At 43.4% G+C, this 144,179-nt stretch overlaps 2 protein-coding genes and 1 non-coding gene across 3 annotated transcripts in view; 2 read left to right on the top strand and 1 right to left on the bottom strand.

Annotated features, from left to right (window-relative positions):
• The first annotated feature begins 14,079 nt into the window (after window positions 1-14,079).
• LOC137625125 (5S ribosomal RNA) lies at window positions 14,080-14,198 on the top strand. The gene has a single exon (XR_011040823.1). It is a non-coding gene; the product is annotated as a 5S ribosomal RNA (ribosomal RNA).
• Window positions 14,199-42,906: 28,708 nt separating this feature from the next.
• Window positions 42,907-112,477, top strand: LOC137624507 (tetraspanin-4-like). The gene is made up of 6 exons (XM_068355320.1): window positions 42,907-43,042; window positions 94,033-94,224; window positions 99,550-99,732; window positions 103,247-103,402; window positions 105,192-105,287; window positions 110,553-112,477. The coding sequence occupies exons 1-6, from the start codon at window positions 42,995-42,997 to the stop codon at window positions 110,682-110,684; spliced, it is 807 nt and encodes a 268-aa protein (XP_068211421.1). The 5' UTR covers window positions 42,907-42,994; the 3' UTR covers window positions 110,685-112,477.
• Window positions 112,478-134,168: 21,691 nt separating this feature from the next.
• LOC137624508 (E3 SUMO-protein ligase PIAS2-like) overlaps window positions 134,169-144,179 on the bottom strand; it is an 80,133-nt gene continuing 70,122 nt past the window's right edge. Inside the window, exon 10 of the mRNA XM_068355321.1 lies at window positions 134,169-139,805. Within this exon, the coding sequence (XP_068211422.1) occupies window positions 139,729-139,805 (77 nt within the window). The 3' untranslated portion in view covers window positions 134,169-139,728. The remainder of the gene's footprint in view (window positions 139,806-144,179) is intronic.

Here is a 144,179-nt window from a genome sequence, read left to right on the forward strand (position 1 = left end):
TTCTCTTCTGTGTGAAATCAAGAGAGAGAGAGAGAGAGAGAGAGGAAGAGAGAACGTTCCGATCTTTATTCTCGTCCCAAGCGAGTAACGTTGTTCTCGAGTCAGTTTTTTACTCTCGTCCCAAGTCTCTGTACGGGGAGAAAGGATAAAACGTTTTTAGTTTTTATTCTCGTCCCAAGGCACTGTACGGTGAGAGATTGAAAACGTAGTTTTTAATGAACTAGTGGTTAGTCTCCTCCCCAGTCACTGATCATTTTAACTTTATATTTTTCAATATTAAACTTACCCGATAATCATGTAGCTGTCAACTCCGTTGCCCGACAGAATTCTATGGAGGGATACGCCAGCTATCACAATACTAGAAGGGGGTGTATTTACCAGCGCCACCTGTGGCCAGGTACTCAAGTACTTCTTGTTGACACCTCCTCAATTATTCCTCTGTCGTGCTTCCGGCAAGACGTTCTGGGATACGCTTATGTTCTTGGAGTATTTTCACGACTTTGGTGAAGTATTTCTCTTTGATTTCGGCTGTCGCTTTACTGGAAACTTCTATATTAGCTTAGTTAGCTTTTGGAATTAATTTGATTAATTATGGTGACGAAGAGAGTATGAACTCTCGTTCACCTTTCAATGGCCGACCCTTCCCTTAGACGGAAGTGTTGGTGTCTAAGAGAGTATAGACTCTCTTTCTTAATTTTGCTTAACAAAAGTTATAGATTTATTTTATATCTCTCCGCCTCTTATAGGCCTCTTCGATTAACTTCCTTTTATTATAAACTTATTAAAATTAATTTTTATATTTGTTTATATTCGACTTTCCTAATAGTAGGCGGTCTTTTCTTGGTACCGAAGTTAATTAACATTGAGCCCGTCATTTCGGTTTTACCTGTTAACATATTATGCTATTTCCGCCACAGAGTTTGAAAGAATTTCTTTGATAGTCTCGTACTGTTTTCAAAGTTGAACTAACGTTTTGTTTTGTCTCTGCAGTTGTTGACGTTCAGAACGTTCAACTTGCACTCTATCGTTACGATAGAGAAAGAATGTTCACGGTTTCACGTTGCAGTAAGAGTAACCGTGTCTAGCGTTTTGTTCAGTCTTTCTTAACTTAATGGTTTTGATCCTAATAAAGGAACTTTTCAGTTTTTTCCTTTAACAATAATATGTTTTAACGATATATATGATTGGGCTCTTCTCTCAGGTTCTAAGTCAAGAGAGAGAGAGAGAGAGAGAGAGAGATAGAGACGGAGGGAGAAAGAGGATAAACGTTTCATTCAAGCCTGCCAGGCGTACGAGTAACGTCGTTATCGTTTTTGCTCTTCTCCCTAGTCTCTTTAGGGGAAGAAACTAAACGTTTCTAGAGTGATCTAGTGTTTAGTCTCTTTCCAGCCACTGAATTATCTTTCATTAGATTTTTCTGTTACATTGTAATTCTGTTTTCGCAATTACTAACTTTTGAGAAAGGATAGAATTGCGTGTTTCAGGTACAAACCACTTAAAGTTTCGAGTTCAGTGAAATAAGTGCAAACAGAAATCAAAGTGATAAGTGATTAGCGCAAAGTATGTCAGTGTTGTGCGTGAGGGTACTTTTGTGCGCGCCAGTCGTCCTCCCAGTCCGGGACCTCTTGCAAGCTCCCAAGCCCAGGGGAGAAGCAATGTCGAAGGGCAGAAGGGTTCAGCAGGCCTTGATCGGCGCACAGAAGTATCCTCGGTGGTTGTGGGCGTGTCTTACCGAGACCGTCACTCCCACCCGCAGACGATTGAGCCCTTATTTTGCTCGTCTGCAGAAGAAATTTAGGGGAGAAAACGCTGGTCTCAGGTCTCAAGACCTCTTAAACGTAAAGTCCAGACCTATGCCAGACGTACGAAGTTAGAGTTCAACAACCCGAATGCAGTCATTGGGTTAGCTCTGACTCTCCTCAGTCATCAGTTGAATGCACTCCGCCTAAGAGGAGTAAGGTTCTGCCACAACAGAGCTCGACTGTTAAGGCTTTACCTCAGCCTACTGTAGTTTCTGCCGACCCCAAGTGGACTCTACTACAGTCCATGCAAGCACTGCTTTCGGACTTGATGCGTGAGTGTCGGGCTGAGAGTGTTGCGCCTCCGCCTCCGCCTACACTCCCTCCGCCTATGCTCGCTCCGCCTGATCGCAGTACCACCTGCCAGGCGTACGATGTTGTGGACTCTACTACAGTCCATGCAAGCACAGCTTTCGGACTTGATGCGTGAGTGTCGGGCTGAGAGTGTTGCTCCTCCGCCTCCGCCTACACTCCCTCCGCCTACACTCGCTCCGCCTGATCGCAGTACCACCTGCCAGGCGTACGATGTTGTGGACTCTACTACAGTCCATGCAAGCACAGCTTTCGGACTTGATGCGTGAGTGTCGGGCTGAGAGTGTTGCTCCTCCGCCTCCGCCTACACTCCCTCCGCCTACGCTCGCTCCGCCTGATCGCAGTACCACCTGCCAGGCGTACGATGTTGAGCCACGTTCTGAGTTGGCTGTTCCCAGTGGTGTTCAGCCTCCGCCTTCCTTAAGGCAACCTTTACAATGGGATCAGGAGGATTATACCTCTCTTCCTCCGCCTCCACTTGCTGCTCCACCAGTGATGCAACACTCGGTTGAGGTACAACAACCTCTCCCGTCCATGAGTGAGTCTCCTCAGCTCTCGCTGCAGCGAGCTCAACCCTCCACAAGGCAAGCACCACAACACCTTAGCCTTGCGCCTCAGGAGCCTCAGCTTGCGAGACATTTACCTTGTTCTGCGCAGCCTCTTCCTCATCGCGCTCCGCTCACACCACAGGAAATGGAACTTGCTACTCCGCTTCCACCAACCGCTCAGCAAGCGCAACCCTTGGGTTCAACCACTCATGCTAGGAGTCAGCCTCCTCCACCCATGCGCCTGCCTTCTGCTTGTCTTTTATTCAGCCTTTGCAGACTGAGCCTCAGGTGTTCCCTCAACAGAGTCTTGAAAGAGGAAACCACAACTTTTGTTGTTCCTGCTCGTTCTGACTCTGCTGTTCAGCATACCTTACCTCCATTTTCAAACCATGGCAAAAATATGAATCATGAGTTATGAATGTAAGGTAAACATTATGTTGATTTTTAAACCCCATGCAAGCATGCATAAAGCACTCTAGCACTGGTCATGGAATTTCTGAGAAAGGTTAAACGCCATGCACACGCTTTGCTTTCCTTACAGCAGGCTCTGCTTACAGCAGGCTCTGCTTACTTCATGCTCTGCATACAGCATGCTCTGCATACAGCATGCTCTGCATACAACATGCTCTGCATACAGCATGCTCTGCATTCAGCATGCTCTGCATACAACATGCTCTGCATAACAACATGCTCTGCATACAGCATACTCTGCATACATCATGCTCTGCATACCTTACCGCATGCTTCTCAGTCACACATCTTGGGTTGTTGCCAACTCACTAGACTGTCAAGCAGTTTCATAACGTTGCCTTCTAGTCTGCTGCTTTTGCACCAGTGAACCCTCACTCAGAGAACTTAGCTTTTCTAGGATAAGGTCCCTGTAGATGAGAAAGTTCTTTTCTCCCTCCTGATATTCCCTTGAGGACTCTGTCATTTGGAGGGAGCCTTTAGCTGCATAACCTCTTATGGACTTTTATTTAAGCATAACATGCTTCCAGGGAAGGTTATGGTTCCACTTCAGTCGCTAATCCCGTCTGTTACCACACCTGCTCCCATAGACCTTGAGCTGTGTTGCATGACATGCAGTCCAAGCTTAGTCCTTGTTAGAGGATTTTTTGTTTACGGAGTCAATGTGTCACGGGGAAGACGTTCAACAACCAACAGAAGTGACTTGTTGTGACGCAGTGCGGCAACCTCAGCAACCCATTAAGGAGTTGTCTGTACGACCCAGACAGTCTAGACAGATTCGGGTTGTCACTGTACTTCCTCGCTTGCCCATGATTGACAGTTCACAGACTGTGCAGCAGTATCATGATCTTGTGTCCGGCTCCGTCAGACGACTGGCTTTTAAGAGCTCCCACAAGTCGTCGCTGTCTGGAGATTTTCAAATGGACTATGGATCTGACCAAGGAACTGGGCCTCCTGGTCAATTTTGAGGAGTCTCAGCTCGTTCCATCCCAGACCATTGTCTCCCTGGGTATGGATCTTCAGAGTCGAGCTTTTCGGACTTTTCCGTCGGCCCCAAGGATCTTCCAAGCCCTAGAATGCATCCAGAGCATGCTGAGAAGGAACCGATGCTCAGTCAGGTTGTGGATGAGTCTAACAGGGACACTTTCATCGCTGGCCCTGTTCATCGTGTTAGGGAGACTCCACCTCCCCCCCCTTCAGTATCATCTAGCTGCTCACTGGATAAAGGACATGACGCTAGAGACGGTCTCAGTTCCTGTTTCCGAAGAGAGGAGGTCTTCTCTCGCGTGGTGTAAGAACAGCTTTCTTCTCAAGGAAGGCTACCTTTGGCTGTTCAGAAACATGACCGCCGTCTCCTCTCGGACGCATCAGACACGGGCTGGGGTGCGACTTTGGACGGACAAGAATGCTCGGGAACATGGAATCAGGAGCAAAGGACACTTCACATCATTTGCAAGAAGTTGTTGGCGGTTATTCTGGCCTTGATAAACTTCAAGTCCCTCCAGCTTAACAAAGTGGTGGAGGTGGACTCTTACAACACCACAGCCCTGGCTTACATCTTCAAGCAGGGAGGGACTCTTTCGTGGAAGTTGTTCTAGATCGCAAGGGACCTACTCATCTGGTCTTTAGATCGAAAGCTAACTGGTAACGAGGTTCATTCAGGGCGGTATGAATGTCATGGCAGATCACCTCAGACGGAAGGGTCAGGTCATCCCCACAGAGTGGACCTTTCTCAAGAATGTTTGCAACAGACTTTGGGCCCTGTGGGGTCAGCCAACCATAGATCTGTTCACTACCTCGATAACCTAGAGACTCCTGTTGTATTGTTCTCCGATTCCAGACCCAGCAGCAGTTCACGTGGATGCTTTTCTGCTGGATTGGTTCCATCTCGACCTGTATGCATTCCCGCCGTTCAAGATTGTCAACAGAGTACTTCAGAAGTTCTCCTCTCACTAAGGGACACGGCTGACGTTGGTTGGCTCCGCTCTGGTCCGCGAGAGAATGGTTCTTAGAGGTACTGCAATGGCTGGTCGACATTCCCAGGACTCTTCCTCTAGGAGTGAACCTTCTAAGTCTACCTCACGTAAAGAAGGCACACCCAATCCTCCTCGCTCTTCGTCTGACTGCCTTCAGACTTTCGAAAGACTCTCAAGAGCTAGGGGCTTTTCGAAGGAGGCAGCCAGAGCGATTGCCAAAGCAAGAAGAACATCCACTCTCAGACTCTATCAGTCTCAAGGGGAAGTCTTCCGTAGCTGGTACAAGACCATGCAGTTTCCTCAACCAGTACCACTGTAACCCAGATTGCTGACTTCCTGTTATATCTAAGGAAAGTAAGATCCCTTTCAGCTCCTACGATCAAGGGTTACAGAAGTATGTTGGCAGCGGTTTTCCGCCACAGAGGCTTGGATCTTTCCACCAACAAAGATCTACAGGACCTCCCTAGGTCTTTTGAGACCTCAAAGGAACGTCGGTTGTCCACTCCAGGCTGGAATCTAGACGTGGTCCTAAGGTTCCTTATGTCATCAAGATTTGAACCTCTCCAATCAGCCTCTTTTTAGGACCTCACATTAAAAACTCTTTTCCTCGTGTGCTTGACAACAGCTAAAAGAGTAAGTGAGATCCACGCCTTCAGCAGGATCATTGTTTTCACATCTGAAACGGCTACATGTTCCTTGCAGCTCGGTTTTTGCTAAACGAGCTTCCTTCACGTCCTTGGCCTAAGTCGTTCGAGATCCCAAGCCTGTCCAACTTGGTGGGGAATGATCTGAAAAGAGTACTTTGCCCAGTTAGAGCTCTTAGGTACTATCTAAAAAGGTCTTAACCTTTACAAGGACAATCAGAAGCCTTATAGTGTGCTATCAAGAAACCTTCTTTTCCAAGTTCTAAGAACTCAGTTTCTTACTATTCAGGCTTCTGATTAGAGAAACACATTCTCATCTGAAGGAAGAAGACCTTGCTTTGCTGAAGGTAAGGACACATGAAGTGGGAGCTGTGGCTACTTCAGTGGCCTTCAAACAGAACCATTCTCTGCAGAGTGTTATGGATGCAACCTATTGGAGAAGCAAGTCAGTGTTCGCATCATTCTATCTCAAAGATGTCCAGTCTCTTTACGAGTACTGCTACACCCTGGGACCATTCGTAGAAACGAATGCAGTAGTAGGCGAGGGCTCAGCCACTACATTCCCATAATCCCATAACCTTTTAACCTTTCTCTTGAATACTTTTTATGGGTTGTACGGTCGGCTAAGAAGCCTTCCACATCCTTGTTGATTTGGCGGGTGGTCAATTCTTTCTTGAGAAGCGCCGAGGTTAAAGGTTGTGATGAGGTCCTTTAGTATGGGTTGCAGCCCTGTATACTTTAGCACCTTTGAGTTGATTCAGCCTCCCAAGAGGAACGCTGCGCTCAGTAAGGAAGACGATCTTATTAAAGGCAGAGTAACGGTTCAAGTCGACTTCCTTACCAGGTACTTATTATTTCATTGTTATTGTGGATAACTGATTATATGAAATATGGGATACTTAGCTATCCTTTAGTCTTGTACACTGGTTTTTCACCCACCCCCCTGGGTGTGAATCAGCTACATGATTATCGGGTAAGTTTAATATTGAAAAATGTTATTTTTATTAGTAAAATAAATTTTTGAATATACTTACCCGATAATCATGATTTAATCGACCCTCCCTTCCTCCCCATAGAGAACCAGTGGACCGAGGAATAATTGAGGAGGTGTCAACAAGAAGTACTTGAGTACCTGGCCACAGGTGGCGCTGGTAAATACACCCCCTTCTAGTATTGTGATAGCTGGCGTATCCCTCCATAGAATTCTGTCGGGCAACGGAGTTGACAGCTACATGATTATCGGGTAAGTATATTCAAAAATTTATTTTACTAATAAAAATAACATTTTTCCGTTTTATTCGATATATATGTTTACTGTTTTTTTGCTTGTATTAATGTGCTTACATTATACGACTTATTTCGCAATTATAACCTTTTGATGTAGGGGAGAATTGCGTGCTTCAGGTAGAAATCAGTTTTTATTCATGCCTAATGTGAAATTATTGAAAAATTCAATTTCAGTGAAGTGCAAAAACAGAAAATCGTAGTGATAAAGTGATAATTGCGCAAAGTGTTTTTTAGTGTTGCGACCGAGGGTTCGTCTGTTCGTGCTTGTCGTTCACCTAGTCCGATACCTCTTTCAGGCTCCCATGCTACCAGGGAGAAGTAATGTCGTAGGACTTATGGGGACGAGAGGCTTTAACCAACGAACAAACGTTCCCTCTATGGTATCGGGCGTGTCTAGCAAGATTGCCCCTACCATAAGACGAGCGAGGCTGTTTTTCTCCTCGTCATCCGAAGGCTTCTCGCAAAAGAAATCTTGGAGCAAAGTTTCTAGACCCTTAAAGCGGAAGTCAGTCCATTCAGGACAGGTCCAGCGTCCTGGTTGTAGCCATGGGGACAGCTCTGACCCTTTGCAGTCGTCGGAAGACGATTCGCTTATTAAACGCAAGCGTAACACGGGGTCCGAGGGTCGCGGTAAAGGCAATGTTTTGCCAACACAGACGTTACCGTCGTCTCGGCCCGTCCCGACTCCTGTTGATCCTAAATGGGTTGTCCTGCAGGACATGCAGACTAAGCTTGCCTCCCTTATGGGGAAGTATGACGTTGAGCAGGTTCACGATGAACCTTCGCTTTCGAGTCGCCGTTACACTAAACGAGACTCTGGCCGTTAGCCGCCCAAATGAGCATTTACTCGTCTGTTTGACGTTATGAAACGTGATGTCGGGAGTTTTTCACGTCAGTCACGTGACTTGGATCCTTACTCGCTGCAGTCCCGTGTTGACTTTCAGCCGCTACCGCAGCCTCGTGTTGACGTTCAGCCGCTGCCGCAGTCTCGTGTTCACGTTCAGGACGCTCGTCAACCAGCTCAGTTGCCTTGTTTTGACGTTGAACGTCAAGCACCGCAGTCAAGAGTTGTTTTAACTGCTCTATCTAGGCAGTCAAGGCAGTCTCAACTTGACGTCGAGCGTCCTCCCGCACCTGTTGTTGTTGCTGGTCAGTCCTTTAAGCAGTTACATGACGTAGCATCCTTGACTGCTACTGATGCTCCTTTGCGTGTGGACTCTGCTTGTCAAGCATTGCCACCACGGCAGGTCTCTCCCTTGCTTGAGACTCTGCTATTGTCGGACGAGGTTCCTTCAGATGAGGAAGTTGCTGATCCCCCTCCTACTGATATTCCCTTGGGGACTCTGTCAGACGGAGAGGAGCCTAAAGCTGCTCAGCCCTCTATGGACTTTAAATAAATCATGCTGATTTTTAAGGATCTTTGTCCGGACCATTTTGTAACTGCTGCTCCTCGTTCGCCTAAACGTCAGAGTTTACACTAGGCCTAGCTACTTCGAAGCCGTTGTTTTCTAAGCTAGTGCTCTCTCGCTCTTCTAAGAGAGCTTTACGTTTGCTAGGCGACTGGTTGATCACCAGGAGGAGTTTGGGGGAGACAGCCTTTGCTTTCCCTCCTTTTAAACTGGCTTATAGAGCGAGCGTCTGGTATGACACGGGAGAAGTTCTCGGCTTGGGAGTTCCTGCCTCTGCCCAGATAGACTTCTCAAGCCTCATAGACTCTCCCTGGCGCCTGGCCATGAGACGCTCCAAGATTTTATGGTCGGCTTCAGAGCTAGACCATCTCCTGTTAGGAGTTTTTTCGAGCGTTTGAAGTTTTGCTGTACAATTATGTCATGCATAAACAAGGCTATCAGGGATGGCTCCAATGATCTGACAGCCACGTTCTCTGCAGGAACAAGACTATCAGGGATGGCTCCAATGATCTGGCAGCCACGTTCACTGCAGGAGTACGTAAGATGCAAGTGCGCTCAATGTGTTCATTGTCAAGACAAACTTCACGATGAAGTCTACCAAGCTGTCTTGACAGCATTAATGGAAGGCGACTGGATGGTCTCTTTCGACCTTCAGGATGCATACTTCCACATCCCGATTCATCCAAACTTTCAACTACATCTGAGGTTTGTGGACGGGAAAGTAATGTACCACTGTCGAGCACTGTACTCCGACCTCATTCCTGCTCCTCTTGTTTTTACAATGCCCTTGCAAAATGTAGCAAGCTTTGTACATTTTTTGAGGATTCAGAGCCTCCCTTTATTTTGACGACTGGCTAATCAGGGCGTTCGTCATTATATCGCTGTCTGGAGAGCCTCTAATGGACATTACACCTAACCAAGGAGCTAGGTCTCATAGTGAACGTAGAGAAGTCGTAACTTACAGTATCCCATCCCAGACTATTCTTTTTTTGGGAATGGAAATACAGTGTCTGATTTTTCGACCCTTTTCGTCTCCCGCAAGAATGGAACAAGCTCTGTTAAAAGTCCTTCACTTGCAAGAGAAAAACAGATGCTCTGTAAGAGTTTGAACTAGCCTCGTGGGAACTCTTTCATCGCTGGAGTAGTTTATCTCTCTGGGGAGACTCAACCTATGCCCTTTCCTATTTCACCTAAACATTGGAACAAGGAGAAGGGCTTAGTGAGTATCTCTTTCCCAATCTCCAACTCAGTCTAGACATGTCTGACTTGGTGGGACAGCAACATCAGACTTCGAGAAGGTCTTTCTCTTGCGATCAAGAACCCAACCCATGTGTTAGTTTTCAGATGCAGCGGATTTGGGTTAGGGAGCTCCACTGGACAGTCTGGAAGGCTCGGTTCTTTGATCCACGGATCAGAAGGAACTCCTTTTAAGGCAGTAACATCTCTCCTTTGGCGAGATTTGTGCAGAAATGAATGTCTTGGCGGACGGCCTCAGCAGAAGAGGACAAGTCTTCTCCATGGAGTGGACGTTGCATAAGACTGTGTGCGAGAAGCTATGGATGACATGGGGTCTACCCACCATAGATCTTTTTGCTACTCTCTCTGACAAAGAGGCTCTCAACTTACTGCTTTCCAGTTCCAGATCCAGAGGCAGCTCACATAGACGCTTTCCTGCTGGGCTGGTCTCACCTGGACGTTTAATGCCTTTCCACCTTTCAAGATCCTAGACAAGGTGCTGCAGGAGTTCACCTCTCACGAAGGGACCAGGTTGACATTGGTTGCTCCACTCTGGCCCGCGAGAGAGTGAGTAACAGAGGTACTTCAATGGCTGGTAGACGTTCCAAGGAGTCTACCTTTAAGGATGGATCTCTTACGGCAGCCACGTAAGGAGTCTTCATCAAAGTCTCCCCGCGCTTCGTCTGACTGCCTTCAGACTATCGAAAGACTCTCAAGAGCTAGAGGATTTTCGAAGGGGGCAGCCAGAACGATTGCGAGAGCTAGGAGAGCATCTACCATCAAGGTCTATCAGTCGAAGTGGGAAGTCTTTAGAGACTGGTGCAAGTCAGCATCCATTTCCTCTTCCAGTACCTCTGTAGCCCAAATTGCAGACTTTCTCCTACATCTGAGAAATGTTCGCTCCCTCTCAGCGCCCGCTATTAAGGGCTACAGGAGCATGTTGGCGTCTGTGTTCAGACATAGAAGCTTAGATCTGTCCAATAATCAAGATCTCCAAGATCTCCTTAAGTCCTTCGAGACCTCTAAGGAGCGTCGTATGGCAACTCCTGGATGGAACTTAGACGTGGTCCTAAGGTTCTAAATGTCCGACAGGTTTGAGCCATTACATTCAGCCTCCCTGAAGGATCTCACCCTCAAGACGCTTTTCTTAGTGTGCTTGGCTTCGGCTAAAAGGGTCAGTGAGATCCATGCCTTCAGTAGGAACATCGGCTTTTCTACAGATAAAGCCACATGTTCACTTCATCTTGGTTTTCTTGGCCAAAAATGAACTGCCTTCTCGTCCTTGGCCTAAGTCATTTGATATACCTTGCCTGTCAGAGATCATAGGCAACGAGCTTGAAAGAGTGCTGTGTCCAGTTAGAGCTCTGAAGTTTTATTTAGCTCGGACTAAATCCTTACGAGGTGGATCTGAGGCTTTGTGGTGCTCAGTTAAGAAGCCTTCATTGCCTATGTCAAAGATTGCTTTGTCATATTTTATTAGATTTTTAATCCGAGAGGCTCATTCTCACTTGAGTGAAAAAGATCGTTGCTTGCTTAAGGTTAAGACGCACAAAGTAAGAGCTATAGCAACTTCTGTGGCCTTTAAGCAAAACAGATCTCTGCAAAGTATTATGGACGCGACCGTTTGGAGAAGCAAGTCGGTATTCGCGTCATTTTACTTAAAAGATGTCCAGACTCTTTATGAGGACTGCTACACACTGGGTCCATTCATTGCAGCGAGTGCAGTAGTGGGTAAGGGTTCTACCACTACATTCCCTTAATTCCAATATCTTTTTAATCTTCTCTTGAAATGTTTTTAATTGGGTTGTACGGAAGGCTAAGAAGCCTTTCGCATCCTTTTTGATTTGGCGGGTGGTCAAATGTCATTTCTTGAGAGCGCCCAGATTAAGGGTTTTGATGAGGTCCTGTTGTATGGGTTGTCGCCCTAGATACTTCAGCTCCTGGGAGTCTTTCAGCATCCTAAGAGGATGGCTGGGCTTCGTGAGGAAAGCGGACTAACAAGGCAGAGTAATCGTTAGAGTCAGCTTCCTTACCAGGTACCTATATTTATTTGGGTTTTGTTATGATATAACTGTCAAAAACTCTAAGCATATACGCCGTAAATGTATTAATACTGGTCTCTACCCACCACCATGGGTGTGAATCAGCTATTATATATTCACCGGCTAAGTTTAATATTTAAAAATGATATTTTGATTATAAAAAAAATTTTTGAATATACTTACCCGGTGAATATATAAATTAAAGGCCCCCCCTTCCTCCCCGATAGAGACACAGCGGGATGAGAAGAACTGGAGCTGTTTACATGTATATGCGGTATCTGGCCGATAGTTGGCGCTGGTGGGCACACCCGCTACCTTCATGGCGATCGCTCGCTAGTTTTTGAATTCTGTCGAGCTGTTGGAGACGTCAGCTATTATATATTCACCGGGTAAGTATATTCAAAAATTTATTTTATAATCAAAATATCATATTTACCCTTGCACGAGCGCCAGGGCGATTGCGACCGCGATTCCCGTCGGAGTTTCGCAACATGGCCAGCCTGACGAGTCTTCTGGGACGTACTGTATTTCCAGAACACGGTCTTCACCCCGTAAACGCAGATCATGGCACATGCAAGAGCAGGAAGAATCTTCAGGGAGGTCTGAGCAACATTCTTCTTTCCAGAACCTGGGTTAGCCCTTCCTCGTCATTCCCTGGAAGGGTCTTGCCAGGGAGCTTTCCGTTCGAGATTTCTCCGTCGGGCAAGGGGTGACTGGTTTAGCCCTTCCTTTTCTCCATCTCGTGGAAGGGGCTTACCAGGTCCTTTCCCTCCTCGGTTGCCCATCCATCCATATACCAAGGCACTTCCCCCAATTTTGGGGGGTAGCCGACACCAACAATGAAACAAAACAAAAAGGGGACCTCTACTCTCTATGTTCCTTCAGCCTAATCAGGGACTCAACCGAGTTCAGCTGTTACTGCTAGGGTGCCACAGCCCAACCTCCCACATTTCCACCACAGATGAAGCTTCATAATGCTGACTCCCCTACTGCTGCTACCTCCGCGGTCATCTAAGGCACCGGAGGAAGCAGCAGGGCTTACTGGAACTGCGTCACAATCGCTCACCATTCATTCCTATTTCTAGCACGCTCTCTTGCCTCTCTCACATCTATCCTCCTATCACCCAGAGCTTTCTTCACACCATCCATCCACCCAAACCTTGCGTCCTGAGGTCGCTCCAGGAAGATCATGGGTACTTTCCTCCTCTCGGGCTCAAGCACCTTGGCGTTTCGTCGCCAAGTTTCGAACTTGCGGGCAAGCTCGATGTTGGACCATCTAGACGCAGTGACCGAGGGCTTCCTCTCGGTTGTCTCATCTGTGGATGTCGACAAGCTCAGACACTCTTCCATCCTTGGGAAGAGCTTGTTTTTGCCCAAGGACAGAGACATGGACAGCGGTTGTGCGGAGGAAGTCGACTTCTGTTTTCACTCCTCCAAGGCGCTTTCTTCCAGACCCTGCAGGCCTCCAGCGCCTCTTCTTTCAGCCTCGTCGGCCTAAGTTATCGGACCGGCTACGGCAGCTAAGACAAGGTGTCCAATAGCAGTCCCTTCCTGTCAGGGACAGGTAGCACGGGAGGCTCTCCCAAGGGGGCATAATCCTAGAGGGAGCGGCAGAGTTCACAAACTCTAGGATTAGCAACCCCCCCCTTGCAGGTCTCACGCTGGGAGGATGCCTAAGGTTACTCATCCGGATAACAGCTTCCCGATGCCGATTCCTGCACGATCTCCGTGATCAGCCAAGGATATCGCGCCTCGCTCTTACCATCTCTCCGTCTCTGTCAGCGAATTCAGTGTCACTGAACCTCTATGCCATGGGGTCGGCAAGAGTTTTGCACGTTTGGGCAGAATGATCCACCCCCCGGCTTCTTCAGTCGATCCTTTCTCGTAGGAAAGCATCTGAGACGGGAATTCCGTCGTCGACCTCTCAGCTCTGATCAAGTTTGTCGAACAAACTTCGTCCAGCGTGGAACAGCAGAATCGATCAGACTGGTAACGAGGCGGCAGGACTCCTAAGGCCCTGGATCGGAAGGACGGGTACTTCCAGTTTCCATTCCATCCATCTTCCAGGAAGCTCTTGGAATTCAGCCTAGACTTATGATGTGGTGTGGCGATCCCGCCGCAGCATCGCAGGTTTTTCCCCCAAAGAACTCTCCCTGCTTTCCTCATGGCCGCTCAGGAGCAGGCTTCCGCCTCCTTCGCCTTTTGGAGGTCTGGTCAACTCCGGTAGGCTCGGGTTCGACCTTCTTCAACGCTGGGACAAGCTTCCGGGTCCTTACCATGAGTGAGGGATCATGGTAATTTGCTAGGAGCCTTCTCTACTTCTGCCTCAATATCTGGAATATCTAGCCATGATATTGAGTCAACGGCCTTACCACGTTGGAAACACCGCTTCTCGTCCGATCAGCGAAGTTAAGCAACGTTGGGTCTGGTCAGTACTTGGATGGGTGACCGCCTGGGGACGCCAGATGCTGTTGTCTCCTTCTCCGAGCCTTCCCTTAAGTTGACTGTGGCAAGGCTGAGGAGAGCCGCAGTACCTGTTCTCAGTCAAGCAGAGCTTTCAGCCCTACCTTGGAACATTTCCTGGGTCTCTTTTCCTCATTGGCCTGTCTAAAATCCCGAACGGTCACCTCAGGTTAAGTTCCCTGTTGGGCGGCCCAAGTTCTGGTGGTATCAAAGCAACGATTAACCGGACTTTCTGGCCCCTATGGGACCAGCGGAATGTTTAGACCTGCAATGGGTGTTGATCTATGGAACCTCTTGATAGGAGTGGATATTCTCGTCCTTTCCCCACATTTTGATGCTGTTCTTGGACTCGTCAAAGAAAGGGGGGGGGGGGATGTTCCGGTTCAGGCCTATGGTCAGGTCCTGAAGGATACCTTTCCATCATTCAGGCAGGCTTAGGGGCCGTAGTCTGGCCCCTCTACAGATCCTACAGTTCCTGCCGAGTCGCTCCGTGCGCAACGACTTCATGGTACTGGTGTATTCCAACCAGCAAGAGACGCATTTTCATACCTTCGCATCTTGCAGTAGAGATACTGAGATGATCTGAGGTCCTCTCAATACCAATATCGGCTCACTCATTCCGGGCAGAGGAATGTTCTCTCCGACTATCTGAGCAGAGCCTCGCAGATAGAGGGTACCTGGGGGTCTTTGGCCTTTAGTAACCAGCAAGTCCTGCCCTGGGGGACCTGATCGCGACAGCCTGGAACTTCAAGCTTCCGCTGTTCTTCCCCCCAGTCTCAGACCCCAAGACTCTTTGGCAAGATGCTTTCCGGTGAGGGTGGGGCAACATCGACGCCTGCGTCTTCCCACCATTGTTGTCTGTTGAGAATGGGTCTCAACAAGACCAGGTTGTCTGTTAACCTTTCGATGGCCCTGAGAGCTCCACTGTGACTATACACGGAACTGTTTCCGGACCCTCTGCTTCCCCTGACGGAACTCCCGGGAGAGCTTCTCCTACGGCACAGGCTACACTACAACATCTTTCATGAGCCGTGGCATCACTTCGGCTTCACGCCTGGAGACACTACGCCGCCTCCTCAAGAAGAGATAACCCGCTACAGTCGCGGAGCGGAGGTCGCGTCACCTGCGATAGTCATCCGCAGGGGTCTACCAGGCAAAGTGGAGAGTCTTCTGAGGTTGGTGTCGTGGGAGAGATACCTCTTCCCTTGAGGCCTCTTCTCCAGCAATAACAGACTTATTGCTTTTCGGCGGGAGGAAACTCCTTTCCGCTCTCGGCAGTGAAGCCTGTTGCTCAGCCTTTCCTGGCCTTCAGGCTGAAAGGAATAGACTTTTTCCTTCCCGCTGGACCTTTCTTCGCTCGTGCGAAGCTGCAAACGTCCCTGCCGGCAGTCGGAGTGAGACCTCCTCCATGGAGCATGGTTCGGACTTTTTAGTCCCTTAAGAGATCTTCTCAAGAACCATTACGTCAGGCCTCGGATTGTATTCCGTCTTGGGGGACGGTGCTCCTGCTCACTCTGGCCTCGGCCAGTGTGTAAGCAATCTTCTTGGTCTCGTACGACTCCGCCCTTTCTAAGGAATAGGGGAAGGCAACATTCAGGTTCGCTCCTGAGTTGTTTGCTAGACTCAGAATCTTGGGGTCCCGGCCCTTTGGTCCAACTCCTTCAAGATTTTGAGTCACCATTCTGTATCAGATGACCCAAACCTTCTCCTTCTTGCTAGTAAAGGAATCGAGGGGTTATCTTTGGGAACAACTGCAGTTTGTCCTCACGTGCAGCCGGGTTGGGAGCACAGGAAGGACACAGGGGAGAGTCACCAGTATACCTCTTCAGCTCGGACTCAAGGACATTCATCTCGACCTGAATCCAGACCCTCCCCCGTCACGTCGCCCTACAGCACGATTTCGGATACATCGCAACGTCCCTCGCCTTCGAGTAGTACTACTCTGTGACGCAGGTGCTACAAGCTGGAGTCTGGAAGTGTCTAATGACCTTCGCAGCCCGCTTCCTGCAGGACGTGACCCACAGGAGTATCGATACGTTTCTATCGCTCTGTGGTGGCTACACAACGGCTGGTCTAACCTCAGGCTCCTTTTTGGACAGGTAGCAGAAGGTTGAGGGCATTGTTATCAGGTTTTAGTCTGCATGAACGAAAGAAGTATGACTGGCCCTTACTTCTTTATTCATCGTCCCCTCTACTGGGGAAGCAGCATCCTGGTCTCTGCATAGCTGACCTCAAACCTCTGCAGGTAAACCATGCTTCCTTGTGTTCCGAGTATTTAGTCAATACTGTCGCATCCCCCATACCCTGACGAGGTGGTATTTGGAACGTCCTAACCCAGAGTTCCTTCTGGAACTCCAGGTCAACTGCCTAGGACGGGTCACACTTCTTCCTTCACACACAAGCTTATGTAGGCCACACGTTTCCTTGCGGAGCAAGGAACTTATGAGGTACAGGGACTCCTTTTCTCGAGTGCGACTCACTCGGATTCTGAGTCCCCGGGTAAAGCCAAAGCCAGTATGGCTGGGGACTTTCCATCCTTCCTAAGGGGTAAGTCACCCAATGTAAATAGCGTGGTTTGTATTTCGGTTACGGAACAAATGACAAATTCGGAGATAATTCGTATTTTTCCTAACCATACAAACCTTAGCTATTTACACATATTTGCCCTCCAGCCCTGTCCCCTAAGACAAGTCCTACCTCTAAGTGAAGTGAAGCAGTTCACCGGTGTGTGAGGGGGGGAGGGGTAGCTAGCTACTACTCCCCTACCCCCCTGCTAACTAGCGCGGGGGTAATACACCCTCGTTAAATTATAATGGCTCGCCATTTTCAGCTACGCCGAAAGGTAAATCCAATGTAAATAGCTAAGGTTTGTATGTTTAGGAAAAATACAAATTATCTCCGAATTTGTTATATTTGTTCCGTAACTGAAATACAAACCACGCTATTTAATATGGGTAATTACTTTTGGCGTAGCAGAAATGACGAGCCATTAGAATTTTAACGAGGGTTTACTACCCCACCGCTAGTTAGCGCGGGGTAGGGACGGTAGCTTGCTTACCTCCCCCCCTCCCTCACACACACCTGTCATTGAGCTCACTTTGCTCTCGGCTCGGGTGGCAGACGGACGTGTCCGCTTTCACCCTCGCCTCTTTTGGACAGCCATTACTAATCTTTCTTTTGCTTTTCCTTTGACAGAGTGTATGTGAAGTTGGCCTCTACTATGCTTAAGTGTCCTGGCTTACCTGACCGCCCTTGTGGCACGTTTATGTCGGCGGTCGACACGGATCCCCACACCTTGTGTCCTTATTGTAGGGGCCAATGGTGTGATAGAGATAAGGTTTGTGGTGAGTGTAGGGAGTGGTCAACCTCCCAGTGGGAGAGGTTTTCTCGGCGCCAGAAGAAGTTCAAACGGGATATTTCTCCTTCAGAGGTTTCTTTGAAAAGAGAAAATCCCAAGGACTTTTCTTCCGTGGCCCAAACCTCCTCCGAAGCTCCCACTCGGTCGGTTTCTCCCGAGAAGCCGTCGAGTGGTAGCGTAGACCGTAGTTTTGTTGACCGATCCCGGGGTGTGGGAGAGGGAGTTGCCTCCCCATAGCGAGGCAGCTCCTCCTCCTCCCCCGGAGGAGGATATTACCATGCCTGTAACTAATAATGATTTATTACAGCTTTGGGCTTCCTTGGGGCTTCAGGGTTCGCCCTCCAAGGAAGCCCTGTTTGACATGATCAAGTTGGGAGCAGCTGTCAAACAGTCACCGACGGTAGCAGAGATCGATCCTCTGTCTATCGTCGACGTTGTTGTGGCAGAGGCTTCCTGCTCCTGATGTTGCTGTTGTAGCTGAAGGCTTAGTTCCCCCCTCCGAACATCCTTCGATGGAGGAGCTAAGTCCTACAGTCTCTCCTGCCGGTGATTCTCCTCCTCGGGGGAGTTTACTTACAGAGATTCCTCTTTGGAGGACTGCTGATGGTCAGCCCGCTGACCCCATGGCCCCCAGAGGGCGTATAAGGCATAAAGCTCGCCTTCCCCTTCGGCTCGTCATCTCCGCAGTCCTCCGCAGAAGAACCTCGCCTTCCCCTTCGGCTCGTCATCTCCGCAGTCCTCCGCAGAAGAACCTTGCCTTCCCCTTTGGCTCGTCATCTCCGCAGTCCTCCGCAGAAGAACCTCGCCGTCGTTCACCGACCCTGCCAGCTACATCGTTGGACCTCTCCGCAGATCGTTCGCGATCTCCTTCGGTGGAAGGTCGTCCTTACAAAGGGCACGCCGACCTTCCACCCACCAGACCTGCTGACCTGCCGTCACCGTTCCTGGCTGCTGATGAGCTGTGGGCGCCTTCTCATCCCGTTGTAAAACGGGCAACGGTCCCTTCGGGGCATAAAGGGCATGAGCACAAATTGGTGTCTAAGTCCCTTAAGCGCCAGATCGCCAGCGCACTTCTGCACGCCCTCATCCTGATGCGCGCCCACATTCTCCTGTGCGCCAGGCACGCCTACGATCTTCGGATCTGGGCGCAGTGGGGAGAGTAACCTCTTCCCCTGCTCGCCATCACTCACCTGTGCGCTATCATGCGCCCACGAGGTTGCGCAACCGCGCCTTGCACGCCCATCACTTCAGCCAGATATACGCACTGCGCGCCCGCGCGCTAGGGATATATCTCCTGCGCTCGCCCAACGTTATCGCCCTCACGGGCTCTTCCGCAGGATACTGCGCGCCCACGCGCGCGCGAACAATCGCCCTCGCGTGCGCAAGTGCTCATCCAGCCTTCTGCGCACCCCCTGTCATCGCCAGTTCATGCCTCTGCGCGCCATCGCTCGCCCGCGAACATTCTCCCGCGCGAGACCCAGGGCAGACCCCATCGCGCGAGCACCAGCGCAATCACAGGTGCGATCCCACATGCGAGGTTGCAGGATATCACGCAGCCAGGTCATCGTCGTCACGTTCCCCCCCCCCACAAGCGCAGAACAACGTGCTCGTCGGAGGAAGGGAGGTTTCCGGATAGGTCCAAGGACTCTTCTCCTTCAGTTTCTTTACAGGCGAACCCTCGTTTGGTACCTCCTCCTAGGGATCGAACGATCCCTTTCCCTCCAGAGGGAGTTTCTGACAGCGCAACTGTCAGTCAGCAGCCTTGGTTTGGGACCATCGTCAGAGCTCTTATGCAGGCTTTTAAGCCTGTTTTCTCTGATCTTGGTCACAAATCATTGGCAGCTTCTTCTCCCCTGAAGAGGAACAGAGTAGTATCTACCCTGGTAACTTCTCCAAGGACGAAGCTGACAACCTCAGAAGTCCTTGAGGAAGGCCCCCTCTCACCCCCAGACTTTCTCTCCCTCCCCTGTGGACGAGGATTTCCCGTCCTCTGGGGAGTCAGGTGAGGCGGGTCGTTCCCCCATTGCACCAATGGGGGTAACCCCACCTCTCAACGAAAAATCTTCTCGGGTAGGGGTTGAGAAGAGCCTTCCACTATCACTGTTGGAGTCCTGTATCCCTCCCAGGAGGGAGCCGAAGGACTCAAAGACTCTGCCGAAGTCTTCATTAAGGATTAGACCAAAGCCAGCCAAGCCCTCAGAGAATATCCACAAGTCCCCCCCAGGAAGAGCCTCTGGGGACAGGAGACTTTGCTGCCAGCCCTTCAGGAGAAGAGCTGCAGGAATCAGAACATGCGTTCTGGCAGGTTCTGACCCTCATGAGGAATCTCAATGGGTTTGTGGATCCAGAGATTCCCCCTTGTGAGGGGAAGGACAAGGTTTTAGACCGAGTCTTTGGTACTCAAATACCCTCGAGGGCTAGTGCGGCTTTGCTCTAGTCGCAGGGGGTTAAGAGTGCCAGAAACAAGGTCGAAGGCCAGCTCTCCGAGTTTGCCTCCTCCAGTCGATCCAGCACCGGTAACAAACTCCTCCCGCCTCCTCATGTCCATCAGAGGAGGTACTTTGAGATCTTGGAGGAGACTTGTTTAGCTCTTCCTCTACACCACCCTCTGGAAGAGCTTACCGGGGGAGTCCCTCTAGAGAGACTCTCCAACCGGCATGTTTCGTATTCGGCAACGGAGATCCTGAGCTAGGAGAAGGTGGCGAAGTGTGCCATGCAGGCAACTTTGTGGCTGGACATCTGGCTAGGGTCTCTGGGCATCCTGTTACGATCTGAGGACTTGTCCAAAGAGAGTACCAGGAAGGCTTTGGGGACCTTCTTGCTCTCAGGCACTCGTACTATCGAATTTCTAGCCCACCAAGTCTCGAGCTTGTGGGTTAATACCATCTTGAAACGTCGAGATGTGGCATGCAGGCAACTTTGTGGCTGGACATCTGGCTAGGGTCTCTGGGCATCCTGTTACGATCTGAGGACTTGTCCAAAGAGAGTACCAGGAAGGCTTTGGGGACCTTCTTGCTCTCAGGCACTCGTACTATCGAGTTTCTAGCCCACCAAGTCTCGAGCTTGTGGGTTAATACCATCTTGAAACGTCGAGATGTGGTGTCTGAGAGATTCCACGAAAAGGTTCCCAGTACCGACATTAACAGGCTCAAACATTCTTCCGTCTTGGGTAAGAACTTGTTTGAGCCTAAGGACATGGAGCAGGTCGCTGAGAGGTGGAGGAAGTCCAACCAGGACTCTCTTTTACATAGGGCCCTAACATCAAGGCCCTACAAACCTCCAGCGACCCAGCAATCATGTCCTACCAAGAGTACGAAAAAGGCAGTTGCAGCAAAGACAACAAAGGTGTCTAAGCCCTTTCCTGTCAAGGACAAGAAAGGCAAAAAGTCCTCCAGGGGAGGAAAGAATCCTAGAGGGAGCGGCCGAGGCTGCAAACACTAGGATTGGCAGTCCCCCTGCATGTCCACCAGTGGGGGGATGCCTACAAAGTTGCGCAAGAAGGTGGCAGCAACTCAGGGCCGATTCCTGGACGATTTCTGTTATCATATTGGATATCGCGTCCCGTTCACGACATTTCTACCTCCCCTGACAGCGGATCCAGTGTCGTTGAGCTCCCTTGCCATGGGATCAGCAAGGGGGCAAGCCCTTTGGGTAGAAGTCGAGACCATGTTGAAGAAGGACGCTCTCCAAGCGTCTGGAGGCTGGAGACCAATCATCGACCTCTGAGTTCTGAACAGGTTTGTCAAGCAGACCCCGTTCAGCATGGAGACGGCAGACACGGTCAGACTTGCAGTGAGACCGCAAGACTTCATGTGCACACTGGACTTGAAGGACGCGGACTTCCAGATCCCAGTCCATCCGTCTTCGAGGAAGTACTTGAGATTCTGCCTAGACAGCAAGGATTACCAGTTCAAGGTGGTGTGTTTCGGTGTCTCCACAGCACCGCAGATGTTCACCAGTGTTTTCACCCTAATATCGTCGTGGGCTCACAGGGTCAGCATCCGTCTTCTCCGTTACCTGGACGACTGGCTGATCCTAGCAGACTCAGAGGCAGCCCTTCTTCGACACCGAGACAAACTTCTGGGAATTTGCCAAGATCTAGGGATCATGGTAAATCTCGAGAAGTCTTCTCAGCTGCCCACTCAAAGACTGGTATATGTAGGCATGATCATAGACACCAATCTCCACAAAGCCTTCCCATCAGATTACAGGATAGCAAGGCTGAGGAGGGTCGCGAGTCCTTTCCTCAGACGAGAAGAGCTTCCAGCCCAATCGTGGTTACGTCTCCTCGGTCACCTCTCATCCCTGGCTTGTCTAGTTTCCAATGGTCGCCTCAGAATGAGATCTCTCCAGTGACGACTCAAGTTCCGGTGCAATCAAGGTCATGATTCCCCGGACGTCATGATCCTTATGGGTTCTGCGGAACAGACGGACCTTCAGTGGTGGGTGGCAGACGAGAACCTACGAAAGGGACTGGATCTTCTCGTCCTCCCCCTGGATTTGATGCTGTTTTCGGACACCTCAAAGAAAGGGTGGGGGGCCCACGTTCTGAACCACAGGACCTCAGGCCTGTGGTCAGAATCAGAAAATTACCTCCATATAAACCTGCTAGAAATGAAGGCCCTTCAACAGTTCCAACAATACCTGGCGGGCTACTCTGTGGTGGTGATGAGCGGCAACACCACAGTAGTGGCTTATATCAACAAGCAGGGAGGTACCTTTTCAGAACAGCTATCCCATCTCGCAGTAGAGATACTGAGATGGTCCACAGTCCACTGGATTCCATTTTTGGCTCACTTTATTCCAGGCAAGAGGAATGTGCTCGCCGACAGTCTGAGCAGAGCGACGCAGATAGTGAGTACCGAGTGGTCTTTGGATTGTCAAGTAGCCAACAAAGTCCTGACTTTGTGGGGTTCCCCGACTGTGGATCTGTTTGCTACAGCGCTGAACTTCAAGCTCCCGCTGTTCTGCTCCCCAGTCCCGGATCCCAAGGCACTCTGGCAAGATGCCTTTCAATAACGGTGGGACAACATCGACGTGTACACCTTTCCCCCGTTCTGCCTGATGAGGAGGGTGCTCAACAAGACCAGAATATCGGTCAACCTTTCAATGACCCTCATAGCTCCGCTATGGCAAAACGCGGAATGGTTTTCAGACCTTCTGCTACTCCTAACGGAGCTTCCGAGAGAACTCCCTCCACGACACGAGCTACTCAAACAACCACACGCCAACATCTTTCACAAAGCCGTGGCTTCGCTTCGACTTCAGGCCTGGAGACTATCCAGCATCTCCTCACTGAGATAGGATTTTCGCAACAAGTTCCGAACAGGATGTGTGGACACCTGCGAAGGTCATTCGCAGGGGTCTACCAGGCAAAGTGGCGAGTCTTCTGTGGTTGGTGTCGTGGAAGGGGTATCTCTCCACTCGATGCTACTATTCCAGCAATAGCGGAGTTCTTCATGTATTTGCATAAAGAAATGCGCCTTTCAGTCTCAGCAGTGAAAGGCTATCGCTCAGCCTTAAGTATGGCCTTCAGGCTCAAAGGAGTGGACATTTCTTCCTCACTGGAACTTTCCCTACTAATACGGAGTTATGAACTTACCTGCCCTCAGTCGGAAGTGAGACCTCCTCCATGGAACGTGGTTCGAGTTCTCAGGTCTCTTAAGAGACCTCCCTACGAACCATTACGCCAGGCTTCAGATCGCCACCTTACTTGGAAAACGGTGTTCCTGCTAGCTTTGTCCTCGGCCAAGCGAGTCAGCGAACTTCATGGTCTCTCGTGTGACATCGTCCATTCAAAGGGATGGGGGGAGGTAATGTTCAGATTTGTCCCTGAGTTTATTGCTAAAACTCAGAATCCGGGAGTGCCGGACCCTCGGTTCGACTCTTTCCGGATTTTGATTCTTCGTTCTGTAACAGATGACCCAGTCAGCAGTCCATCTAGAAGGAGTCCGGAATGTGGTAGCGGACTCCCTTTCCCGGACGACTCCACTAGAGTCGGAATGGTCACTGGACAATCGATCTTTCCAGTGGATACTATCTCAAGTCCCGGGTCTCCAGGTGGATCTGTTTGCGACGGAATCCAATCGCAAACTGGATTGTTACGTAGCCCCCAACCTGGACCCTCAGGCTTATGCCACGGACTCTATCTCCTACTGTGCCCAGTAAGGAGTCTGAGGCTATATCTCCAGAGAACGGATACAGTTCGTCCCCAAGTGCAAGCTTTGTTTGTGAGCACTGGGAGAACAAAGAGGGAGGTCACCAAGAATGCCATCTCGGCATGGATTCGTAGGGTAATCCATCTGTCCCTGAATCCTGACCCTCCTCCGTCACGTCGCCCTAGAGCACATGATGTCAGGGGCGTGGCTACGTCCCTGGCCTTCAAGAACTATTCAGTGACGCAGGTTCTACAAGCAGGGGTGTAGAAGCGTCAGATGACCTTCACAGCCCACTACCTGCAAGACGTGACACACAGGAGACTCGATACGTTCTCTATTGGCCCTGTGGTGGCTGCACAACAGCTGGTTTAAAACCTCAGTCTCCTTAATGGACAAGTAGCAGAAGATTGACGGCATTGTTACCCGGTCTTAGTCTGCATGAATGAAAAGGTTTATCTGGCCCTTATTCTTTTCTTCATCCTATCTCTCTTGGGGAAAGCAGCATCCTGGGTTCTCTGCACAGCTGACCTCAAACCACTGCAGGTAAACCATGCTTCCTTGTGTTCCTAGTATTAAGTTAATACTGTCACGTACCCATACCCTGACGAGGTGGTATTGAGAGAGTCCTAGCCTAAAGTTTCCATCTAAAGAACTTCAGGTCAACTTCCTAGGACGTGTCACACTTCATACCTTCACACACAGCTTATGTAGGCCGCAGCAATTGCACAGTAAGATGCTAGCGAGGTGCAGGGACTCCTTATTATTGAGTACTGACACACTCAGGTACTGAGTCCCCGGTCAAAGCCAAAAGCCAGTACTGGCCGGGACTTGCCATCCTTCCTAAGGGGTGAGTCACCTATATTAAATAGCGTTGTTTTGTATTTCAGTTATGGAACATATGACAAATTTGTAGATAATTTTTATTTTTCCTAACTATACAAACCTATTTAATCAAACTTGCCCGCCAGCCCTATCCCCCGTGAAGTCCTACCTCTAAGCAAAGTGAGCTCAATCACAGGTGTGTGTGAGGGGGGGGTAAGCAGGCTACCCTCCCTACCCCCCGCTAACTAGTGGTGGGGTAGTAAACCCTCGTTGAAATTCTAATGGCTCGTCATTTCAGCTACGCCGAAAGTAATTACCCATATTAAATAGCTATGGTTTGTATAGTTAGGAAAAATACAAATTACCTACGAATTTGTCATTTTATAAGTGTAATTTGCAAATACCGGTATGTTTGTTTAAATCTACCAAAGTAATAGTTAGTGTCATTAACGGGTAATTGCTTGAAAAACCAGTAAGCTGGATCAAAACAAGTTATGAACATATCTTTCTTGTAATCAGAATTTTACTGTATGTGGATTCCTTTCAGATGAACCACATAGTTTGATTTGTAGTTTTATATTGGAGGTACAGTATTGTGTCTGTTTTCTTTACTCTATATAAAAGATAAGGTTAAGTTTATGGCCAATTGTATCTTAACTTTTTTTTCAGAACAAAATGTGGTTGAAAGAATCTTCAGAACAGAATTTCATGTATGGAAACCACGTTCATAAGGCAGGATTAGCTCGTATGTCCGAAAATATCCCAAAGCATTCTGGTGTTATTGTATATTCTTCAAAAGATATTCCCTTGGTAAGATAGAATAACCTTTTTCTTATTACGTATTGCTATATATTTGTCATTTGTTCCGATACATATACAATCTCTTATCCTTTATGTAGGATAGATTTACAGCAAAGCCAGAGTACACTGCCGTTAAAATTTATATTGAGGTGTAAACAATCAATCGGTAGTTGCCTGTCGGTAGCATTCTCGGTGGCATTCTCATTATTGTGAATGTAGCAATTCCCTTTCCCAGTGCAGCCCTACAACTGAGTGTAGGTGCCAGTGCTTCTGATTGCATGTCTCTCCCTCCCCCTCCTTGTCACTGACAGAGTAAAATAAAAAAAGTTTTTGGCTTCAAATCCTACTACCCTCAATGTCATTTTACATTTTCTTTCTTCAAAATCCTTCGACTTTTCACCTTTTATGAAATATCTAACCTCTTTTGTCTGTCCACTCCTGAACTACGATGAAAGACTAAAAGACTTAATCCCCAAAACCTACACTCTACTTTTTTTTTAACCCCCGTACTATGAGGCAGCGGATCTGCTATATACGAGTTTTGTCACTATCGAATGTAAATGCTCACTTTTCTTCTTCCTTTCTTTACTTGTTAAGCTACAACATTAGTTGGAAAAGCAGGATGCTATAACCCCAGGGGCTCCAACAGGGAAAATAGCTCAGTTAGGAAAGGAAATACAGTAAGTAAATAACCTGCATTTCCATGTTTATTTGTTTTACTACTGATTACAGAATAAATTTTTGAAAAGTTTGCCTCATTTTCTATTGTTTTTCATTGTAAATAACCAAAGTATTTATTCCATTCATTATGAAATGATTATAGAATAGTTTTTCAGAAATTTGTGTTATATAATTTTCTCTTAATAATGGTACTGCAAAGAACTGTCATTCTGTGTAAAAGAAAAAACCTTATATTCATTGAAGTGACTATGTTATTACCTCCACCAACAAATTTGGAAGGAGGTTACGTTTTATCACCCCCTCTTTGTGTGTGTGTCTTTGTTTGTTAGTGAATACCCTCCTAGCCACAATTGTAATCGTAGAGTAATGAAACTTGCAGGGATTAATTGTCATGTAAAATGCTGGAAATGATTACTTTTGGAAGGTCAAGCAGAATGTCCAATTCACGTAATCAGCCATAAGTTTGGACATCTTTGTGTGAAAATCCATGCCAATTAACCCTTTTACCTCCAAAGGACGTACTGGTACGTTTCACAAAACTCATCCCTTTACCCCCATGGACGTACCGGTACGTCCTTGCAAAAAAATGCTATAAAAATTCTTTTTTTCAATATTAAACTTACCCGATAATCATGTAGCTGTCAACTCCGTTGCCCGACAGAATTCTATGGAGGGATACGCCAGCTATCACAATACTAGAAGGGGGTGTACTTACCAGCGCCACCTGTGGCCAGGTACTCAAGTACTTCTTGTTGACACCTCCTCAATTATTCCTCTGTCGTGCTTCCGGCAAGACGTTCTTGGATACGCTTATGGTCTTCGAGTTTATTCACGGCTAATTGGTGAAGTATTCTCTCAGATTAACGGCTGTCGCTTTACTGGAAACCTTCTTATATTAGCTAGATAGCTTTTATATAGTCCTGATTAACGGTTAACGATTTTTTGCTTGATTTTGGAACCCCCTTTGACTAACTCTTTGGATTCAAGATGTCTGACATTTCGCAAGCCCCCTCCCATAGACGATGTAGGTCTTGCAATAGGCGTATTCCGAAGGCCTCGGTAGATCCTCACACCGCTTGTTCTGACTGTAGGGACAGGCCCTGTCAGTTAGAAAATCGATGTGAGGAATGCGCCGGACTTTCGGAATTGGAATTTGTCCGTCTTTTGAAATATTCAACTAAGTTAGAGAGAGGTAGAGTTAGGAGGAGTTCTTCTCACTCTTCACTGTTTTCCTCACCTCATGATCCCCTACCTTTTCCTACCCCTGTAGTGGCTACCCCCGAACCTACTGTTTGCCCTCCGCCTGATATGTCTGTTGTTTTGCGTGCTATTCAGGCTTTAGGCGATAAAGTAGAGTCAGTGGTTAGTGACCATAAGTCTCTGATGGCCGAAGTTAAAGAACTTAAGGTCAAGAGTGCAGTGGGTGGAGTTAGTGCCAGTGCTGTGACGAGTGCTAGTGTCAGTGCAGTGCCAAGTGCTAGTGTTAGTGCCAGTGTGGTGCATGAGGATTTTTCTGTGCGAGCCAGTCGTCCTCCCAGTCCGGGACCTCTTGCAAGCTCCCAAGCCCAGGGGAGAAGCAATGTCGAAGGGCATAAGGGTTCGGCAGGCCTTGTTAGGCGCACAGAATTATCCTCGGTGGTTGCGGGCGTGTCTTCCAAAGACCGTCACTCCCACCTGCAGACGATTGAGCCCGTCTTTATCTCGTCCGCTGATCAACTGTCAGGGAAGAAACGTTGGTCTCAGGTCTCGAGACCACTTAAACGTAGAGTCCAGTCCGCGAGTGCTCAGCCAGGTTGCAGTCATTGGCTCAGCTCTGACTCGCCTCAGTCATCTGTCGACTGTACTCCGCCCAAGAGGAGTAAGGTTCTGCCACAACAGAGCTCGACTGTTAAGGCTTTACCTCAGTCTACTGTCGTTTCTGCCGATCCCAAGTGGACTCTTCTTCAGTCCATGCAAGCACAGCTTTCGGACTTGATGCGTGAGTGTCGGGCTGAGAGTGTTGCACCTCCGCCTCCGCCTACACTCCCTCCGCCTGCTCTCGCTCCGCCTGCGCTCGCCCCGCCTGCGCTCGCTCCACCTGATCGCAGCACCATCTGCCAGGCGTACGATGTTGAGCCACATTCTGAGTTCGCTGTTCCCAGTGGTGTTCAGCCTCAGCCTTCTTTAAGGCAACCTTTACTTTGGGATCAGGAGGATTATACCACTCTTCCTCCGCCTCCCCTTGCTGCTCCACCAGTGGTGCAACTCTCGGTTGAGGTACAACAACCTCTCCCGTCCATGAGTCAGTCTCCTCAGCTCTCGCTGCAGCGAGCTCAACCCTCCTCAAGGCAAGCTCCTCTACACCCTGGACTTGCGCCTCAGGAGCCTCAGCTTGCGAGAACTTTACCTTGTTCTGCGCAGCCTCAACCTCATCATGCTCCGCTCATACCACAGGAACAGGAGCTTACTACTCCGCCTCCGTCCACCGCTCAGCAAGCGCAATCCTTGGGTTCAACCGCTCATGCTAGGAGTCAGCCTCCTCCACCCATGCGCCTTCCTTCTGCTTCGTCTGTTATTCAGCCTTTGCAGTCTGAGCCTCAGGTTTTCCCTCAACAGTTACTTGAAGAGGAAACCACTATTATTGTTCCTACTCGTTCTGACTCTGCGGTTCAGCATTCTTGTCCGATCTCTTCGCTTCACTCTGGTGATGAGGTGTCGGATGATGAGGAGGCACACCTGGATCCCTCATCAGACGTGGATGAATCCAAGCTTTCTCCACAGTCTATTGATTTTCGTAAGGTCTTGGCTCTACTCAGGGAGATTTACCCAGACCACTTTGTCTCTGCTATTCCCCGCTCTCCGCCATCTGAGTTTTCGCTGGGCGTACAACAAGCTAAGTCCACCTATACTAAGCTAGTCCAAGCTAGATCCTCTAAGAGGGCTTTAAGGATCTTAGGGGAGTGGCTGCAGTCTAAACAACACCTTGGCAAGACTTCCTTCATGTTCCCTCCAACGAAGCTCACTTCGAAAGCGAGTGTTTGGTATGCCACAGGAGAAGCACCAGGCTTGGGAGTACCTGCCTCTGCCCAGGCTGACTTCTCAAGTCTGGTGGACTCGCCTCGGAGGACTGCAATGAGGCGCTCTAAGGTTTGTTGGACCTTCTCAGACCTGGATCACTTACTGAAGGGAATGTTTAGAGCATTTGAAATGTTCAACTTTTTAGACTGGTGCCTGGGGGCCCTCAGCAAGAAGACCTCTCCTGCGGACAAAGATTCTGCCATGCTTTTAATGTCCTGCATGGATAAGGCCATTAGGGATGGTTCGGGTGAGCTTGCGTCGATGTTTGTATCAGGGGTTTTGAAGAAAAGGGAACAACTGTGTACCTTCCTTTCCGCCAGCATTACACCTTGCCAACGGTCACAACTTCTTTTTGCTCCGCTCTCGAAGTTTCTCTTCCCCGAAGAGCTGGTTAAGGACTTGTCTGCTGCCCTGATACAAAAGGATACACACGATCTTGTAGCCTCATCCGCTCGTAAGTCTAAGGTTCCTACCTCAATCCCCAAGACTTATCGCTCCCCAGTGGCTGATACCCCTGCTACGAGGTTCATACCGCCCTTTCGTGGTAGAGCCCCCAGCCGAGGAAGCTCCCGTTCAGACTCACAGGAGCAAGTCTAGAAAAGGATCCAGGACATCAAAAGGAAAAAACTGACTCTCCGCTTCTCCAGACAGCAGTAGGAGCCAGACTCAAGATCTTCTGGCGAGCCTGGGAGAAGAGAGGTGCAGACGCCCAGTCTGTCAGTTGGCTGAGGAACGGTTACAGGATTCCATTCTGCCTCAAACCACCTCTGACCACATCGCCCATCAACCTCTCTCCCAACTACAAAGAAGAGGACAAGAGGCTAGCATTGCACCAGGAGGTGTCGCTTCTTGTGCAGAAGAAGGCAGTGGTTATAGTCCGGGACCATCAATCCCCGGGCTTCTACAACCGTCTCTTTCTTGTGGCCAAGAAGACAGGAGGCTGGAGACCGGTGCTGGACGTCAGCGCTCTCAACGAGTATGTCACCAAGCAGACGTTCACGATGGAGACGACGAAGTCGGTCTTAGCAGCGGTCAGACAGGAGGACTGGATGGTCTCGTTGGACTTGAAAGATGCATACTTTCACGTTCCTATTCATCCAGACTCCCAACCTTTCCTGAGATTCGTTTTTGGAAAGGTTGTCTACCAGTTCCAAGCCCTGTGTTTTGGCCTAAGCACAGCTCCTATGGTCTTTACTCATCTGATGAGGAATATAGCAAAATTCCTACACTTGTCGAACATCAGAGCCTCCCTCTACTTAGACGACTGGCTGTTGAGAGCCTCCACGAGTCGTCGTTGTCTGGAGAATCTCAATTGGACTTTAGACTTAATCAGAGACCTAGGTCTATTAGTCAACACAGAGAAGTCTCAACTCATTCCCTCCCAATCCATTGTGTACCTGGGAATGGAGATTCGGAGTCAGGATTTTCGGGCTTTTCCATCGGCCCCCAGGATAAGCCAAGCCCTAGAGTGCATCATGAGCATGCTGAAGAGGAGCAGTTGCTCAGTGAGACAGTGGATGAGTCTCACAGGGACCCTCTCATCACTGGCCCTGTTTGTCGAGCTAGGGAGACTCCACCTCCGCCCTCTTCAATTCCATCTTGCAGCTCACTGGGACAAGGGTTCGACTCTCGAAGCAGTCTCTATCCCTATCAACCAAGAGATGAAGACCACTCTCCTGTGGTGGAAGCACAACCTCCTTCTCAGGGAGGGTCTATCGTTGGCCTTTCAGACCCCCAATCTTCATCTCTTCTCAGATGCATCGGACTCGGGCTGGGGTGCAACCTTGGACGGACGGGAATGCTCGGGAACGTGGAACGAGGAACAAGCATTACTCCACATCAACTGCAAGGAACTGCTAGCAGTTCATCTAGCCCTGTTGAACTTCAAGTCCCTCCTGCTAGGCAAAGTGGTGGAGGTGAACTCAGACAATACCACAGCCTTGGCTTACATCTCCAAGCAAGGAGGGACCCATTCGAGGAGCCTATACGAGATCGCAAGGGACCTCCTCATTTGGTCAAGAGGTCTAAACCTCACTCTGGTCACGAGGTTCATTCAGGGCGATATGAACGTCTCTGCAGATCGCCTAAGCAGAAGGAATCAGGTCATTCCCACGGAATGGACCCTCCACAAGAGTGTGTGCAACAGACTTTGGACCTTGTGGGGTCAACCTACCATAGATCTGTTTGCCACCTCCATAACCAAGAGACTTCCGTTGTACTGTTCCCCTGTTCCAGACCCTGCAGCAGTTCATGTGGATGCTTTCCTACTGAACTGGTCCCATCTCGACCTGTACGCATTCCCACCGTTCAAGATAATAAACAAAGTTCTGCAGAAATTCGTCTCGCACGAAGGGACACGGCTGACGCTGGTTGCTCCCCTTTGGCCTGCAAGAGAATGGTTCACAGAGGTACTTCAATGGCTAGTCGACTTCCCCAGGACTCTACCTCTAAGAGTGGACCTTCTACGTCAACCTCACGTAGACAGGTTGCACCCAAACCTCCACGCTCTTCGGCTGACTGCCTTCAGACTGTCGAAAGATTCGCTAGAGCTCGAGGCTTTTCGAAGGAGGCAGCCAGTGCGATTGCCAGAGCAAGAAGGGTTTCCACTCGTAGAGTCTACCAGTCTAAGTGGGAGGTCTTCCGAAGCTGGTGTAGAGCCAATTCAATATCCTCTACCAATACCTCTGTGACCCAAATAGCTGACTTCCTTCTACATCTTAGGAATGAGAGATCCCTTTCAGCACCTACGATTAAAGGATATAGGAGTATGTTGGCTTCAGTTCTCCGCCACAGAGGTTTGGACCTGTCTTCCAACAAGGACCTTCAAGACATTCTTAAGTCTTTTGAGACGTCTAAAGAACGTCGTCTTTCCACTCCAGGCTGGAATCTAGACGTAGTCTTAAGGTTCCTTATGTCATCTAGGTTCGAACCTCTCCAGTCAGCTTCCTTCAAGGACCTTACCCTCAAGACTCTTTTTCTCGTCTGCCTTGCAACAGCTAAGAGAGTCAGTGAGGTTCATGCCTTCAGCAAGAACATTGGTTTCACGACCGAATCTGCAACATGTTCTTTTCAGCTTGGATTCCTAGCAAAGAACGAGCTTCCTTCACGTCCTTGGCCTAGATCGTTTGAAATACCTAGCCTCTCCAACATGGTAGGTAACGAACTAGAGAGAGTTCTTTGCCCTGTCAGAGCTCTCAAATATTATCTTAAGAGGTCTAAACCTATTCGAGGACAGTCAGAAGCCTTATGGTGTGCCATCAAGAAACCTTCGAGACCCATGTCCAAGAATGGGCTTTCGTATTATATAAGGCTTTTGATCAGAGAAGCACATTCTCACTTAAAGGAGGAAGAACTTGCATTGCTGAAGGTAAGGACCCACGAAGTAAGAGCCGTAGCTACTTCGATGGCCTTTAATAAAAACCGTTCTCTGCAGAGCATAATGGATGCAACCTATTGGAGGAGCAAGTCAGTGTTTGCATCATTTTATCTGAAAGATGTCCAGTCTCTTTACGAGAACTGCTACACCCTGGGACCATTCGTAGCAGCGAGTGCAGTAGTAGGTGAGGGCTCAGCCACTACATTCCCTTAATCCCATAACCTTTTTTAACCTTTCTCTTGAATACTTTTATTGTTGTTTTTATGGTTGTTACGGTAGGCTAAGAAGCCTTCCGCATCCTTTTGATTTGGCGGGTGGTCTATTCATTCTTGAGAAGCGCCTGGGTTAAAGGTTTGGTAGAGGTCCTTTAGTAGGGGTTGCAACCCCATGTACTTTGGCACCTTTGGGTTGGTTCAGCCTCCAAGAGGAACGCTGCGCTCAGTAAGGAAGACGAACTTTAAAAAAGAGGCAGAGTAACGGTTCTATTCGACTTCCTTACCAGGTACTTATTATTTCATTGTTATTTGAGATAACTGTTATATGAAATATGGGATACTTAGCTATCCTTTAATCTTGTACACTGGTTTTCACCCACCTCCCTGGGTGTGAATCAGCTACATGATTATCGGGTAAGTTTAATATTGAAAAATGTTATTTTTATTAGTAAAATAAATTTTTGAATATACTTACCCGATAATCATGATTTAATCGACCCTCCCTTCCTCCCCAGAGAGAACCAGTGGACCGAGGAATAATTGAGGAGGTGTCAACAAGAAGTACTTGAGTACCTGGCCACAGGTGGCGCTGGTAAGTACACCCCCTTCTAGTATTGTGATAGCTGGCGTATCCCTCCATAGAATTCTGTCGGGCAACGGAGTTGACAGCTACATGATTATCGGGTAAGTATATTCAAAAATTTATTTTACTAATAAAAATAACATTTTTCATATTTTTGATAATTTTTTGAGAAAATTTAGGCATTTTCCAAGAGAATGAGACCAACCTGACCTCTCTATGACAAAAATTAGGGCTGTTAGAGCAATTCGAAAAAAATATACTGCAAAATGTGCTAGGGAAAAAATAACCCCTTGGGGGTTAAGGGTTGGAAATTTCCAAATAGCCTGGGGGTAAAAGGGTTAATACATATCAAGGTCAAGAAATAAGCTGCTGTGGCGGAGGTTTGCGCTTTACTAAGTGCCCCTCTAGTTCCGCAATAATTCCATGATACATAGCTGTCTAAAGGTAAAAACTTCTTGCCAGAAATGATGAACTTTTCATTATACAGGAATATAATGCAAATATACATTTGTTTCCTTTGACAGAAGTGTTCTATAATGTATAATTTATAAGCTATATGATAAACAAAAAAACTGATGACAAAAGAAACATATTTCTGCCCCCGAGAGAGACCGAGAGACGTAATATGAATTTCGTTTATTAGACCTAAGATTTGCTTGTTCTGTCATTCCATATTGCATGTGACTGTCAATATGAAATGGATAATTCCTGTTTTCAGTATTTCATGGGCTTGGAAATAGAGACTACGTTTGGAAGAACATGATATACTGCCTAGAATGTCAGTAAATGGAAATAATGACAGTAGGCTTACTTTTACTTGTGAAAACAATGAACAATACTAATCTAATATTGAATATATAAGACATGAAGATATGATAGTTGAGTAAAAAGTTATAAAATAAGTAAAAGCAAATCATGAATAAGGACTAGAATTGCAAGTATTTTGGTTTGTTTTGGAGTGGGATGTGAGGATCCCTATGTCCCTAAGGTGAGGGTATCAGGGGGGGTTTGAGTAATGCCTCAGGTAGAGAATGTTGCTGTTAGCTAGAGAGTGGTGTGCTATTATATGGTAACAAAAAAGAAAAAAAAGAGCTCTTATGCAATCAGAAATAAAGGCTAGAATCCTAAAGACTTCATTGGTTGGCTGAAGAAAAGAGGAGTGGCTAATATAGGGGAGAGGAGGAGATTTTTTCGGGAAATTTCCCGAGCGTGAACTGTGTGATATACGACCATGTGCTATGCTCTTTTGTAGGATACAGTAAATGAGTAATATTATCCTCCATAAGGTTTATATTTGTAAATTACCTATCCGGACGTCATCGTCTGTATCACCAGGTATGTTTTTGACGTATAATGACATCGTAGCGTAGGGTTTAAAGAAGTAACCTATAATCCTGATTAGTTGCTTTTGTGTGAGCAAAATGCTCTGCTCACCCCCACATTAAACATCTCTTTGTAAAGTTGGGAAGAGTAAAGGTAGTAACGAAAAACATGATTTCCGTTTAGATCATTTTTTTTTTTTTTCTTCGTCCCTCGTCACCTTTCTCTGTAAGAGGGTTGCCAATCAAAGCATATGATGCAAAGGGTATCAGTACAATCAAAGCGTTGAAGAAGAATCTTTTTGTAGCGCAAGTTCTCCAAGCGTGAGTCCAGAAATGTCACATGACTTTCACAGCCCACAACTTGCAAGACTCGACTCAATGTCCCCTTGATAGCTTTTTTTTTTCTAGGACCTGTTATAGCCACACAGCAGGTGGTCTAGCTACTGTAGTTCTTGAAGGATCATTAGCTCCACATCTAGCATAGAGGTTACTTGTTAGTCTGGAGTGAAAGTAAGAATGACTGGCCTTTTCTTTTCCTTCACCTACCCCTCTCTTGGTGTACAGCATCTGATACCCTGTCATCTGGACCCAAGCTGTCTGCAGGTAAGACCCACTTACCTTTTAGTTATTCTATTGATAATTATGGAGGTGTTGACCTCACACTCAGTGTGGGGGGGGGGGTTGATGTAACTAAGCAAATCCATGTGTTACTTATGCTAGAGGTATGCCAATCCATTACTTAATGCTGCCTAAAGTTACAACAGAGTAATTCTGCTCATTACCCTTTTTTTACATGGGCCTTGGGCCCGCTGGTATTACTAAACCACAAGAACACAAGGTATAAGGATCCCTCACTCTGTCTGCTACATAGCATCCAAGGATGGATATCCTTCCAGACAGTTGGCATAGAGACTTCCTCCCACTTAAGGATTAGTCTCTTATGTAAAGGACAAAGTTTTCATATGTATTGGAGCAAATGACAGATTTTAAAGTAATTTCTATTTTTCCTAACTATGCTAACCTGAGTTCTTTACTCAAATTTGCCTGCCATCACCAACCCCTCTAATTCCCAGCTGCAATCATAGTGGTTTGTCAGTGAGCCAGCGGGGATGTGGTGCTTCCCTCACTACCAACAGGTAACTACTAGTAGGTTGTTTACACCTTGTTATGAATTTTAATGGCCATCTGTCTTATGTAAAGAACTCAGTTTTGTATGGTTAGGAAAAATACAAATTACTTTCAGATTTGATATATTTTTAAACTTAAAACTAATTTTCATACTGTTTGGATATATTAATTTGTAATTTTATATCGTGGTTAACTTTAGGATGCAGTTTTAAGGCTTAAGATTCTTTTATGACTTAGATGGAATTAGTTTCAGCAAATTGCTTTTCAGGGTTTTGGAGTCACAGCAAAAGCATCTGTTGACTGTCGGCGAGCAGATCCCATGGATATTGTATGTTTTCATCAAGCAGATATTGGAGAGTATATTAGAAATGAAGAGGACCTCCTAAGCTAGTTTACTGTTATGAGTTAGTATAGAATTCAATAGAATATATAGATAAACCTTCTTTTTTTATCCTACAGTTGATATGGAAAATAAAAATTTTTTAGTGATTGTATGCTTTATTTTTCAGTTTTCCATAAAAGCTATGTTTAGTGCAATGGAAGCTGTTAACTTATAATTTGCCAGTGTCATAGGGTGGATACAGTTAATTGAAAAATTAATGTTTAATATTGCATAAAGGTACTGTGACTGTCATGTTCCCAGTACTGGATTTCATGTACTGCACCCTGTACTTCCACATGTACAAGATTTTTTTAATCCCTTAGTTGCCTGTTTTACTCTTTTTTTCCTTTGATGTAATTAAATTCAAGAAATTTCACCTGCTCTTGCTATATCCCTTTACTTTGTTCTCTTCTTAGTCTTTAAATCTGGCATTATCTTGGTTACTGTCATTTAGTTAAGTTTTTGCCACTGGGTGCAGTTCATCCCCATTATTGTTATCTTGTATTGCAGCCTTTTCCAAATAAACTTTTGGTGAGGTATATAATCTGTAAGCATCTCTTGTTGTTTCAAAGAATGAAGGACCTCCTTTAAAAAAATAGGAGAGAATAAAAACATTATGCTGGCAGACAGGAAAGGATTCCTAATCTGCTTCACCAATGTCCTTACTCTCAAGCTGTTATAATTAAGTCCTGCCATTTACCTCCCAATATCCTTCTGAGGGCTTTGTCCTCAAATCCACTAAATCTATTGTAAGTTGTTTCATTATCATACCACATACCATGACTCATGTTCATAGAGTAACACCAATCTCACTTAACTGATATATAGTCTGATTATTATATGTAATTTCAGGCAATTTGATTTCCAAATTTTACTTAACCTATCCATTGTCTGATTTGCTTTTTTCAATCTTTCACTAAACTCCAATTCTAAAGACCCTTTATTGGAGATCATAGTTCCTAAATACTTAAATGTTTGATTCTACCTCATTAATCCTTTCTCCTTCCAATGATATTTCATCTTACATTGCATACTCCATTCTCATCATCTCTGTCTTTCTTCTATTTATCTTCAGCCCAACCTCATGTGATATTTCATGCCTTCTGGTAAGCAAGCATTGCAAATCCTGTGGTTTTCGGCTAATAAGGACAGCATCATTAGCATACTCTAGGTCTGCTAAATTCCTGTCACCAATCCAGTCCAATCCTCCACCATTTCTGACTGCATAACAAAATCCATGAGGAAGATAAACAACATAGGCAACAACACATTCCCTTGGAGTACTCCGCTGTTCACTGGAAATTCATTTGATAAGACTCCATTAATATTAACTTTGCACTTGCTATGCTCATGAACAGCCCTAATCAAATTTACATATTTAAGAAGAATTCCATAATAATGCAGGACTCTCCACAAAATTGGCCGGTGCACACTATCAAAAGCTTTTTCATAGTCCACAAATGCCATTGTTGTATAACATTTCTCAAAATGAAAATTTTGTTAGTGCAACTTCTACCTTTTCTAAATCCTGCTTTTTCATCTCTCAGCTTTTCATCAATCTTTCTCGTCAGTCTCTTTAGAATAAGCATACTATATATTTTCATAACAACTGACATAAGTGTTATGCCTCTGTGATTATTGCAATCAGTCAGGTCTCCTTAATTATATATATAATTATCTATATATCAACTGTAACGACTGACCATGTCCTTGTAATTAACCAGCTAATGGAAAAATCATTAGAGTATAACAAACCTCTATGTATGTCATTTATAGACTAAGAAAGCTTTTGATTCTGTCAAAACTTCAACAGTAATGAAAGCCTTTTCAAGGCAAGAAATAGATGAATCTTATGTTAGAACCCTTGAAGAACAGCAATCCTAAATATACATAAAGATAGTGAGAAAATTTCGATTAAGAAAGAAGTTAGACTGGGAGACCCCATTTACCTATATATACAGGATGCCTAGTTTTTAAGAAATTTACATTGGGGAGATTTAGGAATTCATGTTAATGGGGATACCCTAATGACTTAAGATTTGCAGATGAAATACTTGTGTTTAATGAATCATGTGATGAATTGCAAAATAATATAGATTTGAATAGAGAAAGCCGAAATGTGGGACTGAAAATTAATGAGTAAAACTACAAAAATCTTCAATGAAAATGCAGACAACAAATAAGTGATATTGATAAACCTTTTAAGATTGTGTAATGGAGTAGTACTTATGTATATATGTATATTTTATTGTTAAGAAGTTTTTGAGTTGCAATTATATCATTGAGAAACAATACTACTATTTTTAGTTTAAAAGCTATTTTCTATTGGGTGGAGAGTCCTTTGTTGGTGGCCATTCTACTGTGTTTGTTGTCAGGGTTGCAACCAGCAACATGCACAGGGATAACGAACTATGATGGCCGTTTTATCTATGCCTAACTTACAACTTCATCCTATTCACAATTAACATTATCCTTCCCTACCTAGTGCCATATCTCGGTGTTACTAGAGTGTTACTATAAGATACAGCTGTGAGATCTTGTTCTATGTCTGGTTCCTAAGTGGTTACCGTATGTCATATGTGTATCAAATGTTCAGTTGTTATTATTGTATTAGAAGCAGTCTAGTTTACCTAACGTATGCAGGATCTTTTGTAGTCTCGCGTAGTTTACTACTTGTCTTAAGGGTTAAGGCCACCACAGATTGTCAATGAATATATGTAGCCTACTTTCAACAGTGTTTCCCCAGGACACGAGACCAAAATTATAAGAAGGATAAGCATGGGATGGAAAGCATTTGGTAAACAAATTATTATGAAACGTAAAATCCCACTTTCTCTAAAAAAGAAAGGTATTTTATTTGATGGTCCTACCATTATTAAATTATGCATTGGAAACTTGGAGCCTTACTAAAGACTTAGAGCATATCATAGTTACAACTTAGAGAGCTATGGAAAGAATAATTATGGGAATAACACTGAGAGACAGAAAAAGATGAACAATGATACAAAAGCAAACTAAAGTAGAAAATATTATAACATGTAAGAAGGAAATGGACATGGGCAGGGCATAAAATGAAAAGGACAGATGGACATTAAGAATAAGTGAGTAGGTCCCTAGTGATTGTAAAAGAAGCAGGAGAATGAAGAGAAGACAATGGATTGATGAAATAAGAAATTTTATGGTTGTGGACTAGCATAGAAAGACCATAAATAGACGCAATTGGAAGGACATGGTTTGTTCTGCAGTGGACTAGTAGCCTTACAGCTTATGATATATATATCTAAATATATATATCATTAAAAGAATCAAGAGATGGAAAGCCCTGGATACAATGGAATAACTGTTGAGATGTTATTGGCCAAAAATGGAGTGACTCAGAATAATTACAAGATTATTTTGTAGAATGTGGCGTGAAGAGGCAAAACCTGATGAAAGGGAGGTAGGAGTGTTGATGAAAATGACAAAAGTAGATCTGACTGATTTCAACGATTAGAGGTATCACGTTTACGTCAGTCGTCATGAAAGTACTGTATATAGTATGCTCATTCTAAAGAGACTAGAGAGAATGATTAATGAAAAGCTGTGAGATGAACAAGCAGGATTTAGAAAAGGTAGAAGTTGTACCGTCCAAATCTTAATTTTAAGACATGTAGTACAGCAATGTGTAGAATATAGAAATCCACTTTTGATGGCATTTATGTACTATGAAAAAGCCTTTGATGAAGCGCATCGGCCAATTTTATGGAGAGTCCTGCGTTATTATGGAGTTCCTTTTGAGTATGTAAATTTGATCAAGTCTGTTAATGAGCATAGCAAGTGCAAAGTTAATGTTAATGGAGTCTTATCAAATGAATTTCCAGTGAACAGCGGAGTACTCCAATGGAATGTATTATCACCCATGTTGTTTATCCTCCTCATGGATTTTGTAATGCATAGAACAGCTGGGGATGGTGGAGAAGGATTGGACTGTATTGGTAACAAGAAATTAGCTGACCTAGAGTATGCTAATGACGCTGTCCTTATTAGCAGAACGCCACAGGACTTGCAAAAACTGCTTAGCAGAAGGCATGAAACATCACATGAGGTTGGGCCCAAGATAAATTGAAGAAAGACAGAGATGATAACAGAATATACAATAAAAAATGAAATACTATTGGAAGGAGAAAGGATTAATGAGGTGGAATAATTTGAATAGCTAGGAACTATGATCTCTAATACAGGATCTTTAGAATTTGAATTTAATGAAAGAATGAAAAAAATAAATCAGACAATGGCTAGGTTAAGTAGAATTTAGAAATCAAATCGCCTGGAATTACATATAAAAAAATCAGTCTATATATCAGTTTAGTGAAATCAGTGTTACTTTATGGACATGAGTCATGGTATGACAATGAAACAATATCCAACATATTTTGTAGATTTGAGAACAAAGCCCTCAGAAGAATATTGGGGGTTAAATGGCAGGACAGTATTAGAAATAACACTATAAAAGATTACTTGGGTGCCATATTTGGATAAGATTATGGTAGGAGGTAGATGGAGATGGTTTAGTCATGCTCTTTGCTGTCCCCAAGAGAGATTAATTCACCAAACTTTCAATTGGGCTCCACACGACACTAGAAGAGTTGGAAGACCCAGGCCTACATGGCTGAGGACTATGCAATATAAAGTAGGAGATGGTGAATGGAGAAGTAGGCTATAGATTTAAAAGCTCAAGATAGAAACGACTGGCGAAATCAAACTGAGGCTCTCTGCATCAATAGGCATGGGAGATGATGAGTGTATATATATATATATATATATATATATATATATATATATATATATATATATATATATATATATATATATATATATATATATAATACATTTGCACATTTAGACTTGTTTTTCATATTCTAATAAACCATATATTTTGATACCTTAATTTCTAGATTCTCTTTTCGACCCCGGGATCAGAGTCCGAAGGCGGAACCTCTCAAAGACAATAACTTCTGACAAAGTCACTTTATGGCAGCTTCCTGGGCTAGAGTTCGATTGCCGGCCGGTCAGAAGCTATTGTCTTTGAATGATTCTGCCTTGGGACTCAGATTTTGAGATTTATAAGAGAATCCAGACATTAAGGTGTGTGTGTAATTCATCCTGGTTACACTCTGCAGCATTACCAGGCGTATAACTATTCAGCTTCTCCTCATCCCTTGGGAAGGGGAAGAGGGAGTAGTCATACTCTTGTGGGATGGGGTTACCCTGAGAGGTACACTTGGAAACCATAATTGCTGTTTTGTAGTTTGGATGTGTGCATGCACGTGTATTTAAATATTTAGCAGTCATTGATGACAGATTGTATACATAGTATATGAGTGTATATATATATATATATATATATATATATATATATATATATATATATATATATATATATATATATATATATATATATATATATGTATAAGAAAATCATCACTATCCTGCTGAAATAGAATTAAATTTCTATCGAATACTGGGACCTGGCCTTATATATATATATATATATATATATATATATATATATATATATATATATATATATATATATATATATATATATATATATATATATATATATATATATATATAGTCTATGCAGAGGAACCACGGAGAAAATGAAAATACGAAATATAAGATTAAGTCCTGACTAGTTTCGTAATACTTCTTCAGTCCTCTGAAGAAGCATCACGAAACTAGTCAGGACTTAATCTTATATTTCGTATTTTCATTTTCTCTGTGGTTCCTCTGCATCTGAGCATCACGTTTTCCTGTGATTTTTACGTGTGTGTGTGTGTGTGTGTGTGTGTGTGTGTGTGTGTGTATATATATATATATATATATATATATATATATATATATATATATATATATATATATATATATATATATATATATATATATGGCAGCTTTCAAGAAAAACCTGAAGACTTATCTTTTTAGAAAGTGTTATAATAGTGACCTGAAACTATTAAGCCTGAATACAAATGCTAGCGAAATAACTGTATTATTTATCATCAGGTTACTCCTAATTAATTTCTTAATTTAAAAAAAAAATCGTCTCACGCTTATGTAACTGCGTCGCATTAAATGCAAATGATATTTAATTACTGCATAAAAATAACCGCACTTTAATGTGTGCTACTGTGAAGGGACGTGCAGTCCGAAGACACAACAATATGTCGTGAAAGATAGTACTTTGTCTCATAAAGAAATAGTTTTATCAAAATATTGGGTAAGAAAAAAAAATCATATCTTCCGGTAACTAGGCAAGACAATAATTGGAAATAAAAAATTCTTGGATATAGTAATGCCTCAAATATTTGACCCTTGATAAAACAAAGCGAAGAGGAGATAATTGTTTGGCAAATATAGAGGTTGACGTAATTAGGGAATATGACGTCAAATAAAACCCTCAACACAGATAAAGGGTACACACAACCTTACTTTTCTTGATTTTTATAACGCCTTTGTTTATTGTTTATTTTGCAATGAATATGTTACTCGTAATTTTTTAAGCGCAGATTAAAGAATATTTTACGATTTAAATATGAATTATTATAAAGTGCAACGCAATTAAATGAAAAGAAATAACAGAGGCGAAGTCATCTGAAGAGAACCATGCTAAATCCCATAAATATTTGCTAGTTCTTTGGAACTGAATTGGCCAACTGTAATTTTGATAGATATAAATTAGATAATACAGAATATTTTAAAATATGAATAAAAATTCCCTTATGAGAACTATACAAAAATAAAGTAATTGATGGAAAAATTAATAACAAAGGCCAAGTCATCTGAAGAGAACGGTGCCGATTCTCCCATGTATACATAAGTCTCGTGACGTCACCATTAGTATGCAAGGCTCGGAGCGTCTGATCAGCTGATCAACAAACAGATGCGATGGCTGTTGCTAAGTACTTGGCCTTTTCTGCATTCATCATATTTGCCGTAAGTTATTGTCACAATTAGCATATTATGGTGTAAATGTGTGTCGTTAGGCCGAGTTTAGTTCATGTTTCATGCGTTGACTTGCGTGGCAGGAGACATGAAACTTATGGTGGGCAAGCCAAGCCCATCTGCGTACTTTTATTGTTTTTATGGCAAATAGGTAACCCAGATATGACAATGGCCTACTACGTGCAAGCATTATTTGAAAATAAGATAATTAAGGCGTAATGGGACAGTTGCCATGATTTAGGTAATACCGTACCTTATTCAAGTTAGGCTGCCCTAGGCCAGATTCCGGTGTAACTTTACCTTGTTACCAGTCAGAACAAGGTGTCCGATTTTGGTTAGGGCTGGTACCTGGGCTTCAAGTGAAAGCCCCTGATTTTGTGCATTCACTAAAGGTTGAGATGGGCTGTGTTGCTTTGGATTTAGTATAGAATACTGATAAATCACAAAGTGTTGGTACCCCTTAATGGGTAAGTACTCGTTTAGGGGAGATTTTGGGGTTCATGCTTCTCCATCACTCACAACTGATTAAAGAATAGGGTACCATAAGTTATGTTGATCTAATTTACACTATATTGTAATTTTTTTATTTGTTTTGTACAGTATTTGGTAATATTTTGTCTAGATTGTTTGGTTGGGATACTTTAGATTAGTTAAGTTTGGCCAGTCTTTGTTTGGTTGGCTCAGGTCAGTTTGGGTTAGCCTTACTGTAAATCATATGACTTTAGATGTTTCTTTCAATTTTGCTTTGCTGTGACCAGAGGCGGATTTAGGTTGTGCGGGGCCCTAGGCCCGGTGACCTTACCGTGCCCTCAAATCAGTGTACAAGCGAAGCGTTAAAATAAATTAGCTTTTTAAACAATATTAAATTTATTAAAATTTAACCAAATTACCATTTCAGTTGAACATTACCCATATGAATTTTTGAAGCTCAACAATAAAAAATAACTATAATAATATACCATTAACTAAAGAGATAAGCGTTGAAATAAATTTTCTTTTTAAACAATATTCAATTTATTGATAATTATCCAAGTGACCATTTCACAGTTGAACATTACACATTTGCTTTTTTGAAGCATAACAAAAAAATTACTATAATACACCATTAACTAAGGAGATTCCCAACTATAATGATGCACCATTGAAAAATAATAACTTCAATAATACACCATAAACAAAAGAGAATACCGTTTGACTGGAGTGAGTGGCAAAATGAGTGGGTTTTGTTTATTGCATGCAATTTGCACGGTACACTCATGCAATTTGCACGGTACACTCAACTATTTCTCATTAAAAAAAAATTATTTTTTTCGAGCCTTCTTACTTGCAAACTGTTTGATGACATCAGTAAAATCAAGCACCCTTAATTTTTCATGCTCAATGCTCAACAGAGTGAGTGAAGGTAAGTGGTTCTGCCCCATGGTGCCACATTCATTGCACAGCTTAAATGCTGCGAATTGCCAAATTGCAAATTTTGTAATTGCCTGTGTAGATGTTATTTCACAGAAATTCATTGACATAAGCGTGGAGAAATTTTTTTCCATTGATTATAAAGTGCCCACGCCGAATTATGAATCAAATTTCGCGGGGCCTCACAGGCGCGGGGCCCAAGGCCATGGCCTACTCGGCCCCCCCCCTAAATCCGCAGCTGGCTGTGACATTAGATGCCTGTTCTGCATTCTTACTACAAATCTTGGTAACAGTAACAGTTTTCATGATTTTAGGCTATTGCTTAGATATCACTTTTGCTGTCCTAGGCTCTCTGCTATTTGGTAGATCTGCCCAAGGTTATACCCTAACATTATTGTACTCTGAAATTCTTGGGAAATTGTATTATAAACACATTTGCTCGAGTAGGTTTGTTACAGTATTTCGTTCAATTCTTATACAGTGAACTTGAAGGTAGGTAACATATTGTTTCTGTATTCTTTCTTTTTACTTATGTCATTACATTAGGCTAGGCAAATATGAGTAATTCTTCAAATTGTATTCCATCTGTGATGCCCTCATTTTATATTTTTGATTAAGGCAAGCTTTCTCGAATATTTTTATTACCTGACTAATGATGAAACTTGTAAGTTTTGTTCATTAGTTGGTGTTGATTACGTGGAATTTTTTTTTTTTTTTATAATTTTCTAATGTTTTTGCCATTTATTTTTTTATTCTGTCCTGGTGTATCACAAGGCCATCACATAAGATTTCTTAACCAATCTTTCTTTAATATGCAGCATTTTTTTAACTATCATATTATATATGCAGTTATTAAAATATTTTTATTGAAGAAAAGACTATACTTTACTGTATTTAAGATTCAACATGAATGGAGAGACATGTAGGATCTCAAGATTTCAAGTTATTTTGAATGTCAAATAGGGGGTCTCTGAAAGTTATTTTTATTTTCAAAAAATTTACTATATTTCTATTAGAAGTTTTAGCTAATCTGATACAAAGCCCTCATCAGCCGACAATAATGAAGGACCACAAGTGTAAACTGTAGTCAGAAAGGTCTGATAATTCATGTAGGAGCAATAATAATTAGCCCTTTCTATATATGGATGTTAACAAAGTTGGGTGGGACTTCTTGCCTTGCGGAAGGTTAGATAGGTCGGGTTGTATCATTGGCCTGTATCTTTTGATATACTGTACTTACCTGTTTACTTATTTTGGGTTTAAATCCAACCCTCCACTAAAGTCGAGTGAACTACTTCTCGGGTGGGTCCATATTAATCACCTAACGAAACATTTTCATTATAACTTATACAATTTTTTGATTGTAGCATCTTCCAAATCATATGATCTTGTGAAAAGTAATGTCTTTAGTTTCTTCTTAAATTCAGTTGCTCCCTTTAGGTCCTTCATTTCAGTTGGCAGTTTATTATAATGTCTAAGCGCACAGTAGCTAAAAGCCCTTTCACCGAATTTACTATTTGTTCTTGGTTCAGATAGCCTATGTTTGACACTCATGTGTCTTATGTTAACATTTGTTTCTAGTTCTAGTTTATTCAGGCATTCTTTTAGATATTTTGGTTCAGTATCTTAAATGTTAGTAAGAGTAGCTTGTATTCAATTCTCGCTTTTACCGGCAGCCAGTGTAATTTAATTAGTGCAGGGGTAACTCTTTCCCTATTGTGTAGTCCTTTTATTAATCTAGCTGCTCTGTTTTTCAATATTAAACTTACCCGATAATCATGTAGCTGTCAACTCCGTTGCCCGACAGAATTCTACGGGAGGGATACGCCAGCTATCACTATACTAAAAGGGGGTGTACTCACAAGCGTCACCTGTGGCCAGGTACTACAGTACTTGTTGTTGACGCCACCTCACTTTTTCCTCTGTCGTGCTTCCGGCAAGACGTTCTTGGATACGCTTATGATTTTGGAGTATTGTTCACGGTTTGGTGAAGTATTTCTCTAAAATTTGCAGCTATTCGCTATACTGGAAACTTCTATATTAGCTTAGTTAGCTTTTGGAATTAATTTGATTAATTATGGTGACGAAGAGAGTATGAACTCTCTTTCACCTTTAAATGGCCGACCCTTCCCTTAGACGGAAGTGTTGGTGTCTAAGAGAGTATAGACTCTCTTTCTTAATTTTGCTTAACAAAAGTTATAGATTTATTTTATATCTCTCCGCCTTTTATAGGCCTCTTCGATTAACTTCCTTTTATTATAAACTTATTAAGATTAATTTTTATATTTGTTTATATTCGACCTTTCCTAATAGTAGGCGGTCTTTTCTTGGTACCGAAGTTAATTAACATTGAGCCCGTCATTTCGGTTTTACCTGTTAACATATTTTGCTATTTTAATGTTTTTGAAAGAATTTCTTTGATAGTCTCGTACTGTTTTCAAAGTTGAACTAACGTTTTGTTTTGTCTCTGCAGTTGTTGACGTTCAGAACGTTCAACTTGCGCTCTATCGTCACGATAGAGAGAGAATTTTCACGGTGTCACGTTGCAGTAAGAGTAACCGTGTCTAGCGTTTTGTTCATTCTTTCTTAACTTAATGGTTTTAATTCTAATAAATTGGGAAATATTTCAGTTTTTTCCTTTAACAATAATATGTTTTAACGATATATATGATTGGGCTCTTCTCTCAGGTTCTAAGTCAAGAGAGAGAGAGAGAGAGAGATAGAGACGGAGGGAGAAAGAGGAGGATAAACGTTTCGTTCAAGCGAGTAACGTTGTTATCGTTTTTGCTCTTCTCCCTAGTCTCTTTAGGGGAAGAAGGTAAACGTTTCAAGAGTTTTTTCTTGTTCTCAAGCTTTATGCGGTGAGAGATTTTAAACGTAGTTTATTTGATCTAGTGTTTAGTCTCTTTCCAGCCACTGAATTATTTATCTTTCATTAGATTTTTCTGTTACATTGTAATTCTGTTTTCGCAATTACTAACTTTTGAGAAAGGATAGAATTGCGTGTTTCAGGTACAAACCACTTAAAGTTTCGAGTTCAGTGAAATAAGTGCAAACAGAAAATCAAAAGTGATAAGTGATTAGCGCAAAGTGTGTCAGTGTTGTGCGTGAGGGTACTTCTGTGCGTGCCAGTCGTCCTCCCAGTCCGGGACCTCTTGCAAGCTCCCAAGCCCAGGGGAGAAGCAATGTCGAAGGGCAAAAGGGTTCGGCAGGCCTTGATCGGCGCACAGAAGTATCCTCGGTGGTTGCGGGCGTGTCTTACAGAGACCGTCACTCCCACCCGCAGCCGATTGAGCCCTTATTTTGCTCGTCTGCGGAAGAAATTTCGGGGAGAAAACGCTGGTCTCAGGTCTCAAGACCTCTTAAACGTAAAGTCCAGACCTATGCCAGACGTACGAAGTTAGAGTTCAACAACCCGGATGCAGTCATTGGGTTAGCTCTGACTCTCCTCAGTCATCAGGTGACTGCACACCTCCTAAGAGAGGTAAGGCGATGCCTCAACAGACCTCATCTTCTATTAAGGCTTTGCCTTAACAGACCTTATCGTCTGTTGATCCCAAGACGACTTTGCTGCAGTCCATGCAGTCGCAGCTTGCGGTCTTAATGAGTGAGTTTCAGGCTGAGGTTACCAGCGGTGTGCAGCAACCTCCGCCTCCTCCTGCGAGAGCTCCGCCTCCGCAGTCCAGTCTGCCAGGCGTACGAAGTTGAGGTTCCTCAGGCTACCTTACCGCGTTCTGAGTTGCCAGTTACCAGCGTTGTGCAGCAACCTTAACCTTCCTTAAGGCAACCTCAGCAATGGGAGCAGGAGTCTTATGCCTTACTTCCTCCGCTTCCGCTTGCGGTTCCACCAGCGAGGCAACAATCTCTTGAGGTACGACAACCTCTTCCATCAATGAGGCAGCCACCTCAGCACTCGCTGCAGCGACCACCTTAGGCTAGCACCTCAGGAACCTCAACTCGCGAGACAAGAACTGCGTTCTGCGCAGCCACTACCTCAACTCTCGCAGCTCACACCTCAGGAACCTTAACTCGTTCCTCAGGAACCTGCTACTGCGCATCCGCAACCCTTACAGCAAGCGCAACTCTTAAGGCAGCAACCTCATGCTATGAGTCAGCCACCTCAACGCATGCATCTGCCATTTTTTCCTCAACTTGAGCTTCTTCCCATTCAACTTGGGAATAACAAATGACAATAATAACACCTCATTACTTTCATAACTTGCATTTGTAATCATATACATGTATGCCTACACAAACATTATGATAATGGAGGTTATTTGTATTACTTATATAAAAATATATATGTATTCCTTGCAATATATTTTTAACAAATCGCAAAATATGGCAAAAATATCTTCTAAACAAAAATGAATCATGAGTTATGAATGTAAGGTAATATTATGTTGATATTAAACCCCATGCAAGCATGCATGAAGTAATGCAGTGTTGCCAACAGGGCGAGTTTCCCTTTCCTGAGGTGAAGTAGATTATAGTACATTTAGTGTAGCTTAATTCTACGATTATCATGCCGGCTATCAAATTCATCAACAAAACAGTCTAAATCAATTCCCTCGGCACGTGCACTTTCAATGAACGGTAATGCGATATTACTCACTCTAGCACTGGTCATGGAATTTCTGAGAAATGTTACACGCCATGCAACACGCTCTGCTTACCTTACAGCATGCTCTGCATACAACATGCTCTGCATACCTTACCGCATGCTTCTCAGTTACACATCTTTGGTTGTTGCCAACTCACTAGACTGTCAAGCAGTTTCATAACGTTGCCTTCTAGTCTGCTGCTTTTGCACCAGTGAAACCCTCACTGAGAGAACTTAGCTTTTCTCGGATATGGTCCCTGTAGATGAGAAAGTGCTTTTCTCCCTCCTTCTGATATTCCCTTGAGGACTCTGTCATTTGGAGAGGAGCCTTTAGCTGCGTAGCCTCCTATGGACTTTTATTTAAGCATAACATGCTTCCAGGGAAGGTAATGGTTCCACTTCAGTCGCTAACCCCGTCTGTTACCACACCTGCTCCCATAGACCTTGAGCTGTGTTGCAAGACATGCAGTCCAAGCTTAGTCCTTGTTAGAGGATTTTTTGTTTACGGAGTCAATGTGTCACTGGGAAGACGTTCAACAACCAGCAGAAGTGACTTGTTGTGACGCAGTGCGGCAACCTCAGCAACCCGATAAGGAGTTGTCTGTACGACCCAGACAGTCTAGACAGCTTCGGGTTGTCACTGTACTTCCTCGCTTCCCCATGGTTGACAGTTCACAGACTGTGCAGCAGTACCATGATCTTGTGTCCGGCTCCGTCAGACGACTGGCTTTTAAGAGCTCCACAAGTCGTCGCTGTCTGGAGATTCTCAAATGGACTATGGATCTGACCAAGGAACTGGGCCTCCTGGTCAATTTTGAGGAGTCTCAGCTCTTCCCATCCCAGACCATTGTCTCCTTGGGTATGGATCTTCAGAGTCGAGCTTTTCGGGCTTTTCCGTTGGCCCCAAGGATCTTCCAAGCCCTAGAATGCATCCAGAGCATGCTGAGAAGGAACCGATGCTCAGTCAGGTAGTGGATGAGTCTAACAGGGACACTTTCATCGCTGGCCCTGTTCATCGTGTTAGGGAGACTCCACCTCCCCCCCCTTCAGTATCATCTAGCTGCTCACTGGATAAAGGACATGACGCTAGAGACGGTCTCAGTTCCTGTTTCCGAAGAGAGGAGGTCTTCTCTCGCGTGGTGTAAGAACAGCTTTCTTCTCAAGGAAGTCTACCTTTGGCTGTTCAGAAACACGACCGCCGTCTCCTCTCGGACGCATCAGACACGGGCTGGGGTGCGACTTTGGACGGACAAGAATGCTCGGGAACATGGAATCAGGAGCAAAGGACACTTCACATCAATTGCAAGGCGTTGTTGGCGGTTATTCTGGCCTTGATAAACTTCAAGTCCCTCCAGCTTAACAAAGTGGTGTAGGTGGACTCTGACAACACCACAGCCCTGGCTTACATCTTCAAGCAGGGAGGGACTCTTTCGTGGAAGTTGTTCTAGATCGCAAGGGACCTCCTCATCTGGTCTAAAGATCGAAAGCTCACGCTGGTAACGAGGTTCATTCAGGGCGGTATGAATGTCATGGCAGATCACCTCAGCCGGAAGGGTCAGGTCATCCCCACAGAGTGGACCCTTCTCAAGAATGTTTGCAGCAGACTTTGGGCCCTGTGGGGTCAGCCAACCATAGATCTGTTCGCTACCTCGATAACCTAGAGACTCCTGTTGTATTGTTCTCCGATTCCAGACCCAGCAGCAGTTCACGTGGATGCTTTTCTGCGGGATTGGTTCCATCTCGACCTGTATGCATTCCCGCCGTTCAAGATTGTCAACAGGGTACTTCAGAAGTTCTCCTCTCGCAAAGGGACACGGCTGACGTTGGTTGGCTCCGCTCTGGCCCGCGAGAGAATGGTTCTTAGAGGTACTGCAATGGCTGGTCGACATTCCCAGGACTCTTCCTCTAGGAGTGAACCTTCTAAGTCTACCTCACGTAAAGAAGGTACACCCAATCCTCCACGCTCTTCGTCTGACTGCCTTCAGACTTTCGAAAGACTCTCAAGAGCTAGGGGCTTTTCGAAGGAGGCAGCCAGAGCGATTGCCAAAGCAAGGAGAACATCCACTCTCAGAATCTATCAGTCTCAAGGGGAAGTCTTCCGTAGCTGGTACAAGACCAATGCAGTTTCCTCAACCAGTACCACTGTAACCCAGATTGCTGACTTCCTGTTATATCTAAGGAAAGTAAGATCCCTTTCAGCTCCTACGATCAAGGGTTACAGAAGTATGTTGGCAGCGGTTTTCCGCCACAGAGGCTTGGATCTTTCCACCAACAAAGATCTACAGGACCTCCCTAGGTCTTTTGAGACCTCAAAGGAACGTCGGTTGTCCACTCCAGGCTGGAATCTAGACGTGGTCCTAAGGTTCCTTATGTCATCAAGATTTGAACCTCTCCAATCAGCCTCTTTTTAGGACCTCACATTAAAAACTCTTTTCCTCGTGTGCTTGACAACAGCTAAAAGAGTAAGTGAGATCCACGCCTTCAGCAGGATCATTGTTTTCACATCTGAAACGGCTACATGTTCCTTGCAGCTCGGTTTTTGCTAAACGAGCTTCCTTCACGTCCTTGGCCTAAGTCGTTCGAGATCCCAAGCCTGTCCAACTTGGTGGGGAATGAACTGGAGAGAGTACTTTGCCCAGTTAGAGCTCTTAGGTACTATCTAAAAAGGTCTTAACCTTTACAAGGACAATCAGAAGCCTTATAGTGTGCTATCAAGAAACCTTCTTTTCCAAGTTCTAAGAACTCAGTTTCTTACTATTCAGGCTTCTGATTAGAGAAACACATTCTCATCTGAAGGAAGAAGACCTTGCTTTGCTGAAGGTAAGGACACATGAAGTGGGAGCTGTGGCTACTTCAGTGGCCTTCAAACAGAGCCATTCTCTGCAGAGTGTTATGGATGCAACCTATTGGAGAAGCAAGTCAGTGTTCGCATCATTCTATCTCAAAGATGTCCAGTCTCTTTACGAGTACTGCTACACCCTGGGACCATTCGTAGCAACGAATGCAGTAGTAGGCGAGGGCTCAGCCACTACATTCCCATAATCCCATAACCTTTTAACCTTTCTCTTGAATACTTTTTATGGGTTGTACGGTCGGCTAAGAAGCCTTCCACATCCTTGTTGATTTGGCGGGTGGTCAATTCTTTCTTGAGAAGCGCCGAGGTTAAAGGTTGTGATGAGGTCCTTTAGTATGGGTTGCAGCCCTGTATACTTTAGCACCTTTGAGTTGATTCAGCCTTCCAAGAGGAACGCTGCGCTCAGTAAGGAAGACGATCTTATTAAAGGCAGAGTAACGGTTCAAGTCGACTTCCTTACCAGGTACTTATTATTTCATTGTTATTGTGGATAACTGATTATATGAAATACGGGATACTTAGCTATCCTTTAGTCTTGTACACTGGTTTTTCACCCACCCCCCTGGGTGTGAATCAGCTACATGATTATCGGGTAAGTTTAATATTGAAAAATGTTATTTTCATTAGTAAAATAAATTTTTGAATATACTTACCCGATAATCATGATTTAATTGACCCACCCTTCCTCCCCATAGAGAACCAGTGGACCGAGGAAAAAGTGAGGTGGCGTCAACAACAAGTACTGTAGTACCTGGCCACAGGTGGCGCTTGTGAGTACACCCCCTTCTAGTATAGTGATAGCTGGCGTATCCCTCCCGTAGAATTCTGTCGGGCAACGGAGTTGACAGCTACATGATTATCGGGTAAGTATATTCAAAAATTTATTTTACTAATGAAAATAACATTTTGTACTCTCTGAATTTTCTTCAGCTGATAATTTGGTAATCCATAGAACAGTGAGTTGCAGTAATCAATTCTTGAAAATATGTGGTGATTAATGACTATGGCCATAGATTTTTCAATATTAAACTTACCCGATAATCATGTAGCTGTCAACTCCGTTGCCCGACAGAATTCTACGGAAGGGATACGCCAGCGATCGCTATACAAGAGGGGGGTGTACTCACAAGCGCCACCTGTGGCCAGGTACTGCAGTACTTCTTGTTGACACCACTTCAATTTTTCCTCTGTCGTGCTTCCGGCAAGACGTTCATGGATACGCTTATAATTTTGGAGTCTTGTTCACGGTTTTTGGTGAAGTATTGCTCTAAGATTTCAGCTTTCGCTATTCAGGAAGTTTTATTATTAGCTTAGCTAACTTTTGGAATTAATTTGATTAATTATGGTGACGAAGAGAGTATGAACTCTCTTTCACCTTTAAATGGCCGACCCTTCCCTTAGACGGAAGTGTTGGTGTCTAAGAGAGTATAGACTCTCTTTCTTAATTTTGCTTAACAAAAGTTATAGATTTATTTTATATCTCTCCGCCTTTTATAGGCCTCTTCGATTAACTTCCTTTTATTATAAACTTATTAAAATTAATTTTTATATTTGTTTATATTCGACCTTTCCTAATAGTAGGCGGTCTTTTCTTGGTACCGAAGTTAATTAACATTGAGCCCGTCATTTCGGTTTTACCTGTTTACATATTATGCTATTTTAATGTTTTTGAAAGAATTTCTTTGATAGTCTCGTACTGTTTTCAAAGTTGAACTAACGTTTTGTTTTGTCTCTGCAGTTGTTGACGTTCAGAACGTTCAACTTGCGCTCTATCGTTACGATAGAGAGAGAATTTTCACGGTGTCACGTTGCAGTAAGAGTAACCGTGTCTAGCGTTTTGTTCATTCTTTCTTAACTTAATGGTTTTAATTCTAATAAAGGAACTTTTCATTTTGGGAAACATTTCAGTTTTTTCCTTTAACAATAATATGTTTTAACGATATATATGATTGGGCTCTTCTCTCAGGTTCTAAGTCAAGAGAGAGAGAGAGAGAGAGATAGAGACGGAGGGAGAAAGAGGAGGATAAACGTTTCGTTCAAGCGAGTAACGTTGTTATCGTTTTTGCTCTTCTCCCTAGTCTCTTTAGGGGAAGAAGGTAAACGTTTCTAGAGTTTTTTCTTGTTCTCAAGCTTTATGCGGTGAGAGATTTTAAACGTAGTTTATTTGATCTAGTGTTTAGTCTCTTTCCAGCCACTGAATTATTTATCTTTCATTAGATTTTTCTGTTACATTGTAATTCTGTTTTCGCAATTACTAACTTTTGAGAAAGGATAGAATTGCGTGTTTCAGGTACAAACCACTTAAAGTTTCGAGTTCAGTGAAATAAGTGCAAACAGAAAATCAAAAGTGATAAGTGATTAGCGCAAAGTGTGTCAGTGTTGTGCGTGAGGGTACTTCTGTGCGTGCCAGTCGTCCTCCCAGTCCGGGACCTCTTGCAAGCTCCCAAGCCCAGGGGAGAAGCAATGTCGAAGGGCAAAAGGGTTCAGCAGGCCTTGATCGGCGCACAGAAGTATCCTCGGTGGTTGCGGGCGTGTCTTACAGAGACCGTCACTCCCACCCGCAGACGATTGAGCCCTTTTTTTTGCTCGTCTGCAGAAGAAATTTCGGGGAGAAAACGCTGGTCTCAGGTCTCAAGACCTCTTAAACGTAAAGTCCAGACCTATGCCAGACGTACGAAGTTAGAGTTCAACAACCCGGATGCAGTCATTGGGTTAGCTCTGACTCTCCTCAGTCATCAGGTGACTGCACACCTCCTAAGAGAGGTAAGGCGATGCCTCAACAGACCTCATCTTCTATTAAAGCTTTGCCTCAACAGACCTTATCGTCTGTTGATCCCAAGACGACTTTGCTGCAGTCCATGCAGTCGCAGCTTGCGGTCTTAATGCGTGAGTTTCAGGCTGAGAAGGTTACACCTCCTCCTGCGAACGCTCCACCTCTCCGCAGTCCAGTCTGCCAGGCGTACGAAGTTGAGGTTCCTCAGGCTACCTTACCGCGTTCTGAGTTGCCAGTTTCCAGCGGTGTGCAGCAACCTCCGCCGCCTCCTGCGAGAGCTCCGCCTCACCGCAGTCCAGTCTGCCAGGCGTACGAAGTTGAGGTTCTTCAGGCTACCTTACCGCGTTCTGAGTTGCCAGTTACCAGCGTTGTGCAGCAACCTTAACCTTCCTTAAGGCAACCTCAGCAATGGGAGCAGGAGTCTTATGCCTTACTTCCTCCGCTTCCGCTTGCGGTTCCACCAGCGAGGCAACAATCTCTTGAGGTACGACAACCTCTTCCATCAATGAGGCAGCCACCTCAGCACTCGTTGCAGCGACCTCAACCCTCCTCAAGGCAAGAGTCTCAACTCCTTAGGCTAGCACCTCAGGAACCTCAACTCGCGAGACAAGAACTGCGTTCTGCGCAGCCGCTACCTCAACTCTCGCATCTCACACCTCAGGAACCTTAACTCGTTCCTCAGGAACCTGCTACTGCGCATCTGCAACCCTTACAGCAAGCGCAACTCTTGAGGCAGCAACCTCATGCTATGAGTCAGCCACCTCAACGCATGCATCTGCCACTTTTTCCTCAACTTGAGCTTCTTCCCATTCAACTTGGGAATAACAAATGACAATAATAACACCTCATTACTTTCATAACTTGCATTTGTAATCATATATATGTATGCCTACACAAACATTATGATAATGGAGGTTATTTGTATTACTTATATAAAAATATATATGTATTCCTTGCAATATATTTTTAACAAATCGCATAATATGGCAAAAATATCTTCTAAACAGAAATGAATCATGAGTTATGAATGTAAGGTAATATTATGTTGATATTAAACCCCATGCAAGCATGCATGAAGTAATGCAGTGTTGCCAACAGGGCGAGTTTCCCTTTCCTGAGGTGAAGTAGATTATAGTACATTTAGTGTAGCTTAATTCTACGATTATCATGCTGGCTATCAAATTCATCAACAAAACAGTCTAAATCAATTCCCTCGGCACGTGCACTTTCAATGGACGGTAATGCGATATTACTCACTCTAGCACTGGTCATGGAATTTCTGAGAAATGTTACACGCCATGCAACACGCTCTGCTTACCTTACAGCATGCTCTACATACAGCATGCTCTGCATACAGCATGCTCTGCATACAACATGCTCTGCATACCTTACCGCATGCTTCTCAGTCACACATCTTTGGTTGTTGCCAACTCACTAGACTGTCAAGCAGTTTCATAACGTTGCCTTCTAGTCTGCTGCTTTTGCACCAGTGAAACCCTCACTGAGAGAACTTAGCTTTTCTCGGATATGGTCCCTGTAGATGAGAAAGTGCTTTTCTCCCTCCTTCTGATATTCCCTTGAGGACTCTGTCATTTGGAGAGGAGCCTTTAGCTGCGTAGCCTCCTATGGACTTTTATTTAAGCATAACATGCTCCCAGGGAAAGTAATGGTTCCACTTCAGTCGCTAACCCCGTCTGTTACCACACCTGCTCCCATAGACCTTGAGCTGTGTTGCAAGACATGCAGTCCAAGCTTAGTCCTTGTTAGAGGATTTTTTTTTTTTTTTTTTTTTTTTTTTTTTTTTTTTTTTTACGGAGTCAGTGTGTCACTGGGAAGACGTTCAAAAACCAGCAGAAGTGACTTGTTGTGACGCAGTGCGGCAACCTCAGCAACCCGATAAGGAGTTGTCTGTACGACCCAGGCAGTCTAGACAGCATCGGGTTGTCACTGTACTTCCTCGCCTCCCCATGGTTGACAGTTCACAGACTGTGCAGCAGTACCATGATCTTGTGTCCGGCTCCGTCAGACGACTGGCTTTTAAGAGCTCCCACAAGTCGTCGCTGTCTGGAGATTCTCAGATGGACTATGGATCTGACCAAGGAACTGGGCCTCCTGGTCAATTTTGAGGAGTCTCAGCTCGTCCCATCCCAGACCATTGTCTCCCTGGGTATGGATCTTCAGAGTCGAGCTTTTCGGGCTTTTCCGTCGGCCCCAAGGATCTTCCAAGCCCTAGAATGCATCCAGAGCATGCTGAGAAGGAACCGATGCTCAGTCAGGTAGTGGATGAGTCTAACAGGGACACTTTCATCGCTGGCCCTGTTCATCGTGTTAGGGAGACTCCACCTCCCCCCCTTCAGTATCATCTAGCTGCTCACTGGATAAAGGACATGACGCTAGAGACGGTCTCAGTTCCTGTTTCCGAAGAGAGGAGGTCTTCTCTCGCGTGGTGTAAGAACAGCTTTCTTCTCAAGGAAGTCTATCTTTGGCTGTTCAGAAACCCGACCGCCTTCTCCTCTCGGACGCATCAGACACGGGCTGGGGTGCGACTTTGGACGGACAGGAATGCTCGGGAACATGGAATCAGGAACAAAGGACACTTCACATCAATTGCAAGGAGTTGTTGGCGGTTCTTCTGGCCTTGATAAACTTCAAGTCCCTCCAGCTTAACAAAGTGGTGGAGGTGGACTCTGACAACACCACAGCCCTGGCTTACATCTTCAAGCAGGGAGGGACTCTTTCGTGAAGTTGTTCTAGATCGCAAGGGACCTCCTCATCTGGTCTAAAGATCGAAAGCTCACGCTGGTAACGAGGTTCATTCAGGGCGGTATGAATGTCATGGCAGATCACCTCAGCCGGAAGGGTCAGGTCATCCCCACAGAGTGGACCCTTCACAAGAATGTTTGCAGCAGACTTTGGGCCCTGTGGGGTCAGCCAACCATAGATCTGTTCGCTACCTCGATAACCTAGAGACTCCTGTTGTATTGTTCTCCGATTCCAGACCCAGCAGCAGTTCACGTGGATGCTTTTCTGCTGGATTGGTTCCATCTCGACCTGTATGCATTCCCGCCGTTCAAGATTGTCAACAGGGTACTTCAGAAGTTCTCCTCTCGCAAAGGGACACGGCTGACGTTGGTTGGCTCCGCTCTGGCCCGCGAGAGAATGGTTCTTAGAGGTACTGCAATGGCTGGTCGACATTCCCAGGACTCTTCCTCTAGGAGTGAACCTTCTACGTCTACCTCACGTAAAGAAGGTACACCCAAACCTCCACGCTCTTCGTCTGACTGCCTTCAGACTTTCGAAAGACTCTCAAGAGCTAGGGGCTTTTCGAAGGAGGCAGCCAGAGCGATTGCCAAAGCAAGGAGAACATCCACTCTCAGAATCTATCAGTCTCAAGGGGAAGTCTTCCGTAGCTGGTACAAGACCAATGCAGTTTCCTCAACCAGTACCACTGTAACCCAGATTGCTGACTTCCTGTTATATCTAAGGAAAGTAAGATCCCTTTCAGCTCCTACGATCAAGGGTTACAGAAGTATGTTGGCAGCGGTTTTCCGCCACAGAGGCTTGGATCTTTCCACCAACAAAGATCTACAGGACCTCCCTAGGTCTTTTGAGACCTCAAAGGAACGTCGGTTGTCCACTCCAGGCTGGAATCTAGACGTGGTCCTAAGGTTCCTTATGTCATCAAGATTTGAACCTCTCCAATCAGCCTCTTTTTAGGACCTCACATTAAAAACTCTTTTCCTCGTGTGCTTGACAACAGCTAAAAGAGTAAGTGAGATCCACACCTTCAGCAGGATCATTGTTTTCACATCTGAAACGGCTACATGTTCCTTGCAGCTCGGTTTTTGCTAAACGAGCTTCCTTCACGTCCTTGGCCTAAGTCGTTCGAGATCCCAAGCCTGTCCAACTTGGTGGGGAATGAACTGGAGAGAGTACTTTGCCCAGTTAGAGCTCTTAGGTACTATCTAAAAAGGTCTTAACCTTTACGAGGACAATCAGAAGCCTTATGGTGTGCTATCAAGAAACCTTATTTTCCAAGTTCTAAGAACTCAGTTTCTTACTATTCAGGCTTCTGATTAGAGAAGCACATTCTCATCTGAAAGAAGAAGACCTTGCTTTGCTGAAGGTAAGGACACATGAAGTGAGAGCTGTGGCTACTTCAGTGGCCTTCAAACAGAGCCATTCTCTGCAGAGTGTTATGGATGCAACCTATTGGAGAAGCAAGTCAGTGTTCGCATCATTCTATCTCAAAGATGTCCAGTCTCTTTACGAGTACTGCTACACCCTGGGACCATTCGTAGCAACGAATGCAGTAGTAGGCGAGGGCTCAGCCACTACATTCCCATAATCCCATAACCTTTTAACCTTTCTCTTGAATACTTTTTATGGGTTGTACGGTCGGCTAAGAAGCCTTCCACATCCTTGTTGATTTGGCGGGTGGTCAATTCTTTCTTGAGAAGCGCCGAGGTTAAAGGTTGTGATGAGGTCCTTTAGTATGGGTTGCAGCCCTTGATACTTCAGCACCTTAGAGTTGTTCAGCCTCCTAAGAGGAACGCTGCGCTCAGTAAGGAAGACGAACTTATTTAAGGCAGAGTAATGGCTCAAGTCGACTTCCTTACCAGGTACTTGTAATTTCATTGTTATTTTGAATAACTGATATGAAATACGGGATACTTAGCTTCTTGATATACATGTACACTGGTTTTCACCCACCTCCCTGGGTGTGAATCAGCTACATGATTATCGGGTAAGTTTAATATTGAAAAATGTTATTTTCATTAGTAAAATAAATTTTTGAATATACTTACCCGATAATCATGATTTAATTGACCCACCCTTCCTCCCCATAGAACCAGTGGACCGAGGAAAAATTGAAGTGGTGTCAACAAGAAGTACTGCAGTACCTGGCCACAGGTGGCGCTTGTGAGTACACCCCCCTCTTGTATAGCGATCGCTGGCGTATCCCTTCCGTAGAATTCTGTCGGGCAACGGAGTTGACAGCTACATGATTATCGGGTAAGTATATTCAAAAATTTATTTTACTAATGAAAATAACATTTTTCATCTAAGTATTTACTAATAAATGCTATGTTTTTAATATGATAGTTACAATTTCTTACCATATTATTTATATGTTCATTCATTGTAAGTCTATCATCCATGATTACTCCAAGATTTCTGACAGATTTCTTTAGGTCAATGATCGATTGACCTTTTTCAATTCTTTGGAAGCATTCGATTCTTTTTATATCTTTTTCATTTCCAAAAACAATACATTCACTTTTATCTTCATTGAGCTTGAGCTTTTTTGTTAACATCCAAGCCTTAATGTCATTCATTATTTCATGTATCTTTCTTTTAGCTTAATCAACTGATTCTATTGGGAAATAGAATTGTGTATCATCAGCGTATATTTTAAACTTAACTCTGTGAGTTTCAAGTATATTTGCCAGTTCAATCGTGTAAATTTCAAACAGGAGAGGACCTAGTACACTGCTTTGAGGCACCCCTTTGGTTAGTTTTGTTGTCTCAGATTCAACATTTGAAATTACTACTTTAACTTTGCGGTTTTCAAGATACAGTAACTCGCAAACCAGTCATATGCTCGTTCTATGATGCCCATAGCTTTAAGGTCTTCCATCAGATATGTATGTTCTACAGTATCTAATGCTGCACTTAAATCAAGCATCACAAGAATGCAACACTTGCCATTTGTTATATTTTCTGTTATGTCATTTTTAATCGCTAACACTGTTGTTTCTGTGGAGTAATTTTCTCTGTATGCAGATTGATCATCAGGTATAGCATTAGATTTTTTCAGATGTTTACAGGTTTGTTCATGTACAGCAGTTTCAATAATTTTCAATATTTAACTTAGCCGGTGATTATAATAGCTGCAACTCTGTTGCTCGACAGAAAACTCTAAGGTAAAACTCGCCAGCGATCGCTACACAGGTTGCGGGTGTGCCCAACAGCGCCATCTGTCGTCCAGATACCCAGTACTCAATGTAAACAAAGACTCAATTTTCTCTCTGTCGTGCTACCGACAAGACGTACTTACTCGCTGTTGCTAAACTGGATTTGTTTTCACAACTAATTGGTGAAGTACACTATTCTAGTTTTGAGCTTTCGCTGTGCAGGCTTTCTCTTCACAATTCCTTGAACTCTTTTTGATTACGGATTCTTTGTTGATGACTTTTTGATAGTTTTTGAATTCCCCTTTGACCAATTCAAAATGGCTGACCCTTCACAAGTCCCAAAATTTAGGAAGTGCAATTCTAGGGACTGTTCAAGGCGTCTTCCGAAGGCCTCTGTCGACCCTCACACTGTTTGTTCCAATTGTCGGGATAAAACCTGTCAATTGGAAGATCGATGTGAGGAGTGCGTTGGGCTTTCGGAATTCGATTTTATCGAATTCCAAAAGTATACACGTAGGCTAGAGAGAGATAGAGTTAGGAGAAGTTCCTCTCGTTCTATTGACATTTCCTCTCCTCATGCCCCACAACCTATTCCTTCCCCTGTAGTGGTTGCTCCTAATCCCCCTTCTGGCACTCAGGAACCTTCGATGGCTGATATGATGCGTGCCATCCAAGCTCTGGGTGAGAGAGTTGAGTCCCTGACTAGTGACCGTAATCAGCTCATGGCGGATGTGAAGGAGCTGAAGTGTAAAAGTGCAGTGGGAAGTGTTAAAGTGAGTGATAGTGTTGTGGATAGTGTTGCGCTTGAGGGTTCGTCTGTTCGTGCCTGTCGTCCTCCTAGTCCGGGACCTCTTGCAAGCTCCCAAGTCCAGGGGAGAAGCAATGTCGTACGACAAATGGGTTCGAGAGGCTTTAATCAGCGAACAGACGTTCCCTCCGTGGTATCGGGCGTATCTACCCAAGATCGCCCCTGCCTAACAAAGACGAGAGAGCCCATTTATACCTCGTCTTCGGAAGGTGTTTCTCGCAAGAAACCATGGACCAAGGTCTCACGACCGTTAAAGCGCAAGTCGGTCCCTTCCGCACAAGTCCAACGGCCCAGCTGTAGCCACTGGGTCAGTTCGGACTCGCTGCAGTCATCCGATGACTGCTCACCTCCTAAGAGAGGCAAAGCAGTACCGCTTAGACAGTTACACCGTCTGTCGCCGCACCTGCTCCTGTAGACCCTAAGTGGTCTTTACTTCAAGACATGCAGTCTCAACTAACGTCGCTTATGCAGGACTTTCGTGCGGAGAAGGTTGCTGCCGCACCAGCTAGTACAGCTCCTTGCCTACAACCACCCACACGATCGGTTGTGCGTCCTGGGGACGCTGAGGTAACCTTCTCACGCACTCCAGTTGAGAGAGTTCCGCCACCCATGCGTTCCAGTGTGATCTGCCAGCCGCATGTTGACGTTCAGCGACGCACGGAGGTATCCGTTGACGTTCGTGAGGTTCAACAACCGTCAGAGTTGTTTTGTTTTGACGCGGTGCGTCAACCTCCGCAACCCAGTGTGGTTGCCACTGCTCACCCACATCAGTCTAGACAGTCTGGAGTAGACGCTGTGCGTCCCCGCGCTGCTATGGTTGTTGCCAGCTCACAGACTGGGCAACAGTTCCATGACGTTGCGTCCGGCTCAGTCACGCATGCACCCGTGCGACCGGACTCAGCTAACCAGCCGTTACCCACTCCGTTGCCGCTTCCTCATCAATACTCGGATGAGGGACTTTCTGATGATGATGGTGCTGCACACGTTGATGAACCGCATTCAGAACTGGACGAGCCTAAGTCTACGCAACCCTCTTTGGACTTTAGGAAAGTTTTGGCCCTGTTCAAAGAGATGTTTCCGGACCAGTTTGTGTCTGTGGCTCCGCGTTCTCCTCCGTCAGAGTTTGTGTTAGGCATGCCGTCAACCACTCCTGCCTTTACTAGACTCGTCCTCGCACGCTCGTCCAAGAGAGCTTTGCGGGTAATAGGAGAATGGGTGCAGTCCAAAAAGAGTTTAGGGAAGACAGCTTTTACGTTTCCCCCTGCTAGACTCTCTTCTAGATCGAGCGTCTGGTATGCCACGGGAGAAGTTCTCGGCTTGGGAGTTCCTGCCTCTGCCCAGGGCGACTTCTCAAGTCTTGTAGACTCTCCCCGCCGCCTAGCCATGAGACGCTCAAAAATATGTTGGTCATCTTCGGACCTGGACCACCTTTTGAAAGGTATCTTTAGAGCCTTCGAGGTTTTTAACTTCCTAGACTGGTGTCTAGGAGCTCTAAGCAGAAAGATCTCTCCGATGGAGAAGGAGACTTCCTTGCTCATTATGTCCTGCATGGACAAGGCCGTACGTGATGGGTCTAATGACCTTGCTGCATCTTTTGTGTCCGGAGTCCTTAAGAAGCGTGAAAACCTATGCTCATTCCTTTCAGCTGGAGTTACACCATGCCAGAGATCCGAACTTCTGTTTGCTCCTCTTTCCAAGTGCCTTTTTCCAGAGGACCTGATTAAAGAAATTGCTGCTTCTTTGATACAGAAGAATACTCACGATCTTGTTGCGTCATCTGCTCGCAAAGCCACCCCTTTGCCTACCCTGTCAGCTAGACCAAAGATGGACACTCCAGCGTCCCGTTTTATTCCGCCCTTTCGTGGCAGAGCCTCCAGCAGAGGAGGTATTCGTGCCGAAGGGAGACGTGGAAAGAAGAAAGGAACCAAGTCTTTTAAGGGCAAAGTCTGACTGCCAGCTTCTTCAGACAGCAGTGGGAGGCAGACCTGGGAAAAGAGAGGCGCAGATGCACAATCTGTGAAGTTGCTCAGAGAGGGGTACAAGATCCCGTTTGTACGAAAACCCCCTCTAGCAACGTCTCCCATCGATCTCTCTCCCAGGTACAGAGAGGAAGACAAGAGACGAGCATTGAAACAGGAAGTGTCTCTCTTACTAGAGAAGGGAGCGGTAGTCAAAGTCCTGGACCATCAAACCCCGGGATTCTACAACCGTCTCTTCTTGGTGTCAAAGAAGACAGGAGGGTGGAGGCCGGTGCTAGACGTCAGTGCGCTGAATGTCTTTGTCACAAAGCAGACGTTCTCCATGGAGACCACAAAGTCGGTTCTAGCAGCGGTCAGAAGGGAAGACTGGATGGTCTCTTTAGACCTAAGGGACGCCTACTTCCACGTCCCCATCCACCCGGACTCCCAACCTTTTCTGAGATTCGTCTTCGAAAAGGTTGTCTACCAGTTTCAAGCCCTGTGCTTTGGCCTAAGCACAGCTCCTCTTGTGTTTACGAGGCTGATGAGGAATGTAGCCAAATTCCTTCATTTAGCGGACATCCGAGCCTCCCTCTATTTGGACGACTGGCTTCTCAGAGCTTCTTCCAGTCGTCGCTGTCTGAAGGATCTAAAGTGGACTCTAGATCTGACCAAGGAATTGGGTCTCCTTGTCAATATGGAAAAGTCACAAGTGGTCCCATCCCAAACTATTGTGTATTTAGGGATGGAGATTCACAGTCTAGCTTTTCGGGCTTTTCCGTCGGCCCCCAGAACAAGCCAAGCCCAGTTATGCATCCAGAACATGCTGAAGAAGGAACAATGTTCAGTCAGGAAGTGGATGAGTCTGATAGGGACGCTATCATCCCTGGAACAGTTCGTGTCATTAGGAAGACTACACCTCCGTCCTCTTCAATATCACCTAGCATTTCACTGGAAAAAGGACAAGACGCTAGAAGCGGTCTCGATCCCCATTTCCGAGAAGATGAAGTCTTGCCTGACATGGTGGAAGGACAGTATCAGCCTCAGAGAGGGTCTGCCCCTGGCTGTTCAGACTCCCAACCACGTTCTCTTCTCAGACGCATCGGACGTAGGCTGGGGTGCGACATTAGACGGTCGGGAATGCTCGGGAATATGGAACTCGAGTCAAAGGACAATGCATATCAACTGCAAGGAGCTACTGGCAGTACATCTGGCCTTGAAAAGCTTCAGGTCTCTCCTTCAAGGCAAAGTGGTGGAGGTGAACTCGGACAACACCACTGCTTTGGCGTACATCTCCAAGCAAGGAGGGACCCACTCACTGACGTTGTACGAGATCGCAAGGGACCTCCTCACCTGGTCAAAAGGTCTAAACATATCACTAGTAACGAGGTTCATCCAAGGCAACTTGAATGTCATGGCAGATTGTCTCAGTCGGAAGGGACAAATCATTCCAACAGAATGGACCCTCCACAAGGATGTATGCAAGAGACTTTGGGCCACCTGGGGCCAGCCAACCATAGATCTCTTCGCAACCTCGATGACCAAGAGGCTCCCAATATATTGCTCACCAATCCCGGACCCAGCAGCAGTTCATATAGATGCCTTTCTCCTAGATTGGTCACATCTAGATTTATTGCATTCCCTCCGTTCAAGATTGTCAACAAGGTACTGCAGAAGTTCGCCTCTCACGAAGGGACAAGGTTGACGCTAGTTGCTCCCCTCTGGCCCGCGAGAGAATGGTTCACCGAGGTACTTCGATGGCTAGTAGACGTTCCCAGAACTCTTCCCCTAAGGGTGGACCTTCTACGTCAGCCACACGTAAAGAAGGTACACCAAGGCCTCCACGCTCTTCGTCTGACTGCCTTCAGACTATCGAAAGACTCTCGAGAGCTAGAGGCTTTTCGAAGGAGGCAGCCAGAGCAATTGCTAGAGCAAGGAGAACATCCACCCTTAGAGTCTACCAATCGAAGTGGGAAGTCTTCCGAAACTGGTGCAAGTCAGTATCTGTATCCTCGACCAGTACCTCTGTAACTCAAATAGCTGACTTCCTCTTATATCTGAGGAAAGAACGATCTCTGTCAGCTCCCACTATCAAGGGTTACAGAAGCATGTTGGCATCAGTCTTCCGTCACAGAGGCTTAGATCTTTCCAACAATAAAGATCTACAGGACCTCCTTAAGTCTTTTGAGACCACGAAGGAGCGTCGTTTGGTTACACCTGGTTGGAATTTAGACGTGGTACTAAGATTCCTCATGTCAGACAGGTTCGAGCCGCTACAATCAGCCTCCCTAAAAGATCTCACCTTAAAGACTCTTTTCCTGGTATGCTTAGCCACAGCTAAAAGAGTCAGTGAGATTCATGCCTTCAGCAAGAACATCGGATTTTCATCTGAAACGGCTACATGTTCTCTACAACTTGGTTTTCTAGCCAAAAACGAGCTGCCTTCTCGACCTTGGCCAAAATCGTTCGATATTCCAAGCTTATCGAATATGGTTGGAAATGAACTAGAAAGAGTCTTATGCCCTGTGAGAGCTCTTAAGTTCTATTTAAAACGAACTAAACCTTTACGAGGCCCGTCTGAAGCTTTATGGTGTTCAGTTAAGAAACCCTCTTTGCCTATGTCAAAGAATGCTTTATCCTATTTTATCAGACTGTTAATACGAGAAGCTCATTCCCATCTGAGTGAGGAAGACCAAGCTTTGCTGAAGGTAAGGACACACGAAGTTAGAGCTGTCGTAACTTCCGTGGCCTTTAAACAAAATAGATCTCTGCGAAGTATAATGGACGCAACCTATTGGAGAAGCAAGTCAGTGTTCGCGTCTTTTTATCTTAAGGATGTCCAGTCTCTTTACGAGGACTGCTACACTCTGGGACCATTCGTAGCAGCGAGTGCAGTAGTGGGTGAGGGCTCAACCACTACAATTCCCTAATTCCATAACCTTTTTAATCTTTCTCTTGAAATGTTTTTATTGTTGTTTTTGGGTTGTCCGGAAGGCTAAGAAGCCTTTCGCATCCTGGTTGATTTGGCGGGTGGTCAAAGTCATTTCTTGAGAGCGCCTAGATTAGGGGTTTTGATGAGGTCCTGTTGTATGGGTTGCAACCCTTGATACTTCAGATCCTAGGGGTCGATCAGCATCCTGAGAGGATTGCGAGGCTCCGTAAGGAAGACGTACTTAAAAAGGAAGAGTAAATGTTCAAGTCGACTTCCTTACCAGGTACCTATTTATTTTGTTTTTGTTATTTTGATAACTTCTAAAATGAAATAAAAACTCTTAGCTCATAATAATGTAAACATATATTGCTGGTCTCTACCCACCCCCCTGGGTGTGAATCAGCTATTATAATCACCGGCTAAGTTAAATATTGAAAAATGTTATTTTTCAATATTAAACTTACCCGATAATCATGTAGCTGTCAACTCCGTTGCCCGACAGAATTCTACGGGAGGGATATGCCAGCTATCACAATACTAGAAGGGGGTGTACTCACCAGCGCCACCTGTGGCCAGGTACTACAGTACTTCTTGTTGACACCTCCTCAATTTTTCCTCTGTCGTGCTTCCGGCAAGACGTTCTGGGATACGCTTATGATCTTGGAGTATTTTCACGGCTTTTGGTGAAGTATTTCTCTCAGATTTCGGCTGTCGCTTTACTGGAAAACTTCTATATTAGCTTAGATAGCTATTATTTAGTTCTGATTAATGGTTAACGATCTTTTTGCTTGATTTGGAATCCCCACTTGGCTAACTCTTTGATTCAAGATGTCTGACATTTCACAAGCCCCACCCCATAGACGATGTAGGTCTTGTAATAGGCGTATTCCGAAGGCCTCGGTAGATCCTCACACCGCTTGTTCTGACTGTAGGGAAAGACCCTGTCAGTTGGAAGATCGATGTGAGGAATGCGCCGGACTTTCGGAACTTGATTTTGTCCGATTTCTTAAGTATTCAACCAAGTTAGAGAGAGAGAGAGTTAGGAGGAGTTCTTCTCGCTCTTCACTTTTTTCCTCACCTCATGATCCCCTACCTTTTCCTCCCCCTGTAGTGGCTACCCCCGAACCTTCTATTTGCCCTCAACCTGATATGTCTGTTGTTTTGCGTGCCATTCAGGCTTTAGGTGACAAAGTGGAGTCGGTGGTTAGTGATCATAAGTCTCTTATGGCCGAAGTCAAGGAACTTAAGGTCAAGAGTGCAGTGGGTGGTAATAGTGCCAGTGCTGTGACGAGTGCTAGTGTCAGTGCAGTGCCAAGTGCTAGTGTCAGTGTCAGTGTGGTGCGTGAGGGTACTTCTGTGCGTGCCAGTCGTCCTCCCAGTCCGGGACCTCTTGCAAGCTCCCAAGCCCAGGGGAGAAGCAATGTCGAAGGGCAAAAGGGTTCGGCAGGCCTTGATCGGCGCACAGAAGTATCCTCGGTGGTTGCGGGCGTGTCTTCCAGAGACCGTCACTCCCACCCGCAGATGATTGAGCCCGTCTTTTACTCGTCTGCTGAAGAATTGTCAGGGAGGAAACGTTGGACTCAGGTCTCAAGACCTCTCAAACGCAGAGTCCAGACCTCAAGAGCTCTACAACCTGGCTGCAGTCATTGGATCAGCTCTGACTCGCCGCAGTCATCAGTTGAATGCACACCTCCTAAGAGGAGTAAGGTGCTGCCGCAACAGATCTCTTCTGTTAAGGCTTTGCCTCAGCAGACCTTAGTGTCTGCCGACCCCAAGTTGACTCTACTGCAGTCCATGCAGTCACAACTTGCGGTCTTGATGCGTGAGTGTCAGGCTGAGAAGGTTACACCTCCTCCTGCGATCGCTCCGCCTAACCGCAGTCCTGTCTGCCAGGCGTACGATGTTGAGGCTCCTCAGGATACCTTACCACGTACTGAGATGCCAGTTTCCAGCGGTGTGCAGCTACCTCCGCCTTCCTTAAGGCAACCTCAGCAATGGGAACAGGAAGCTTATACCTTACTTCCTCCGCTTCCACTTGCGGTTCCACCAGTGAGGCAACACTCTCTTGAGGTACAACAACCTCTCCCATCCATGAGGCAGACTCCTCAGCTCTCGCTGCAGCGACCTCAACCCTCCTCAAGGCGAGAGCCTCAACACCTTAGCCTTGCGCCTCAGGAACCTCAACTCGCGAGACAATTACTGCGTTCTGCGCAGCCACTACCTCAACGCTCGCAGCTCACACCTCAGGAACCTCAACTCGTTCCTCAGGAACCTGCTACTGCGCATCCACCAACCTTACAGCAAGCGCAACTCTTGAGTCAAGACACTCATGCCAGGAGTCAGCCTCCTCCACCCATGCGCCTACCTTCTGCTACTCCTTTTGACCAGCCTTTGCAGCCTGAGCCTCAGGTGTTGCCTCAACAGAGACTTGAGGATGAAACCACAAGCGTTTTTGCTCCCGCTCGTGCAGATTCTGCTGCTCAGCATACCTTACCTCTCACTTCGCTACACTCTGGTGATGAGGTTTCTGATGATGAGGCTGCACACCTGGATCCCTCATCAGACGTGGATGAATCCAAGTCTTCTCCGCCTCCTATTGACTTTCGTAAGGTCTTGGCTCTTTTCAGAGAGGTATACCCAGACCATTTTGTCTCTGCTACCCCCCGCTCTCCACCATCTGAGTTTTCGCTGGGCATGCAGCCAGCCAAGTCAACTTATACTAAGCTCGTCTTTGCAAGGTCCTCTAAGAGAGCGTTAAGAATTTTAGGGGAGTGGTTGCAGTCTAAGCAGCAACTAGGAAAGACTTCCTTTATGTTTCCTCCGACTAAGCTCACTTCTAAAGCGGGCGTTTGGTATGCCACAGGAGAGGAACCAGGCTTGGGAGTACCTGCCTCTGCCCAGGCTGACTTCTCAAGTTTGGTAGACTCTCCTCGTAGAACAGCAATGAGGCGCTCTAAGGTTTGCTGGACCTTCTCCGATCTAGATCACTTCCTAAAGGGTGTATTTCGAGCCTTTGAGATGTTCAATTTCCTAGACTGGTGCCTGGGGGCCCTTAGCAAGAAGACCTCCCCTGCGGACAAGGACTCAGCCATGCTCTTAATGTCCTGCATGGATAAAGCTATTAGGGATGGATCTGGCGAGCTTGCTTCAATGTTTGTGTCAGGAGTGCTTAAGAAAAGGGAGCAGCTTTGTACCTTCCTTTCCTCCAGCATCACACCTTGTCAAAGGTCTCAACTCCTTTTCGCTCCGCTCTCTAAGTTCCTGTTTCCCGAAGAGCTTGTTAAGGACTTGTCTGCGGCCCTGATACAAAAGGACACCCATGATCTTGTGGCCTCATCAGCTCGTAAGACTAAGGTTGCTACCTCAGTCCCCAGGACTTATCGCACCCCAGTGGCTGATACTCCTGCTACGAGGTTTATTCCGCCCTTTCGTGGTAGAGCCCCCAGCCGAGGAAGCTCCCGTCCAGACTCTTCCAGGAGCAAGTCTAGGAAAGGTTCCAAGGCTTCTAAAGGCAAAAACTGACTCTCCTCCTCTCCAGACAGCAGTAGGAGCCAGACTCAAGATCTTCTGGCAAGCCTGGGAAAAGAGAGGTGCAGACGCCCAGTCTGTCAGTTGGCTGAGGGAGGGTTACAGGATACCATTCTGCCGCAAACCCCCTCTGACCACATCTCCCATCAACCTCTCTCCCAACTACAAGGAAAAGGACAAGAGGCTAGCGTTGCACCAGGAGGTGTCGCTCCTGTTACAGAAGAAGGCAGTGGTTATAGTCCGGGACCATCAATCCCCGGGCTTCTACAACCGTCTCTTTCTGGTGGCCAAGAAGACAGGAGGTTGGAGACCGGTGCTGGACGTCAGCGCGCTCAATGCTTATGTCACCAAGCAGACGTTCACGATGGAGACGACGAAGTCGGTCCTAGCAGCGGTCAGGCAGGAGGACTGGATGGTCTCGTTGGACCTGAAAGATGCTTACTTTCACGTTCCTATTCATCCAGACTCCCAACCTTTCCTGAGATTCGTTTTTGGAAAGGTTGTCTACCAATTCCAAGCCCTGTGTTTTGGCCTAAGCACAGCTCCTATGGTGTTTACGCATCTGATGAGGAATATAGCAAAATTCCTCCACTTATCGGACATCAGAGCCTCCCTTTATTTAGACGACTGGCTGTTGAGAGCTTCCACGAGTCGTCGCTGTCTGGAGAGTCTCAACTGGACTTTGGACTTGATCAAAGAACTGGGTCTGTTAGTCAATCTAGAAAAGTCCCAGCTCATTCCCTCCCAATCCATTGTGTACCTGGGAATGGAGATTCGGAGTCAGGATTTTCGGGCTTTTCCATCGGCCCCAAGGATAAGCCAAGCCCTAGATTGCATCCTGAGCATGCTGAAGAGGAGCAGTTGCTCGGTGAGACAGTGGATGAGTCTCACAGGGACCCTTTCATCGTTGGCCCTGTTCGTCGAGCTAGGGAGACTCCACCTCCGCCCTCTTCAATTCCATCTAGCAGCTCATTGGGACAAGGGTTTGACTCTCGAAGCAGTCTCTATCCCAGTCACCAAAGAGATGAAGACCACTCTCTTGTGGTGGAAGACCAATCTCCTTCTCAGGGAGGGCCTATCGTTGGCGATTCAGACCCCCAATCTTCATCTCTTCTCGGATGCATCGGACTCGGGCTGGGGCGCGACCTTGAACGGGAACGTGGAACGAGGAACAGGAAACGCTCCACATCAACTGCAAGGAGCTACTAGCAGTTCATTTATCCCTATTGAACTTCAAGTCCCTCCTGCTAGGCAAGGTGGTGGAGGTGAACTCCGACAACACCACAGCCTTGGCTTACATCTCCAAGCAAGGAGGGACCCATTCGAGGAGCCTATACGAGATAGCAAGGGACCTCCTCATTTGGTCAAGAAGTCTAAACCTCACCCTAGTTACGAGGTTCATTCAGGGCAACATGAACGTCTCAGCAGATCGCCTAAGCAGAAGGGATCAGGTCATCCCCACGGAATGGACCCTCCACAAGAGCGTGTGCAACAGACTTTGGACCTTGTGGGGTCAGCCGACAATAGATCTGTTTGCCACCTCCATGACCAAGAGACTTCCTTTGTACTGTTCCCCAGTTCCAGACCCAGCAGCAGTTCATGTGGATGCTTTTCTGCTGAACTGGTCCCATCTCGACCTTTACGCATTCCCACCGTTCAAGATCATAAACAAAGTCCTTCAGAAGTTCATCTCGCACGAAGGGACACGGCTGACGCTGGTTGCTCCCCTTTGGCCTGCAAGAGAATGGTTCACAGAGGTACTACAATGGCTGGTCGACGTCCCCAGGACTCTCCCTCTAAGAGTGGACCTTCTACGTCAACCTCACGTAGACAGGTTGCACCCAAACCTCCACGCTCTTCGGCTGACTGCCTTCAGACTGTCGAAAGATTCGCTAGAGCTAGAGGCTTTTCGAAGGAGGCAGCCAGTGCGATTGCCAGAGCAAGGAGGGTATCCACTCGTAGAGTCTACCAATCCAAGTGGGAAGTCTTCCGGAGCTGGTGTAGAGCCAATGCAGTTTCCTCTACCAATACCTCTGTGACCCAAATAGCTGACTTCCTATTACATCTTAGGAATGAGAGATCCCTTTCAGCTCCTACGATTAAAGGGTACAGGAGTATGTTGGCTTCAGTTCTCCGCCACAGAGGTTTGGACCTTTCTTCCAACAAGGACCTTCAAGACATCCTTAAGTCTTTTGAGACTTCTAAAGAATGTCGTCTACCCACTCCAGGCTGGAATCTAGACGTAGTCTTAAGGTTCCTTATGTCACCTAGGTTCGAACCTCTCCAGTCAGCTTCCTTCAAGGACCTTACCCTCAAGACTCTTTTTCTCGTCTGCCTTGCAACAGCTAAAAGAGTCAGTGAGGTTCATGCCTTCAGCAAGAACATTGGGTTCACATCCGAATCTGCAACATGTTCTTTACAGCTCAGATTCTTAGCTAAGAATGAACTTCCTTCACGTCCTTGGCCTAGATCGTTTGAAATTCCTAGCCTCTCCAACATGGTAGGTAACGAGCTAGAAAGAGTTCTTTGCCCTGTCAGAGCTCTGAAATATTATCTTAATAGGTCAAAACCTATTCGAGGACAGTCAGAAGCCTTATGGTGTGCAATCAAGAAACCTTCGAGGCCCATGTCCAAAAACGGGGTTTCGTATTATATAAGGCTTCTGATTAGAGAAGCCCATTCTCACTTGAAGGAGGAAGACCTTGCTTTGCTGAAGGTAAGGACCCACGAAGTGAGAGCCGTAGCTACTTCGATGGCCTTTAATAAAAACCGTTCTCTGCAGAGCATAATGGATGCAACCTATTGGAGGAGCAAGTCAGTGTTTGCATCATTTTATCTTAAAGATGTCCAGTCTCTTTACGAGAACTGCTACACCCTGGGACCATTCGTAGCAGCGAGTGCAGTAGTAGGTGAGGGCTCAGCCACTACATTCCCTTAATCCCATAACCTTTTTTAACCTTTCTCTTGAATGCTTTTATTGTTGTTTTTATGGTTGTTACGGTAGGCTAAGAAGCCTTCCGCATCCTTTTGATTTGGCGGGTGGTCAATTCATTCTTGAGAAGCGCCTGGGTTAGAGGTTGTGTAGAGGTCCTTTAGTAGGGGTTGCAGCCCTATATACTTTAGCACCTTAGAGTTGATTCAGCCTCCTAAGAGGAACGCTGCGCTCAGTAAGGAAGACGAACTTAAAAAAGGCAGAGTAACGGTTCAAGTCGACTTCCTTACCAGGTACTTATTATTTCATTGTTATTTTGAGATACAGTGATACCTCGGTACTCGACCATAATCCGTTCGAGATCCGTGTTCGACCTCCGATTTGTTCGAGTACCGAATTTTTTTTCCCCATAAGAAATAATGGTATATATTCTATTCCGTTCCCAAGCACTCGAACAGGCCCAAAATATTAATAAAACGTGTACCTAAACAACAATAATTATCTAAATGTGTATGAAATTGGTCAGAAAATCCTATAAAACAATTTTAAACCATTTACTGTACTAAAATAAAACAATTTTAAACCATTTTCTGTACTGTAGTGAACATACCTTTGAGCAGCGGTTCGATGGCATACAGGGATGGATGTGGAGAGGATGGAAGGGGGAGGTTACTGCTTGGAAGGAGAGTCCCCTTCCATGATGTGGCGGGGTAGTTCTCCTTCAGGAGTTATTTCTCTCTCCAATGAAAGGGTGGGCAGATCTATTTCAGGGGTTTCTTCTCTTCTTTGTCTCTTCTTTGGAGGAGAAACAGGCTTTGATGTAGCAGCTTTCTTTTCTTTTGTGAAAAACTGGTCTATTGTTAATTGTTTCTTCCTCCTCTGCAGTATTTTTCGAAAATGATACATGACACTATCATTAAACATATGCACTGCCCGGTTTGCTACTGCAATTTCTGGGTGGTATTTTTCAGCAAAAGCCTGCACATCTGCCCACTTGGAACAAATTTCATTGATGAGAGAACTTGGAACATCCTCCCTTACCTCATCCTCTTCTGAAGATTCCTGCTCCACAATCAGATCCTGCTGCTGTTGTTGTTGCAGGTGCAACAATTCCTCCACAGTCAACTCGGTAGAATGGCTTTCTACAAGCTCATCAATATCATCCTTGTCGACCTCAAGCCCCAAACTCCTGCCCATGACAACAATTTCCTCAACGACATCAGTGTCATCAGAAATTACAGGGGTAGCAGTGCTTGGACCCGCCTCTGGTTGGAAACCTTCAAACTCCCTCTCTGTGACACATGATGGCCACAGCTTACGCCAGGCAGAGTTCAATGTCCTATAGGTCACACCTCGCCAAGCTTGGTCAATCATGTTAACAGAGTTGAGGATGCTGAAGTGTTCCTTCCAGAATTCCTTTAGGGTCAACTTCGTGTCACTGGTCACTTCAAAACACTTTCTGAAAAGGGCCTTGGTATAGAGTTTTTTGAAGTTTGAAATGACCTGTTGGTCCATGGGCTGGAGTATGGGAGTAGTATTGGGGGGCAAGAATTTGATTTTGATAAAGCTGTATTCTTCTTTCAAGTCATCCTCGAGACCTGGAGGATGTGCAGGAGCATTGTCCATAACCAGAAGACATTTCATTGGCAAGCTCTTTTCAATGAGGTAAGCCTTAACCTGGGGGGCAAACACTTCGTTTATCCACTCAGTAAAGAATTGTCTTGTGACCCAAGATTTAGTGTTCGAGCGCCACATAACTGGTAGTGCACTTTTACAAATATTATTTCGTTTGAACACCCGGGGGTTGTCCGAGTGGTACACTAACAAGGGTTTGATCTTGCAATCGCCACTTGCATTTGCACACAGCAACAATGTTAGCCTATCTTTCATTGGCTTGTGACCTGGCATCTTCGTCTCGTCCTTGGTAATGTACGTATTGGCTGGCATTTTCTTCCAAAATAACCCAGTCTCATCACAATTAAAGACTTGTTGTGCGATCAAATTTTGTTCATTTATGTACCGATCGAATTCCCCCACGTATTTATCGGCTGCAATTTGATCCGAACTAGCTGCCTCCCCATGCCTAGTAACACGATGAATACCTGTTCTATTACGAAACTTTTCAAACCAACCCCTGCTCGCTTTAAATGTAAATGAATCACTTTCACTGGTACTCGGACTTTTCTTCACTAATTCTTCATAGATATGCAACGCTTTTTCACAAATGAACGCTTCACTAACACTTTCCCCGGCCAACTGTTTTTCTTTAATAAATATTAAAAGCAACTTTTCCATCTCCTCAATCACTTGTGGCCTTTGCTTAGTTACCGCCGTAACTCCCGTTGCAACATTCGCCTTCTTAATCATTTCTTTATGCTTTAAAAACGTAGAAATGGTCGACTTCGCCATTCCGTATTCTACCGCTAAATCGGACACTCGTACACCATTCTCATATTTCGCTATAATTTCCTTCTTCAACTCGATCGTTGTTCGCACTGTTTTCCTCTTCTCCTTCCCCTTAACACTCATTACTTTCTTGGGACTCATTATGAAAGCTAAAAAAGCAATTAAAAGCACTGAAAATCACTAAATCACAACGAATGCTGATCGCGCGTTGTCTGAGTGACGCTCTCGAGAGAACTGATGCTTCCCGAACAAGCGAGAGTGGCCGAGATGGCGCGATCATCACAAAGCCCATGCGGTCGTCACGTGTTCGGCTGGTCGAGTACCGAATTTTTGGTCGAGCACCGCAGCAAAAATTTCTCGAAAATTTTGGTCGAACTCCGAATTGTTCGAGTATAGAGTCGTTCGACTACCGAGGTATCACTGTAACTGATGATATGAAATACGGGATACTTAGCTATCCTTTAATCTTGTACACTGGTTTTCACCCACCCCCCTGGGTGTGAATCAGCTACATGATTATCGGGTAAGTTTAATATTGAAAAATGTTATTTTTATTAGTAAAATAAATTTTTGAATATACTTACCCAATAATCATGATTTAATTGACCCTCCCTTCCTCCCCATAGAGAACCAGTGGACCGAGGAAAAATTGAGGAGGTGTCAACAAGAAGTACCGTAGTACCTGGCCACAGGTGGCGCTGGTGAGTACACCCCCTTCTAGTATTGTGATAGCTGGCGTATCCCTCCCGTAGAATTCTGTCGGGCAACGGAGTTGACAGCTACATGATTATTGGGTAAGTATATTCAAAAATTTATTTTACTAATAAAAATAACATTTTGATAATAAAATAAATTTTTGAATATACTTACCCGGTGATTATAAATTAAAGGACCCTCCCTTCCTCCCCAATAGAGACGCAGTGGAACGAGGAGAAAATTGAGTCTTTGTTTACATTGAGTACCGGGTATCTGGACGACAGATGGCGCTGTTGGGCACACCCGCAACCTGTGTAGTGATCGCTGGCGAGTTTTACCTTAGAGTTTTCTGTCGAGCAACAGAGTTGCAGCTATTATAATCACCGGGTAAGTACTGTATATTCAAAAATTTATTTTATTATCAAAATAACATTTTTCGAAAAATATGACAGATTTGATATTGGCCTATATGAACTTAAATTGTCTGCATCACCTTTTCGTTTATACACAGGCTTGATACATGCAACTTTTTCACAATCAGAGAAAACTGCCTGTGTTAGAGACTCATATTTACCATGTTTCGGTAGGTCTCTTGTAGTCTGGTGAAATTTTCTGCATCTTATACATCATTAATTGGAAATGGGTCATTTCCGCAGTAGGTTTTTTTTTACTTTCTTTGTTATTCTCATATAATCATTCTGACTTAACTCTTTGAATACCCTTAGCTTACTTACACCTATGGGGTTTTGCCCTGAAGATAAGCTTGTTCCTTGTGCTGATGATACTACTCGCATAGATCCCATCTGCTGAATATGTACTTATGGCTGCTGAATCTTTTGAATATCTTTTGTCTGGTTTCACTTGCATAGGACCAGGTTTTTCAATGTTGAAGCCCTCCCATTTTGGTGTTATACAAATCATGTGAGCGAGTACAGACATCAGTTTTTTTTTTTTATTGCTTTCGCTATCAAGCCTAGGTGACTTGCAGTGGTTGGCTAACAACTAGGTACTGTACTTATTTGTTTTGTTCAAGTCTCATCTGGTCGGAGACTTAAATTTGAAACCATAGTCATGCCAGCTAGACACAGTACTGAAACTAGTCATTGGCACCACTTTTCAATGAGTTCATTATGTTCGAACAAGGGCTAAGACCTCAGGTCTTCATTTGCACACTGGACCTAAAGGACACTTACTCCCAGGTCCAAACCATCCATCTAGGAAGGTTGGAAGATTCAGTCTAGACAAACAAGAAACACCAGTTCAAGGCACTGTGCTTCAGTCTTTCCACTACACCCATCTTGATCTTACAGGATCGGCTTCTGTCTCCTCTCTCTCTGGACGACTGACTGACCTTAGCAGACTCAGTGGCAACCTTACATTAACACTGGAACTTCTGAAATCTTTTTACCAAAATCTAGTGATCAGGGTAAACCTATGGAAGTCTTCCCTCAAAGGAGACTGGTGTATCTGGGAATGATTCTAGACACCAATCTCCACAAATCCTTCTCGAAACGAGAACGACTTCCATTCCAAGAGACTTGAGTCAGAAAAAGAAGAGAGAAGGGACCATAGTGCTGCACCACACGACCTCAGCCCTCTGGACAGAGCCCGAAAATACCTTCACTTAAATCTCTTTAAGAGGTGAAGGCCAACCTTCTGGTCCTTCAGCAGCCTCATCGGTTCCTAACAGACCACTCAGTGATGTGATGGACGACACACCACATAGAGACTCACATCGACAAGCAAGAAGGAACTGACCCGTAGCCTCTTCCCATCTAACAGTATAAACATTAAGATGGGCCAAAGTCCGTTCGGTACCACTATCAGCCCGCTTCATTCCAGACTGGAAGAACGTGCTCGCCGACAATCTGTGCACAGCATCTCAGATAGGGTATACCAAATGGACTTTGGATCGCCATGTAGCCAACAAAGTCCCTTCTTTGCGAGGTCCTCCAACTAGGGGTCTGTTTGCAACGCTCCAGAATCTCAGGCTGCCGTTGTTCACCAGCCCTAGACCCCAAGGCTCTCTGGTAACAACGGTGGGTACAACAATGACGTTTACGTCTCGTCCCTGTTTTTTCTGGAGAAGGGCACTCAAGAAGGCTAGAATATTGGTCAATCTCTCAAGGACTCTCCTAGCTCCGCTATGGCATTATGCAGAACGGTTTCCAAACCTTTTGCAGCTCCTGATAGTTTCTCCAAGAGAACCCTCTCCACATCACAGACAATCCACTTCGACACCTACCACAAGCTATAGTTTTACTATGATTGTACGCCTGGAGACTACCCAATACCTCTTTGCGAAAAGGTTGTCTAGATATCTGAGGAATTCCTCAGCATCGGTCTACTAGGCAGTATACCGTCTTGTGTGGTTGGTGTCATGTGAAAGTGTGTCTCTCCACTCGATACCTCGATTCCAGCAATAGCGGAATCCTCAAGTATATACAAGAGGAAAAGATCCCCTATTCAGTTCTGACAGGTAAAGATGACCACTCAACCTTGATCCTTCACCTTCAAACTGAAAGAAAGGAACACCCTTTCATCGATAGACTTTTCCTAACTCATACAGATTTACAACTTGCCTTTACCCCGTCGGAATCGAGACCTTCCTCTCGGAACATGGTTCAAATCTCCGATCCCTAAAGAGACCTCCTTATGTTCCACTTCACCAGGCAACAAATTTTCTCCTGATTTAAGAACACAATGTTCCTACACACTCGGACAGCAACCATACGAGTCAAGGAACTTCATGGTATCTCTTTCGACATCACCCATTATTGAGAAGGGCGAAAGACAATGTTCAGTTTCGTCCCTGAGTATGTCACCAGACACAGTCTGCAGAGGTGACAGATCCTACACAAGTCCAGGTGACTTTCACAACCTTTCTCCTGCAAGACGTGACCCACAGGAACTCGATACGATCTCTATTGGTCTGGTGGTGGCTGCACAACAGCTGGTTGTATACCTCAAGCTCTTTATTGGACAAGTAGCATAAGGTTGAGGGCACTGTTATCCGCTTTTATTGTGCGTGAATGGAAAGATTTGACTGGCTCTTATTCTTTTCTTCATCCTACCCACTTGTGGGGAAAGCAGCATCCTGGGTTCTCTGCATAAGCAGACCTTAAACCACTGCAGGTAAACCATGCTCCCTTGTGTACCTAGTATTAAGCTAATACTGTTGCGTCCCCATACCCTGGCGAGGTGGTATTGGGAAGTCTTGGTTACATCAGGTTTTTCCTACATAGACTCTGAATAACTTTACCTAGACAGTCACACTTCTGCACATCTCAACACACAGCTTGCGTAGGCCGTGGACCTTGTGTAGCAAGGCTTAGCGAGGGCAGGGACTCATTTTTGAGTACTAACATACTCAGATAAGGAGCCCCCAGGCAAATCCAGAAGCCAGATTGCCAGGGACATCCACCCTTCCTAATGGGTGAGTCACCCCTAATAAATAGCGTGGTTTGTATTCCAGTTACAGAACAAATGTCAAATTCGTAGATAATTTGTATTTTTCTTAACTATACAAACCTTAGCTATTTATACAAACTTTCCCGCCATCCCTATCCCCCCTGAAGTCCTACCTCCAAGCAAAGTGACTAAATCACAGGTGTGTGAACAGGAGTGGTAGCAAGCTACCCCCCCTACCCCCGCTAACTAGCAGTGTGGGTAGTTAACCCTCGCTAAGTTTTAATGGCTCGTCATTTCAGCTCCGGCGAAAGTATAACCCCTAATAAATAGATAAGGTTAGTATAGTTAGGAAAAATACAATTTTATGAAAAGTACTTACCTGGCAGTTTTATATATATAGCTAAGTCTCTGACTTCCGGCAGAATTTATTCGAAAATCGTGGCAACTGCGTTGTGGTCGTTGTGCTGTTAGGTGGTTAACAACCCTTACAGGGTGGTACCTGGAATTATTCCCGTTTTCTGTTCTTCAGATTATCTCTGCCGGTCGGATCGACAACATCGTTGGTCCGCCATTAAGAGTTTTTCGAATCGCTTTCCCTACATTGCTTTTTTGGACTTCGTTTGGTGAAGTACACTGTGTTGGGATGTGGCAATCGTGTTTTGTTATTATTTTTTGTATTTTTGGCTTTGTTTATCATGAGTGAAAAACCTCACATTCGTGTATGTGCGAGTGATGTATGCAAGGTGAGGTTACTGAAAATGTCGATTGACTCTCACACAGTTTGTATGGGTTGCAGGGGGTTTGAATGTGCACTAAATAATAGGTGCAAGGAATGCGAGGGTTTGAATGAAGATGATTGGTTAGCTATGAAGCGCTATGTGCGCAAACTTGAACTCGATAGAGTTAGGAGAGCTAAATCAAAGTCAAAGTCTGCTAGTGAAGCTAGCTTAGATTTATCTATTGACCCTTTAATTTTTACCTCTTTGGAAGTTGTTCCTTCCCGGAATGTAGTAACTCCTGCCCCTTCTACAGGATCTGCGCCTATGGATGACCCTCGTTATGCCAGGATGGCTGCTGAGTTGGAGGCCTTTAAAGCACAAATTGCGGCCTTTAAAGGTAAGGGTGAAAGTGAGATTAGTGCTTGTGAGAGTGCAGTGGAGGTGGTGGCTGATCGAATCTATCATACCCCTAGGTTTAGACCTCTACCAAGCTCCCAGGACCAAGGGAGAAGGTACGTCGAAAGCCAAAAGTGGGTTAGAGGTGCTTATCCTCGGTCAGTCGTCGCCTCAGACAGTCCTGTTGCGACCTCCCAGGCTGCTATTGACCGCTGTAGAAAAGGCATGTCGGATACTTTAGTGTCTTCACCTGATCCTTCTCCCAGATGAAAGTGGGGATACGAATCAATACCGACGAAGAGAAGGTGGGACCGGGATGTGTAGTCTCGCTCTCCCTGTCCCGGTTCGAGTATCCGAGAACCTGATCCTTCGGAGGACGACTTCGTTGTTGTTCCTGTTAAGAGGACGAAACAGAGAGTTCTTAGCCCAGTTAAAACTGATTAACTTCCTGCTTCTACTGCCAGCGCTCCCAAACAGTTGCCTCCTTCAGAACCGCGAGAACCAGCAGAAGTTGCTAAAGCTTTCATGGCTGTTATGCAGGAACAGCTTTCATCGCTAGTGTAAGCTTTCAGCTGCCCTCCTGCACAGTCCGTCAGACGTAAGGATGTCTCTTTGCCTGTTAAGAGATCGTCTTCTAAGAGGGAACGAAGTATCTCTCCAAAGAAACCTATGCGCACTTTGTCGGCCGTACGACAACGCACACCCTCTCCATCGGCGCGATGGCAGGACGTTACTTCCTCTTGCTCTCGGCGCCAGGACGATACTGCCTCTTGTTCTCGGCGCCAGGACGATTCCGCCTCGCGTTTTAGGAAGCAAGATGAATGCAGCCTGCATTATCAGGACGAATGCAGCCTGCCTTATCAGGACGATACCGCTTCTCGTCATCAGGACGATACCTCTTCTCGCCGACAGGACGATAGCAGCGCTCGGCGCCAGGATGACACCTACGCTCGGCGCCAGGATGCAAACAGCTCTCGGTGCCAGGCTGCTTGCAGCCCTCGATTTCAAGATGGTGACCTTCATCAGGACCTCGATGATATATCGGAAGAGGATGAAAAACCTACCGACTCTGCTAGTGATTATAAGGTTCTATCTCGCTCTCTTTTAGAACTTTATGGGGAGGAATTTCAACCTTCGGCGCCTCGTTCTCCTCTGTCTCAATTCACCAGGAAGAAGGCTACGAAGTATTTGGCCTTCATCAAAATGAAACTTTCAATTTCGGCCAGGAAAGCACTCGCTAAGCGAGGTGATTGTATGAAGGAACGGAGGCAAGCAGTCAAGACCACCTTTTCTTTCCCACCATCTCGGCTCGCTTCTAAGGCCGGTATCTGGTATGAGACAGGGGAACCTTTGGGTGTAGGAGTGCCTGCCTCCTCCCAAGGTGAATTCTCTGCTCTTGTGGACTCGGCAAGAAGACATGCACTGAACTCTACCAAGGTGATGTGGTCCATGTCGGAACTTGATCACCTCGTCAAGGGAATTTTCAGGGTTTTCGAGGATTTTAGCTTCCTGGACTGGTCTCTCGGGACTCTGGCCAGGAAGACTGAACTCCTGGAAGGCACGAAGGACCTGACGAGTATCATGTCCTGCATGGACAAAGCTCTAAGGGATGGGGCGAATGAATTGGCTTCCCTTTTCTCAGCAGGGGTGTTAAAGAAGAGGGCTGTATTGTGCTCCTTCACCTCTAGATCGGTGACTGTTGCCCAGAAGTCGGAGCTGCTTTACGCCCCTCTGTCACACCATCTCTTTCCCGATGCTCTGGTCAGAGATATCTCCCTTTCTCTGGCACAGAAGTCTACTCAGGACCTTTTATCTGGGTCTGCCAGAAAGCCTTTGCCTGTTGCTCCTGCTCCTCTGAAGAAGGAAGAGAAGTTCCAGCAGCCCTTTCGGAGCAGGGCTTCCTCGAGAGCGGATTTCAGGGTGAGAAGACTAGAGAGGAGAGGGGCGGACACCTGGTCCCTCTCGATCATCAAAGAAGGTTACAAGATCCCCTTTTTAAAGAAGCCTCTTCTCTCAGACACTCCCCTAGCCTTAGTGGCTCAGTACGTCGACGCGGGGAAACAAGAGGCTCTTCTGGAGCTAGTCGACCAGATGTTGGTCAAGGGAGCAATAGAGCCAGTCTGTGACCTTACCTCTCCAGGCTTTTACAATCGCCTATTTCTGGTTCCCAAGAACTCGGGTGGATGGAGACCAGTCCTAGATGTCAGCTCTCTGAACGCATTCGTGGAGAAAACAAAGTTCTCCATGGAGACGACTCAGTCCGTGCTGGCAGCAGTTCGTCCAGGCGACTGGATGGTATCTCTCGACCTGCAGGACGCTTATTTTCACGTCCCCATTCATCCGACTTCAAGGAAATATCTGAGATTTGTGATTCAGGGCACTTTGCTTCGGTCTCAGCACGGCTCCTCAAGTTTTCACCAGGCAAATGGCAAATGTGGCAGGCTGGTTACATCAAGAGGGGATAAAGGTATCCTTCTATCTGGACGACTGGCTGATCCGATCACATACATACATACATATACCAAGGCACTTCCCCCAATTTTGGGGGGTAGCCGACACCAACAATGAAACAAAACAAAAAGGGGACCTCTACTCTCTACGTTCCTTCAGCCTAACCAGGGACTCAACCGAGTTCAGCTGGTACTGCTAGGGTACCACAGCCCAACCTCCCACATTATCCACCACAGATGAAGCTTCATAATGCTGAGTCCCCTACTGCTGCTACCTCCGCGGTCATCTAAGGCACCGGAGGAAGCAGCAGGGCCTACTGGAACTGCGTCACAATCGCTCGCCATTCATTCCTATTTCTAGCACGCTCTCTTGCCTCTCTCACATCTATCCTCCTGATCCGATCACAGTCGAAAGAAAAATGTCTGGAGGACCTACAGAAGACGTATACGATGACTCAGGACCTGGGACTCACCATCAACAGGGAGAAGTCTCAGACCGAGCCGAATCAGACTATTCACTATTTGGGGATAGTTCTGAATTCAGTTCTTTTTTGGGCTTCTCCCTCCCAGGAAAGGCAGACCAGGTGCCTAGAGAAAGTCAGAGGATTTTTAAAGAAGCAGGAATGCTCAGCGAAGGAGTGGATAGTACAGTTTGTCTCATTGGGGAGACTGCACCTAAGACCTCTGCAACACTTCCTCGCAAAGGTATGAAACAGGGAGACCCAGGAAGACTCCTTTTCTTTTCCCATTCCAACAGAGATCAAGGATCTTTTGATGTGGTGGCTGGACCCAGCTCTGTTAGGAGAAGGGATCTCCTTGTACAAGAAGAACCCTGACCTAGTGTTATTCTCAGACGTGCCAGAGTCAGGCTGGGGAGCAACACTAGGGAACAAGGAGGTCTCACACATTTGGGAAGGAAGTCAGGTCAGTTGGCATATCAACAGGGAGTTGATGGCCATTTTGTTAGGGCTAAAGGCCTTCAGAACCTCAGTGTCAGGGAAGACTGTGGAGATCAATTCCGACAACACCACAGCTCTCGCGTATATCAGGAAGCAAGGGGGAACTCACTCCCTCTCTCTGTTCAGAACAACACCACAGCTCTCGCGTATATCAGGAAGCAAGGGGGAACTCACTCCCTCTCTCTGTTCAGAACAGTGAGAGAGCTTCTCCTTTGGGCGAGCGAGAACAGGACTCGGCTGTTGACAAGGTTTGTTCAAGGGCAGAGAAACATCAGAGCAGACATGCTCAGCAAGAAGGGACAAGTTCTTCCCACAGAGTGGACTCTCACCCCGCATGTCTGTCAGAGCCTCTGGAAGTTGTGGGGCAGACCTGTAATAGACCTTTTCGCCTTCAACTTGAACAAGAGGATCCCCAACTACTGCTCTCTAGTCCCGGATGAGGAAGCGGTAGCAGTGGACGCCTTTTTGATGGATTGGACTGGGACGGACATGTATACGTTTCCCCCATTCAAAATCATCAATCTGGTTGTCAGGAAATTCGCTCTCCTCGATTCGGGACGAATGATCCTAGTGGCTCCCTTCTGGCCTGCAAGGAATGGTTCACCGAAGTGGTGGGCATGCTGATGGACTTCCCAAGCAGACTCCCGGCAAGTCCAGATCTTCTCAGACAGCCCCCCTTCGAGAGATATCATCAAAACCCCCTCGCTCTCAAACTGACTGCTTTCAGACTGTCGAGAAGCTCGTTAGATCTCGAGGCTTTTCGGCACAAGCGGCGATAGCTATTGCCACAGCAAGAAGGATCTCGTCACAAAGAGTCTACCAGGCTAAGTGGGAGACCTTTAGAGCTTGGTGCAGGCGACACAAGATTTCCTCGACCACTACCTCTCCGAGCCATATTGCAGACTTTTTATTGTACCTCAGACAGGATGCTAAGCTGGCTGTATCTACCATCAAAGGATACAGGAGTATGCTCTCAACCGTCTTTAGGCATAGAGGCTTAGAGTTGTCTCAAGATAAAGATTTGCAGGATCTCATTAGGTCTTTTGAGACGACTAAACAGGTACAATTAAGACCTCTCTTCGAGATGTAACAAAGAAAACCCTCTTCCTTATGACTCTAGCGACTGCCAAAAGGGTCAGCGAGGTCCAGGCGATTGAGAAGCGTGTAGGCTTCAATCAAGATGGAGCCGTTTGTGCCTTAAGGTTCGACTTTCTCGCCAAGAACGAGAACCCTTCGAAACCCTGGCCTAGGACGTTTGAGGTCCCTAACCTCACGAACCTAGTGGGTCAGGAGCAGGAAAGACACCTCTGTCCAGTTAGGGCCCTCAAGGCTTATTTGGCCCACACTAAGAACGTGAGGGGTGCATCCAACTCGTTATGGTGTTCAGTGAAGGATCCTCAAAAACCCCTGTCAAAGAACGCTTTGTCCTTTTTCCTGAGGGAAACTATAAGGGAAGCCCACCTCTTATGTGAGGAAGAACACTTCGCCCTGATGAAAGTATGGGCTCACGAAGTAAGAGCCATTGCTACCTCACTGGCATATCAGAAAAATATGTCAGTTAGGCAAATCATGGACGCAACGTTCAGAAGGAGCAACTCTGTCTTCGCTTCTCATTACCTCAGAGAGGTGAGCGTAGACTATGACAAATGTTATACCTTGGGCCCATACGTAGCTGCGGCTTCTGTATTAGGCAAAGGAGTTACTACCCCTACTCAACCTTAGTTTGTATGCCTGTATGAAGGTTTGTGTTTTTATGGTTGTCTGAGAAACTCGTCTTGTGGTACGGTTCCCTCAGTCCAGATAGATAGTTTATATCTATTTCTGCAAGGTTAGGTGGTTAGTTTTAGTAAGGTTGCAGGTTTTTATTATATTGGGCAAGGGTAGTTTCTGAAGTTTAGTCAAGTTGTTGGTCTTACCCCTTTGACAGACTCGATTGAGTTGTTTGCAGCATAGCAGGTCTACTCCTGGCTGAACACTCCTAAGGGAAAACGACTCTAAAGGCTGTACCTTTGAAATCATCTACCTTAGCAGGTAAGGAATCAAGGTGTTTTTTCTCCTACAACTCTTTTGTTGTTTCCCCAACGATGTTTGCTATCTGGTTCCCTCCTCCAAATGTATGAATCAGCTATATATATGTAACTGCCAGGTAAGTTCTATTCATAAGAATGGAGTTTTTTCAATATTAATCTTACCCGATAATCATGTAGCTGTCAACTCTGTTGCCGACAGAAATCTACGGTCGGGATACGCCAGCGATCACTATACAGGTGGGGGTGAACACCACAGCGCCATCTGTGGTCAGGTACTCCAGTACTTCTTGTCAACACCACCTCAATTTTTCCTCTGTCGTGCCTCCGGCTAGACCTACATGGATACGCTGTTGATTCTGGAGTTATTGCTCACGATTTGGTGATGTATTTGCTCTAGAGTTTAGCTTTCGCTATTCAGGAAGTTTTATCATTAGCTTAGCTAGCTTTTGGAATTAATTTGATTAATTATGGTGACGAAGAGAGTATGAACTCTCTTTCACTTTTAAATGGCCGACCCTTCCCTTAGACGGAAGTGTTGGTGTCGAAGAGAGTATAGACTCTCTTTCTTAATTTTGCTTAACAAAAGTTATAGATTTATTTTATATCTCTCCGCCTTTTATAGGCCTCTTCGATTAACTTCCTTTTATTATAAACTTATTAAAATTAATTTTTATATTTGTTTATATTCGACCTTTCCTAATAGTAGGCGGTCTTTTCTTGGAACCGAAGTTAATTAACATTGAGCCCGTCATTTCGTTTTTACCTGTTTACATATTATGCTATTTTAATGTTTTTGAAAGAATTTCTTTGATAGTCTCGTACTGTTTTCAAAGTTGAACTAACGTTTTGTTTTGTCTCTGCAGTTGTGACGTTCAGAACGTTCAACTTGCGCTCTATCGTTACGATAGAGAGAGAATATTCACGGTGTCACGTTGCAGTAAGAGTAAACCGATTCTAGCGTTTTGTTCATTCTTTCTTAGCTTAAATGGTTTTAATTCTAATAAAGGAACTTTTTATTTGGGAAATCTTTCAGTTTTTTTCCTTTAACAATAATATGTTTTAACGATATATATAATTGGGCTCATCTCTCAGGTTCTAAGTCAAGAGAGAGAGAGAGAGAGATAGAGACGGAGGGAGAGAGAGGAGGATAAACGTTTCGTTCAAGCGGGTAACGTTGTTATCGTTTTTGCTCTTCTCCCTAGTCTCTTTAGGGGAAGAAGGTAAACGTTTCTAGAGTTTTATTCTTGTTCTCAAGCTTCATGCGGTGAGAGATTTTAAACGTAGTTTATTTGATCTTGTGTTTAGTCTCTTTTCCAGCCACTGAATTATTTATCTTTCATTATGTTTTTCTGTTACATTGTAATACTGTTTTCGCAATTACTAACTTTTAATGAAGGATAGAATTGCGTGTTTCAGGTACAAACCACTTAAAGTTTCGAGTTCAGTGAAATAAGTGCAAACAGAAAATCAAAAGTGATAAAGTGATAAGCGCAAAGTGTTACAGTGTTGCGTTCGAGGGTTCGTCTGTTCGTGCCAGTTGTTCGCCTAGTCTGGGACCTCTTACAAGCTCCCAAGCCCAGGGGAGAAGTAATGTCGAAGGACTTATGGGTTCATCAGGCCTTGATCGACGAACAGACGTTTCCCTCTGTGGTTTCGGGTGTATCTACACACGTTGCCGACGTGATCACCCCACCCACACAAAGACGAGAGAGCCCTTTTATTCCTTGTCTGCGGAAGAGGTTTCTCGCAGAAACCATGGACCAAATCTTGCAGCTTTTAAGTGCAAGTCGGTCCCTTCCGCGCAAGTCCAACTCCTAGGTGGTGCCATTAGCACTGGGTCAGTTCGGACTTGCTGCAGTACGACAACTGCACACCTCCCAGAGAGGCAAGGTGGTATCGCAACAGGCAGTAACTCCGTCTGTTGCCGCACCAGCTGTTTTAGACCCTCAGTCTCAACGGACAGTAGCTCCGTTTGTTGTTGTCTTTCTTAAACTCTAGTGGTCTATGCTGCAGACAATGCAGTCTCAGCTTGCGGTGTTGATGCAGGAGTTTCAGGCAGAGAAGGTTAGCACACCTCCTCCTGCGAGCGCTCCTCCACCTCTGCACAGTCCACCCTGCCAGACGTATGATGTTGAGGTTCCTCAACCTGCCTCCATGCGTGAGCTGCCGCTTTGGGAGTTGCCAGATACCAGCGCTGTGCAGCAACCTCCACTTTCCTTGAGGCAGGAGCCTCTTGCTATGCGGCAACCTCCTCAACACTTGAGGCAGGAGCCTTATGCTTTGCATCCACCATCCTTGAGGCAGCAACCTCAACTCTTGCGGCAGCCACCTCAACTCTTGAGGCAAGAACCTCAACTCTTGAGGCGAGAACCTCAACTCTCGAGGCAAGCACCTCAACTCTTGAGGCAAGAACCTCAACTCTTGCGGCAGCCACCTCAACTCTTGAGGCAAGAACCTCAACTCTTGAGGCAAGAGCCTCAACTCTTGAGGCAAGAACCTCAACTCTTGAGGCAAGAACCTCAACTCTTGAGGCAAGAGCCTCAACTCTTGAGGCAAGAACCTCAACTCTTGAGGCAAGAGCCTCAACTCTTGAGGCAGACGCAACTCTTGAGGCAGGAACCTCATGCTATGAGGCAGCCGCCTCAACGCATGCAGCAACCGCATTCTTCACAGCATGAGCCTCTCTCTGCGCAGCTACCTCCTCAACCCTTGAGGCAGACGCAACTCTTGAGGCAGGAACCTCACAGGAGCCTCATGCTATGCGGCATCCTCCTCAAACCATGAGGCAGGAGCCTCATGCTATGCGGCATCCTCCTCAACCCATGAGGCAGGAGCCTCATATTATGCGGCATCCTCCTCAACCCATGAGGCAGGAGTCTCATGCTATGAGGAGCCTCATGCTATGCGGCATCCTCCTCAAACCATGAGGCAGGAGCCTCATGCTATGCGGCAACCGCCTCAACCCATGAGGCAGGAGCCTCATACTATGCGGCATCTTCCTCAACGCATGCGGCATGAGCCTCATCCCTTGCAGCATGAGCCTCATCCCATGCAGCATGAGCCTCATACCATGCAGCATGAGCCTCATCCCATGCAGCATGAGCCTCATCCCATGCAGCATAAGCCGCACGCCATGCAACATGCTCTGCTTACCTTACAGCATGCTCTGCATACCTTACCGCATGCTCCTCAGTCACACATCTTTGGTTGTTGCCAACTCACTAGACTGTCAAGCAGTTTCATAACGTTGCCTTCTAGTCTGCTGCTTTTGCACCAGTGAAACCCTCACTGAGAGAACTTAGCTTTTCTCGGATATGGTTCCTGTAGATGAGAAAGTGCTATTCTCCCTCCTTCTGATATTCCCTTGAGGACTCTGTCATTTGGAGAGGAGCCTTTAGCTGCTTAGCCTCCTATGGACTTTTATTTAAGCATAACATGCTTCCAGGGAGGGTAATGGTTCCACTTCAGTCGCTAACCCCGTCTGTTACCACACCTGCTCCCATAGACCTTGAGCTTTGTTGCAAGACATGCAGTCCAAGCTTAGTCCTTGTTAGAGGATTTTTTGTTTACGGAGTCAGTATGTCACTGGGAAGACGTTCAACAACCAGCAGAAGTGACTTGTTGTGACGCAGTGCGGCAACCTCAGCAACCCGATAAGGAGTTGTCTGTACGACCCAGACAGTCTAGACAGCTTCGGGTTGTCGCGGTACTTCCTCGCTTCCCCATGGTTGACAGTTCACAGACTGTGCAGCAGTACCATGATCTTGTGTCCGGCTCCGACAGACGACTAGCTTTTAAGAGCTCCCACAAGTCGTCGCTGTCTGGAGATTCTCAGATGGACTATGGATCTGACCAAGGAACTGGGCCTCCTGGTCAATTTTGAGGAGTCCCAGCTCGTCCCATCCCAGACCATTGTCTACCTGGGTATGGATCTTCAGAGTCGAGCTTTTCGGGCTTTTCCGTCGACCCCAAGGATCTATTAAGCCCTAGATTGCATCCAGAGCATGCTGAGAAGGAACCGATGCTCAGTCAGGTAGTGGATGAGTCTAACAGGGACACTTTCATCGCTGGCCCTGTTCATCGAGTTAGGGAGACGCCACCTCCGCCCCCTTCAGTATCATCTAGCGGCTCACTGGATAAAGGACATGACGCTAGAGACGATCTCAGTTCCTGTTTCCGAAGAGAGGAGGTCTACTCTCACGTGGTGAAAGAACAGCTTTCTTCTCAAGGAAGTCTACCTTTGGCTGTTCAGAAACCCGACCGCCGTCTCTTCTCTGACGCTTCAGACACGGGCTGGGGTGCGACTTTGGACGGACAGGAATGCTCGGGAACATGGAATCAGGAGCTAAGGACACTTCACATCTATTGCAAGGAGCTGTTGGCGGTTCATCTGGCCTTGATAAACTTCAAGTCCCTCCAGCTTAACAAGGTGGTGGAGGTGGACTCTGACAACACCACAGCCTTGGCTTACATCTCCAAGCAGGGAGGGACTCATTCGTGGAAGTTGTTCTAGATCGCAAGGGACCTCCTCATCTGGTTAAAAGATCGAAAGCTCACGCTGGTAACGAGGTTCATTCAGGGCGATATGAATGTCATGGCAGATCGCCTTAGCCGGAAGGGTCAGGTCATCCCCACAGAGTGGACCCTTCACAAGAATGTTTGCAGCAGACTTTGGGCCCTGTGGGGTCAGCCAACCATAGATCTGTTCGCTACCTCGATAACCTAGAGGCTCCCGTTGTATTGTTCTCCGATTCCAGACCCAGCAGCAGTTCACGTGGATGCTTTTCTGCTGGATTGGTCCCATCTCGACCTGTATGCGTTCCCGCCGTTCAAGATTGTCAACAGGGTACTTCAGAAGTTCGCCTCTCGCAAAGGGACACGGCTGACGTTGGTTGGCTCCGCTCTGGCCCGCGAGAGAATGGTTCATAGAGGTACTGCAATGGCTGGTCGACATTCCCAGGACTCTTCCTCTAGGAGTGGACCTTCTACGTCTACCTCACGTAAAGAAGGTACATCCAAACCTCCACGCTCTTCGTCTGACTGCCTTCAGACTTTCGAAAGACTCTCAAGAGCTAGAGGCTTTTCGAAGGAGGCAGCCAGAGCGATTGCCAGAGCAAGGAGGACATCCACTCTCAGAGTCTATCAGTCTAAAGGGGAAGTCTTCCGAAGCTGGTACAAGGCCAATGCAGTTTCCTCATCCAGTACCACTGTAACCCAGATTGCTGACTTCCTGTTACATCTAAGGAACGTAAGATCCCTTTCAGCTCCTACGATTAAGGGTTACAGAAGTATGTTGGCAGCGGTTTTCCGCCACAGAGGCTTGGATCTTTCCACCAACAAAGATCTACAGGACCTCCTTAAGTCTTTTGAGACCTCAAAGGAACGTCGGTTGTCCACTCCAGGCTGGAATCTAGACGTGGTCCTAAGGTTCCTTATGTCATCGAGATTTGAACCTCTCCAATCAGCCTCTTTTAAGGACCTCACATTAAAAACTCTTTTCCTCGTGTGCTTGACAACAGCTAAAAGAGTAAGTGAGATCCACGCCTTCAGCAGGAACATAGTTTTCACATCTGAAACGGCTACATGTTCCTTGCAGCTCGGTTTTTTGCTAAAACGAGCTTCCTTCACGTCCTTGGCCTAAGTCGTTCGAGATCCCAAGCCTGTCCAACTTGGTGGGGGACGAACTGGAGAGAGTACTTTGCCCAGTTAGAGCTCTTAGGTACTATCTAAAAAGGTCATAACCTTTACGAGGACAATCAGAAGCCTTATGGTGTGCTATCAAGAAGCCTTCTCTTCCAAGGTCTAAGAACTCAGTTTCTTACCTATTCAGGCTCCTGATTAGGGAAGCACATTCTCATCTGAAGGAAGAAGACCTTGCTTTGCTGAAGGTAAGGACACATGAAGTGAGAGCTGTGGCTACTTCAGTGGCCCTCAAACAGAACCGTTCTCTGCAGAGTGTTATGGATGCAACCTATTGGAGAAGCAAGTCAGTGTTCGCATCATTCTATCTCAAAGATGTCCAGTCTCTTTACGGGAACTGCTACACCCTGGGACCATTCGTAGCAACGAATGCAGTAGTAGGCGGGGGCTCAGCCACTACATTCCCATAATCCCATAACCTTTTTAACCTTTCTCTTGAATACTTTTATGGGTTGTACGGTCGGCTAAGAAGCCTTCCACATCCTTGTTGATTTGGCGGGTGGTCAATTCTTTCTTGAGAAGCGCCGAGGTTAAAGGTTGTGATGAGGTCCTTTAGTATGGGTTGCAGCCCTTTATACTTCAGCACCTAAGAGTCGTTCAGCATCCTAAGAGGACCGCTACGCTCAGTAAGGAAGACGTACTTAATAAAGGCAGAGTAATGGTTCAAGTCGTCTTCCTTACCAGGTACTTATTTATTTTATGTTATTTTTGAATAACTAATAAAATAAAATACGGTATACTTAGCTTCTTTGTTAACATATATGCTGGTCTCCACCCACCACCCTGGGTGTGAATCAGCTACATGATTATCGGGTAAGATTAATATTGAAAAATGTTATTTTCATTAGTAAAATAAATTTTTGAATATACTTACCCGATAATCATGATTTAATTGACCCACCCTTCCTCCCCATAGAGAACCAGTGGACCGAGGAAAAAATTGAGGTGGTGTTGACAAGAAGTACTGGAGTACCTGACCACAGATGGCGCTGTGGTGTTCACCCCCACCTGTATAGCGATCGCTGGCGTATCCCGACCGTAGATTTCTGTCGGCAACAGAGTTGACAGCTACATGATTATCGGGTAAGTATATTCAAAAATTTATTTTACTAATGAAAATAACATTTTATGATAAAACAAAAGTTTTATGAATACTTACCTGGCAGTTATATATATATTCTAAAGCCCTCCCATCTCCCCTCAGGAGACAGGTTGGGCAAAGATAATCTGAAGAACAGAAAACAGGAATGATTCCAGGTACCACCCTGTAAGGGTTGTTAACCACCTAACCGCACAACCACCACAATGCGGTTGCCACGATTTTTTAATAAATTCTGCCGGAAGTTAGAGACTCAGCTATATATATATATATATATAACTGCCGGGTAAGTATTAATAAAACTTTGTTTTATCATAAAAACTCCATATTATCTACGAATTTGTCATGTTATCTTTCAAATTATTGTAGGGGCTTACTTGTAATTTCAGACAGTTTTTATTGAAAAAATGTTAAAAGGGAAATACTAAAATGATAAAAATATATAAATGCTTTATTAATTATGTATGGTTTCAATTGTCAAGCACTCATTAAGAATCAACTCTCAACACTAGGCCTAGTCTTTTGGTCTGAAAATTTTATTTTAAGCATGAACCTACTTGACATGCATTTGATAATTATTGATGAAAGTATATTGTTATTTAATGGATAAAAGGAATAAAAATACGATGATTTACTTTAGCAATGGTCTGATTATTCTGCTCTTGAGTAGTGCATTGGGGTCATCCTTTTCTAGGCCAATTCTTGAAGTTCATGTCTCTGCTGAAATGCTTGATTACCTGAATACTGTTTTCCGACTTATACTTAATTTATAGCTAATTTCAATGGCAGGATATTATTTCTATGTATTTCTACCATGACTCTCTGCCTAGCCACTGAAGCACTTTCAGCTCTAGAATTTATTTGATGTTGCCCATGATACCCCTTCATCCCAACGTCAGCTTAAACAGAAGTAGACTGAATGTTACTGTTTCAACTGACAAGTTGCAGCATTGTTTCATAGCTTCTGAGGTATGCCAACCTTTTGAAGTCAGGGAGGTGAATTTTCATGAAGTTTGTGTGTGATTGGCAGTCTTGGTTTTATCGTTCATATTTCACAATATTTTGTTTTATCTCATGGCATAATATTGAAAATGGTGAAGTTTTTACCAGTGAAGATTTTTTTTTACATTTTATATTAGATATATTCTTGATAGATGTGATGATTTGATTATAATTCAAGAGTTTATAAGAAAATAGAAATAATTCTTTTCACTTATGAACGATATTTAAAGTACAGAGTGGCGTCACTTATGAACATGATCGTTCTATACTGTATTTAGCATAGTTCAGTTTGATTGACTAATGTACTTGGTTCTTCTTGATAACACAGTACTGTATGCTTGAGACTTTATTTGTAAGACACTACTGTACTAATAATCATAAATTTTCTGAATTTCAGGGAACTGGCATAGCAGTGGGATACACTGGAGGAAGCTTGTTAACTGCTTATGTTGCATATCTTTCACCTTGGTTACCAAGATGGTTATGGATGGCTGTGTCCTTCATTATGACCTTAGGTGTTGCCATCACAGCAACAAGCACTGCTGGTGCCATTTCCACTCTTGCGCCAAACCCTAAGGCATTCAAAACTGTGAGTTGTCCTTTTTATATTCTTGCATGCCTTCCTTCATCTCAATACTGTAAAGAGATCTTGATTTGTACACTGATGCAATTCTGTTTCACCAAAACTAAGTACAATACTGTATCTTCTAGAAAGGTAATAAGGAATTTGAAAAGTAATAAAGTAATATTGTAGATGGTATCCATGGTTATTTATTTCCAGGAAAGAAACTAAAGTTGTTCATTAACAAATACAAATTATTGTTCTTCACATACTAGAATGATTCAGCATTGAGCTGTTTTAGCCATAAAAACTAACATGAGGTATTAAAGACCCTCCTAGTTAGCAGTGGGTATACCAACTGCCTTGCTTGCACACTCACCCAGTGACTACCCCCACTTTTGATTTGGTTACGGTTGAGTGAAGACAATCTTGTCTCTCTCTCCTTGAATACTTACGGAATTCATTGGCCATATTTACTTTACTTTTTTTTTCAGGTGTGCTTGTTAATGAGGATCTGCAAGCATGTGAGTATGTCCTAGAATATCTGGCTGTACCTTTATGTCAGTGAAGGTAACAGATCCTCACCGACTTTGTCCTGTGTGCTGACATAACTCTTTGCACATAAGCTTCTCCTTGCGTAGAATGTAGGGAGTGGCCATCCTATCAGTGGGAATGGTATAATACTTGTAGAAAGAAGTCTGAAAGGGATTCTTAGCCTTTGGGGTCATCCTCGAAGATAAAGAAACCCCAACTTCCTTCTTCTGCGGTTAGTACCATCCCACCTGGCTCTTCCCGTTGGGCTCCTCTGGTGCTGATCGGACAACTTTCTGGTCAGGAAGACCTTGTTGTTTCCCCTAGCAAATTGGCGGGGCTTCCTCCTGAAGGAAGTCTTACCTGTTTTGATGCTCTGTGTCAATTGTAGCCTTCCTTGGGGTTTTCGTGTTACCCCACTAACAAATGGCTTTTGGAAGTGTTGACACTGCAGGGGTTGGTATTGACCTTCCCTCAAGCCACTGGAGGGGAGTCCTTTCCAGGTGGTCTCAGGCTTCTAGTGAAGACGTTGTTCGCAGGTCCTCTCCCACCTGAGTTCCTGCCTATCACATTCACCCTTCAGGGTGAGTGTGCATGTTGTGTCCACTCAGCACGCTGTGTTCACCCGGCACACTGGATTCCCTCAGCTAGGTGAGTTCGCTCAGTCTGAAGTTGCTTGTGAGCATCACTCTTACAAAATTGTTGGCCCTCTAGGGTCATTCGGCAGATGCTCTTGGCAGTCTGAGAAGTCTCCCTCACTTGAGTGGTTGACCCCTCTAGTAGCTCATAAGCAAGTGCATGATTTTCACCACCTTGCACTATCTCTCTGGAGCCCTCTGGTGTGCGCGTCTGTTGGTTCTCTGGAGCAGAAGGCGCCTTCCACCATGCTCTCGGGCACCACGTTTCGTCAAGTCTCACTAGCGTGCAGCCTTCTGGGTTCGTGACTCGGGCTTCCGCTCCTTCAGGAGTTTAACTTATTTGGTCTAGTAACGTTTTGCAGCAGCAGAGAACGTTGCTTACCAATGCAAACTTTCCTTGCTCAACGCTAGCTGAGCGGCCTCATTCTTTCCAGGACGAGCCCAAGACACAGGTTACTTGGGAACCCTGTGCAAGTACTCTTACAAGTGCTCGTGCGCCAGCACGTGTAGCTTAGGCTTACAGGCTAACTGTGCATGACACAGTGGCAGATGTGGTTGGCCACAGTTTTCTACCCGATTGGCATGCATTGCTTCGATGTCACACGCACGATCGGCTGTTAGTTTACCACGGGAAAGTAGGTCTTTTTACCAACTAGCACACAAGAGAGAGAGCCTAGTTCAAAGTGCTCATGATAGCCTTCATGCAAGCTATGACTGATCCCATTATGGCACAATCATCAGAAAGAATGGTAGGACCCATTAATATACCTCTGATGGTGTTGGGGTCTCCAGGGAGCTCTAGTGATCCCTTGAATCCAAGGTGTAGGAGCAAGGCAACTACCTTACGTTCTCCAACTCTTTCTCCAGTCCCTGTCATGCCTTCATCATCAGCAATGCCAACTCCACCTCGTGAGTCACTATTTCGTATGTCTAGGTATCAAAGATATCTAGATGCAAAGGCTGGCCCTGCTAAGTCTGATCCCATGTGGAAGAAACTGGAGGTTATCCCAGTTAAGAGGACTAAGAAACAAAGTAGATAGAGACAGGTTATTTCCTCCTACAGGAGACACCCTTCATCTTAGGTTGAGCAGGGGATCAGGAGCTCCATAAGAGATCTCGTTCGTTGGCAAGTACTGTAATGTCTGCTTAAACTAGATAGTCATCTGATGAAATCGAATGCTGTGTTTTAAGGTTTGTAAATATAATGAAGAAAGGCTGCAATATTCAAGCGTGTTTAATATAATTCATAGAAGTAAAATTCTCCATGTAGTATGACGAGGAACACCTGTTATACCAGCCTCAAAACAGATACTGTACAATATTATTTGTTTGTTTTAAGAAGAAATGCTTTTCCCTCTATCTTATTTCTTACAGAACAATATTTATTTTTTATAAAGGAACCTCTTTAAACATAGCATAAGATAAGAAAATGAAATATGTCCCTACATAATTTTCAGTCCTCTTCAATTTGTTAAGCTTTTAGTGTGGTCAGAATGAATAAAAGCTATGACAGCGCTGATTGATTTACGAGCCAACTGAACTGTTGGTATAGAAAAGAAGGTCGGGTGTAAAGTATCACAATCGGTTTGAAAACGTCAAGAGTACTTATCACGTATGTTGTGGTGGCCGATGAGGTAACGTCCCTGACTGGTGAATGCCTGACTGGGGTTTGAGTCCCGCTCAAGCTCTCTAGTTTCTTTGGTTGCTGCAGCGTCACCATCCTTGTGAGCTAAGGATGAAGTGTTTGGGGAAGCCTATAGGTCTATCTGTTGAGTCATCACCAGCCATTGCTTGGCCCTCCTTGGTCCTAGCTTGGGTGGAGAGGGGGCTTGGATGCTGATCCTATGTATATATGATCAGTCTCAAGGGCATTGTCCTGCTCGATAGGGCAATGTCACTGTCCCTTGCCTCTGCCATTCATGAGTGGCCTTTAAACCTCTAATAGGTTATACAGTTCTCTGTATTGCGAATGGTCAAGATAACTTACGAATACAAAGGTCAAGGGCGGACTGTAGTTCACCTTTTTCTGTTGCCTGATCCTCCCAAGTACTCATATTGCCCCTATGAGAAGAAGGAAGAGATCAGCAGAGCACCAGACAACCGATCTGGCATAGTCTTTAGAGACTTTGACTGATTCCACTGCAGGGTTTTCTGGGAGGATTAGTTTAGTTTAGAATTAACTCTCCCATTTGAGTGGGAGAATGAGCCAAATGTATGGGAACCCATTTCTCGTAATGACCATACTTTTAGACAATATATCTAGTATACAGGATATCCATGACTGTCTATTAGTCACCTGGTAGGGATCTACCCTAACACCTTTGACATCTTCATACCCAGGTTGTTAGGAGGCTGACAGCAGTCATCACTTTGTCTCCTTCACAGGACCAAGTACCTTGACAATCCTATGAAAATGAACCAACCATTTTTGGTTGTAGGGTCTTCCGCCCTCCTAAGGATAAGTATCCAATAAATGACTATGGTTTATATTTGCGACAGTTTTGTGTAGGTACAAATCACAAATTCATAAAATAATATATTATTCTTAGCTATACAAACCCTGAGGAGTTTAATTTACACTTCCCGTCTCAACCATGCCACAATCCTAGGTCTAAGGTAAAGTGGGATCTTCACTGACTATTGGGTGGGTGGAAGTTACCCTCTACCCACCAGCAACTACAACCCTCCTCTTTAAAAGTTTAATGGCCATTCAAGCTTCACCAAAAATCATACTCTTAATGAAGGACTCAGGTTTGTATAATTTGGAAAAATACAAATTTCTTTTGAAATTTGTGATATTTCACGCCAGTTTATTTTGTTTTTGATATATGCTGGATATTTATTATATTTCAGTTTTAGCTTGGAATAAAGATTATCCATGAAAAACTATTTTTGATACACTTTTCAATTTATTTGCAAAGATAATTTTGATATACAATCATTGTTTTATTTGGCCATTGGCACTCCAATTTATTGTATTTTTTTTGCTCCATCAAGTAAAGGTCATCATCATCCTTATTTCCATTTTTGATTTTGAAGTTATCATCTTAAGTTATGTATTTTGTAGCTTTGGATTGTCATAATTTAAATTTCCTTCCATACTTATTCCATTTTATAGATGTCATCATTATAGATTTTGTATATTGTGTTCTATTATTATTATTATTATTATTATTATTATTATTATTATTATTAGTCAAGCTACAACACTAGTTGGAAAAGCAGGATGATATAAGCCAAAGTGCTCTAACAGAAAAATAGCCTAGTGAAGAAAGGAAATCCTATAAGGAAATCAGCTATATGAAAAGTAATGAGTACATACATACATACATATACCATGGCACTTCCCCCAATTTTGGGGGTAGCCGACATCAACAAAGAAACAAAATAAAAAAGGGGACCTCTACTCTCTACGTTCCTCCCAGCCTAACAAGGGACTCAACCGAGTTCAGCTGGTACTGCTAGGGTGTCACAGCCCACCCTCCCACATTATCCACCACAGAGGAAGCTTCATAATGCTGAATCCCCTACAGCTGCTACCTCCGCGGTCATCTAAGGCATCGGAGGCAGCAGCAGGGCCTACCGGAACTGCGTCACAATCGCTCGCCATTCATTCCTATTTCTAGCACGCTCTCTTGCCTCACTCACATCTATCCTCCTATCACCCAGAGTTTTCTTCACTCCATCCATCCACCCAAACCTTGGCCATCCTCTAATACTTCTCCCATCAACTCTTGCATTCATCACCTTCTTTAGCAGACATCCATTTTCCATTCTCTCAACATGGCCAAACCACCTCGTGTCAGCCTGTTCAACATAAACATTTACTGCAAGTTTGAACTTCTTAAGTTCTACCGATTCAACTGCCTGATTGAGAAGATCATTCTATAACCTGATCACAGCTGGAATAAAACTTCTAGAATTATTTGTAGTATTGAGCCTTATGATGGAAAAGGCAAGACTGTTATAACTAACTGCATATGTACTCAGTAATACATACAAGAAGGTAGAGTTGGGGAAGATGCGAAGGCAAGGCCCATGGGCTTATAGCATCTTGCTTTTCCAACTATGATTGTAGCTTGGTATTAATTATTATAACATTAAGCAATAAAGTACTGTATAGGTGAATGAAATCATAGGATGTTTTTAGGAAATGTAATGATGAATTTTTTTTTTCTTCTAGTGCCTCTCCTTGCTCCTCCTTATGGTAGTCACAGAACTATCTGGGACCATGCTAATATACAAGAAGCAGAACATTTTGGGTGAGGCACTTGGGTCATTTATGAATAATTCAATGCAAGAGACTGCCAGTACATATGGAACAGACTTATCAAACACACAGTTGTGGGACGAGATCCAAAAAGAGGTGAGTTTGGGTTAGTTCATTGGTAATTTTTTATTTTATTTATTTTTTTTTTTTGATGGTTGGCTGGTAAGAGTTAGAACTCTTTTAGATAAGTTACACAATATATATTGCTCTGGTATTACAGTAATGTTTTTTTTTTTTAGTAAGAATGGGCTAGACGTCTGGTATCCTTTCTATGTATTTTATATTCAGTGCTGTGAGCTATGTATTTTGATATTTAGGATATCTTTGAATTGGAATTAAATTGAATTTCAGTTTGATTAATTTTTCCTTTATTTATGATCTTGGATCCCATTTTGTTAGCTATTTGTTGTTTTGTCTCAGTATATTTACTTGAAATATAAATAGAATAACAGTAAAAATAACAGATTTTATCATAGATGCCAAATATAAGCTGAGAACTTTTTATATTTATGAAATGTGTATTTTTATTATTATAATTGCATTTATGATTCATATGTTTTGTGTATTGTATGACGGCTAATGAACAGATATACATAGGAACCAGTCTTACTTGAAAATTGAGGCATTTCAGTCTGGTTGAGGCAACCTTGGAAGCCCACTTCAGTTTGGCCTCTTTGACTCAAGGTTGAGGCCTTCTCTGAAGCTTCCTGGTCAGATCTTGTTAGTTGGTCTTAGTTCGGGTTGGCAATCTGGTTTCTCCCTCCCTTCTGATCAACCAACCAGGATCCTGTTACACACACACACACACACACACACACTCGGCAGTGAAAATTCTATGTACCGGTGTTTGCTGCATCATCTGGTCAGGGACCTGTCATTGTATGCACTGTTGGGGGGACTCCTTCAGTGAGACTTTGCAAATCAGAAGGCACATCCTTCTCAGCCATGAATATTCTGCTGTGGGCTACCCGCCAAGCTGTCTCCTAGCTTAACAGTGATCAAGCACCGGACTTACTTCACAGGACGGGTTTTCGACCCTTTAATATTTAGAGAAGTACAGCATAGAATTTCTGTGCTGTCTGGTGGAAAGGCAGTGGTTTGCTTGACTCGCCACAGCACTAATGGGCTAACTGAATTTTTTAAAAAGATGATGCTGGGCTTCCCAACTCGATAAAAGTAGATCTAATGTTAGCTCTGATGCTGCGTTCTTATCAGTGTGAGCAGTGACGTCTCTCCATCTGAGGAGTCATGGTCAGGTAATTGTTGAGAGGATGACTGCTTTTTTAGGACCTAATAGTTCTGGCTCTTTGAAGAAGTTGCGGCCATGCCCGTGGGATTGGGGATAAAGTCTTACCTTCTCTAATCCACGATCATGATCTATGACCTCTCCCTCTTGAAGGGATTCTGCGCATGCACAGCCCTTTTGAGCTGCTCGTCTTTGTCAGGTCAGGAAGAGAAGACAGAAGGTAGTGGGGGGAGCTGATGTCAGTATTCCCTCTCTCCTGCCAATAAGTAAGCCAACAAGGCACAGAGCTTAGTCCTGAATAGTGAGTGTTCTTTGGGAAGGTTACTTGCTATGGTCTTGACTCTTACCCTCCATCTTGCAGACGTATGGTGTTCCTGAACACAGCTCAAAGCTGGTATTGTCTCTCACCAATCTTTCTTGTTGGAGAAGCTAGTGCTACACGGGCACCTCTATCAGAGATCCCTTTGGTGATTTGAAGGATCCTGGGTCAGCGTTCATAGTTTTCCCAATTTGTTCGGTTCTTTGGTTTATTGGTTCTTGAAACGTCGAACCATTTAGAACATAGTATTTTTGGATGTCGTTGGGACTCATTATCTTTTGAAGTAGGGATGTAACAAGTGTAAGGAAAAAGTTATACTAATGGGAAATTTGAATATCTCATTAGTAAAGAGCAAGCACTTTATGCCTATTCGATGCCTATATTACTCCATTTCATGAGACTTTATAATGACAAGATTCGTGGTCACTGTATATTGTAAAGATCTAATTGTGAATATGCAAGTTTATTGGTACCCGGTAACAGGAAAATAGAATAGACTGACATCTGAAAGATCAGGGTGGTGTTTGACAAAAGATAATAAAGTATGAGGGACAGTTAGTTGAAAATACAATAAATATAGAAGTAGTAGGAGGTGGTCACAAGAATGGTTTTTTTTTAAGACCTGTACCTAGTGAGAGGTCAGGCAGAAAATGCATAGGAAAGAGAATTAAGGAAACTCATTGCAGGGCCAACTGCTTTCTATGATGATGATGATTTTGTTGCCAAAGTACCATGAATGCAGCAATGACCGGTTGCAATATATGAAAAGTAACAACTATAAAAGATCACTGAGGTGATTTGGTTCTTAGCTTCTGAGTTTTCTTGTTGTAGGATGTTCCTTTGTTTTTTTAATGTGGGTCTTCGCATGTTCTGTAGTTGCTTTATTGTCATCCTCCTTAGCTACATAAAACTGCTTGTTTCATCAAATACACTGAAGGTTTTATGAAATAGAATCTATGAGTTGTGAAGAAGTATCAGTTACATCTGTGGGAAATTGTACTTGTACAGTTCGTGGGAAAGAATCATTTCTTATGTTAGTACATCTTTAGTATGGGAAAGTGCATACAGTATAAGGACTTTAGTGCAAAAGAATGCTAGAAGGCTGTTCCCTTCTCCTTGAATAGAATTTGATAAGAGAAACAAATGAAAAGTATCACTTCTAAATTTTACAAGAAGTATTGGTATCAAAAAGAAAACTTGATTGTTATTCAACTTCAAATAAACAAAATTTGAAACATTTTATACCGTTGTTAGTATTTTTCTCTTTCACTCATAGCAGTTGGTAGGTAGTGGTAATTGATATTCATTTAATATGAATTGGTATTCTGTAGAACAACTATCTTTTTACCTAACCTGAGTTGGAAGGGATGATATTTATGTTAATTTTACTCTCTTCATCATCACCGTTCATAGAAATAAAAAATCAAATTGTAATAAAATTTATTTCTATATTCATGTAGTGTTCATATGCATCCCACCCTCCTCCCTGACTGATGATGTAAAAGGAATAGGATATTAGTTTGGACTGAGACTGAAAACAAGACAGGTGTTGGTTAGCCACGCCATTGTTGTTACCATTAGTTACTAGATGTCTCATTTTGGGACAAAAAGGCCTAGAAAACAAGCTTGTTGTATATGCAGGTGATACTGTCTTTGTTTCAGTTCCATCTTCTGAATGTAGAACTGGGGTTGAGTTAGTTTAAAAATCTCCCTGGGCCAAAACTTTGGTCCTCATAGCCATAATTTTACTTAGGAATTTTCAGGAGAAATGATTGATATTTTTCTCAAGGTCAGCATGGTTAAAATGTGTAAACTTTATTTGCTATTTTCCTTGTAGTGTAAGTTCAAGCTTTTCCAAAACACACGATGGAGAAACATGAAGTGTCCACAGTTTTAGATAGGAATTTATATGTAAGATCTTGAGTCATATACAGGTACTTTGAAAAGTAGTACTGTACTCTAATCCATTAGTTTGTCTTGCATATCTTTGTCAGGTTGTATGGTCGTCTTGTATATCTTTTTGTCAGGACATTTTTCTTTTATAGATGAATTGCTGTGGCACAGATGACTATAAGGATTGGTTTGGTACTACCTTTGGTAATGGTACTGATGTTCCTGATTCATGTTGCCTTCTTGTTGAAGAAGGTTGTGGTAAAGGGATGGCTAATGCTGTGGATCCAGATGATGACATAATAACAGAGGTATGTTCTTTTGTTTAAATATTCTCTGAGTAGTAAACATTATGTTCTGTAAAGTGGGATCCACCAATTTGCAGTCTCCATATGTTTGGTCTACCATTTTTATTGATATCTTTCATAGATGATGCTTAAGCAATCTTCCTTGTATAACAATTTATTGTGGTGTATTCTTTTATGTTTTGTAAACAGTAATGGTTTGTTGTACAGTATTACATAATTAGCTTATTTTGCTACAGAATTGTCATAGCCATTCACAACAGAACATTATTCTGATTATAGTGCTGAAGAGAAAGTTAGAATGACTTTATCATGGAGCTATTCCCAGATTCCCTGGCATAATGTCAGATTAGGCCCTTGGCCTTGAAATTTAAAATATGATAAAATTTTTAGCACTGCTGTCAATGCATAAGCTCTAGTATTTATATGATACCTAGATATTTCATGCTAATACTTCAAGAAAATTTTCTTTTGCACTTGGGCTCTACTTTTTATCATGCCTTAATATTTTCTGAAATTGTTTTATTATAGTGATATCTAGCAATCCTTGAAAGAGGATAAGGCGGTAAAGTTTATCACAATTATTTTTATCAACTGTCAAACATTGTGATACTTTTATCTGTATATGCATATATCAGCTAAATGTATTTTAATCCTTTAATTTAAATGAACACAAATGAAAATTAAAAAAGGGAGTATTGATTAACGAAATAAAAGGATATTGTTGAACACCAATGAAAATTAAAGCAGCTCAATTGTGAGCTAAGGGACATTGGAAATGGTGTCATTTATCAATCAAAAGGATATTTAATTTAAAGAAAACAATGGAGACATAAGTAGAGAAACCTCCATAGAATCTAATTATAGAACTAATCAATACACTATGTTTTAATGATCATTATGAAAGCATAAACTTCATTTAGGTCTGTTGATAGTACTCCTTAATTTTTAATTTACTTTTGATAACAGCTGATTAGAAGAAAAGTAAGTGTATGGTTTACTAGATTTCATCTTTGAACTAAGGCTTATAGATACATATATATCTGGCTTAAGAAATGACCTATAATGTTTGTTTACAAAATACAGTACTGCTCTAGAGAGATTACATAAATTTATCTTGGAAATCAGACTTGGATGTCTTAAGTTATTTATTGCATGGTAGCATTTATTTTCTTGTCATTAGTGTATATTAGCATAACATATAGGATGGATGTATAATTAATTGGTTGTTATGCAATATCATCCACTACAAAGCTACAATGATATTTCCTTTTAAAGTCATTTTTTCTAAAGCTAATGATACATCTACATACAGTTCTACCTCATTTAAATCTTGGTAAGTTGCTAACGTAGACATAAAATGCAACAAAATTTCTATTAATGGTTAATTTACTGTTAGGGCAGCTGAAAACTGAGTCATTGTTGTATAGCATTTTTTGCTTGAAAGTCAGTGCTAAAAATTATTAAATATTTACAAGAATTAATCTTTTTAGATTAACGTAGTTGATGAAATTTATAATACATTTCAGGTTAATATTTGGCTTTTTTATCTCCATCTTTTTTTTTACCAAGGTTTTTGTGAAAAGAAATTGTATTATGCTGTCAGGATGAATTTGTTATTTGAAAAAAAACCTAATTTCTAATTAGGTTATGACGCATGTGTATAAAGATGAATCGATTGTTGTCTGTGATTGAATTTTTTATTTTTTTTAATTTTTTATTGTACAATTTTATATTCTTAGTTTTACTAAGGCTGTTCAATACCATACCATTGATTCCAATTTTGTTTTCTCAGGGATGTCTTCCTACAGTCTTATCAAACATCAGCTTGGATTACCACAGCCTTAGCAAGGGAGTCTGGCTACCTGTATGTGCTATGCATGTTGCTCTCGTAAGTTTTCATGTTTTTTATTTGATAATTTTTTTTTTATTTCAATCTTAACTATGGTTCACCATGCTAATTCAGTAAAGCACTCTCTATAAAATATTCGTCATTAAAAAATGGGAATAGTTCCTATTCCCTCACTTTAATTATCTTCCTCCTTAGTATGTTATGGTTGGGCCCACCATTTTTGGCACTCTATGGTAAACAAGCCAGGCATGGGTATGCTTCATATTTAGTGTCGAGACTCTCCAGGTTGGATGCTCTTTGATTTTCACTTTACTAATTCTTCGATTTGATTTCTAAAAGGGTTAGTGATTAGGCTCAAAACAGAAAAGGAAAGAAGATCGAGGGAACGTCAAGAACACTAGACTAGTTTATTTGGATAGTGATGTAGAAGTTAGTGTTAAAAAGGATAGTGAATAGACCGATATTCATTTGAAATTGAGGGCCTAAGATTCCAACTTGGTGTTTAAGTAAAAAATTACAGTTTTTCATTCATCCAGCCTGATGTTTCTAACTGTAATTCATTAAATAAGTGGCAAGGTTTCTAGTCTAACCTGTCTGGTATTGAACCCTACGCCAGCTTCTATGTTTTGCCTAGCACCAACCTTATACCATCTGTTGCTAGTAATGATGGGGGCTCAGCTTATTTTAGAGTTAAATAATTCATCTCAAGCTCTGATCTCTCTCAATCAGGACAAATTTTTTCATTTGCAGTGTCTTTACCTTTCCACAATCCAGATTTCTTACAGTAAACAATCAGATTCTGAAGTAGAAGAATGAGACAGGAATTTAGATCATAATATCCCAACTTCCACTTGACCAACGACCAATTAGGACCAGTTCTGTACTATGGTTAATAATAGTGATTGTTGTATTACACCTTTAATGCCAGGCTTACAGATTTTCGATATTCTTTTAGCAATTTTTTCATGTTAATAAATGGTTGCGTCATACTTTCGGTCTATCACAACAGTGTCTTCTTCTGTAAGCTCGACTGCTAGCAGTCGAGTTATTATTTTGCTTATTAGCATTGAAAACTAAACTCTGCTGTTTCTTACGCACGCCTTTTTTCATCAGTAAGTTTTTTTATTTCATGTAACAGCTTTCTCTTCTGATACAGTATGTATATATTTAAAAAAAAATTTTATTTTACTCTGTTCCTTATGCACGCCCTTTTCCATCAGTAAGGTTTTTTTCATTCCATGTAACAGCTTTCTTTCCTGATACAGTATACATATTTAAAAAAGTTATTTTACTTCGTTCCTTATTTTCTTTGGACTTTTACATTCTTCCTTAATGTCTGTGGACTTCAAGTACTTTGTTGATATTAATCTCTTAGGGTTAACCTTAGGGATTTAATATTTGATTGAGATTAAATTTGGAGCAAGAGAAGGTTGTGAGGCGGGGAGAAAACAAATGAATGAATGAATGATTTAAAGTTAGGCGGCATGAAAAGTAAGATTAGGAAGTAACTCCTGCTGGGGACCAATCGAAGCTACAAAAAACCTTTCACTTTGTTTACAATGAATCTTATCCTTGGAGGGATATAGTGCCATCAATGCATCTCAGGCAATGCTCTGTAAGCATTATTTACAGTATCCCTTGACCTCTAGCTCCACTTATTCCATCTTCTCTTATACTTTACCTCTGTTCTTTCTTCTTTTCTTCTGTATTGTTGTTCAGCCATATGAATTAAGAAAATAAGCAGGAACCAACTGGATTGAACACTGATATGAAAGGTGACACAACCTTGGATTCATCAGCTGATTGAAAATGAACAATTTCAGTCTTTCCACTGATGTGTTGTGATATATGTAGAGATTGATTGAACTTTTTCCTAACTAAATTCCAATTTCCTGTGTGGCTAGTGCCGCTACTGATGGCTAGTCATTTGTAGATAGATTTAATTTTAGCCATTAAGCTTCCTAGAGAAATCCATCAACTAAGATAATTATAGCTCTCATGTTTGTAATAAAGTTAGTGCTTATAAAGCAAAGGTGTTTTCTCAATCAGCATTTTGGTTATATATCTATTTTATTCTTTTATACCCCTGTTTTTTATTTAGTGGTGGAATTTAGAAAAATGAAGGGAGTCACAAGGTTGAGAATTCCTGAGGGGAGGAATGAAGTGAAAACTATGGAGAACCACTTTAGTATAACAGATTAGCTATGTGTATAAAATGAGTATCATTTTAAGACTAATTTTACTATCTCTTCATGATCGCGGTTCATAGAAATAAAAAAAAATTGCAATAAAATTTATTTCTATGTTCATGTAGTGTTCATATGCATCCCACCCTCCTCCCTGACTGATGATGTAAAGGGAATAGGATATTAGTTTGGACTGAGACTGAAGACAAGACAGGTATTGGTTAGCCACGCAATTGTTGTTACCATTAGTTACTAGATGTCTCATTTTGGGCCAAGAGGCCTAGAAAACAAGCTTGTTGCATATGCAGGTGATACTGTCTTTGCTTCAGTTCCATCTTCTGAATGTAGAACTGGGGTTGGTGAATCCCTTAATAGAAATTTAGCCGAAATTGGTGCATGGTGCAAATTATGGGACCATGAAGTTGAACCATAACTAAACTGAAATTATGATTCTAATTAGATCCAGAGCAGTGGCTCTTCAATATCTAGTTTTTTGTATTGATAAAGTTACGTCAACTATATACCTTTGATTTGAATTCTTTCATTCTACTTTGTTTCGAGAAGTGTTTTTCTGTTTGGTCTTCAGCTGCTGTCTCTAATCTTAATGTGTAGGACAAAAACTTGAAGCTTTTTAAATTTCTTATTCTTCATCTTGATATCTCTTGCACTATTGTTCAGTTAGTCCTTTATGCAGACTGCACAAGATTCCGTATTTCTCACCATCCTGTGCATTCAGATCTTCCGAGAAAGTATCATCCTGTGCTTAGTGATAGTCTTGCTTTCTCCATCATAAGGCTCTACACTAGACAGTAATCTGAGTTTTTTTCTGTCTTTGATCATATTGTGGAATGATCTTCCTAATCTGGCAATTGAATTGCTGGAACTTCAGAAGTTCAAACTTTCAGCAAGTATTTTTCTGGAGAATAGGTTGACAGAAGTGTCTATATATTTTTACTCATTACCTCTGTATATAGTTTATTTCCTTCCTCATTGGGCTGTTTTCCCTGTGGGAGCCCTTGGGCTTTTAGTATCCTGCTTTTCTAACTACACTACGGTTGTAGCTTAGTAATACGGTAATGATAATGATAATCTGGTTGCTGAATCGGTGAAATTTCAAAAGTTTAAACTTGTAGCAAATGGTTTTTTGTTAAATATATTGACAATCTTTTTATATACAAGATCTATTATAAGGTCTCTGATCTTAAAATATTTTATATTTTCTCATTACTTTTCGTGTATAGTTTATTCCTTCCATTCGTTGCTGGGCTATATTCGCTGTTGGATCCCTTTGGCATGTAGCACCCTGGTTTTCCAGCTAGGGTTGTAGCTGAGCTTGTAATATTATTAATAATAATAACAAAAAGTTAAAAAGTGGATAATTTTTATTTTGGTTTGAGGATCAAGAAGAAAGTAATATAAAAATCAGGTGAGTATACAAAATGTTCATCAAGTACTTTGTTAATATTAATCTCTTAGGGTTAACCTTAGAGATTTAATATTTGATTGAGATTAAATTTGGAGCAAGAGAAGGTTGTGAGGCGGGGAGAAAACAAAGAAGGCATGCAAAGTAAGATCGGGAAGTAACTCCTGCTGGGGACCAATCGAAGCTACAAAAAATCTTTCACTTTGTTTACAATGAATCTTATCCTTGGAGGGATATAGTGCCATCAATGCATCTCAGGCATTGTGTTAGAATAGGAAATGAAGTGAGCGATTGGTTTCCGGTGAGAGTGGGGCTGAGACAGGGATGTGTGATGTCGCCGTGGTTGTTTGACTTGTATGTTGATGGAGTGGTGAGAGAGGTGAATGCTCGAGTGCTTGGACGAGGATTAAAACTGGTAGACGAGAATGATCATGAATGGGAGGTAAATCAGTTGTTGTTTGCGGATGATACTGTACTGGTAGCAGACACAGAAGAGAAGCTTGACTGACTAGTGACAGAATTTGGAAGGGTGTGAGAGAGAAGGAAGTTGAGAGTTAATGTGGGTAAGAGTAAGGTTATGAGATGTACGAGAAGGGAAGGTGGTGCAAGGTTGAATATCATGTTGAATGGAGAGTTACTTGAGGAGGTGGATCAGTTTAAGTACTTGGGGTCTGTTGTTGCAGCAAATGGTGGAGTGGAAGCAGATGTACGTCAGAGAGTGAATGAAGGTTGCAAAGTGTTGGGGGCAGTTAAGGGAGTAGTAAAAATTAGAGGGTTGGGCATGAATGTAAAGAGAGTTCTATATGAGAAAGTGATTGTACCAACTGTGATGTATGGATCGGAGTTGTGGGGAATGAAAGTGATGGAGAGAGAGAAATTGAATGTGTTTGAGATGAAGTGTCTGAGGAGTATGGCTGGTGTATCTCGAGTAGATAGGGTCAGGAACGAGGTGGTGAGGGTGAGAACGGGTGAAAGAAATGAGTTAGCGGCTAGAGTGGATATGAATGTGTTGAGGTGGTTTGGCCATGTTGAGAGAATGGAGAATGGCTGTCTGCTAAAGAAGGTGATGAATGCAAGAGTTGATGGGAGAAGTACAAGAGGAAGCCCAAGGTTTGGGTGGATGGATGGTGTGAAGAAAGCTCTGGGTGATAGGAGGATAGATGTGATGGAGGCAAGAGAGCGTGCTAGAAATAGGAATGAATGGCGAGCGATTGTGACGCAGTTCCGGTAGGCCCTGCTGCCTCCTCTGGTGCCTTAGCTGACCGCGGAGGTAGCAGCAGTAGGGGACTCAGCAGTATGAAGCTTCATCTGTGGTGGAAATGTGGGAGGTTGGGCTGTGGCACCCTAGCAGTACCAGCTGAACTCGGCTAAGTCCCTGGTTAGGCTGGAGGAACATAGAGAGTAGAGGTCCCCTTTTTTGTTTTGTTCTTGTTGATGTCGGCTACCCCCCAAAATTGGGGGAAGTGCCTTTGGTATATGGATGGAGCACTGTTATTTCTTTTAGTACAGGTATTCATATACTGTATTCAAGCAATCATATAAGTTATTTTAGTGAATGGTTACTTAATAATCTTTGTCATCAAATTTTGCTATTCATAATATTGTGTTTGAGGTCACAAAATTGTATGTTAGTCATTATATTTGTTTTTTTTAGGTAATTATGAAGCATTGTAAAAAAAATTCCTGTACTTTCAGATTGTTTTACTAATTGCATCATCAATGTTCTTACAAGAAGAGAGTTACACAGCCACCAACCTCCATGTCTACACTGTGACTGCATTGCAACCATCACCATCACATAAATACCACCAGCTGGAAGACTGCTAAAAAGTCTGGGCTTAGGACATCAGATTGTTTTTCATCTGCTTTAAATTGCATTGCCAAGAATAAATTCTTGTAATAAATCATGTTTTCTGTGAAAAGGTAAGGACTGATCTGGAAATTAAAGTATTCCTTTGGATCAATTTTACTCAGTTCCTTGAGCCAAGGAGTTTGATATTCTCTATACTCTTAGATCAACAATTAATCTGATAATTATTTTGACCATGACAGTGAAATGCAAAATTATTCTCGTGCCAGTTACAAACTGAAAATATTTTGTGATATTTGGACTAACTAAAGCAAGATATTGAATTTTGAATTCCATAGAATAGTTCATTAGTTAATTTTGAGTGTAAATGCAGTGGTTTGGATTATATACTGCACATAGGTAGATTTCCCCTCCTCATTTAATGGAATGTTTCTGTAGGTTTGATTGATGAAAATTAGAGGGAACAGGATTTGGTAAATCTTGAAAAATTACCTATGTAATGACTTCCGTTTAATTTGTTTTTTTACAGCACATAATTCTGTTAAAAAATGTGTTCAAGGAGAGGCCTGGGGCCTGTCATATTTGGTTTCTTCTGATACCTACCTGTTTTAATGGAATTTGTTTTTATATATTGTGATCAAATATGGGCTAGTTGCAACTGCTGTAAAAACCTTGAGTGATATGTAAAAAATTAGCTTGTATATATCCCTCCCCTTTGAAACTGTATATAATGTTCTTTCAAAGTCTGTCCATAATTTATTAAATTGATTATCGGGACAGCTGTCAATGTATTGAAGTATGCTGTAAATAAGTTCACAAAAGTGTGCTTATTAGGCAAAGATAATCATAACCTTATCAACTTGAATCTCCTGAGTTTGATTTTAAATTCAGCTCATTTGCAGGTGGTATCCTAATTATCTTTGGTCAGAACTGTAGACAACTTTTGACCATTATCTCTAAATCAAATTTGAGCATATACTTTTATTCCAAATTTTATATAATGTCAAAATACATTGGTTTTAAAAAATTTGCATATATTGATATATAGTTGTAACATTTTGGTATAAGTTACACTAAGATTTACAGTTGTACAAATATAGAAAAAAATCTATCTAAACTTTAATACTGTATTTAGTTTCCATTGAAGAGAGTTAGTGAATATTTTTGTGATATTTTACCAAACATTTATGTAATTATTTGCCTAGTTGCTTACAATTTGTGCTTGGAATATTTTATTTGAAGCTACCATGCAATTCATTTTTTTTTTCTCAGGTAGATGTTTTATATCTAACAGAATTTATAAAATTTTCTGTATAAAATCAACAAAAAGTGTAACATTATTACCTCTACCAATATGCCAAGTATGAAATAATTACTTGGATTCTCACGGTGATAATTTTCGCACAGATTCTCAAGGAGATATGTTTTAGCACAAATGACTTGTGGAGCACTTCAGAATTCTACATAGTGTACGTGAATATTTCTAAAATCATCATACAGTGTTTGAGGACACATTGTATTGGAAAAAAGGTAAAACTAATTATTGTATGTATGTATATATACATACATACAAATAACTATATATACTAGTTTACAAGCACTAAAACATTACTTCTTTTGAGGAATTGCCAGTCATTTTTTTTTGTGTGAAAACTTTTAATACTGTAATCTCATAAAATAAGTCATATGGCTATAGAATATAATAAACAAAGATACTTATTAAGTTCAAGTGATATTGCTGAGAATTGAAAGTGTATATATTTTTATTAATGTAATTAAATGGCTTAATCATAAATATTGGTTATGGAAATTTGAATTTTTTAATTCCTTCCTCTAAACATTTCTTTTAGATTTTTCTTTCTTCTTAGATGGTGGGCTTTAATGAGCAACTACCTAAAATCAGATTCTTCTTAATTTTGTTTGATGTAATGTCAAAATGCTAGTTTCTTAGTAAACATTGTTATAGGCCACTCATGAATGACAGAGGCAAGGGACAGTGACATTAACCTAGCAAGCAGGACAGTGCCCTAGAGACTGACCATATATACATATGATCATATCTTAAGACCCCTCTAAATCCAAGCAGGGACCAGGAAGGGCCAGGCAATGGCTACTGGTGACTCAGCAGGTAGATGGTGAGGTTGCAGCTACAAAGTGGACTAACTTATTTGAGCGGGACTCAAACCCCAGCCTGGCTTTTGTTAGGGACGTAACCACATAGAAATGTTTGTCATCATCATCCAAACCTACAGTAATAACTCTAGATACAAAATTAATTAGTTCTGAAATGGTGGCTTTCGTATCATGATTTTTTCATATAATGAGTGCAGTTTTATGTGTAAATTGCCTGATTCGTTCAAAGCCCTACAAAAACACTACCTTACATTAAATTTCATAATAGCTATACTGTACTAACCACAATGAAATGCAACCAAATACTGTACATTTGAATAATTCAATACCTGACTTAACCATTAATTTCTGTAAATGAAGTAGTTATTAGATCATAATACAATAATAAATGGAAAATAACAAATATGTGGAACCTTATCTTTTGAGTGAGGCAATGTCCGAAAACAAATGTGGCGGAAGAGGAGGACAAACAGCAGAAAGCATGGACACTTGCCTTTATGAAACACATTAACAAATGGTAGAAAACATTACCACTTAACTTTAAAAAAAAACGTAAAATTACATTTTGTTTTTTGCCTTTTTCTAATTTTTTATTGTTCTGTCACTAACAAACTTGATGCTATTTAATTGGGATTAATTTTCGGCGGAGCTGGAAGGCTAGCCACTAGTTAGTGGGAGGGGGGGTTACCAGGGGTAGCCAAGTACCCACACTTGCTCAGAAGTGCTACAGGTATTTCACCACTTCTTTTGGTTCTCGGGAGAAAGGACGTGTCTGCTCTGCTCCTAAAGGCTTGGCCATTTGGATAATTGTTTTATGTTAACTTGGTTTTTCTTCTACAGGTGTGTTAGTTTTCTCTGACGCTCCTCTTGCGCATATGTCCAGGACGTGAAGGTCGCTCTTATGGCACCTTTATGTCCTCGGTCAACACCGACACCCATTCTGTGTGCGATCTGCATTGGGCGTCGTTTTGAGCAGGGCTCTACCAGCGACGAGTGTAGGGAGTGGTCTGTCTCCCAGTGGGAGAGGTTTAGGCGGCGGCGACAGAAGACGTCTAGAGAGACCCTTTGCCTTCGGGGTCTTCCTCGAGGGCTAAGAGACCTCGGACTTCTACTGTCACCACCCGACCTCTTTCCAAAGCTTCTCTTCGTTCTGACTCTTCCGAGGGCCGGACGAGTAGGAGCGTAGATCAATTAACACCAGGGGTACTGCAGATGGTGTTACTTCCCCTAGAGAGGCAACTTTGTTCCCGCCCTCGGGCGAATCATTTTTACTTTCAGATGTGCTGCAGGCTTGCCCGTCGTTGGGTGGCTGGGCCTCCTTTCAAGGAAGTCCTCCTTGAACTTCTTCAGCATGGTGCCCACAGGGATCCTGTTCCTGTTGCCCAGTTGTTGCTGTTGCTGTTTGCAAGCCCCATTTCTTACATTCTCCCTCTCTATGACGACCTTCTGCTGACAACAAGTCCTCCCACTTTACGCAGACCTCACCGTCTTCCTAAGATTGTAGCCCTCTTTGTGTATCATCCATCGGGCAGCAATCCAGTTTGCAAGATCAATGATCATCTCGTCATTCTACCGTCCCCGATTGTCAGTCTCCTCGTGATCGTCCTCCTAAATCTCCAGATCGTCACTCGCTGGCGCGTGGTCGATACTCTTCTGACCATCGGTCTGCTTATCGTCATTCTTCAGCTAAGTGCTCTCCGTTCTTCAGGACGAGACCTTCCAACACGCCGTTCGCCGTTGTGACGCTATCCCACTTGCCATCGGTCCAGACTGCCCTATGCATCACTCTCCAATACTTAGTTTGCCAACTCGTCACAGGTCAAGAGGATCTCCATCATGACGCTAGCCAACATGTTGCTTACCCTTCTCGCTGACGCGTCAAGAGGATCTACATCACGACGCTTACCATTCTCGCCGATAGCCCATGCAACATTGGCTGTCGCGACGCTCTCCCATGCGTCATCATTACAGATGATCTCTTGCGCGACGCGTCGTCTACAGCATTGCCATCTCGATATTCAACGCATGATGAAGATTTCCATCACGATGCTCGCCAACGCATCGCTCGCCATCACGGCGCTTGCTTCCTCGTTCTCCTTTCTTCTGAACACTTGCTCCTGATCGTCGTTTGCCCTCTCGTCGAAAATCCCCAGGGGCTTTTTTTCCTCTATCTCTCTTTGACTAGTCTATCGCAAGTTTGCTCGCGAAACACAAGCCATCGCAAGTTTGCTCGGGAAACAAAAGCCCCCCGAGTGAATTAGATGTTACGCACACGTTTTTACGTGCACTCGCGAGCTTTTCATAAGCTTGAGGAGCTTCCTCAAGGGCCTTTAACGTCAGGGCCGACTATTGAATGACCTGTTTCCTTCACGCAAGGCGGCTTCATTCATCCTCCAAATAGGTACGCTGACGTACCTATTTCTCCTGACCGTCTTAAAAGGCCGACGAAGGAAGACCAGCTGATGCTTGTTCATCTTACATCTCCCCCACAGTTCCAGGTCCGGAGACCTCTCCCGGCAAGGAAGCGTTCTCCAGCTCCAGGCCTTCCCAAGGACACCCTTGATCTGTGGTAGAACAGCCATCGCGGTTCGACAGGCTCATCAAGGTGGTCTCAGTAGCCATGGCAGATCCTCCCAAGACGCAACTTGGGACGTCCGTGCTTGCCTCTACCCCGGTCATCCCTTTGGAAAAGTTGGTTCCTTTTCCCTTTTCCTCTGTTTTCCTACTGAAGCCAGGAAGAGTCCTGATCCGACTAGGGACCCAGTTCCACTGTCGCCCCTCTCCTATCGGGAGAGACAGAGGAGGCACAATGGGTGCCCCAGCATTGATATAGGACCTCAGTACCCGAGAGGTAACACCAGTCATTACGGCAAAACAGAAGAGGAGGATGCCAAAGCATACTCCTCCACACGCGGACATCCTTCACCCTCGGGTGAGTATGGACATTGGCTTATCATTTGAGATCTCACACATGCCTTGTTTCAGGCATTCTCCCATCAAGGTAGTTCCCCCGAACTACGGCCTCCCTCCAGACCACTTCCGGAAGACTCAGAAACTCAGACATAAAGAGAGGTTCAGGCCCCTAAGGAATGGCAAGCATCCTCCAGACCTTTGCTGGAGGAGTATTTAGCACGCTGTACGGAGCCTTAGGACACAAAGACCGTCCCAAATAACAATGGCACATGAACAGAGGTTCTCCTGTGGTGAGTTCCTAATGAAAAGTCCCTCCTGTCGACGACCTTGACCCACACCATACCTGTATGGGTGAGAGCTTGGAGGTGGATGACTTCCTGTAATCAGATAAAGACAACTTCCCTAGACCTGGCAGGCCAAAGTTCCAGCCTGAAGAGGAGCAATGAGAGTCTGAATCTGCCTTCCAGCAAGTCTTTGCTTGCATGAGGGTTATCAACAGGGTGTCTAACCCAGGGGTAGCACCTCGGGAAGGCAGGTATACGATCCTGAACCATATCTTTGGTACACAGAAACCCCCTGAGACCAATTTAGTCATGCCCTGGTCTAAGGGATTGTCAGCAGCCCGGAAGAAGGCGATCTTGCAGATCACCGAAATTTCTAGCTCCCTTGGTGCTGGTTCATCATCTCGGCTCCTCCAGTCTCCTTTTGTCCAACGGAGGAGCCACTATGGGGTTGAAGACGAACCTGTTCCAGGTTTGTCATTGGATCTCTCGCTTGAGTCTCTCGAGAGGAATCCCAATATAGGAGCTTGCTAGGCTTTCAGGCACCTTCTCTACCTCAGAGCTCATCAATATAGAAAAGGTCACGAAGTATGCCATGCAGGCTGCTTCATGGCTGGATCTATGATTGGGCTTGGTTGACCATCTTGTATGGACTGATGACTGGTCCAAGGAAAGTACAAGGAAGTCCATAGAAACCTTTCTATTGGCCAGTACTCGGATCTTGGAGTTCCTTTCCTACCAGGTGGTCAACCTGTGGCCAAATGTGATCCTAAAGAGATGAGATATGGTGATTAAAAGGTTCCATAAGCAAGTTCCTAGAGCTGATGTGTCCAAGCTCAGGAACTCCTCTCTGGAAGGAACCTCTTTTCAGCCTAGAGAATGTCGAGAGGATGGCTGAATGATGGAGAAAATCCACCAAGGATTCTCTCCTTCAGAAGGCTTTGACAACCAAGTCATATGGGAAGGCTCCTCCACCTTCCAAAAAAGTCACAGCCCAACAAACCCTTGACCAGTAGGACAGCAGGGTCCTCCATAAAAGTGTCACAGCAGCTCTTTCCTGCCAAAGATCCAGAGCTCCAAACCTTCCAGAGGAGGGAAAGGTGGTAAAGGAGGTGGCAGAGGCCGGAACCACTAGGGGTGGCAATTCTCTCACCAGCCCCCGGTGGGGGGATGCCTGCAACACTGCTGGCAGAGGTGGATGCAGTACGAGGCAGATTGCTGGAAAATCTTGGTGATTTGTGTAGGGTATCGCATCCTTAATCTCCCCCTCCACTGACTTTGGATCCAGTTCCATCGTGCTACTATGCGAAGGGATCCACAAAGGAGCTGGCCCTCTGGGCTGAAGTTCAGACCATGCTGGAGAATAGAGTTCTCCATGAGGTCCTCGATGGATCTCCAGGCTTCTTCAGTCGACTCTTTCCTATGAAAACAGCATCTGGAGGCTGGGAAACCAGTCATTGATCTTTCGTCCTCGAACAAGTTTATTTTACAAAACTCCGTTCAAGATGGAGATGGCAAATACGGTAATTCAGGCAGTAAGGCCTCAGGATTTCATGTGCACCCTGGATCTTTGAGAGATGCATATTTCCAGATCCAATCCATCCGTCTTCCAAGAAGTATCTATGGATCATCAACAAGAACAGGCAATGCTGTACCAGTTCAAAGTGCTGTGCTTTGGCCTTTCAATAGCACCTCAGATCTTCACGAGAGTATTCGCCCAAGTGTCATCCTGGGCTCACAGAATAGGTATTAGTCTTCTATGTTACCTCGACAATTTGCTAATTTTGGCAGACTCGGTGTCAACCCTTATTTGACACCGAGACAGGCTGCTTGAGTTTTCTCAGGATCTGAGGATCGTGATAAATTTCGAGAAGTCATCTCTGCAACCCTCTCAAAGACTGGTATACACAGGTATGATAGTTGACAATAATCTTCAGAAAGTCTTTCCATCAGACGACAGAGTACACAGGCTGAGAGAGGTGGCAAGCTTGTTTTTCTGATGAGAGGAGCTCCCAGCCCAACAGTGGTTGTGTCTTCTAGGTCACCTGGTATACCTGGTTCGTCTAGTGCCCAACGGTCGTCTCAGGTTCGAGCTCTTCAGGGGCAACTGAAATCCAAGCGGAGCCAGCACACCGGCTCCCCGGATACTCCCATTCTCATGGGACAAGAGCAGAGGATGGATCTTCAGTGGTGGGTGACAGAGGAGAACCTTTACAGAAGTACAGATCTTATCATCTTTCCCTCCCCAGAATTGATGCTATTTACAGATGCATCAAAAGAAGAGGGGGGGCCCACATACTGCACCACAGTCTCCAGATTATGGTCCGAGTTCAAAAGGTACCAGCACATAAATCTCTTGGAAATAAGAGCTGCCTTCCTTGCTCTTCAACAGTTCCTGGCAGGTCACTCTGTTGTATTGATGAGACACAACACAACAGTAGTGGCTTACATAAACAAACAAGGTGGTACCTTTCCGCAGCCCCTATGCCATTTACCAGTAGAGAGACTGAGATGGTCTGAAGAACATTTGGTGTCCCTATCAGCGCTTCATTCCAGGCAAAAGGAATGTGCTCGCAGACAATCTGAGCAGAGCAACTCAAATAGTGGGCTCCAAAGGTCTTTGAATCGTATGATAGCCAACAAAATCCTGACTTTGTGGGGTTCCCCAACTGTGGACTTGTTCACAATGTACCTGAATTTCAGGCTCCCGCTTTACAGTTGCCCAGTCCTGGAGCCTCAGGCTCTTTGGCAAGATACATTTCAACAACAGTGGGACAACATCGATGTGTACGCATTTCCCCTGTTCTGTCTGATGAGAAAGTTGCTAAACAAGCCCAGAGCATCCAACAACATATGCATGACACTCAGCTTCGCTATGGCATCATACGGAATGGTTTCTTGACCTTCTGCAGCTCCTGATAAAGCTACCGAGGAACCTCCCTCCATGACCAGATCTACTCATACAACCACACTTGAAGATCTTCCACAAAGCAGTAGCTTCCCTATGACTTCATGCCTGGAGACTATCCAGCATCTCCTCTCTCAGAAAGGCTTTTCGAGAAGAATGTCTGGATACCTCTGAAGATACTCTGCTTCAGTCTACCAAGCAAAGTGGACAGTCTTCCGTGGTTGATGTCGTGGAAGGGGTATCTCTCCCATCGATGCCACTATTTCAACAATAGCAGAGTTCCTTATATACCTTCGGGAAGAAAAGCCCCTCTCAGTCTCGGCAATGAAAGGCTACCGCTCAGCCTAAAGTATGGTCTGTAGACTGAAAGGAGTCAATCTTTCGTCTTCGTTGGAGTTATCTCTCCTCATACAGAGTTATGTGATCACTTGCCCCCAGTCGGAAGTTAGACCTCCGCTTTCGAACGTGGTTCACGTCCTTCAATTTCTGAAGGGCGCTCCTTACAAACTATTACATCAGGTAACAGATCGCCATCTCACTTTGAAGATGGTGTTCCTACTCGCCTTGGCTTTGGCATAGAGAGTTAGCAAACTTCATGGTCTATCTTACGACATCTCCCATTCAAAGGGATGGGGGGAAGGGACACTCGGCTTCGTCCCCGAGTTTATTGCAAGGACTCAAATTCCTTCGGCCCAGGATCCTAGATTCTGGTCTTTTCGGATTGTGAGTCTTCGTTCTGTAAAGCCTAGTACACACTATGATTCATGATGCACGCAGTATTGAATGGATGCGTTGAAAAAGGACTTTTTCAACACGAAACTGCACCACCACCTTGTTGATGGACCGGTCCGATTTCCGAGTCTGCTCAGTGTTGCGTCAGCTTTCAAAGTGGTAGGACGTTCGCTCAGCTCTCCAGTGCCCACTCGCTGTCTTCCATTGAGTGGACAAAGACCAACACTTCATTTTATTTTAATCATATTAATAATAGTACTTTCAATAATAATTTTATTCATTTTAATCATTTTATGAATTTTAATAATTTGATTAAATTCAATATTATATACTATACATATACAATACATATTTACCAATGCACTTACCCCAGTTTTTTTGGGGGAGGTAGCTGACATCAAACAAATGAACAAAAGGGGACCTTTCCTCTCTCCGCTCCTCCCAGCCTGACGATGGATTCAGTAGAGTTTAGCTGGTACTGCTAGGGTGCCACAGCCCACCCTCCCCCATTATCCACCACAGATGAAGTTTTATATGCTGAATCCCCTACTGCTGCTACCTCCGCAGTCACCAAGGCAACTGGAGGAAGCAGCAGGGCCTACCAGAACTGCATTACAATCGCTCTTCGTTCATTCCTATTTCTAGCACGCTCTCTTGCTTCTCTCACATCTATCCTCCTATCACCCAGAGCATTCTTCACTCCATCCATCCACCCAAATCTTGGCCTTCCTCTTGCACTTCTCCCTTCTACTCTTGTATTCATTACCTTCTTTAGGAGACAGCCACTTTCCATTCTCTCATACACCCGTTCTCACCCTAACTACTTTGTTCCTAACCCTGTCTACTCGAGATACACCAGTCATACTCCTCAGACACTTCATCTCAAACACATTCAATTTCTGTCTCTCCGTCACTTTCATTCCCACAACTCCGATCCATACATCACAGTTGGTACAATCACTTTCTCATACAAAACTCTCTTTACATTCATGCCTAACCCTCTATTCTTTACCACTCCCTTCACTGCCCCCAACACTTTGCATCCTTCATTTACTCTCTGACATACATCTGCTTCCAAGTACTGTACTCAAACTGATCTACTTCCTCAAATAACTCTCCATTCAACATGACATTCAAGCTCGCACCACCCTCCCTTCTCGTGCATCTCATAATCTTACTCTTAACCACATCAACTCTTAATTCCTTCCCTCACATACCCTTCCAAACTCTGTCACTAATAGACCAAGCTACACTTCCGAGTCTGCAACCATTACAGTATCATCCACAAACAACTGATTTACCTCCCATTCATGATCACTCTCATCTATCAGTTTCAATCTTCGATCAAGCATTTGAGCATTCACCTCTCTCGCCACTTCATAAAAAAAGAAATTTAACAACCATGTTGACATCGCACATCCCTGTCTCAGCCCCACTCTCACCGGAAACCACTCGCTCACTTCATTTCCTATCCTAACACATGCTTTACTAATGTAGAAATTCTTCAATGCTTACCTTCCACCAATTCCATATAATCTCATCACATTCAGCATCGTTTCCCTGTGAACTCTTTATCATACTCTTTCTCCTGATCCATAAATGTAATATACACCTTCTTGCCTTTTGCTAAATATTTCTCACATAACTGCCTAACTGTAAAAATCTGATTCATACATCCCCTACCTCTTCTAAAACCATACTGTACTTCTAAGATTGCAATCTCTGTTTTATCCTTAATCTTATTAATTAGTACTCTACTATACACTTTTCCATTTATACTCAACAAACTAATACCCCTTGAATTACAACACTCATGCACATCACCCTTCCCCTTATATAGTGGTACAATACATGCACACGCCCAGTCTACTATACTCTATTTTTTATAGCGGTGCATATTTGCACTTGACTCACAGGGATGCCCTTTTAGCTCGGAAAGGTTCCTGATACCTGATTGGTCGGAAGTATTTTTGTCCGAACACCTTCATTGATCTCGAATGATTACCAAGTAATATGAATCGAAACTTATTTATTAACCTATATTTCTCCATCAGATATATGTTTAGTCAATAAACAATGTGAAAGAATAAATATATTATAAAGAATCGTCTTGGTAAGTCTAGATTTAATAACACAATCCGCCGAAGTCAACGACAGCAGCTGGTTTTCGGATGCACGCTTTGTAATTTTGTAATTTTTCACATATTTTAACGCAAATTGGGATAGATTACACTCAGCATAAGTTAAACATGTTATTATAAACTTTCTTTGAATACCAGAACTTACCAAACATATGGAATTAATAAAACCAGATATTTGTGAAAACTTATGGGGAGGTGAAAGAACAGCCGCTAGCGGCCTGGCGGAAAAACGATCCCTTCTGAGTTGTAGACGCAGTTTGTTATTTTCTTTCGTAATATAGTTCGGGCTATTCCTTTCAGTTTAGATAGTCTTACATTGTTTCTCTTCGTATTATTTTGCTTAGTATTTTCCCACATTCCTGTTCCTCACCGAATATCTATCTATTTTCCCCGATATCCCTTCTTTCATATATGGGATATTCCTTATTTCTTATACTCTGTCGAAAGTGATGGCTTGAAGGGAAGCGCGTGCTAGTCTCATTAAAATAGTGTAGAGGCGGGAATAAAAAAATACTATGCTTAATATCAGGTTTACAGAATAGGTTATACTTGCTACACAGCATAAAATTTATGCTGTTGTTATTATTTACATACTTACTGACGTAAGGTGCAAAACATAGGAATCGTAGTGCGGATATCACATAGGCCTATATGAAAGAAGGGATATCGGGGAAAATAGATAGATATTCGGTGAGGAACAGGAATGTGGGAAAATACTAAGCAAAATAATACGAAAAGAAACAATGTAAGACTATTTAAACTGAAAGGAATAGGCTGAACTATATTACGAAAGAAAAAAAACAAACTGCGTCTACAACTCAGAAGGGATCGTTTTTCCGCCAGGCCGCTAGAGGCTGTTCTTTCACCTCCCCATAAGTTTTCACAAATATCTGGTTTTATTAATTCTATGTTTTTGGTAAGTTCTGGGATTCAAAGAAAGTTTATAATAACATGTTTAACTTATGCTGAGTGTAATCTATCCCAATTTGCGTTAAAATATGTGAAAAATTACAAAATTACAAAGCGTGCATCCAAAAACCAGCTGCTGTCGTTGACTTCGGCGGATTGTGTTATTAAATCTAGACTTACCAAGACGATTCTTTATAATATATTTATTCTTTCACATTGTTTATTGACAAAACATATATATGATGGAGAAATATAGGTTGATAAATAAGTTTCGATTCACATTACTTGGTAATCATTCGAGAACAATGAAGGTGTTCGGACAAAAATACCTCCGACCAATCAGGTATCAGGAACCTTTCCGAGCTAAAAGGGCACCCCTGTGAGTCAAGTGCAAATATGCACCGCTATAAAAAATAGACTATAGTACCATTGACAACATAAAGATGCATATCAAGCAATCTCACCAACCATTCAAGTACAGTCAAACCCCCCTTTCTTTAATATTTCAGTGCTCACACCATCCATACCAGGTGCTTTTCCTACTCTTGTTCCATCTAGTGCTCTCTTCACTTCCTCTCTTGTAATCTCTCTCTCTCTCATATCCCATCACTGGCACCTCAACACCTGAAACAGAAACTATATCTGCCTCCCTATTATCCTCAACATTCAGTAAACTTTCAACATATTGCGCCCACCTTTTCCTTGACTCCTCTCCTTTTAACAACCTTTCATATCCATCTTTCACTGTCTCGTCAATTCTTGAACCATCCTTCCGTACTCTCTTCACTTCTTTCTAATACTTTTTATTCTCTTCATATGAACAACCCAATCCCTGACCCCAACTCCAGTCAGTCACCCTCTTTGCCTCAGCTACCCATGTTTTACTTCCACATTTTTCTCTCTATATCTTTCATACTTCTCCACACTATTACTCGGGAGCCATTCTTCAAATGCCGTCTTTTTTTCTCTTACACTTTTATCTTCACTCCTTTATTCCACTATTCACTACCTTTCCTCATGCTGCCTCCAACAATCCTCTTGCCACACACATCACTTGCAATCCCAACAAAATTTTCTTTTACTAACTTCTACTCCTCTAAGTTACCAGTTTCTCGCACTTTCACTGTCATATGACATTTCCAACCTTTCTTGATATTCACTTTTTACCTCAGGTTTTATTAACTCTTTAACCTTCACTACCTCCCTTTTACATCCCCTCACTATTTTGCTACAACTAATTTCCCTTACACCAAAAAATGATCGGACATACTGTTAGCCATACCCCTAAATACGCGCACGTCTTTCAATCTTACAAACATTCTTTTAGTTATCAACACATAAACCATTAATGCTATTTCTACCACTCTTCCATTTGCCACTCTTACCTATGCATACTTGTTATTATCTTTCTTTTTGAAAAAACTAGAACTTATTACCAGCTCTTGCTCAACACACATATCTACCAGTCTCTCAATACAGTACAGTACTCACTTTCACCTGGTACGTCACACTTCCCAATGACACCTTCTTCCTCTCCAGCACCCACTCTAGCATTTAAGTCACTCATGACAACTACATAATTCCTTCTACCTAGTCCTTCTACACACCTAGTTAATTCATTCCAGAATTCATTCCGCTCTTCTTCACTTTTTTTCACAACCTGGCTCATACACATTAACAAAAGGCCAACATTCCCTACCCAACCTAACCCTTACCCACATTAATCTAGATGATATTTCCTTCCTTTTCACTACTTTACCTATCATCCATTCACTCAGCAATAAATCCACACCCGCTCTTGCTCTTCCCCTTTCAATCCTAAATACTCTACCAGTCACTTCACCAAACATCACTTCACCCTTCCCTTTTATCTTTGTCACACACAAAGCCAATATATCCATCCTATTCCTAAACATACTTTTAATCTCATCTTTTACTCTCTATCGTACTAAATCTACACACATTCAGACACCCCCCAAGCTAGAATGCAGCAAGCAGTCACTCTTCCCCCACCTCTTTGATGTCTCACAGGAATATAAAATACAGAAGAGGGAGTTCCCAGTCCCCTCGTCCTGTCCCTTTTAGTCGCCTCTTACGACACGCAGGGATACGTTGGCGCTATTCTAATTGTTGTTATGCCCCCGCAGCCACAGGGAGCATAATAATAATTTAATTAATTTTAATAACAATACATACATACATATATCAAGGCACTTCCCCCAATTTTGGGGGGTAGACATCAAACAGATGAAAAAAAGGGGACCTTTCCTCTCTATGCTCCTCCCAGCCTGATGAGGGACTCAACCGAGTTCAGCTGGTACTGCTAGGGTGCCACAGCCCACCCTCCCCCATTATCCACCACAGATAAAGCTTCATAATGCTGAATCCCCTGCTGCTGCTACCTCCGCTGTCATCTAAGGCATTGGAGGAAGCAGCAGGGCCTACCAGAACTGCGTTACAATCGCTCACCATTCATTCCTATTTCTAGTACGCTCTCTTACCTCTCTCACATCTATCCTCCTATCACTCCATCCATCCACCCAAACCTTGACCTTCCTCTTGTACTTCTCCCATCAACTCTTGCATTCATCACCTTTTTAGCAGACAGCCATTTTCCATTCTCTCAACATGGCCAAACCACCTCAACACATTCATATCCACTCTAGCTGCTAACTCATTTCTTACACCTGTTCTCACCCTCACTACTTCGTTCCTAACCCTATCTACTTGAGATACACCAGCCATACTCCTCAAACACTTCATTTCAAACACATTCAACTTCTGTCTCTCTGTCACTTTCATTCCCCACAACTCCGATCCATACATCACAGTTGGTGCAATCACTTTCTCATACAGAACACTCTCTACATTCATGCCCAACGTTCTATTCTTTACCACTCCCTTTACTGCCCCCAACACTTTACAAGCTTCAATAATAATAATAATAATAACAATAGAGTCTCCAGGTAGAGTAAATCATAGGTATACATCCTTTCTCAATGAAAGCTGAACGGCAACTAGGCAGCTAGTGCACGAAAACAAGTGAGCAGTGTTGCAGTACAGATTGGCCATGAGTAATTTTTTTCAACACCACTACTGCACCACAAGGCTGATACATGATGCATGAATCATAATGTGTACTGGGCTTAATTGATGATCCAGATCATCTGATACTATGCGCTGCAGCAGCTTGTCCCCACATGCTGGTGATTTTAGTTAACACAGGGAAATTCAAGACCAGAGTCACAAAGAATACCCTTTCAGCCTGGATTCACAGGGTCATTGACCATGCATTGAGTCCTGACCCCCCTTTTCCTCGACGATCTTGAGCTCGTGATGTCAGGGGCATAAGCACGTCCCTGGCGCTTAAACGTAACTACTCTGTGACGCAGTGTTACAAGCGGGTGGGTTGATCCTTCAGAAGACTTTCGCTGCCCACTATCAGCGAGACGTGACCCATAGGAATATGGATACTTTTTCCATTGGTCCTGTGGTGACTGCACAACAGGTGGATTGAAATACCTTGGGCTTCTTGTTAGACAAGTAGCAGATGGTTGAGGGCATTGGTTACCCGGTATTAGTCTGCGTGAATGATGAGTGACTGGCTCCTTTCTTTTCTTTCATCTTTCCTACTGTTGGAGAACAGCACCATGGGTCCTGTGCAAGCTGGTCTCATCTGTCTGCAGGTAATAATAATTTCCCCTGTGTAACCTAATACTGTACTGTATAGTATTCATACTTGTACATGTTTGGATTTATATTCTTACCTAGAGTCACATTGCTAGTATTCTCACAGCCACATAGGTAGCTCAGGCCACTATGGGCACAAGCACAATGTCCCCTTTTAGCCAGGTGTCAAAAGTTTTTCCCAGTTACAGTCTAACCCTGTACAGGTAAAAACCCGAGTCAATGACCAAGCCAGAAGTCGGACTTCCGACCCCTAACGGGTCAGTCATCCCCATTAAATGGTGTTAGGTTTATTAGTGACAGACAAAATGACAAATTTGCAAGTAATTTGTATTTATCCTAATGAACAAACCTTTAGCTATTTAATCAATTTGTCCTGCCATCACCTGTCTGCAATCAAAAGTGGTTAAATATCACTGCTGCGTGAGTGAGTGGAGGTACCCTGTTACCTCCTCCACCCTCCCACTAACTAGTGGTTGGGTGGTTGCCACCTCGCATGAAAGTCTTAATGGCTAGTCTTCCAGCTCTGTCAAAAGATAATCCCTATTACATAGCTAAAGGTTTGTACATTATGAAAAATACAAATTACTTCCAAACTTGTTATATTTCTTTTTACTTTCCATTTTGTACAGTACTTTGTAAATTCATTCAATTTCTTCATCACTTCCACTTTAATGTTTTTTCAAATCACTTTGACCTTCACCTTGGCCTACTGATGGCCTCTTTCAAAAATAACTATCCATGGAAGCTTATTTCTGCCTGCTTTTTAAAATGTTCCTAAAATGAGTCAGGCTAACATCATTACACTGAGCAAGAACACGACCTGTGTAAACCTTTTTGGGGTGTTGCTGTTCTATAAAATCTGCTATTTTATGATGATGATATAGCATCTCATTAATTTCTGCCGTTGACATGGATAAGTCCTCCTCCTTGCCGAAAGAGAACTTTACCTGAATGATATACACTTGCATGGTCTACAACTCCTTCAGGTTGTCTGTCATATGCTCCTCTTGGCGTTCTTCGAGAAGCTCTTTGATGTCATCCTCATCAACATCCAGACCCATGGACCTCCCAAGAGTAAAGATTTCCTCAACATCACGTTGTGGAACAGGTTCAAGAACCTCAGCAGTTTTGGCTTCGGCTTCAGTTATGCCTACATCGAATCCCTCGAAGTCTTGTGCAGAGACGGCATTAGGCCACGCCTGCTTCTAAGAAGAGTTCAAGGTGTACCATAAAACATCCTGCCAAGCTGGATCGATGAGTCGGAGGCACAACACAATATCGAAATGCTTCTTCCAAAGTTCACACAGGGTGAGGTTTGTGCTTTTAGTGATTTTGACACATCTCCTTAAGAGATTTTTTGTATAGAGCTTCTTGAAGTTCGAAATCACTTGCTGGTCCATGGGTTGGAGGAGAGGGTTGGTGTTAGGTGGAAGGTACAGAGCCTTGATAAAGGAATACTTCAGAAGGATATCTTCCTTGAGGCCAGGAGGGTGAGCAAGGGCATTGTCCAACACCAGCAGACATTACAAAGGCAGGTGCTTCTCTTCCAAATATTTTTTTTACAGTCAGACCGAAACAGGTTTATCCACTTGACAAAGAACATCAGTGTTACCTAGACTTTCGCATTAGCCCTTCACATCATCGGAAACTTCTCCTTGAGCACTTTGTGGGACTTGAAAGCTTGAGGAGTCTCCGAATAATACACCAGTAGGGGCTCGACCTTATAATCACGAATGGCATTTGAACTGAGTGCAAGGGTAAGACTGTCCTTCATAGGCTTATGCCCGGCAGATTCTTCTCTTCCGCTGTGATTTAGGTCTGACGAGGCATTTTTTCCCCCAAAAGCCCAATTTCATCACATTTGAAGACTTGCCGGGGACTGTAGCCATCCTGGAAAGTTGACTCAGATTAACTAAGGTTTCATCCACTTTCCCGAGCTGGCAGCCTCCCCATGCCGCACCAATTAATGAATGCCAGACCGTTTTGAATTTTTCAAACCAAACACTTGAAACCTTGAAATCTGGGGGTCTCTGCTGCGATGTCTCTTCTCCTACGTCGTCTTCAGCCTGAGCATGCACGAGATCACCAAATATGGCGCTGGCCTTGTGGCAGATTACAGTCTCGATGAACGTGTCTTCAGCGATTTCCTTGTCCTTAATGGACATATATCCTTTTACTAGAAAAGATGTTCATCCTCTTAGAAGGTGTTGTTGCTTTGATGGATTCCTTCTGCTTAAGGATGGTGCCTATTGTCGACGGATTTCAGCCATATTCCTTGGCAATCATACTTAGCATGCCGCCCTCATATTTCTTGATAATCCCAAGCTTTGTCTCCATAGCATTCATTTCTTCTTTCCTTGAACATGGAGTTGAATAACGCAACAGGATAACTATATGTACGAAAGCAAAATCACCAACACGAATTCAATGTGAACGATAGTGCTGCCGAATCGAAATGGTCGAGGAATGCCGATATGTAGATGCATGATGGGAAAAATGCTGACCTATAGGAGAGCAGGATCTCATGGCAGTAACTAGCATCAGGGTAGGAAGTTAATCAATGGTATAGCAGGACAATGCTGAAAAGTTTAGTTTAGTGAAGGGCAAATTTTAAAATTATTTTCTTGGTGGCGGGCAAATCTCCTTTCGTACCATAAGGGGTTTTTCATGAGGGGAAAAAATCTGCATATCTCTTCGTACCATGAATTTTTTGTATACAGAAACTTTCATATCGATAGGTATCACTGTGTGGCTCAGCAACAAAGGTTTTCAGGATTAATAGATGACACAGACACATTGGAGAATAAAAGCTTTTCTCGACTAGTGAAAAATATAGCATCCTGGGATGAGAAGTGGCTCCTAATGCATTTAGCTAAGACCAAATAGTCTGAATATATATGAGGATGAGAAGCAAGAAGAGGTCTTATGAAGTACAAAATTTATCAATGGCCAGGGACAATCTTTCACCTTGAATATTTAGTTAAAACATCTTGTATAGTTCACTTATTCCTAATTTCCAAATGCAACTATAAAAGGGTTATCCCAACTTACTTGATATCCAACACGCTGAGGTATTTTGCCTTCTTCCTTGATAATTTCCTGTTCCACTGGACACATTCAGGCAGCATTAAATGTTGAAGACTGGACTTTGCATCCCCTTACAGCATGCAATGTTAATGACTTAACTTGCCTTAGCCCCTTGAAATCTAGATATTTCCTCCTTAATACCAAATTCCTGCTTCACCATGCATTCAAGAATTTGGACCAAGCTCTTTATGATATACCACATCTTAAGTGGATGAGCAATTTGTTAGGGGATAAACAAAAACCTCAACCCTATGTTTACACTCATTATTTGTAGATAATGGTGTGGTTTCACGCTCATTAACATGGAGTAACCGGTTTGCAGCACAGCTGTTTGGTTGTACCACTCACGTGATGGTTAAACATTGACGACTCTTGCTTTATAAATGCATTTAGTGAGAGTGCAGCAAGGAACCCTCACGCAAACATATCCCCAGCTATGTTGTCCTATTCAACACCTCTCAAGAGGACTTCCTTTTATACCTTGGTTGCCATAAAGGTAGATTTGCTGGCATAACATTTACACTTTAATGACCTGGCACGTTTGAGGTTAGCCAGTGATTTTTGCCTTACTGAAACATTATAGATGCCATCTTATGAAAAAACTTTATGTTCCTGGGTAGATGACAGCGTTAAGGGGACCAGAAATCTTTTTCTTTCCCATTAAAGATCCAAATCTGAGGTATGATACAGCTTTTGACAGTTTTCGTTAACAACATCCAGCCTACAATTTTTTCTACCAATCATCTTATGGGCGGTAATGTTCAATGTCCTGATAAGGATATCAGTTCCATGATACCTTTGGGAGGTTGGTGATCATTGTAACTTATCTCTATATCTGTATGGTTTGGTGTGCCCCTTGAGTGTACCTTAGTTTTCTACAAACAAAGCACTAAGTGTAACACTTCCATTGATGTCAAACAAAGCACTAAGGGTAACACTACTGATGTCAGTCACAACGAATTCAAGGAGAGAATGTGAATCCCATGTTATAAGTTATGGCCAAAGGCAAATTCCTACTTTACTTCAAGTATTGACTTCACCTTACTCTGCCCTTAGATTATTTTCTAGAATATGCATGTCAAGAACAGTCTATATTTCTTAATACTGTACAAGTTCTGAACAAGGTTTAAATCCCCACATGACTTGATTTCTACATAAAATTTTGAATCTTCATTATCTGTATTAGATATACAGTACTGTTTACAGTTTGAAATATTTTACAGTGCTTTACAGTACATGAAATTTTAAGGCCTTTACCTAAAAAAAAATATTAAAATTCTTTTATAAATGTTGACCTTATAGCAGGATGGAAATAAGAGTGGATGGGACAAACGGATCAATTACCAAGTGCCTTAGGCTAGTAACCAAGGCCATGTGTCAAGTAGCAGATTACAACGTATGTAAATCACAAAACCAAAAGTACATTCTAGCATTACATGATTCATTACCTGTTACTTTCTATTCCTGTAAAACTGGTTCAAACCTTTTAAGCAGGTGACCCAATCATGCTTCTCCTGCCATAACTGTGACCCCACTGGTTTTATATAGTGCATATAACTATATAACAGTTGTGTTGCTTGTTAGTATATTACTGATTGTATGCTGTAAGAGCAAAGCACAAGTTTCTTGTATAGAGTGCTATAAGACTGAAAAAAAGAGAGAAAATGGACATTATTAAATTTAAACCACATTGATATGATAATTTTCTTCAGAAACTTTGTCACATTCCACAAAGGCAAACTAAAGATAAGTTTCTTTTCAACTGATAACTTGAATGAATGGAAACCTTGGGGCTGGATTTCACAGATTAGTTTGTCCATTTGTGGCTAATGATAGAGTGCTACTCTTAAATCTAAAATTAAACATACAGGATTAAAATTTTCTATACAAAAATATATACGAGTAGGTTTATGAAGCCAACAAAGTTGTTTACATATGTCTTGAGACAGTATTGGTGGCTAGAACATTTGTTAAAATCATAGTGCCCATGAATGTTTTTTATATATAATTAGCAGTAATATATTGTATAATTATGGCAAGAGAAACATAGCATATGCTGAAAACATGATAGCAAATCCATATATTTTGTTGTGACACTTAAGATTTCTTGGCGACCCCAGGGTTGGGAAAGCTTGCTCTAAAACATGCGACTCTGATGAATGAAAAATCTATTTTTGGGCAGGTGCTGTGGGGGTGTCCAAGGACTTTCCTGTAAAACCTATAACAATTAATCTAATATGACATGATATACCAAAGATATAGTCTTCCTGCTATCAGGCCACAGTAGCAGCAATGAGCAAGATATGTATTTGGTGTGTATAAGGGAGAACCACTGGTTCAGGCTTTTTTTTAACCTGACTCAGTACCTCCGATGCTAAATTCCTCTGCTAATTGACGACACGTCGCTCACTGAGAACTACTACTAATACTGAAGACAATGCTTACCTGGGCATGTTTCATACCCTGCAACCATCTTTACAATACTGTAGTATGTCTCTATTATTTCCTTAGGAAGTTGATTCATTGGGACCACACAGAACCTCACCAAAAATATGTGGGGTTAGGCTACTTTTATGGTAGGAAAAAAAAAAAAAAAGTGATTTTGACCTAAGAAAAACATATTTTTGTGGTCCTGTGTGGTTTCCAGGGACTTTTCTGTGTAAGGCTGAGGTAATCCAGTCTGACATAATACCAAAGAAGTATTGTTTCCCCTGCTCTGACGCCAGAGTTTCAACGTGCAAAACATGGATTCGGTGTGTATAAGGAAGACCCCGAGTTCAGGTCTATTAGAACTTGGAACAGCACCTCATACATCAGTACCTGAAGTTCATCTGGTATGAGTGACATCATGTGCAGTGGCATAAGAAGTTTAGTACCAAAGGGACAAATTTATAACATAACACATGCCCAAAATGACTAATAAGTCAATCACTTTATCACGAGGAGAGGATAGTGCACATGGATTGAAGGAAGAGGATGTATCCGCTCCTCACTACTTTACCTTCCTGTAGGTCGGTGAGAATTGCTGCACTACCTGTCATGCTTACGTGAAAGGGCTCAGAGATCACACATTATCTGAAGGCTTGGCAGCAGATGTCGGGGGTACTGGGGTAAGAGAAGGGGGGGGGGGCAAGGTCATTTTTTCATGACAAGTTGTCATTGAGGATTTATTAGCTGGCAGCAAAGTGTGGTCAATGGGAACCACATGATGCTCCCTCTGCAGTTTGGAGGGCAGATGAGGAAGGCACAGCAGCAAGTGTCTTCAGGGTCTTAGCAGCTTCTCTGCAAACTGCAAACAGAATGCTATCGATGCCTTAGGTACATGTTCCTAGAAATGTCGTGTCAGATACTACAGCGATAGGCTCACTTCAAAGAGGGCAGGTGGGAAAAATCTCCTCTAGGAGAAGATAAAAAATGCTCCACCTGAATTTTGACCAGTGGGTAGATTGGAAACCCCTTCCTTTTTCAGTTCTAAGGAAGCCAGAGGCTGTCTGAGCAAAGATTTGGCAGAAATTTTAACCTTCCGGATGGGTTGTAAACGGTGCAGATGCTGCCTGAGGAAGGCATTGTTTATACCCTGAAAAGGATAAAATAAACTTCAGAATGTATGGCGATACCAAATGCCTTATATAGTATTCATAGATTCCACTTTCATTTATACCTTATATTTTTCACTCCATCTCATTCAGCATGAATATAACCCCTAAAAAATAGGTGGTAGCAATTGATTATGTAAACTAATAAAGATAAGAATATCGTAACTGAAATCATAATTGTTGGCTAAAGAAGCTAATTCTCTCTTACCTAATTTTCACAGAATTATCTCAGATGTACTAGTCATTTCTCGCTTAATCATTTCAACCTCTTATTTTTTTTCCTTCTGCAAACATCCTGCTGCTGCTCTTGCACGCGCGCTTTCTCTCTCTATCACTTCTCATAAACTTATACACATGATCATATGCTAACACAATTCTTCACGCACACGCACATGGCTTACATGGAAGGTACAGCAGTTAAAACACCGGAGGGGGAGAAGCAAGAGGCTGATTTCTTCCGTTTGGGGGAGAAAATGAAAGGTAAAAATCCCTCTTGGCCTTCTTCCATCTCAAGCCGTATTGAGACCACAGCAAAGGTAGCCACAACTCGCACTCACGATAGGCGGAAGGACTACGTGCACAAGTAATTGTAGTCCACGTCCTGCAGACTCAGAAGCCTGCTGCAATTGCAAGTAGGTTTACCAGGCCAGCCACACGTCTTTGTGTAAATCCTCCATTGCAAGCACACTCGGTCAACCAGAAAAGAAATGTTTCATTAAGAAAAACGACCAAGCTTTGATTAAAGCTGAGTACGTTCATACTGCTCTGCAATTGAAATCAAAGTGGCAACCCACCATGTTGTATTGGATTCCCCATTCTAGCCTTTACAGGATAGTCATTAGAGATCAGGCATCAGACCAGTCTGAAAAACAATCTACAGTACAGTATTACAAATTAAGAGCTATTCTCAAATACATGAATATACTAATACTTACCTAAGCATAAGTTTTTCTATTAATCCAATGACTTTCAAAGATTATTCAATGCTTACGCTGTGAATCACGTAAAGCCAAGCCCTGGGCTGGAGTGCCACTGTTAATTCCTTTCATCTCCCAAAGTTCCTATTCTACAAAACAAGATGGTGAATGTGGGAAAAATGATAAAAACTATATTCAAATTTTATGTCTATTCAAAAGAAAATAAAAATAATCACATGAAAGTATATGTACAACACATAGGAATATACATTCAATAAAAGCCACACTTCAGGCATGGTAATACCATAGGTTAAGTATACAAGAATTTTGTTATGAACTTGAAAACCATTTTTCCTGGGTGTTTAAGGAATGGAAAATACTGTATCAGAAAAAAAGGGTAAAATGTAAAAAGAAATCTTATACCAATTTAAATGTTCCATAAATACAGGTACCTCCATTTTCTTATGCTTAATATTTGGAAAGTGGTTAAGCTGATTACTTCAATAAATTGAAAAATTATTCATACATTCTAACACGGAAATTTTCCCAAACAATGGGATCAATTCCCACATCCACTTTATCATCACATCATTCATTGCCTTGGCAAACTGAAAGATCAATTATTGCATAGAATTATTCAAATAGTTTATATTTTCAAGCATAAATACTTCAAAATGTTTCTATACTATTTGAACATCTATTTTGTCTGCTTCTGGATCCATTCCTAATGTAGTCCTTCCTGGTTTTCCCCTTTTCATAAATTCCCTTGTTTTCTTTGTAACCGATTCTTTCGGGTTGATTTTTCTGATAGGCGACTTCTACCCTTTGGTTTAATCTATACTTGAACATCCAAGATGGCCCACAACTTAAGAGAATATAATTCAATATTTTTAGCCTATGTCAGTCATCACATTATAATCAATTATTCTATTTAAGAAAGTAGTCTTTAAATACAACAGATGCTCACTCTTCAAATGATTCTCATCTCAAATTACTCAATAAACAAATGTTCAGGTCGCGTAAATCAACATTCAAACAACAATCTTGTTGGAAAAAGTACAAGGCCTGTTTGTAATAGTGATAAGCCAAAAAGAAGTGGTGTGTGTATCTGATCTAGCCAAGAAGTTTGGTATGGCAAAATCAGTGATATTACCCATATTGAGGCCATCAACTAGTTGAATTTCAATATATATCATCATTCTTTTGTGTTTTTTTCTTATAGTTCCAAGTATGCAAGTACTGTAAACTTGAAGTGAACATATTCCATGAGTGACTTTTGGGGATTATAAATGGATTAATCCACTTAACAGTAATTCTTACTGGAAAAATTTACAGTAATGCATTTAAAACAGCCATCTGGAACTCGTTTGGTTTGAGAATTGGGGTAATACTCTGCCAAAATCACTTCCAGCAGGTAACCTACCAAAAATAAACCATAGAAATACAATAGCTGATGAGTAACCAAGTCTGAAAAATTGAGGGGTTGCTATAATTATCAGACAAATAGCAACATTATAAATAAGGAAGCAACCAAAGTAATGAGACAGGAGGTGAAGATGATGGCAACAATAGATGCGTTGAGGTTAGACACAAAGCAGGAACATATACAATTCATAAAGATGAAAAAATATATCATGGTGGAATGGCAGCAAGATGAAGAATAATATAGCAACCATACAGATCCAATATGAAAAAATGTGAAAGAATAACAAATATTAATTATCTCAAAAAGATCATGATGTATTTTCTCTTGGGATGGGCACTACTAACATAGAGGACACAAGTAGCATTAACAAAAAGGGTCACAGTTACCAGGTTTACAAAAGGAGTATTAAGAAAGTAGATTTAGAAGTTTGAGAAAAGACAAATCTTGGTAGATAGAAACTGAAATTCTGCTGGAGTTACCGAGTTTACTAAGACAAGAAAGAAGTTGATACCATGACAGAGTGTTAAGTGAAATCCAGATTGATCTTATTATATGAAGTACAAATACTATCAAAGACAAGGATTTCATTGTTATGCAATAACAATTATTGTCTTGGTACTCGTAGTTCTTATTTACTTTTTTTACTGCACATCATTTAAACAGTACTGCCATCAATACAGACTTGAATTCTCAATTTACTGCATTGTCATCCAACAGGAAATATATATCTAATGTTGGTCTGCTGTATACATAGCACATAGGGAAAGTTTAAAAACTTAATGAGTACTCAGCAGGACAGGAGTGCCAATAGCAGCTTACTCGATAAAAACAAAATGAACTTCTTTTGCGATATAAAGACATCCTGATTTCTCATTGTTCTTACGAATGTTGACTAATGCACTCTTGCTGTATATAATACTGTACAACCCAGGACTTCATGTAAGGCTGTAGTTTTCTATTGGGACCAGTCATGTTCCTACGATAGTAACTTCAGTTTGGCTATAACTGGTTTATCCATCTTATCTTGTTTAATAGATTCTCATGTCCATTGAACATAGTATCCACCTCTGCTAGGTATGTTGTCTTTATACCAGCCATGAATTCTCAGCCAAGTTGGATATTGATGACTTCTCCTTAACTGCCTGGAATCTCAGTATGAAGTACCCAAATTGTACCAGACTAATACCTATTCTAATGTTCTTGGAAATTATAATTTGTGTCTTCCCTACAGCTATGAGCTATTTCTATAATTGTCTTTGCCACTGTGGCAGTTTATTTTTGTGGAAAGCTGTAATCTGACTCTTTGATCTTCTCAACTGTGCTGGTCATATCCATTCATCAAAATATGTTATTCGCACATTATTTGGTATTCTCTTGACTGAATGCAGTTCCTGTCTGTTGGTACCTTTAGGAAGGAAACTGAAAAAAAAAAAGCCTGAACATGTATGAAAGCAATACCATGGCTCACTTGTCTCTACTGTCCAACTCTGATCATGAGAAATAGGGGGCTTAATTGTCAAAAGCTCAACACCAGTTATGAATACTATAAAAAATTAAAATTTAAGGAACAAAGTATACTTCCAATAACTTTAAACGAAACATCACAGCTTCTTGCTATAGAGGAAACATTCGGTGTTCAAACTGCGAGCAGAAAAAAAAAGGACTATTGCTTGGGTTCACAAAGTAACAATGGTGTGACATGTGAAAATCGAGTAACTCTTGTATCCGGAAAGCATTGAACCCAAACACACTGAGAACTACAGGTATGGCAAGAAAATACTTGCCCGGCAATTACACTTTGGCTTAGGTGTTAAAGCCTGAACTGATGAATTTAAGAAAATCAGAAAGAATAATACAAGTACAAGAAGTCGCAGTTTACATGATACTTATTGATCATCGCATAGCTTGGCTATTAGATACAGAATTATTATAGTCGTCTCATACAAGAGAAACTCATGATAATATTGCTCACAAAACTCATAAAATGGAAATGGAAGCTATAAGAGCTACATACGTTAATACTAAACAATCACAAAATATACTAAATATGAAATGCACTGTTCTGTACATAGTAGACAGGTATTATAAGATAAGAGTTAATTTCTTAAACTGAAAATTCAAGATATCAAAAAATAATACCATAATACTATTACTGTCAATTGTAATACTGATTAGACAAAAATATGAGAAAAACATAAAAAAATATTAATTTCCACAAATAGCTACGCAAGTCCATCATGAATACATTAATGGCGACATGACCCTACAGTCGCTTTTCTTCTCCGCCAACAATATAATCCAAAATACTGAAAATATATTTTTGATAAACTGAAATCACTTCCGAACATCTACTTTCATTATGCACTTTTAACTAACTATCCCCACTTTCTCCATAAGCATAATTTGGAATGATATGATGATGCAGTGGTTGAAGGTGATTTTTCTGTAAAAGGCTTGTAACCCTATCCCCACTAGATCAACTTTTAATTTGTTCCACCTGTTGAAGAAATATGCTGAACTGCCTTTCTGGGCAAAAAGCATGAGAAAAATATGGTTTGTACATTGTATGGATACATATATAGGACTGTGCAGCTAATCTTAAATACAATATATTCATAAAATTCTTCACTCAAATATTCTTGTTTTAAATTTAGAAACACCAAAATGATATTTGGATGACAAATGATTAATAAAGGCAAGTAAATGTTCACAGCTTCCAAGTGTAACTGAATGTATAAAACCTTCGAATTACAAAAATCATTTGATTCATTGTTTGCCAATAAAATCCTGCAAAGTACAATAACTGCAAGAAAATCTAGTAGGCTTTAAACTGCGCATATATGCAGCAGTAATTTCGCTGGAGCATTAATGAGAATGCCCATACAAATAAAATGCTTATGCAAATGTGCTTGCATAAGATTTCAAATCTTGCAACCTATAGCTCTTTAAACAAAATCAAAACCTTCCATAACTTTTTCTGGTCTTAGCCCTATTGAAAGGAAACCCAGTCCTGCTAATGCAATATTTGTATTCATTCTCTACATCTTATGATGTTACTCAATTTCCATGTATTTACAAAATATGTTTTCCCTGCATGACCTACAGGTAACAAATAATGGTAAAGAAATATCACAGGAATGTATAGTATCTTCAAAAAAAAGGGGGGGAGGGGTGTTTGAATGCTAGCTATATAAATTCAAAACAGAAGTATAGAGAACTTTATAAAATGACCATACTTCAGTATTATTCATTATCAATATTGTGATGTAAAACCTTTCTTTTTAGGTTGTAAAAAGTTAAAAATAACAGACTTTGGGTGAACAGAAACTTAAATTTCAAATGAACAAATGGTTATATCTTTTTTGGGGGTCCCAATGTTCTAAAGGTCACTAGATACTGTACTTAGAAATACAAGTGGGAAAAGAAGCTATTCTTCAAAACTTAACTTGCTACTAAAATCCGATCAGTAAACAAATCTTAGGTGAAATCTCATATAACTAGAGGAAAATGATACATTAACAAATCTGCGCAAAATATGAACTGAAAAGCTCATGAAATACACAGAAGTACAGTATCCTGATGTAATACCTTAAATTTTACCCTTACACGTTAATACATCAGCAACATAATGTTGGTTTCTTTACCCTTTGAAATTAAAAAAAAAAAAGCATGAAAGATAATTTCAAATAAAATGATAATAATGGTTTCGAATGATACTACTGCTCCTGTTTCCCTTTCAGTACATTGCTTATTTGTGATCCAGGGGATCACATTATCTACACATACACACACAAAATCAGGAGAAAATAAAATAATGGAAAATTTCTTCTGTAGAAAACTATTCGAATATACAACAGGAAATTTTTCTCCATTAAATTCTAAGTCATAAAAAGATTAAAATGACCAAAGCCATTTATCATAATATTTGTGAAGTTAAAACTGCTAAAATCTTCACAATGGCTTAGCTAATTCATTAACCATACACATACAGTACTTACAAGCTTGTTAAGTACAGTAATTACTTTAATAGAGTATCTCTATCTGTTCCTTAGTACATGTAGGCACATAGTGATCGGGGATACTGTACTCAAGCTATTAAATATTGTCTCCGCATATATAATGACTATAAAGCCTCCTAGAAATTTCCTAATTCATTTAATTCTTTCTCATAACAAAGTCATGTATTTCCTACAGAGTATTAAGAGTACATTCTCAGACATTCACTCCCATTATAACATTAAGAAAAAAAAGGTTTACCACAAATAAGAAAATGGACATACAATCATGAAGTGGATGAGCAAGTACAAAAATAAATTTCTTGTGTCATGTTACTTCTTTCTCGTCGTCTGTCTTCTTAGTGCACTCCTCAGCACTCTGGAGGATTCTTCTACCCGATCCTCTACATCTGAAAAAAAAAACCCCGGTATAAATACACAGTCTGAACTAATAAAAATACCTGAATACCAACAAAAAATAATAGCATTCTTATAAAATTCATTCCTTCGATACTGTACTTAATCAAATTCACTAGCCTTCACAATAATAAGCTTCTAGACAAAAATCAAACGAAGTTGAAACTTTATAGAAAAAAAATGATAGTTCAGTAGTTCCTCCGGATGCTATCCGATGTACCGAAGTGGGCCACCATTGTAAATTAGCATATTGAGTCCGACAAGACTTATACAAGAAAAATATATTTCTACTACTGTATAGGCTGTGACAAGACAATTAATTGGAAAGTTACCGAATTTTGGGTAATTACTGAAATAATAAATTATAAAAATTCAAGTTTATTTCAATGATCCTCCATCAAAATTCATTAATTGAAGGGCATCAAATCTAGGGGAGAGAGAGAAAAGAGCTACTTCCTTGAGGAGAGTGGTATCTGCTACCAACCAACTCGAGTAGCTCTTTGCTCTGACCCTACTGATACCCAAAGGTCCGAAGGATCCCTTGTGCTGAGACCAAAAGATCTTCAGCTGTCAATGGAGAGAGAATACGAAGACGGTCGTTGGACACCAGATGCTCCAGAGAGGTCAGGTGGCCCAGCAGGTACAGTCACAGGTGTGCTTGCAGCGACACTCGAGTGTCTCTATTATGCTTTGGGTTGGAAAGACCTACCTTTTTGGGTGTCTATTTGCATCCGAGGGATACTAGTTTCAGTGAAGGTTGGAGAGAACTCCTTTCCAAATTTATCACAATCCCCAGATCATGACAAAAGGCGAGAAGTCTGTCTCGGTGTCAGAAAACGGTCTCCATAGAGTTTGCGAAAGTCAACCAATCATTTAGATAATGGAGTAGACTGATGTCATTGGCATAGGCCCAAGTAAAGACTGGGGTGAACACTGGTGAACGCCTGAGGTGCTGTGGACAGGCCAAAGCACAAGTACATGAAACTGGTAAATCCTCTTATGAAGGAGGAATCTTGGGTACTTCCTTGACAGGATGGATAGGGATTGGGAAGTACATGTCTTTTAGATCCAGAGTGATCATGAAGTCCTTTGGTCTGATAGCCTGTTTGTATGACTGTTTCTGCCATCTCCATCTTGAATGGAGTCTCATGGATAAACTCGTTCAGAGCGGACTGGTCTCCAGCTTTCATAAGCCTTCTCTACAAGAAAGAGTAGACTGTAGAAGCCTGGAGGACCTGTCGAGGGGTTAGGTACTATTCAGCGCTGCCAGTTCAGCGTCTGGTCTATTCAGCGCCAAAAAAATTAGTGACAGCCATCTCAGCGCCAGAAGAAATTTTAACTCACTCTCTCTCTCTCTCTCTCTCCACACAGTAGTTTGTATAATTTCAGTACCAAACCGTTATTTATTGATCTCGGTGATTCCGTTGTTTAATTAAAATCTCTCTCTCTCTCTCTCTCTCTCTCTCTCTCTCTCTCTCTCTCTCTCTCTCTCTCACACAGTAGTTTGTATAATTTCAGTGACAAACCACTTCTTAATGATTTCGGTGATTCCGTTGTTTAATTGAAATCTTTAAAGGAAATATTTGTAAACATTAAAAAAGAAATCATCTGCTAAATACAGTTTTTGGGAACCATGGAGGATACAGTTCAGAGTCAGAAAGGACGAGCGAAATTCTGTCATGATGGATGTATATATACAGATTTGATAAAGAAAGCAAGACACAAACAAATGTAAAGTTCTTTAGATGTCGTGCCAGAATTCATACGTTAGAAGAAGCTGCTCTAAAGAAAATGAATGATCACACCCATCCGCCATCTGCAGGGGCGGTAAATGTTTGTTTCAATTATCGCAAAATTTAATTAAACAAAACAAAAGTATGGGTCACATGATTTCATATAATACCAATGCGGACTTTGCTTTACAGGTAAAAATGATACTACCTCTTTCATTTGTCCCAGTTAACGACCTTGACCATCATGTGGAAGCTCTAGCATCGCACCTACACGAGGAGCTAGTTCCTCTTTTGAATTGGTTTGAAGATAACTACATCGGTCGTCCAAACCGGAGAGGAATTGGAAGAGGAGCATTGTTATTTCCGACAGATATTTGGAACATGTTTGACCGAACGCTTCAAGAAGAAGATAGGACCAATAACCACGCAGAAGCAGTTAACAGACGGCTGCATACAGAATTACGAATGTTACACCCAACAATTTGGAATTTTTTAGATGCGCTGAAACGGGTCCAAAAAGGACTTGATGAATATTTAGAGGAACTTAAAGCAGGTCATGAGCCTCAACAAAAGCTGTTGAAATACCGAAAAGCAGACGAAAGAATATTAAAAACTTTTCGGATTATGGAAACAGAAATGAGGTTGAATATTTACAAGCTATTGCACATAACTTATTAAACTAAGTTCCCTAATACTGTATTTGTATTTTGAACTTTTTTTTGGGACTATTTTAACTATTCAGTAGGATAAATACTTTTTATCAATAAATATTTGTTCAAAACCTTTTTTATTGTTTATAAACACAGTAGTATAAAGACTTTTTATCAGTAAATATTTGTTCAAAACCTTTTCTTTTGTTTATAAACACACACACAAATTCCACACTTTCACGGCGCTGAAACGTCTGGCACTGAAAAGGCATGGCGCTGAAATGGCTGGTGCTGAACTGGCGGCGCTGAAATGTCCCTACCCCCTCTCGAGGACCTCTTGGAGAGCGTCCTTCTTCTCAAACATGGTCTGGACTTCTGTCTGAAGGGCAAGGTCCTTCACTGATCCCTTTGCAAAGGAATAGCACATCACTGGATGTCATGTCAAAGGAGGGAGAGAGAGTGAATGGGGAATGGTACCCAGTTCAAAGGATTGAGACTGTCCAATGTTCAGCAACAAGGATCTCCCATCTCTGCCACTTGCGAATCAGGCATCCTCCCACTGGTGGTCGGGCAGGAGGAAAGGCCACCTTAACGGGAGTGGACACTTCTTCCATCTCTACCTCCTCTGCCTCTGGTTCTTTTACGAAGAAAGGGCTGCTTAGGGGCTTACTTCTTAGCGTTGTACTGCCACGAAGCATTTGACAATCTTCTATGTACCTGTTTGTGGACAGGGGATGCCCTCAGAGCAGATGGTGCCGAAGAGTGGGGTCGATATATCACCGCTCTGTAGAGTAGGGAGTCATGACTCACTTTCCTCCAGCACTCTGCAACTAAATCAACATCTTCCAAGTTAAACAAGGAAAGACCCTCCTTTGACAAGTTAAATTGCTTGAGTGCTTCTCTCTTAGGCACCTGCCAGTGCAACCATGAAATGACAGTATTGCCATTACAAGATCCAGTTCGTTCACTGGTTGGCTACAGTTCTCGCTCCAGAAATGAAGGTGTTCATAGTTTTCTTCTAAACTGGATCAGTCAAATACAGTACTCACTGGCAATCAGAACCAACTGAGCCACACCAGTAGTCAATCCATTAAGAGGCTTGTAAACAAGGCTTTGCAACCTCCTCCATGATCACAGCTTCTGCCGCCAAGAACGTTACATGCTGCGCCGCCAACTTGTTCAAGGGCAAGTTGTACGCCAATGCCGAGACCGCTAGGTCTAATGACAAAGAAGAGAAATTGCTGTAGAGTACGCTATAGTATTTCCTTTGCAAAACAAATGCTGTACGAAATAACCGTGAAGAATTACTCGCCCTTAAAGTGACTTGAAAGATGACCTTCCAACTGGCATCCTTCACTATCTTAGACCAGGCCACCTAAATCTTGGTCTATCCAGTTTATGGGACCTGGCAGAAGAGGTCAAGGACCGTATCCTTCCCCTCGGGAAGGGAGTATAATGAATCAACCAATCCATTGATTTTCCTTATGCAGCCCAACACCTGCATAAAAGAATGGTCTGATCATTGCTAGACACTTTAGGACTAGCTGGTTAAGGAAGCATGCTGTCAGAGTGGTCAGAGTTTTCATCTTTCAACTTGTCCAACTTTGGACTCTCACCCATAGGCGCCTGGGTAGAGTCAACTTCGTCAACGACAGTCCAAACATAAGTACAAAGCCAGAGGGGAGGTCCTGCACCATACGGAACAACCAGACAGGTACCGAACCGAGAGTGCCTTCCTCTTGATCTGGAACCTTGAGCACATTTGAAGCAAAGTTCTTCGGAAGGGTCCTTGTATCCTTCCTGTCCTGGGACGTAACCGCGAAAGAGGCGAGAAGACTTGCAGTCTCCTTCCGAGGAGCCACCTTCGGCTGTTAAGCCCGTGGAGGGACCACGGGAGCAGCTACCAGGGGTTGAGTGGTTTGATCGAGAATCACAAACTCAACCCGGCAGCAGCTGGATTTCCTTAGGAAACCTAGAACTCCAG

The sequence above is a fragment of the Palaemon carinicauda genome, chromosome 31, assembly GCF_036898095.1.
Source record: "Palaemon carinicauda isolate YSFRI2023 chromosome 31, ASM3689809v2, whole genome shotgun sequence".
Classification (NCBI taxonomy): domain Eukaryota; kingdom Metazoa; phylum Arthropoda; class Malacostraca; order Decapoda; family Palaemonidae; genus Palaemon; species Palaemon carinicauda.

Bases quoted from the DNA above. Each gene is read 5' to 3' on its own strand.
- LOC137624507 (XM_068355320.1), top strand. From the start codon at position 42,995: ATGGCTGTTGCTAAGTACTTGGCCTTTTCTGCATTCATCATATTTGCC. The intron at 103,403-105,191 runs GTATGTTCTTTT...TTGTTTTCTCAG, and splicing joins ATGATGACATAATAACAGAG to GGATGTCTTCCTACAGTCTT. The intron at 105,288-110,552 runs GTAAGTTTTCAT...CTGTACTTTCAG, and splicing joins GTGCTATGCATGTTGCTCTC to ATTGTTTTACTAATTGCATC.